The sequence below is a fragment of the Strix uralensis genome, chromosome 8 (genome assembly GCF_047716275.1).
Source record: "Strix uralensis isolate ZFMK-TIS-50842 chromosome 8, bStrUra1, whole genome shotgun sequence".
NCBI lineage: Eukaryota > Metazoa > Chordata > Aves > Strigiformes > Strigidae > Strix > Strix uralensis.
Window position 1 is genome coordinate 29772609 of NC_133979.1, and position 140124 is coordinate 29912732.

The 140124-nt window shown below is 50.6% G+C and overlaps 6 protein-coding genes across 6 annotated transcripts; 3 read left to right on the forward strand and 3 right to left on the reverse strand.

The window, feature by feature from the left end:
* Positions 1 to 18230: 18230 nt before the first annotated feature.
* Positions 18231 to 33149, reverse strand: NUF2 (NUF2 component of NDC80 kinetochore complex). The gene is made up of 13 exons (XM_074877258.1): positions 33011 to 33149; positions 31837 to 31911; positions 30280 to 30356; positions 29556 to 29617; positions 28514 to 28611; positions 27845 to 27918; positions 25891 to 25987; positions 24881 to 24943; positions 23981 to 24118; positions 22945 to 23085; positions 21967 to 22142; positions 20015 to 20150; positions 18231 to 19004 (listed from the first exon to the last, which is right to left on the reverse strand). Exons 1-13 carry the CDS (start codon positions 33131 to 33133, stop codon positions 18855 to 18857), a joined length of 1410 nt encoding a protein of 469 aa, XP_074733359.1. The 5' UTR covers positions 33134 to 33149; the 3' UTR covers positions 18231 to 18854.
* An 807-nt stretch (positions 33150 to 33956) lies between these two features.
* On the forward strand, positions 33957 to 38346 carry LRRC52 (leucine rich repeat containing 52). The gene is made up of 2 exons (XM_074877144.1): positions 33957 to 34832; positions 38102 to 38346. The coding sequence occupies exons 1-2, from the start codon at positions 34208 to 34210 to the stop codon at positions 38344 to 38346; spliced, it is 870 nt and encodes a 289-aa protein (XP_074733245.1). The 5' UTR covers positions 33957 to 34207.
* Positions 38347 to 39548: 1202 nt separating this feature from the next.
* On the forward strand, positions 39549 to 46235 carry MGST3 (microsomal glutathione S-transferase 3). Its single transcript, XM_074876918.1, has 6 exons — positions 39549 to 39628; positions 42220 to 42343; positions 43712 to 43785; positions 44460 to 44517; positions 45581 to 45653; positions 46001 to 46235. The coding sequence occupies exons 2-6, from the start codon at positions 42227 to 42229 to the stop codon at positions 46108 to 46110; spliced, it is 432 nt and encodes a 143-aa protein (XP_074733019.1). The 5' UTR covers positions 39549 to 39628; positions 42220 to 42226; the 3' UTR covers positions 46111 to 46235.
* A 209-nt stretch (positions 46236 to 46444) lies between these two features.
* Positions 46445 to 55865, reverse strand: ALDH9A1 (aldehyde dehydrogenase 9 family member A1). The gene is made up of 11 exons (XM_074876915.1): positions 55541 to 55865; positions 54332 to 54477; positions 53080 to 53209; positions 52302 to 52436; positions 51626 to 51822; positions 50680 to 50820; positions 49748 to 49936; positions 48618 to 48705; positions 48099 to 48240; positions 47427 to 47539; positions 46445 to 47316 (listed from the first exon to the last, which is right to left on the reverse strand). The coding sequence occupies exons 1-11, from the start codon at positions 55719 to 55721 to the stop codon at positions 47222 to 47224; spliced, it is 1557 nt and encodes a 518-aa protein (XP_074733016.1). The 5' UTR covers positions 55722 to 55865; the 3' UTR covers positions 46445 to 47221.
* A 2230-nt stretch (positions 55866 to 58095) lies between these two features.
* Positions 58096 to 77724, reverse strand: TMCO1 (transmembrane and coiled-coil domains 1). The gene is made up of 7 exons (XM_074876919.1): positions 77573 to 77724; positions 76016 to 76093; positions 72548 to 72607; positions 68940 to 68986; positions 68241 to 68308; positions 63772 to 63916; positions 58096 to 58451 (listed from the first exon to the last, which is right to left on the reverse strand). Exons 1-7 carry the CDS (start codon positions 77640 to 77642, stop codon positions 58353 to 58355), a joined length of 567 nt encoding a protein of 188 aa, XP_074733020.1. The 5' UTR covers positions 77643 to 77724; the 3' UTR covers positions 58096 to 58352.
* A 4432-nt stretch (positions 77725 to 82156) lies between these two features.
* Positions 82157 to 103660, forward strand: UCK2 (uridine-cytidine kinase 2). The gene is made up of 7 exons (XM_074876920.1): positions 82157 to 82362; positions 92736 to 92895; positions 93832 to 93928; positions 94807 to 94949; positions 98785 to 98882; positions 100933 to 100981; positions 101529 to 103660. Exons 1-7 carry the CDS (start codon positions 82264 to 82266, stop codon positions 101666 to 101668), a joined length of 786 nt encoding a protein of 261 aa, XP_074733021.1. The 5' UTR covers positions 82157 to 82263; the 3' UTR covers positions 101669 to 103660.
* The last annotated feature ends 36464 nt before the right edge of the window (positions 103661 to 140124 follow it).

A 140124-nucleotide genomic window follows, 5' to 3' on the forward strand; every position in this document is an offset into this window, starting at 1 on the left:
CCCTTCTGTGTAGTAGCAGTACTTTGACCTCCAGTACAGGCCAAAGGGGCTCAATGGAGCTTCAGAATGGGTTTCCCTGCAGTGCTGCTACTCAGAACAAGTTTTAACCAGGACCTACATGACCACCACTTGCCCACATAAGGCACACCTGACATGCTGCTGTTCTGGCAGAGTGTGGCTGAGATGGACGCACCTGCAGAGCCTGTATGCAGCGAGGTTTGAGCCTCACCAAACCTCCTGCTTATGCACAGTTCAGTTCAACTGTGTAATGAAGGGCCATGGCATACAGCCTCCCATACCCCACTGTTAGAAAATACTGTATGGCCCACCTAAACACAAACTCTGAGCATTGCTCCTGTATGTGCTCCCCTCCTATAGCATCCCACTTTCAGGATAGCCACGTTACCCAAAGGTATGTCTGGTTCTGACCAGTCTCATTCCTCCAGACTTGCACCATCACTGTCACACTCCTTTGGCTGCTACTCTGCTGCTCAACACTACACACACTTCTCCTTTCCTAGGCAGCCAGCAGGGCTAAAAAGAGATGCCAGCTATGAACAAGGCTATGCCTGGGACCAGGCAGGAATGAAACAGAGGAGCTGCAAATTATGACTGAGGGGTATTCACAGGACATGTTGGTAGGTGTGTGGGGCAGGAGTGAACAGCAGAGAAACAGCCACACTGTCCTACCTTCTCCTCTAGCTACATCTATTCAGTCCCTCATTTGCAGAAGCCTAGTGGTGTGCTTTTGAGACAACAGTCTTTTTGTGAGGGAAAAGAAGCCCGAGGTATTACAGAGCAGGTCAAGAGCTGGACACAATAGAGAGAAGGTGACTCTGGAGAAGCGAGGAGGTCTCTATTTCCAGTTAAACAGCGACCTCTGGTCTCAGCAGACTGAAACGCACACGGCTCTCATCGGCTCGGTTTAGGGACACCTTAAGACAGATCATTTTGGTTTGTTTTATCTATGGGGAATAAGGACACATCTTTCACATGTGGGCAACCACCGTGACCTTCAAATCCCATCAGATGAAGCCAAGGGCTTCACAGCCCGAGCAGTTGTTAAAGCATCCTAGGATTTACCTTCTCCTCCTTGGTTGATATTTAACCAGATGCCAAGAGAGACAAGGACACCTGGTTTCTAAATGGATTGTTTTCAGCATACCCCAAGAGGGAATATAGATATATATGCACTCACACAAGACTCACACAGAAACTGTTAGACAGAGCGACCTAACCAAGACAAACAAAAAGAATGGTGTAGCTACTAACACACCAACTGGCCCTTGAAGGCTGGGGAAATTAACAAGAGTGGTATGAGAGCTGCAGTACTGTGATGCAGCCCTCCAGTACCACATACAGCAAGTCAGTTTGCACTGTCCAGCCTGCAGAACCATTCCCCGATGTACTAAGGCTGAAAGATCCGTGTCAGCTCCGAAATGCAGGGCACCCTTAGCCCTCTCTCCTCTGCTGGTCTCAACTCACATTCCTACATCACAAGCTATAGGGTGTCTAGGACTCTTCTGATAGCCCACAGAACATCAAGCCAGATCACAACTCTCAGCTACTAGAGTTCCCCACTTACAGCAGCTGAGAGGGGATAATCCCACGGGAAATCCCACCTACGTCACACCAGGGGTCCAGCATCAAGATCCCCTGCAGAGCTGCAGCAACCAGTGAGGCAGTTCTCACTCTAGCAACTCACTTGAAGACACATGGTCCTTAGCCTGGCATGCTGCAGAATCCTTTCCCTGCATCCTGCATGGGAATGATCCACAGGAACTGGGATTCAAGAATAATGCGGTTTCTTGCCTCATCCATGAGGATCTGTTTTGGGCTAAACTAAGACAGCAAAGTGAGAATCTCACACCTTGCAAGCTCCAGAAATGTTTTTAAGCTCCCAAAAATATTAATAATAAGCTAAATATCTTACATCAAACAGCTTTTAGGACTGCACGTGACAGCTCCACTCCGCTCTTTCTTTCTCTGTGCACACTCACACAACTGTACTTTTAAGTCATTGTGACCATTCCTAGAAAAAGTAGCAAAGAAAATGAAGGTCAGTTTAAAATATCTGCTGAGCTATAGATTAAAAAAAAAATCAAGCCAACATTAACTGTTTTGAGTAAGACAGAAGATCTGTTAAGCAACTTTAAAATTGCTGCAGCCAAGACAAAAAGCTTGGACAGAAGTTGGCAAAAAACAAGAGAACAGGTCTCTGAAGTTCCTGAGAATTGTATGTGCTCTCCTCAGATATAGTTTAAAAAAGTTTACAAACATTGCCTTACCAATACAAAACAAGTTTATGCAGTGTTTCTAGGAAGTAGTCATATCAACTTTAACAACTATGTTGCAGAAAGTTTGTCTCATACTTTTACAACTTTGTATGTCTTAAATTACTGCTCTGTTTACATTCACAATATTATATCAGTTGTGTTCATAGAACTATACCTCCATCAACACCCCATTCATACAGAGCTCCAGACAAACATAGGGTCCAGAGACCAAACAAGGGCAGGTGTCCAACAAATGAATCTGCAGTTCAACCGAAAATACTTATGCACATACTTCTGCATGTTTATATGTTACTGTCTAAAGATCTTACCTAAACCAAGTCCTTACAGGTGGATACATCAGTAAAAATGAGGATATTAACCCTTCTTTCCTGTTTTATCTAAGAGATGGTTTGTCAGGTTTACCACTGTATTCCTAGATAAAACATTTCTAACTGCAGCCATACAAACAGCATGCAGCACTGCTAAATACCTCTGTGCTCAGCAAAAACTTCTCGACTGCAGCCTCTGCAATTGCTTCTTGGGTAAAACCTGCACATCATCAGCCCATCAATCCTTCTGCTTGCCTCTGTGCCCAAACACTAGTGACGTGACCCTGGTGGGTGCCTGCCCTCTACAGCAATGGACAGCCACCAAACAGGAACAGCCCAGACTTGGCCTCTGACCGCAGGCCTAGAAGTACAAGGCTCGGTATCACTTTAGTCCTTCAGAGCTCCACAGCCAAGGTAACACGTTGTGTTCCACTAAAACCAAGAGCTTCCTGAGGTAGTCGTGCCCTTGTCTCAACAGCCCTCACAATCTCTAATGGGAACAAGTTTAGGTGCATTAGCATCCATTCAATTTTCAGCACTTAGACTTCATAACTCTTCCCATTTTGTCACTCTTAATATTTATAAGACATCTAGCAAATGATTGATTTTTCCTTCGGACCCCTTGTCATTCACAGTTGCTTATCTCCTGCATGTAGGGGGCAATCAACAGATTTATAGCAGCCCATAAAAGTTGTTACCAAAAGTACAGTTTCTTTTTGTGTGTGATAATTTCTAATAACTCTTATGCATGATAGCAATTACTGACAAAAGTCAGCCTCTGTTAATAGAGTTTATCTCAGTTCATCATATATCCTTTGTCAGTGGAAGCATTTTGACAAGCCTGGGGTTAATTAAAACCAAGAAGACAATAAAATACACCTAATCAAACATTACAGGTACAGAAATCAATTAGCAGATTTATGGCACTTTGGAGCCCTCTATAACGTGCAAAATTCAAAGAAACTGTCAGTTCCATCCCCCCAAGACAGTATAATTGAATTTCTAATTGAAACTATTTTTCAATAGGTAACACAATCCACAAAGTTTGATTTGCATTAAAGTGGCATCTGCAGAGGACAGAGAAATCTAAAAAAAAAAATAAAGAAATCCCATGCTGCTCCCATTATTACCAGAAATAATTATTATTATTTGCATATTTAAAATTTTGCAAAAGCCCTTTAGAATCAGTGGAGTAGCCAGTTCTTTGCCAAGACAGCTCTAGACACTAAGATTCCTGTAGAAAGAGTTCATTGAGATCAAAAGGGGAAAAAACAAAATCAAAAAGAAAATTCAGGGTGGGCAGAAAACTGACTGGGCCTGGAGATCAGCAGGACAAAGTCCAACTGATTGTCTGTTACCGGTGGCATCCCTAAGGGATGGATACTGGGACCAATATTGTTTCATGGCCTCATTAACCACCTCCTTGATGGGACAGAGTGGTCTCAGCAGGTGGGCAGACAGCAAAAACAGCCTGGGCAGGCTCCTGCACTGGAAGACAAGGTTGTTTTTCAGAGAGAGTCCAGCGAGTTGACAGGAACCTCACAACATTCAGAAGCAAATACCTTCACTAAGCTGTTTAGTTTTTGACTTTCAGTACAAAGCTTCACACAAGCAATGCAGCTATTGCCAATTTGGACACAATAGCCATACAGATCTTCATAGAAGCGCAGAGTAGGGCAGGTTGGAAGGGACCTTAAGGAGATCATCCAGCTCCAAACTAGATATTGTTAAAGAATAGCAAAAGAGATTTTAAATGGCCACAGTATAAAACGCCTCAGCTTGTTGTTACACAGCGTTTCTCTCTGAAATGCAATGAGACAGAGAGCACATACATGCACAGCTATATAGTCCAATTACATACAGTACTGTTCAGTATATATTACCTATATTTTACATTGCTTCATTTCTTCTGCTGCTCATAAGATATAGCTAGGAGCTATCTCTCAGTAATTTACTGGGAAAGACTAGAAATGAAAAGTCAGAAGAAATGAGGATACAAGGCCAGCAAGAAGCTTTCCAGTACTTGCATCTCTTTCAGTGTAGTGAGCCAGATTATTCTGACTTCTGATTTTAGCACTCACATCTAGAATCTGATAGACACAATAGTATCAGTTACTTAAAATGAAATAGTAACTATTCATTTAATATTTATTTAAAAATTCATTAAATTTTTAGTGGTATATAATGAAACAAAATAACATGACAATTGTTATTCAAATACTGCTCTGATGCTAGCAAGTCCAAACTCCACCTAGCTGGGTCCTGCTTCACGAGAACCTGACCAGAAATAAAAGTAGAAGTTCAATTTTTTTTTTTACCAAGAATTTTTTTAAAACATAACCACAAGAAGTAAAGAATGAAGAGCAAAATGGGGCTTTCTAGTGATTTTTCTCCTATTTTAAGGAAACCACGGACAAATGGACAAGGTCCTTAAATTCACACGGTTTTCCAGAGAGCACAGAACCAGCCACACACCTCCCTGGGTCCACACACCTCTCTTATACCAGGTTAACCCCCTATTTGTTTACCAATACCTCAGCAGTATCTCATCTGGAAGAAAAGCACATACAGAACACGCATCTACAGTAGCTTCACAAAGCACTAAACCTTATTTGAGAGAAAAGGCATTCCCAGGCAGCCGTCTTTGTAGGATCCATCAACAGGTGAGGCACAAGGGGCAGGGATCTTCTCGCTGTGAGAATGGCCATCCTGTAATAGAGATCTACTCTACAGAAGGAGAGATTCCCTGTATTACCAGAGACAGCTTTTCATCTGGATATCACTCAGTGTGAAATTAAATCCTGACACATTTGGGAAATGGTCCATGGAGAGGTGATTAATTCTATTAGAGGATCTGGAGGGAACTCACTCTTATTTCCTTTGTTAAGGAACAGAAAAGGAGTCCAGAATTCAGACTGTAGCAGTTTCTTCTGGAGCTGATCCTTGAAACTGTCACTTTCATTAACAGGATTACTATTATGTGGCTGTGCTTATAAGAAGCACACTTCAAACTCTGCATTTCCTAACATTTTGGAAGTTTGAGAGCTTTGCTCTGGCTGTTCCTTCCCCTCCCATAGTGGCTCCATGGAGCTATGCCTGGACATTTCCTGTACCACAGCATTCACCTCCCTTATTTCAGTAGGATAAAACAAAGGACTGTCCTGTTTTAGCAACTTACACTGCCCCTCATTAAAAGCTTTCTAGTGGTCCCAGTATGCCCTTCATAAGAGAACCAATCTGAGATGCCAGTGAAGCACCATCTTGCCACCAACTGTAGGAAAGCAGCTGTTTTCTGTTTTGATTTGGTTTATGTTTGCAGTTGTTCTGTTTGTGGGTTGTTTTTTGATTTCCCTTCCTCAACTTTCATTCCCTTCCCCTATGAGCACATCTTTTTGCTTACTCTGTTCCTTGTACATTTACACACACTGCTTGTTCCAAAAGGAATGGAGGATTTCTGGCACTGAGAAGTGAAACCTTTCCCTTTGTCATCACTAGAAGCAGCTTTCTGTACCAACACCCACTGGAATTTGCTGACAAAAGTAGAATGAAACAAGTAGCAGGGCACAGGAGCTGAGTGAAGATGAGGAAGAGGTATCTACCCACACAGGCTGTAAGGAACACGTGGCAACCACAGGGTAGGAGAAAGCTCAGTTTTGCCGAGTGTAGAATAGAAGCAGGTGGAGTTGGGCAACCAAATGACACATCCAGTGGGTTCAATGGTTTTTTTCTGGCAGGCTGATATGTAAGCATTTAAGCTTATGGTTAAGGTTGCCCTGGTATTAGCTTAATTCTCCCTTGCTGCAAGCAAAGTTCTTCTCCCTCTATAAGATTTGTCATTACTCATCACACAGGTCATGATTTCCCTGTTTTTCCCATTTTTGGCTTCTGAAATGCAGCATGCAAGGCCGGATACATTTTGCCAGCCTAGACTTCACAAAGTAACACAAAGTAGTCCTATCTCTCCTCTGACCCTACAACTTGTACATGACACTCCTATCAGTACTTCCAGGAACAAGATTTCTTTTTAAAGGAGCATCACTTTGACTCACATAGCTGTGACTCCCTATGAACTCAAATCCTTTCCTGCAGTACTGCTTTCCTAGGCAGTTGTTTCTCATTTTTTTAATCAGATGTTTCCTCCCTAAAGGTAGCATAGCTTTTTCTCATGAAATTCATCTTATTGATTTCTAACCATTCCTTCAGTCTTGATCATTTTGAACTCAAAGCCTGCTCTACAGACTGCTTGTAAACTTGCCCCCAATGGCATCCTCCCCAGGCATTGTAAGATATCCTTTCCTGTACAAGCCAATGTATTCATGGAGGAGAACTGTACCACCCAGTGCAGAGAGCTTGCATGACTAGAAGAAAAAAAATAAAGAAAAAAAAATTACTCTGACAGTAAGCCAAGGGCAACTGTTCTTTGAGAAAAGTTCTTCCAGTAAGTGTGATCCTACTTTCTAAATTCAGTTTGTACCGCTTTTACAGAGGCGTCCTCAAGGTTAACACCAACAACTGCAGTCAACAGGCACTGCACTAACTACCCCATCACTCACCCACCCAGCGGCTATCCAGCCCGGCAGGAAGATTCCCCTTGGATGATCCACACTCAAAGGAAACAGGCTCAGAGTGCTTCTTTTCCCATCCAAATCACCATAGCTTGATCCGTCCTATCTCGCAGTTCAGAAGCCTTCAGAATCCCAGTGGCATACACCTTTCCACACCCAAAGCACCACATACCAACCCAAACAAAACTCTGATTTTTTTTTATTTCAAAACCATCTGATAGCAGTGTGAGTGCCAACACAGCAAACACTGACCAGCTGACACATCTCTACTGATACAGGGCAGGACAGCTCAGACAGAGCTAACACGTGCTCCGCAATATGTTCACTGCTGTTTTAAAACAGGAGATTACACCAATGCCCCATTCAGAAGATATCAGACTGTGTTGGCACATGGTCACAATGTGTTGTTACATGGTAATTTTCCCCTCAGCCCAAATATCACTAGCTAACGTTCTGGCCAGCCACTGCAAAGTAATCCCAGGCAGAAAGAAAATCCAAAATTCTTTCCCTATTAAGTTTGCGTACAACATAAGACAGATTTTTTCCCCCCCCCCCCCGCTTGAGTTTCAGCTCTTTGCCTGGCTGCAAGAAGACAGGGGTTTAAGAGGAATACATTAAAAAATGCTTGCTTAACACTAGCTGCAAATTCACCTGTCTCCTCAATGCTGATACATTTTCCTTCAAAAGTTTGCATCCTTTGACATCTTTGCAGTCCCTCCATGTTCCTGCTGCTGTTTCTCAGCAATAGATAAGAAAACTTCAAAACCTTGCTCTGCACTGGCAATAATGAGATTCAAAAGAAAAGATTTTTTTCCAATCTTTCTATATAAAAAGGCCTGAATCAGAGCCCAGCAGTGCACAAATATTACTCATGTCATTGACACTAAGAAAAGGGGAGCTGTGAATAAAAAATGTTAAAAATGAACACAAGGAGCATTGTTTGCATATCAGAAAAATTAATCTACATAGAGAAGTGTAAGAGCCTGCAATTCAGAAAGCAAAGAATTAGGACAGCCCAGCTGAGAATAATTTTCTAGCCAGTTAATTTAATTGCATAAATCATTCCTTTGTTAGCAATAAAGAGATATAATTAAAATGAGATTGCTTCTCATTTCTATTCTCTGGAAACTAAAGGAATTGATTTTGGGGAAAGCATTCTTCCAAATACCAGATCGGCAAATTACATTTACCTTTTTAGAAAGGCTAAATTATTTTGCGCTAATATCATGGAGGGTTTAATTAATTATAGATCTGCCATATGATCTTAAAGAAATAATTTACTTAATGCCCACAGAACAGAAGTTTGTAAGTGCGTGTATCCCTCTGATAGATGGTGTGCAGATTTTTACAAACAGGTCAGAAGTTGAACAGGTGGCTGTCAGGAGAAATATGAGGAAATATAATAAGTGTTTAAAGATGAGGATGGTTTAAGAGATATTAAAGTACTGCTATTTGTTGACACATACCTGGTTCTTTGAACCCATCTGAACTGGTTTTCTTCTAAATACTATAATAATGGTTGTTTCCTATCCACAAATCTTGAGGGCTCAATAAGCATTAACAGGTTAATAACAGAACAGTCAGAGCCAAAAAAAAAAAATGTGAAGCCCACCTATTAAAACAGAATATTGCTTTTGCTGAATACTGCAGGGGCTGGCCACAGTCAGGCCCTTAACAAGGCTGTAACACAATACATCTAAATACAGAAGTCCTGGTGTCATACTGTACATCATACTCCGTAGGCTCCACTCTCCCCTCAAAACCACAAAGAATCACAGAACCAGGGCGATCACAGGCTATTGAACTCCCTCTGCTGCATTTACAGCCAGCCAGGCAACAGGTCTCTAGCAGGAGGGACTGAAAATAGCCTACGCTACATGCACACCACAGCACTTCACCCCAAGTCATAAGGCCTGCAGTAAAAACAAAGGCCATAACATGCGACAAAGCATCACCAGCTGTCCAGCTTTCAACAACAGAGGAATAGGTAAAAGTCTCCCCAAATCTTCATACACCCTCAGCTCGTATACCGTGCTAGAAAGGGGTAAAACAGCAGCTTGCAAGCTAGTTTCCCAGTTTCGCTCCTTTGAAGCTTAAGAACTCTTCCACCCCAAATGCAGTTATAAAGGGACAGACATAATATACACAGCATCATTTGGGATACCTGCTTTCTCTTACCACCCTCTCCACGTAACATTAGTTACCACGTAGGAGACTTCAGATACAACGGGAGGCTGAGGGGGTATTCTCCACCTTTCACTACCCCACCATCCTGTCTCCCACTGCAGCAGCTCTGCCCTCCACCAGCAGTCCCTGATGCAGAGCTTGCTCTGCACTGCCTGCCAGGGACTACATCAGAGGCAAGAAGGGCGTCGTGGTTTAACCTTAACTAAGGACCACACAGCTGCTCGCTCACTCCCCCACAGTGGGACAGCAAGAGAGTTGGAAGAGTAAAAGTGAGAACAGTCATGGGCTGAGATAAAGACAGTTTAATAGGTAAAGCAAAAGCTACACACACAAGCAAAGCAAGACAAGGCATCCATTCACCCCTTTCCATGGGCAGGCAGGTGTTCAGCTGTCTCCAGGAAAGCTGGCCTCCACCACATGTAACAGTTACTTGGGAAGACAAACACCATCACTCTGAATGTCCCCCCCTTCCTCCTCCTTCCCCCAGCTGTATACGCTGAACGTGAAGCCGTATGGTGTGGGATATCCCTGGGGTCAGTTGGGGTCAGCTGTCCCAGCTCTGTCCCCTCCCGACTTCTTGTGCACCCCCAGCCTGCTCGCTGGTGGGGTGGTGAGAGGCAGAAGAGGCCTTGACTCTGTGTAAGCACTGCTCAGCAATAACAAAAACATCCCTGTGTTATCAACACTGTTTCCAGCACAAATCCAACACACAGCCCCATACTAGCTATTATGAAGAAAATTAACTCTACCCCAGCTAAAACCAGCACAAAAGGGACGGAGCAAAGGGTGTTGTTGCTATGGTCAGAAGGCAGGGAACAGAATCTGTTCCCTCTCTGTTGTACAGGATGGGGTCTTTCACATCCACTCAGGGCTTCTCTCCACAGCAGAGAACAGACACTCCTTTATACATATTTGAGACCATTAGTAATTTCATGGACTTTTGTTATTCTACCCACTCTCTCAATTGCCCTCTTTAGTAGGTAAGAACTGCCAGCCTTCCACATTCCTCCACAAGAAACTTCCTGGGCCATCGACGATTCCCATCTCCCAAATCTGAGGCTCTTAAGAGGACTGACTGCTAGATACAAATTTAAGTCAGGCTACTTTGATGAACTCTCTAAATAGTCACAGAAAGTTTTCTACAGATCTCAGACAAACACTAAGCCCTATCATTTCCAAGCAGGACACATCCTTATGCAGTAAACCCTGCAGGCTATGGAACATCTCAGCAACGTACCTGCCTGGCAGCTCTGCTCTTGGTACCAGCTTAGCCCATCTTCTCTGGGATCTGCAGGAAACAGAAGCTTCCCAAGATCAGTGCAGCTGATAAGTCATTCCTACACACAGCCCATCATACACACACTGCCTCTGCCTCATAAGCTTTTCCTTTATGTGCTTTGGAACAGGGGGAACCGATCAGGAACAGCCTTATCCCAGGACCATCATTCCCCATGCAGACCACCACTGCATAGTGACAGTACAGCCATCACTAGAGAGGATGCTGTGAAGGACAGCAGGTAAGTTGAGAAAAGAGAGGGCTTTGCATGCAAGAGTTAAATAGCAGATAGATTAGATCTCATCATTTGAGATTTCCAGGAAAAGTATTGTGTTGCTATGGAAACCTCAACATAACCTGGGTTTTCCCTCCTTTTGTTTGTTCATTTTCTACAAACACTGGCCTCTCCCAGTCATCTCCAGTTGGGCTTGCAAAACCAATTTTTTTTTCTAATGTCACTTCTCTTTGCAAATGTATTTTTTGGTACATTGCCTTTTACAGCATCACTATCACAACGTCCAAACCCTTCTTTTGCAAGAAGTACTGTATAATTTGCTACCCATTAGGAAACGCAGCTCCTAAACACCTTGTTCTCTTTCTGCTTGGGGAAAAAGGGAGGAAAGCCTCATGGTAATAAAACTAAGCCTTCCTGGGCTTCATTCAGGGAAAAACATCTACAGCCTCCCTTCTCCCAGAGTCAGCAACATCCGCCTCTAATGATTGTTTTAGTACTTGTAAGGACCTGCCTCACTCTCGGCATTGCAGGTGTTTACTCCCAAATTGCAACAATTCTGTCCACTAACTTTCCATATAGCAAATGAGACCAAACCCAAAAAGCAACCTAAAACCCCTAGAAATGGACTTTCTATTTGCAGTAGGGTCAGAGCCACAAAGCGAGGAACATACCAAGAAAAAAACCAAGGTCCTGTGGATTCTTCTGTGTTAGATAGCCCAGGCTCATCAGTGACGATATGTGCACAGCTTGAAGATGCCAGATGAGAATGTAGCAATACTACTACAAATGGGCAAAGAATCACATACAGGCAGTGACACTGGCGACACCCTGGAGGGGCATTTCCTGTAACACTGTCTCTTTTAGATTGTCAGCACTGTAAGGCAAAGACCATCAGGAACTGTTAGACAATAACAGCAAGAGTCAAATCTGTTTCTGGCCCATTGGCACTACAAAACCAAAAGTGACACAAGGTGACAATGAGAGGAACAGACCCAACCCAAGCCTCATCGTGTCATGCACACAGACAAAATAAAAACTTGGTCTCTATCTTGCAAGACATCAGTGCAGTTTATAAGAACTGCTACTAGGTTTTGCCACTCTGGAGTCACCCTACTGATATCAATGGACTGTAGAACAGCAAGAAAGCACCCAAACCCTTTGGGGTTGAAGAAACAGAAGTGTATTGCACCAGTGCTGATACTTACCTACCATCTATTTTCTTGCATCCACTGACATCAAGAAAGTCCACCATAATCAATATTCTGCAAACATTTTCATAGAAATGTTAGCACTAAAAATACCACAAATTAAGAGGGTCCCTTGAATGCTACAGAAAAGACACCAACTAAGTGTGAAAGGCTATGGAGTTTCATCATGTCACATGTAGTTGTCCCCATTTAGAAGGTCTCAAGAACTGTAGTGTTCCCTTTTTAGCTTTGGAAAAATGAAGCATTTCACAGGCAAAGAGAATCTGGATATTCAGCTCAGTTTTTCCTTGTTTTTATTCCCAGGTATCTCTAGCCATTTATTTTACTTATTATAATAAGAAGGATTACCCTCAATGAGTCTGATGGAAACATCAAGAGACTTTCCAAAAGGAAGGTGTCCTTGCAGATAAATGCTGTGTGTTAAAGCCTTGTATCTGCCAGATTCCATTTGTTTGTTCTGTATCTAACCACCTCATAATTTACACACACACACTCTTCACCTCCACATCAAAACACAGCCTCATGTATGAGCCTCTCACACTCACTCCTAATCACCTTCACAAACTACTAGTCACAGGGAAGTGACTACCAAGTGCAAGCTCTATTACCTCCTTTCTCCAGACTAGCTCTTACTTCAGCAGCATAAAGGGTCATATCCTTAGATGGAAAGATCTGTCCATAGCTTTGGAGACTTGGTGACAGCTAAAGGTGGCTCCAGTGCCTGAGAAAGCTTTACAAGAGGTAAAAGGGCACTTCAAAGCCGAGTCCCACTACTTGTATAATGCAAGACGATTTCACAGATACTGGCGACCTCAAAACACCCTTCATACCCTCGAGTCAGAAGACAACACCAAGGAAGGACACAGCCACACAAAACTGACCATCAGTTGACTGAAATCTTTATATAAAAAAAAGGTTTTAATTTACAGTTTACCTGGTCCTGGCTAGTCCTAGAATATATGAATGTCAAGCTGCAAAGTTGTTATATCCTGAGGCTGCAGATTCAGCAAGTTTCCTTTGGCTTTCTCAGCAAAGCTGCGCAGAAACAAAACATGAATTCACCACCACTACCTGTGCCAACAGCCCCACCGAGTGGCCACACACACCCCTACAGCTCCTCTTCCAGCTCATCCTACAACAAAAGCAGAAACGTCTCACGAAACACTTGAAAAATACAAAACTTGCTCACCTAACCCAACCGCCCTCAGTTCGCCCAAAGCCTAAGAGGGCTTCCGAGACAGTTCTGAATATCTTCTTTCTGGCAAGACTGTGGAGTAAAGGCAAGACAGGAAAGAAAGGCTTCCTTCCTTCACAAGGAAAGCAGCAGAGTAAGACATGCAAGGTATCACACAGCCTCTTAGTTTTGTTCATGTTCACATACTGTGCCAAGCCATAATCTAAGCTGCCCACCCATTTCCCCCTTATCCATTACTACTTTTCTACTTGAAGAGATACCAAAAGGGGCTTCATTCCAAATTTTTGCGGTTTAAGCCACATCTCTCTGAGACAACACATCCTTGCAGGCAGGAGATACTTACCTTCCTTTTTAATAGTTTATAGCATAGAGACTGTGCAAAGGAAGGATACTCACAAGTAACAGGAAGTTCAAGCTGTCCTGTCCATACATATATTCTGTTCATATGTTTGAGCTTGTAAGAGGAGGTATTTTCATCTGTGTTAATGTACAGCACACTCCCAACAGTACAGCAGTTACATATGACAACTCTGCTGCTAAGCTCCATGCCCTCTCCTCTACTCTACCCACTTCCCCCCATACGCACCTTTTTTTTTTTTTAAATTCTAAGCTAAAACTCTTCAGCTCTAAGAAAGGAGGTTTGGGGACACGGTATGGACAAGCTGATGGACAATCCATCTTAAACTTCCTGCTCCTGGAAAGTGACATTCTGAGTGGTAACCTACATTCAATGACCTTCTGGGTGATCTAAGCTACTGCCTGATCTATGCAGGTTCCCTAAAGAAAAGCTCTACTAAGACCCAGACCACACTACATTGGAGCACAAAGCAAGTGTCTGGGCTCTGCTCTATATTAACCTGATTTGGCATCAGTGTTACCTGGTCACTCAAGCATAGAAGTAGAGGTACAGAACCAAGTTTACAGGATATTTATACAAAGATGGAGTCGATGTTAGATCTCCCACATAGGTTAGCATGCTCAGATCAGAGCTACATCCTGCCCTGGTTTCCCAAAGATCACCAGAAGCAGTACACACATGGAAGATGCACACATATGGCTCAACAAAAGGATTATGAACAAGCGAGATACTAAACAAGCCCATCTTAAAGAGTAAGAGATCTGACAATTGTTAGCATCAGAGGGAAAGTGGTTACTGCTTAAAAAGACATTCTGGATCATTATACAGCTAAAATAGTTTTTGCTATAGAGAAGGTATAGGCAGCACATAATATACATACGACTATGAGGAAGCTAAGTTTCTTCTGAAGAAAAAAGGCCTGGCATCTTCAGGTTGACCCTATGAGTAGCCCAAGCAAAAGATAAGCATTTGTAACTAGATCTAGACAACACCTAAACAAAGAAAAAGGTCTTGCCAATATTAGATTAGCTACAGAAATTCAGAACAAGGACTTGCCAGTATACACTAGATGTTTAGAATACAGATACAGCATAAAGCCACATTAAGACACACATGAATTATTGGACCTTGTATGTTACTGATGCTGCTTCACATCATCAAAATACTTCCATTGTTGATCTACTCAAGAACAGACACTGGAACAACAGCAAGATGAAGTCTAAAGTCAAAAGTGGAAGTACAGCCAGTGGTAAGCATGAAGGCTGATATGGAGGTTTCCCAGACTGAGTGAATAACCAAGATCAACTCACAAGACCACTGGAAAGATTCCTGCTTCCCTTTGAGCTTTTACCTTAAAAATGTAGCAGACACCTCTATCAGAAAAGTATTTTTCAATTCAACAATACACAAACCCGCACATTCCCTAACATACACATTGTTTATAATATTAGTGGGGGTTTTTTTGTTTCAACAAGGTAAGTTTGTAGGGAACAACAAGCTCTTATGGCCAAAGGAGAACAAGGTATCTTATCTCACATAAGAGTTGTGCTAGAAGGAAGAAGAGGGGAGAGAAGTATAGTAACAGTAAAATAAGCAGCATCGATACAATAAGAGAGTTAAGGGCTTTGCTGAAGTGGCTACAACAAACTGTTCTTGCCCAGGTGGGCATCCAAAATTACTTCATGTCATATGCACTCAGAGAAGAGGAGACACTATACATATTTTACTAGACTAATACATTCCTATGGAGCACTCTCACCTCAGTAAAAATTACATGTTTGCTTACAGGATTGTTATCTAATAATATTTTTCATATTACTCTTTAAACCTAATATCTAGCTGCAAATATACTGATGTATGCAGTCTCTATTTCTGTACTGCTAAAGATTTCACTCTGAAATAATCCATGTGCTGGGTATCAAACGTAGTCATGAACACCACTGTCATCGCTAGAGGCTTTTTATGGGATTTGGTTTTTGATTGTTTTAAAAACTTCTCAAAAATGTAATTTGACCCAGATACTACAAGCAGGGTACACACAGCTAGACTAGACACCCGATCAGGGTATGGCTGTCAGCCTTAAAGAACAAAAAGTCCCCACAGTATAACCAACCAACAGTTGCACTAGCAAGCTGGAGGGGCAGCACAAAGGAGGTAAGACTGGAATTCTCAAAGGCAATACCAAAGCTAAACTGAAACACACACATAAGATCAGAGCCCTCCTAGACACCATCTTAGAATGCTTTTCCCCCCAAGTCCTAAAAAAGCTCTGATTTACTACATAAGCAAATATTGATGGGAAACTAACAAGAGCTTTCAAGGAATCTGAGATTCGTGTACACTCGAGTGAAATACTGAGGGCATCACTTATGCTTGTCTGAGGGAAAAACATACAGAGCTGAGCATAACCTTTTCAAAAGTCTGTAACAAGGCTGCTATTTTCAAGGACCAGCTTCTTTATTACTTACAGAATGTTGTTAGTAACTAAACACATTTGAAACAAGTGAGACCAGAAAGCCTTGCAGCCCAAGCAGTAAAATGCAAATTTGCTACAAAATTTATGTAGTATATGAAATACTGAAGTACATGGAAAAAAAAAATCAAATGAAACATTTAAACAGTGTTATGCCAAGCTGTATAGCAGCTACTGACATTCAGTTATTCTCCCAGGTAGACCACAGGGAAGGCTGTGAAGGTCTCCTTCCACTAAGGAGAGAACAGCCAGACTAGACTATCAGCTTCATAAGCATCCATCTACAATTCACTTATTTCACACCGGTGTCTCAAAATAAAGGAGTTCTACAGTTTTGTTTGATTTAGGCCTTGGCAGAGGGCTCTAGGCATATAGACAGAAGTACTAACAAAAAACCCAAGTAAGAAAATTTTGGGTAACACTGCCCTCTTGAGGGAAATCGAGCTGTATTGCCTTAGCAAAGCCATCCTCCCTTCACTGCTATTCAGGTCACACTAAAACTCCCCCCACTGCCTTGCCATATGGTTCAAGATGAGTAGAAGTTCTTGAAAAGCAGCAGATGACTCACACCTAGGAATCAATTATCTCTAGATAAAAATATAGTTTTGGTTATGTGTTATTTATAGGTATTTTAGGTACAGACAGGCCCCTCTGAAGGCACAAGGACCTATTGGAAATATATAAACCTGTCCCTGGAAGTCAGTTGTTTTGTTTCTTCATGAATTATGGCCTTTTATTTTACCCAACAGCTGGTGTTGCAAAACCCCTGAGAGCAGGAACCAGAATCTAGCATTTTCTTTGTCCTGCAAATTCCTAATCACTGGGCTACACAGGCATGATCTCTCTAGCCTAACAATCTTGATCTTTATATGCAGTTTCCTGAACAACAGTAAGATTATCCCACCAAAATCATCTGCTGGCTGGAGTAATGCCTTACAGCATCTATTTGAAGCTTTTGGGAATCTTTCCCAAGAGCTGCTGTACCATCCAGGCTGTAGAGCACAGGCTCCAATCAGTCTTTACAAGAAAGCAGATACTACTCCTATATTTATAGAATTTCAAGTCACATGAGTTTACTTTGAATCTTTACAGCATCACAAGAAAAAAAAAAAGAGATAGGACACCCCAAAATTCTCAGAGAATTTAAAAGAAGGAATGCTTGGCTTCCCATATCTTGTCAAGTTGGGATATGGGATAGACTGACATGAGAAGCAGGGATATCTCAAGAAAGCTCAGGGAAAACTCTACACAAGCCTTTCCATCTGTCTTCAGGAATTTCATAGTGTTGTAAGTCTGGAAATACCTAAATATTATCAGTTTTGCACAGACATCAAGTTCATTAGCAAGTACTGCCAATGAGAAGCAACATCTTCCTGCAGTTAGTATCTGTGTCACACTAGAACCCAAGCTATGGCAAAGGCAGCAGAGCGCACCTGCTGATGAAAAACAAAGCTTTAACACACCAAAACATCACTAATTATTCCATGTATGGCCTAGTGCATGAAATCTATAAATTTTTCTGTGCCTTGTACTTACTTAACATCTTTAGCTCTTGGGAAATAAAAAAAATCATCTACCTTGGCAGTTAGACTTTCATTAGTCTCTACACCAGATGCTGCTGCACAGCATTGCAGGACTCTTGTCACACACACCTATCACACAGGCTCTATTTGGTGGAAATGGGAAAACTATGAGAAGCTTTGTACTAGGTTAAGATTTCTCATCTTAAGAGATGTCTCACATGCTACAGTGTAAGAAAAAACCTCAAAGCAAAACATCAGAAGGGTCTGATGCCTCAGTAAGAACTTTAGAAGCAATGATCACCTGCTGTTCCTGACTTGCTAGCACCTCTAGCTAATAAGTTGAAGAATTAAACAAAACCAGAAAGATATTATCCATACAGGCTTGAATCTTCCTCCCTTCATTATAAAAAACCTCTAGTAGTACACATTCCTACAAATGTACAAGTAAAAATTTTTAAATTGGGAGAGTGGTGAGGGAAAAGACATAACAGAAATAGGGTTAAATATCCTTATATCAGCTATTTTTAAAATTAATTTTTTGGGAGGAGATAGTTAAAAACACTGTGGCAAACTGAGTGCCATCACAAATTAAGGTACAAAATAGTCATCTATGTAATTTTTAATAGGACTAAGCACCCAAACACAGACTTTCTAATAAACATAGATGAGGGTTCAATACCCCACAGAGCAGAAACAGTGAGTTCAAGCATCTAGAGGTATTATTAACTAAAATGATACTCTTGAGTGTTTACAGTCACTAATATTCGTGATGAGACTAAGTTGGCATTCACCTGGATGCTACTGCTCCATCAGGATTTAAGCTTAATTGAATAATGGCAGTGGAATATCACCTATTAATGACTTATCTTGAACAGTGTGTCAATTCAGACCAGACCAAAGTGCCAGATCTTCCCAGATCAAAGTTTGCAGAACAGCTTCTACAAAAAGCAGGATTCTGTCTAAATATCAAGCAATTCGGTGTTAGCAAGACTTGAATTATTACCACTAAAATCAGATACTGACTCAAAACAATGCAAAGAGGCTAAAACAAATGTTTTCTTATCCACATCAGCAAGCTCACAACATCGGAATCTGTTTAGAAAGCTAAATGTGTTCTGACATGGTTTTTGAGAAAGCTGGAGTAGTTACCCATCCCATGCAAAGCACAAGCTCTTGAGTTCAGATATAAGGATAAACATAATGGAAAGGCAATACAAGTGAAGACAGGTTTAAGAACTACTTTCAGGAGTCTGAACTCTAAGAAGTCCCTTCTTCAGTTCAGCAATTTTATCTTCTCTTGCAGCTGCGTAACTCTTTGCTGTCTTAATTAGAGAGTCATGATGCTTCTCCAACCCAGCCTTCAGATTTAGGTATATTTCCTAGAAAGAGGAGATAAAGTGGGGGGGGGGGGGGAGGAAAAAAATCCATCAGCAAAGTCAACATATGATTTATAACAATTTAAGTGAATCATCTGGTGGTCTCAAGTGATTTCAAAGGTACCTCATCCCTGGCTTAAGAAGCAGCATTCACAGAACACAAGGAAGTTACAAAACATCAGAAAAGCAAGAGCAGACATAAGCAAAATCCCAGTATTATGACTCCGAGTAACTCAGGTGATCACAATACTAAGATGGTCAAACAACCAGCCCAGTATTCACACTACTACTGCCCCATTCCGTGTTAACCTGTGTCACCAAGGTCTCTGCTACTGTGACTGCTGCCATTGTCCTCCCAGCATGGACAGTACTTTAGTAATGAACAGATAGGATGAGATGGTACAGGCAGACTGTGACCCCCTACTCCCAACCCATCATGATTTCCGCCTCTTTCCAAAGCTGAGCTGGACAGTTATCTTCCTGAAACCCTAAGAAGAAAGTGTTTGTGACATGGCAAGTGATCCTGTATTTGAGGGAGACTGTTGAGAGGATTACAATACTGCCCATCACTACAACACAAACATAAAGCCTCAGAGGCTAGGTCCCTGGGGCCAAACAAAAAAAAGAGAAAAAATCCAACTGCATAGAGCTGGAACTACCATGATACAAAACCAGACATCATGGAACTAGCATAGTATCTGCTACAGACACAGGTGGGAAGACAAGTTTCATTTCACCTCCTAAAATACTGGGCAATCACACCATTCCAGTCTTTTCTCTCGGGTCAGCAAAGCCCAGTTCTCCTGTGGGCCATTCATACCGCCTGCAGAGACAAGAACGAGCCCTAGCAACCCACTGGAACCACAAGAAGTGCTCTCCCTTTCACTATCCACCCAAACCACCACCTGCACTACTCATTTTTAGGGCAATAAGAGTTCCTTTAGCTACACAGCGCAAGTTAAAAATCAGTTTTGAGAATACCAAACAGGATTCCCTTAGGAAAAAAACCTCACCTTGGCTTTCATTTCTTCTTTTTCAGCATTCTCCTTCAGCTGATGAATTTTGAACCTTGTCTGTTGGATTTCCTTGTGAATTGCTGTCACTTTATCATATACAGCACCCCTCTTCTCCTGAACTCTGTTACAATATCTAAAGGTGGAAGAAAAAAATTAGCACTGAGTCAACTAATTCCAGATTAAAATTTAACCACACCACAAACAAAGCTTACATTTTATGAGCACGAAACTAACACCTTCGAGAAGCAATGCTTTATTACTTGCTTGGAAATCTGTCCAATTCTTAAACTAGAACAACTTAAGTACAAGAAGTGAAATTCAGAGTGGAGTTAGAGGAGCATGTTGAAAATCCTCAGTTGCTGTCAGTCAAGGCAACTCAAGGGACTCCAGCAGAACCAACCCAACAGACAGCTGGACACTGCATCTTCCTGCCTTTGAGTAATGCAGTACAGGAGTCAGGGGAGTCCTGCCTAAAGGCCATCCACTGGGCCAGGTTAAAAGCAATATAGCTGCACTTGATGTTTCAGCATAATTGAAAGTCACACATTTTCCTTAGCCCTAGATCCCCTCCCACCAAGTTAGAGCTCTAATCCCATACATCTACGTATGTTATCTGCAACTTCCAGTCCATCATTTCACTGCATCCCAAACAAAGACCAAATATTTCCCCAGCTTGCAGGTAAATTCAGATAGCTCCAGCCGTGAGCTGCCATGTAATCAGCAAAGGGCTAGCATAGGAACAGGAGATCTACTCTGACTTCAAGTGCAAAAAACACCTGCCAGTTTATACTAAACATTTGTACAATAATTATTTGTAACTGTAGCAACTGCTTTTTCTAAAGAGTGGCTGAAATCACTCATACATAGCAAGAGTCTGCTTACACTTCCTACCTCAAGGGATCAGCAGGACCAGCATTCACCAGCAAAAACTCATTTTCAAACCAAGGTTACCTCCCTTCCCCTCTTACTTATCAAAACATCTAATTTTATCACTCAAGAAATACCTAACACATTAAAACCAAATAAATTGGCATCAACATCTAACATAAAGGAGCATTAGATTATATTATCTTAATTCTTTATTTGGAAGGAAAAGTAGCTTTTAATTAGTCTCCTTTAGCTAGTACAATACACTAAATGGCAGCAAGATTCCCAGGCTTCCTTTGCTCCTCATTCCACACAACCTTATCAGCATGACTAAATATTAGTTGACTCTCTCAGCTATGCAGAAGCAGCTCTCTTCCATGATAGTTAATCTACCCAGCCAATAATTTTCCATATTCCCTTTCCTATCCATGTGCAAAAAAAAAAGTTATATGATAAGCTTTCTCTATAATGGTTCAGCACTTCTAATCTCACAGTGAAGCCACAACCTTACAACACTGCGGTTGGCTGCTGCAGAAGTGACTGCTGTGCTGTAAACACTGCCTTGCAACTTGCCTTTAGCATATGGTAGGAAAGAAGATGGGCTAAGAGGCTTTGATCAAATGACACTTTTCCTTTTGTTTTAGAAGCATTATGTCAGGATAATACTCCTCTGAGATACGAGCCCCATTTCCCCATGGGTCTTGAACATCTTTGATAATGAGCAAAAGTGGCAAGGGAAATTATGAAAAATTCATGAAAGGCAAATGGGGCTTTGTTGAAGTCTGATAAGTTGGAAAATTATCCCAATGTGACATTCTCTTTAAGAAGATAAAAGAATCAAGAATAAGCATTATAAATTAAATTAGCGCTCCAATAAAAGAATTGCTGTCAAGTCACATTGCAATTATTGATTTGAGACCCCAAGTCCCTGCCTGCAGCATTACTGGTCTTCATACAAAGCTATCCCACATCGCTCATTTTCTTCTTACTGCTAAGCTACGTGTTTGTACCAGACGCGAACTTTGGTAGCACATAACAAAGACATAAAGTAGCATCAGGCAGAAATGTCAACTCATCCATACTCAAACACAGTGTGCTTATATTGCTCAACGTCTTCACGCTTCTTTTTTATCCTTATTTCAGCTGTAGACAGCTTCTCATGTTTTGCAGTGACCAGTCTCTTTAAGGACATTTCATCTGTCTTCCCCTTTTTCAGCTCTATCTGAGCACTCTCAAGCTGGTCCTCCAGATTTCTGACCTAGAGTATATAAGTAGTATTAAAATAAATTAAATGGGGGAAAAAAATAACCAAAAGAGCATACCCTGTTAGTAAACTAAGATCAAAACTAGCTTCTTGCTTTCTGAAGATCTGATTGCTCACTATTTCTCCCAGTTAAATCGCAGTTCCCTAGTCCTTATCTGATTTTAAATACATCCAAATGGACAAGATTCCACCACTTAGAATGATTTTCAGAAGTTACTATGAGTTCTGCTTAGCCAAGGGCAATTTGAAAATATCCTATACAAATACCCCAAAAGACTGCATACCATTTTTCAAATGCTCCTAACTACTGCATTCTCCCAAAACAGAGTAGCAAATAGCAAGGTACTGCATTGTGGCAAATATTTCATCAGGGAAAGGCTGGCTTAGTTATATTAATAAAGTTAAAAGGCACTCAAAACATGATTCTCCCTGAAGTTGTAATTTTTTGCTCTTAGTCTCTGCTCTCTAGGCAGAAAAAAAATGGATCTCGCTTTTCTTCTTCCATCATTTCTTACCAACAACCCCAAGACAGTTCAAACTATTTTAAGTCAGGTTTCTATGGTAACAAAGGCTTTGACTATTAAAAGTGGTCAATAGTACATTAGCTAGGGGCATGCAGCAAAGCAGCAGCTATGTTTTACTGATGTTTTTAAGAATGAGATTTTGAAGTTACCCAATTTCTTTCTTTTTGGGGAAGAGGAGAGATGGGAACTTTCAAAATAGATTTACTGATGATCACCTATCTTGCTTAGACATTAAATTCTCCCTAACCAGATACAATGTGGATAATACAAACCTCTGATAATACACTGGCCAGTGTCTCCACATTTGCTCCCTGTCTTTCCATCTTCTTTTGATATAACTGCACCTCCAGTTGGCATGATGGCAGAACCTCAACTAGGTCTCTATAACCTTCATATTTCTCAATAACTTCTTGCTTTAAAGAGAAAAGACATTAATAAAACAGCTTTGGAGTTCAGCAGTTATTTTGTGTCATATTAATGCAATAGACTTTTGTACCCATTCCCTCATTGTTTAACATACACTAGAATTAATATTTAGTAGTTACTGAAATGAGATCTTCAGTTTGTAAAAACAGCATTTGTTCGGAAACCACAGGAAAAATGACATGCAAGTGTTTTACAGTGAACTAACTAGCTTGTTACAAGAGCTTTCAGGACAGAAAAAAAGCTGTACAGTGAAGAAATTCTATACTGTTAAAACAAGAGTTACATAAAGCATCATAAAAACGAATGTCTGGAATTACAGCAATCAAGTTTACACCTTTGGAACAAAAATATCTAGGGAGAAAAAGTTATGCAAGCTGCATTGATGTATGCACAAACATGAACTACAAACCTTTAAAAACTGGGCATCACAAAAACCCGACAAAAAACTAGGAAGGGAATTCAGTGTTCAGCATAATAGTGGAGACAGCCATCAATTCCAGAAACAGTGAACGGTAACAGAGACACTATGAAGCACATGTTCTAAATCCAAGGACATTTCCAAGCTGCCAAAATACTGTCATCTCTTGAGAGCAAACAGCCAGACAGTATAGATTCAGGAGTTGCGCACTTAGTTTCACAAATAAACAGTTACTCATCGAGGACAAAGCAACAGTGATTGTAATACTGTTTTTCAAAAAAGACACCAACACAAAAAAAAAAACAAAAAAAAAGGCCACACAACCAACTTTCAGTTTTCTCTGAAGTTGTGATTTCATTCCAGAATAACCACTGTTCTGTTGATTTTTGACTAGAAGTCGTTCAAGAAGCCATTCTAGATGATGACAGTTCAGTAAAATGTGTTTTGTTGAAGAAAAACCTCACCTTGGATTTCTTGAGTTTCTTAACAGTCTCTTTCATCAGTTCTTTGTAATTTTTCAGTTCCTCTGGACTCTCCACAATTTTTGATTTCAACTGCTCTTGTTCTTCTTTCAAAGTAGCCATTGTCACTTTAAGCTCATTCTAGTTAACAAGACAAACGCACTTTCAATATTAGTAATCAGGTGAACAAAGAGAAACTGTGAAGCATGGTTTTCCAGGATCTTATGACTAGATAGGTTCTTTTCTCTGTTGTAAGTCATTCTTCACTAGGAAGTTTGTTTAAAAAATAAATTCCTCTAAACAGCATTAACATTCCCAATCAAAGCAGTTAACATTCCATTTTGCTCCCTGAACATGCTTACAGGGGTGCAATACTAAGTCACAAGAACAGCATTTAGCTAGTACTCCACAAAAAGCCTGCCAAATAATATATATTAATATCAGCTTTCTCCTTCAGAACCCCTCACCTAGGGCAACCCAGGCAGCCACTGCAGGGTTTCAGATCCAGTTCTATTAACCTGGTAGAAGAGCAACAAGCTTCCTGTGCAACGTCTCAAAAACCTCCCCACCAGGTTCAGTGGCTGCCTCATTAGCCATTTTACACACTTAAGGTAAGCCCATAGTGTCTGAGAAGTCCCAATTTCTTGCCCTGTAACAGATCAGCTTCCTGAACACGGACAGAGCTTTACATTGCAGACGTGTATTTCAAGTTCACAAAACAAGCTACTCCAGTAAAGCTTCCATGGGGGAAAAAAATTAAGCCAAAACAGTTTTTAAAAAACTAATAATCACCACCTGAATGTTACCTAGCTCTGAGAATAATTTGCTTTTATAAAAACAGATGATGTATTAGTTGATCCGAGATGCAAGCTACAGCCTACACCTACACAGAGGTTTACTTACCAGTTTTCGGGTATTCTCTGCAATATCTGACTTCTTTTGTGAAATCACTTCTTGCAAAGCTGTCTTAAAAAAGGCAACAAACTTTAAATCAGCATCTCTACAACTACTACCACCTTTACCTTTCTATCATAGATCTGTCTACAAGAGAAATCCCATTTATGGTTTATTTGGACTGCCATAACTAGCAGACAAAATTGCAGTCTATAAGATTTAAAAGACAGGGAAGGAGAACATAGTCACAAAAGCCACTGGGAGCACTAGGGATGCAGCCAGCAGTAGGTAACTAGGAACAGGGATAAGAGACAGACTACCTCTATCCTTACTGACCCTGGCAGCATTATACACACACACTTTCTTCACCAGAGGCACTGTTCTTGAGAAAAAACTACGTTAATACAAGGTCCTCAATAATATAGACGCCAAGCACACACGTAGTTAATAATATTAATAGAGACATGACAATGTAACAAAAAAGTCCTAACTACAGATAATTTTTTTTTCCCCAAAGTAGCTGAAAAGGTTGCCTTAGATCTTAGAGGCAAGTTGCCATTGCTGGAAAGTTACCCCTGCAATCAGTCCTACTCTTTCTGCCAGGCACTCCCTTGGCTGACCCTTCTCAGGCCCCATTTCCTGCCATGGCTCATCTCCAGTTCCAATTCTTCGAATTCAGGTGCAAAACAAAGGGAAACATACACCTCACACTTCTGAACAATAACACAGGTATCTCCCAAGTCACTGCAGGAATGCATTTCAAAAAGAAAGAGCTGAATACACTTTTGTATTCCCTAAGTCTGATTTCAAGTATGTTTCACATTCCTTACAGGAAATGAAGAGCTGGTGCTAGGGGTCAGACAAGACACTGTGTTGCAATGACCTTTGTTTTAAAATCAGAAGAGTCCCCTTTATCCTTTGCAGATGTAGGGAGAGGGGAACAAAATCAACATAAGAAAGAAACACCCATGATCAGAAGCCATAGCAGCATTTCAGAGAAATATATAACAAGATCATACTTGTTTCCGACGATACTCTTGCCTTAGTAGTTGCTCCAGTTCTCGAATGTTATCTGTCAGTTGCTTGACCTCTGCTTGATGTTCAGCTGGAACAGTGCTAAGCAAAAAATAAAGATATTGGACAGTTTCAGCATCATTATAGTCAGGTTGGAGTACAGTAGATAAAACAGTCACTCTCTCCAAAGAGTTTACAATCAGTAACTTTAGTAATCAGAGCAAGACAGTCTCAAATCAATACATCATATTTTCCTTTGATTTAAGGTTTTTGTAGTTGAAGCATCATCTACAGAGCTATTTTGGCAAGAAGTGGTACAAGCATAACAGAGAACTAAGTTTAAAGATGATGTTAAGCAAAGCACAAAAGAACAACACTTCTACCAGTTTTTGTGGTGATTTTCATTTATGAAATTTGCATACTATTACCTGCCATAGAAACAGTTTGTATTAGTGTACACCTATAGCTAGCTAGAGCGCCTCCTGTCCAGCACGTACCAAGAGCAGCTATCAGAGGAAAAAAAACTCTTTGCCGTGAAAGCTATCTTGGAAACTAGTCATCTCTTCATCCTATTATCCACAAGCAAAAGCGAAACTTAATGGTGCAAAGACACAGGCAGTAGGACTAAACGGCCTGAAACAGAGAATGGGGCAAACATGTCAAATAGCTAAGGAAGACAATTTTATCCACCTATTAAGTTAAAGATGGGCTTCCTACAGCTATTGAAGAGATAAAGACCTATCACTAAAAACAAACTATAACAGCAAAAAGTTTCACCGTAGTCCCCAGCATACAAAATACAGTATCCTCTCAAAGCAGCCATACACTCCTGAATTCACATTTTTATTTTCTGCCAGCAACTCTTCTAGCCTATTGCCAATAGAGCTACTTCCGTAACTCTGAACACAGCCCAACAGCAACATCACTACATTTAATGGCTTATTTCCCAGGGAGGCTAGCCAGCCAAGTCAGACAAGGGCCAAAGGAGAAGTCAAGTCAGCTCAAATTAAAAGTTCCTACAGTAGTTATCAAACAACTTTGTCAAGTCATACAGCTCAACTACTCAGTTCCTGTTTAAGCACGCCATATAGAATCATGGAATCATTTAGGCTGGAAAAGACCCTTAAGATAGAGTCCAACCATTAACCTAACACTGCCAAGTCCACTACTAAACCACATCCCTGACCACCACATCTACACAGCTTTTAAATACCTCCAGGGATGGTGACTCAACCACTTGCTTGGGCAGCCTGTTCCAATGCTTGACAACCCTTTTGATGAAGAAATTTTTTCCTAATATCCAATCTAAACCTGCCCTGGTGCGACATGAGGCCACTTCCTCTCGTCCTATTGCTTGTTTGTTACTTGGGAAAAGAGACTGACACGCACCTCTCTGCAACCTTCTCTCAGGTAGTTGTAGAGAGGTCTCCCCTCAGCCTCCTTTTCTCCAGGCTAAAAAAAAAGCCAGTTCCCTCAGCCACTCCTCATCACACTTGTGCTCTAGACCCTTCACCAGCTTTGTTGCCCTTCAGACACACTCCAGTCCCTCAATGTCTTTCTTGTAGTGAGGGGCCCAAAGCTGAACCCAGTATTCAAGATGCAGCTTCACCAGTGCTGAGCTGCATACAGGGGGACGATCACTTTCCTAGTCCTGCTGGCCACTTTAGTTCCGATACAAGCCAGGATGCTGTTGGCCTTTTCGACCACCTGGGCACACTGCCAGCATTCAGCTGGCTGCCAACCAACACCTCCAGGTCATTTTCTGCTGGGCAGCTGTCCAGCCACCCTTCCCCAAGCCTGTAGCGTTGCGTGGAGTTGTTGTGACCCACATGCAGGACTCTGCACTGAGCCTTGTTAAACCTCCTACAACTGGCCTCCAGCCTGTCCAGATCATGGGCGCTGAACAGGAAAGTCAGCCAAGTCAAGTAGTGCATCTCGGGGCTTACTCCTCATACTCACTTCAGTTTCTCCAGCTTCACTGCTGCCTCCCGATTGGCAGCCTCCAGTTGTTGGTGTTTCTCCATAGCCGATTTCTGCAAATTAAATATTCAGAGAAATTTTTTATTTTAGAGGAATGTCGTTTCTCTCTGGGCTTCTATTAGAGCCCCGCTCATCATTTTTTCACATGAAATGCACCATCTCTGAACTACTGAGATATTCAGAAGAGAAGCCACCTGCAATTCTAGCTTCAGCCCACTGACTTATATCTGTCCTTTCTCAAAACCACATGAGGTGTCAAACCTTCACTTACCAGGTTAAATTATCAGATAAGTTACTGGAAAAAAACTTCAGATAATAGCCTAAGAAATAACTTTATCACGGTCGTACAGAAACCTTTACAATATTGACAAGCTCATCCACTCTTCTAAGCTGACATGTTTCCTTAAGGGCTTTGCAAAGGTTTTTCTTAAACCATTTGCAGTAGCTGTGTATGCTTGTAATATGTAATATAGCCGTACAAGTTTTACATAATATTAAACTGGTACCTTCCTGCATTACTTGGCTACATGTAAGATTCCAATGTGTTATTTCAACACGCAGTTAAAAAAACCCACAATTGTCATGGCTCCCAGCTCGAGGTTAATATACTTAAGTAGGTATCTGGAGTAACACAGCACCCAATCTTACATAGTTCAGTTGTAACTCCAAGTAGACCTCACGTCGGAATTCTCTGAAGTTGACAAAGTTGAGAATGCCACTCAAGAAGCGAGCTGTCCTCTTTGTTTCTGAAATAGAAAGTGCAAGCCATCACTATTCTGGTTTCCACGTGTATTGCAATTGCTTAGGAAAAGTTGAGCAAAACATAATTCAGGGGAGACAGAAATTACAAAACAACAGAATCCACACTAGTTCTTCCCCCGCTCACCTGATTTCACAGACTACACAAAAACTAGCACTAAGCTATGAATGTACAGTGTCTTAACAATTCTATGCAATTTAACAAATGAAAATGGCACCTAGGAGAAAAACTACTAACATACAGCCTCCCATTAAAACAGAAGTCAGAGAGAAAGAGTGGCAATCTTCGACTACAACTCACTTACAGTGAGATTCTGTCTTCAATCAGAATAACTGAAGACAGCAGTTGGAACTGCAGGGACCTTCCGGCTCTATTGCAAGCAATCTTTGTTAAAGATGATTACAGAGGCCTTGAATGTCTTAGACAAGACAAGACAGAGCCAGAAGTGAAAGAGTTCTTCAGAATAGCCTTTTCTAAGTTGTTTGTGTTGTACCAGAACCACCACTGCTGCATATTGAAAAGGGTGAAGAAAAAAAAAATCAATTTCTTCCTACACAGGCATCAGCATAAGAAATTCTATAGCATTCCAGAGTTGCCAGGATAATTTTCATTACCATCTTACACTGTTCTTACACTATTTCAAGTATGTCACAGTCCGCTCTCCAGACCAGCAGCTCAACAGACTCATAGCATTCAAAACTCCCCTCAGTTATTTAACTGGATTAGCCTACCTAAGGAATAAGGAGGAGAACTGCTCATTAGAACCAGCTTGTCTAAGGGCCACAGCAAGGGTCAGAAGAGTAGCTGGAAGCCAGGGACAGTTCTCCATACTAGATGCCCATCTGCCTGTGCCAAATGAGAAAAAACACCTGGATATCAAGTGACACCCACCACCCCAGGAAACACAAGGATGACAATGCACTTGCTTACTTGGGTTTAAAACATCAGCAATTTGAAAATCAGTAATCCGGCACACTGGAAGTAAGCGCTCCCTGCAAGGAAAACAAAATACAACTTTATCTGCAGTGACCATTACTCAGGTCTTGTGCTATATTCATTTACTACAAAACGGATCTTCTCCTCTCATCCCAGAGCAGATGTTCTGCAAGTACAAAACAGTAAGTCTCAGGAGAATAACACAGTAGGACTCCACACACTTTACAAATTAAAAATTTGTATTCTTACAGCATCTCAAAGACTTCTATAGACAAAATTCCAGCCTGTAGAACAACTTTTCAGCTTAATTAGGGAACTCCTAGACTTAACTGTTAGTCAGTTCTCCCCTTACAACTGAAATGAAGCTGAAAGTCTAACACCCACCTCATTCCAACAAAGATATCTACACAACGGGTACTTAAGATCCCTCTTCCAGGTGTAATGATGACTCTCTAGCCACTCAAAGTATAGATTTGTGCTCCATCTTGGTAAGGCTGGAGTATTTGGTTAACATATTCATTTTGACAAGATACCTCCCTGCTGAGAATTTTACTCTATTAAACATTGCTGTCCCCTGTTCATCTGCAAATTTCACTTTGCTTGGAGCCAACAGGCAGTGAAACCACCATCAGCAAAAAGGCATAAAGTCCCACTACTTCCAGTAAACTGGACCTTTTCAAGGAATAGCAACTGAACAGATGCAGCATCTTCTACTTACATGTGAATATACAAGTTACAAACAGGTAGAAAGCCTTCAAATATCTGTGGATACATTATGTCAACGTTGACTGGCATCTAAAGAGTAAAGAGAGTCAATGCATAAGTAGAGAATACTTAAACAAAAATACACAGGTTTGTTTCCACAACATAAGGCGATTCAAATAGGTTAAACACACTGAGGATGGTCTCCCCATCCACAGGAAACACATTAGAGGTCAAAGAATACCATCAGATTAATCAGCAGACTATTTTAAGTGTCAATTTTGACTGGTCAAAATATAAAAAGACAACAATAACTAAAGCAGCAACATTACAAATTCTAGAATTCAATCTAAACCCTCTGTTTTAATTTGTTCTAACTGGTGCAGAAAGACAATCTCTGCATTACACACCTAACATGAGAAGCTCTTTCTTTAAACACCCTGAAATTCACACACTCAACTGTTTATGAAGAAGTCAGAAGAAGGTAGTGGTACACTGACACCTTTTTCTGATATTTTAAGCCTCTTAATACAGTATCCCAGATAATGTCATTGCCTGTGAAGAACTGAGTTATCTTCTGCACATATGATCCTCCCTTTCAGTTTACCCAAAAATGGCACAAGACAATACTATTTATTCTGACTTTCAGGAATCAGTTCTTGTTCAACAGAGACAGAAGATAAATCAGGTGTTAATCAACAAGGTATCAGTTAACCTCCGCTGCAGTTCTCCTTACTTTCCTCTCAGTTAATGTTTGATCATCTCCACTTCTCCATTAAAAGCAACATTTACTTTCCTTCCAGGTCAGTCTAACATCTAAGCAGAGACACTCCTCCAGCTACAGCCAAAGGCAGATGCCCAAGACGACAGTACATCTTTTTAAGGCCAGAGATGGTGTCCCTTCATATACTGGTCCGATCCCTACTTGACATTACAGACATTTCTATCACCCCCAGCATCTCAAAGAACAGAATTCACACCTCAACTGCAGAAGGAAAGGCTCTCCACAGAGGCTTGTCTTACAGCCTACAGTGGTGAGCTCCTCTTCACATCTGCTAGTTCCTATAGTGCAGAAGGAAGTCTCCTCTCCATTTAAAAAAAAAAAAAAAAAAAGGAAACACAGAGACAGCACACCCACAGAACCACTATTCCTACAAGTATCTTGAGCTGAAGCCAACTTCCAGACCAGGAGCAATGATCAAAGAAACTTCTCAGACATAATCAGCAAGGCCTCAGCGACAGCCCACAGATGATGCTCGCAGGTTCATTTACCTCTGGTAAACAACCCATGCTGATGGCTGCGCTGCAGTACTGCGCTCTCATTCCTGCTAAGAGAACACACTGGTTGTCTCCCTGAACACACACACAAACACCCATGGGTATACAGCATCTAACACACAAGTCTTCTGCAATAGAGGCAGAATTTCCAAGCTCCCATTTATGCAATTAAAACAGACAAAACAGCAATCTTCTCACTATCAAATGGCAAGTAGCTAAGAGGGAGATACTTTGACATTTAAGTGCAATATTTTTCTCCTTTCACATTTAGTTACACCTGCCACCACAGACATACCATGTAGAAATGCTCCAGGCGGATTCCATATACCTTCTGCAGGAGTCTCATGTAAACCATGTGTAAAACCTCAAGCTGCAAGAAGAGAGGACATGAATCAGTATTCCATACGATTGGTTATTTAGGGTTCCCAGACTAGGCCATAAAAGTAGCTCTGCCTTTAACACACGAAGACTAATTTCACTAAGCTACCAAGACAACGTTTTACTTTCCAAGAGTTTGCAGTTCAAGCATTACTATCTCATAATACAATTATAAGAAACAGCAATCAGCTCGGACAACTACAGTCCTACCTACCACAGCTATGCATTTTTTTTTATTACATTGCTGCTCACTGAGCAGTTTTCAAACCAAGTGACACCAAAATCTAAAAAAAGGTCACAGAAACTATAATCCCATAGCAAAGAGTGCCCTTCATCACATTATTAAAACAGAGGGGCAAGAAACACCTACAAGCCAAACAGTTATTCATTTACAGCACTAATCCATGATCAGTTCAAATCAATATTGCTTCTTAAGAGCAATCATCTATGCCGTCATTCCCTAGTCAAGCAGGGCAGCCTCCTCCTTCAGCAGGCACAGGCACTTACAGAGCAGCACACGGAACCACACTGAGGCATCAGTTCCACTTTAAAGCCACTTGTCTTTTGTTGAGGTCACTGTAAGTCTGCACCAACATTAATGGTCAGATGGATAGAAGGAAAAAGGGGGGGGGAACAGGGAGGGGTTGCTTTTTACAAGATTGGTTTAAAATCACTAATTAATCAACTAAGCTGTTGAAACTATGACACTGTGCCAAATACAGGGGCTGTTTTATCCTAGTCCCCACAGAACTGGGAAAAACAAACCATGTAATTTCACGTTTGTCCGTTTATGAACCCTCCCTGGTGAGGCTCTCAAGCTGAAGGGAGGAGAAGCTCTAGGTTTCAGCCCAGTAACTCCTACGAGACTAATCTGCCACACCGGAAAAGCTAACCGCCTCACTTGGAAGGCGTTACTGCACGCCGAAGACCACGCAAGCCGCGGGAGCGATCACCCAAGAAACCCTCTGGTGTTAGGGCCCGCAGAGGCCTCCCCTCACGGAGGGCAGGGAGCGGCCCGAGCGTGACGGGGCTCCGAGCGCCGCTCCCCGCCAGCGCAGGCCGCGGCCGGCCCCGCGCCCCCTCCCGCACACCTTGGGGCTGTTGAACACGTCGCCCTTCACCAGGTTGCGGGCCTCGGCGCCCGTCAGGACGTGGCTGCGGAGGTAACTGATGATGTCATCGGCGCTGTAGCGGGGAAAGGTCATCAGCTCCATCGCGGCACCGGGCACCAGCCGCGCCGCCAACCGCCCCCCGCTGTGCTGCGCCGCGCGCCGCTTGAATCTGGCGGGCGCGTGCCCCGCCCCGCCGCGTCACGCGCGCGCCCGCCGAGGGCCTATCGGCGGCCGCGCTGGCGGGAGGGGGGTGGGGCTGAGTGAGGCTCCGTCCCGCGCCGGCCGTTGGCCGTTAGGGGTGGGGCCGCCTGAGGCGCCGGTGGGGAGCAATGGCGGCAGGAGCGGGCAGGGGGCGGCTGGTACAGCCCGGGGCGCGCGGCGCCGTTCTGCCCCCCTCGCTGCCCGCAGCGCCGGCCGCCGGGCTGCCGGCCGCCTCCGGCCGGGCGTGGGGCGGCTTCCCGGGGCTGCGGGGGGCCGGCTGATCCTGCTGAGCGCTGCGCGGGCACCCACAGCCAGCGGCCCTCTGTCAGCGGCAGGGCAGGGCCCGCGGCAGAGGGGCGGGCAGGCGGAGGAGCACCGCGGCAAGCCAGCGGCGGGAGCTGAGGCGGCTTGGGAAGATTTGTCCTCAGTAAAAACGCCCCTGGAAGAATCTCCGTAGCTGCCTCCTCCTGCCTCCCGAAGGGACACAAAGCCTGTCCAGCATCGCGCAGGGCTCTCTTGTTTAATCAGTACAAGTGACCACCTCTAGCAGTTTGACACTATTTGTGACAAAATTCACACCGTTTGCCCTCGCCCTGCACAGTTTTGATGCTTTCACCCGACACATGCCTTCCCTGCACCACCACTCAGCCAAAAGCGGCAGCCGCTCGGCCAGCGAGGTCACGGCACTGTCCCCGAAGCCGGGCAGCTCTTGCAAGCTGTTGACATCACAGAGGTGTCACCTGGCAGCAAGTGCGACATGGAGACCAGCCACCATTCTGCACTTGCCGATGTAGAAACTGGGCTCGGTTTCCAGGCAGGCGCTCTGCCAAGGAGTCAGGTGAGTCACGGACACAAAGCGCTTCCCCGCAGCCTTGCAGCCGGACATCTCCTTGGCATGGCTGTGACGGTAACGCAGCTTGCATAGGGCTGCTCACAGTCCCCAAAGGGGCTGAGCGGTCTGGAAGGTGTTAGACCATGTCTTCTTCGGGTAGATCGCGGCCCCTGAGCCTCATGTTTCTTCTGGGGATGGGGATGGCATCGGAGAGGACCAGCTGCCCGAGCAGGTGTAGCTGTCAGTACCTGGAAGTGAACTGCACAGGGCAGCAGTTGCAGGAGTTCCCTGCGGCCATCCCGTTGGACACCAGGCAGCTGATTCTGGCGGCAAACAACGTGTCGTACCTGCCGGCAGTAGAATTGAGCTTCTTGGCTGATTTGGTCTATCTGGACTGCAGGAAGAACCTCTTGGGGGATGACCTGGATTTCACTTTCATTGGTGTGGCCAAGCTTGTCTATCTGGACCTCAGCTTCAACAACCTCACACAGGTCACGTTCAGCACTTTCTCACACCTCCTCAGCCTGGTGGTGCTGAAGATCTCAGACAATCCCAACCTTGTGGCCATCGAGAAGGGTGCTTTCGCCAATAACACCTGGCTGAGGCACCTGGATGTGAGCCGGACGGGCTTAACGTTCCTGGACACCAGCACTGTCCGGGACCTGCCCAACCTGAGGTTTCTGGGGCTCAGTGACAACCTGTGGCACTGCAACTGTTCCTTTTTGGATTTCATCACCTGGATGACAGAAAGCAACGTGCATTTTTCAGGTGAGGGCTGTGTGAGCAGGACCTCTCTCCTCCCTACTCCTGCAGGTCTATGTGGAATGGAGAGAGCCCTCTGTTCTCTTTCCCAAAACTTCAGCTCACAGGGCTGTGCCATTGCATGTCATCTGTAGGTCCCATCTTCTGGTGTTGCACAAAACACGGATCAGAGCAGCTGGGTTACACACACTCCACCCACAGAGTCACACTTGCTCACATCCTCAGGACAGTCAGGGAGGTGTAGCCTGTAGCTAGGACATTGCTGCTGCTCTAAAACACCTGTCTCCAGCCTCAGAAGGTGTCCCTGTGCCTGCGAGTCACAGCACCCCCTGGCTGCAGTGCCAAGAGTGAGGAGCCCAACGTGGCTCTGGGGAGATCTGTGCTGGGAAAGCTGCTGCTCTGAATTTCCTGCCTTGTCTCCATCTGCTCTGATCCTTTGGTGCTGCTACAGTACCAGTATGTCTGTAGTGATCAGTTAACCACCCTCTCTCTGTGAAAATGCTCTCCTGCCTCTGTTCTGACCTGCTCGGGCAGCCTTTCCAGCCCTGAGCTCTCCACCATTCCAGTGCCCCCTTCACCCTGAACCTCCCACTAGCCTCTTCCTGCACAACGTGCCTGGCCACCAGACCTCATTTGTGCAACTTCTACAGCAGCAACACTGCTCAATGCTGAACACAAAGCCGGGTTGAAAGCCAGTCAGCTCTTCTGCTCTCATCTCCCACTGACGGGGTCTCTGGGAAAAGTCTGGGTGGTGTGGAAGCCAGTGAAAGTTTAGCGGCTGACTTGTGGGGGGCTGTGATCACACCCTGCTCCCCACCAACCCACTTCTGTACATGAAGGGTGTATGCAATGCTCTTCACCTTAAGAGCCCAGCAGCTGTTGTCCTAGGACAGATAAAAATTACAAATCCTTCAGCCTCCAGCTGTCACAGTGCTCCTCAGCCCTCAGAGTAGGTACTTGACTTATTCTATCATACTTTGACCCAATGCTCAGAAGTCAGCGAAGTTTGCTGTTCCCGTGGGAGCTCTACTTTGGATCCCAGATGAAATTTGATTGACAGAACACAAGCTGCGCTCAGAAAAGCGTCTGTATCCTTATGGCTGGGAAGATCTAAGTGTTGCCACTCTTCCTCCAGCACCCTAGAGCAAATTGGCTCTCTTTTAAGTTTTTTGAAATAAGGAATGTATGTGCAATGCAGGTGAGCGCTGAGTCCCATGGGGCTGTGGCAGCACAGCGCAGCTTGCTTCTGAATAAAAGCCATTTCTTGAAAACAGGGTCTCCAAAACTTCTTTCCTTACATCATCTGGGATCCCCAAATCAGCTGTTTCCTATCATATTGAGAGATTCTACAACTGGGCCGTGGACACCGAGTGTTCATGAGGCAGGGTAATCACCAGTTCCCAGGAAAACACTGGTCCCAAGGGCAAAGCGTTGTTCTGCAGCTGCAGCACAGGAACTCGATTTTTCCAAACTAAAGAGGAGGAACACAGCACAGCCCACACTAACAGAGAAAGCTGGGTTTTCAGTAATGCACAACACAATGGTGAGAGAGCGCTGCAAAAGAGAAATTGTTTGAGAAAGTCTGTCCAGCAAATAAGAAAGGGCCCAAGGGGAGAAAAGGGAAGGGCAAATGGGAGCTGGTATTAGGACAGACCGAATTACGGATACCTCTGTGTCTTACTAGATGTACTAAGCTGCCTATAGAGAGCTAAGTTTTTTATTTTCCACATACAGCTTACAGGCAGTTATGGAACAGTGTAAAAAAGTACTGTTCTTAGCAGTAAGATTGGAGATAACACACTGAGCCCTGGCACAGGAGAACAAAGCTCATTGCAGGCCATTTGAGATAGTAGGAGTAGGAAAGGTGGTGGCAGCAAAGACTGGCAGTTTGAGTATGGATCCCTGCACTGCGCTCTGGAAAATGGGAAAGCCAAAGAAACCAGGGAGCCCATGGAGGCTGCTCCACTTCCCTGCTCTGTTGGGCTTCGCTGTGTCCTGGCGGGAGGCTGTGGGCGAGTCCACAGAAGGCCGTGTGCCTCCCGGGACTGGCGTGAGGGCTGCGCAAAGCTTTCACGCTGCTGGGAAGTGTACACAGGCTGGACACCTCATGTCACAAACACCCGCCTGCCTTTAGTCAGGGAAAGGCAGCTCCCTCTTCATCGGGACTAGGCGGCCCTAAGCCGAGGGTTGTGACAGGAGCTGACAGCTCCAGTGCAAAGGGATTTTGGGACAGAGCCCTGAAATCTGCTGCAAGCAGATCCCCATCCTGGCCTTAAAAAAGCTGCTGCTGCTTCACAGAATGGCTCTGCACCCGTGTTTTGTGCTCAGCTGGATCTGTGCAGTTTAGGGGCTTATATGAAGTTTCCCAAATCAAGATGGATTTGGGTAACAGAGAGATAAGAGCTCTCCAGTTATACTCAGAGCAATGAGAGATACCAGCATGAACAACCACTGCAGCTACATCACTCAGTAATATACGATATAATATAATGTAATACAATATAAATCCCCTGTAGCTTGTTCCTCTCCACTGCTGCCTTTCCCTCTGGCCCATCCATCCAGCACATCAAGCAGTGCCCAGCCCGTGTCTGGCACAATAACTGCGTCTGGTCCTGCAGAGGAAGGAGAGGGCCAGGGCTGAGAGCACACTGTGCTTCTACAGACACCAAAAGGGGATGGTGCTTTGAGCACGCTCGGCCTTCGCTAGCTTCAGAGGGAAAAGCCGGCGTCTGTTTTATCGCTGCATATATTACAATACGACAGGGTATAGTCGTTATTTCAGTGGAACTGAATCATTGATGAGTTTCCTCTTCCTCCCTCACAGAGAAGGCGAGGCTGTGTCTAACTGCAAACCACCCGAGCTGTCAAATGCGCACAAGCCTCATTATTCCAGCATAATTTAGGCTGTATCACTTCAGAGGGTGTTCGAGATTAAAAAAAACCAAACACAAGTGCTCTTATATTAAAATAAAAGTGCTCAGTCAGCAGAGATGAACAGTGCAGAGACAGCAGTTTGCCGCAGTGGCATGATCAAATGGGCAATATCTTCCTATGGAGGCGACACTACAGAAATCACTCTGGCAACCTGGCAATTGTGGTTTGGCAGGGGTTTGCCTGTCTGATTTTACCTAAGCCACAGAGGGAGAGGGGTGTCAAGTCTGTAGACGTTTTTCAGGAGTTTATCAAACTCCTCCATCATTTTTCTAGCAGGACTCCTGTTCACTAATGCTTAAGACACAGGCAAGAGAGTCTTACTTCTGCTTTTCCCTCTGCAGATGCTGACAACATCACCTGCTACACCCCAGAAGGCCTGCGTGCCCTGAAAATGCCTGCAGTGGAGGCACAGCTCCACTTCAACTGCCTGACCCAACTGTACAAGCAAGACTACATCTTTCTGTGTCTCATTGGCTTCTGCATATTCTTTGCCGGCACCGTAGCAGCCTGGCTGGCTGGCATCTGTGCTGTCATCTACGAAGTCCACACTTCAAAGCGGGAGGAGGAGGAAGACACAGTCACTTAAGATCAGCCCGACAAATCCTACTGAATGCCCATCGTGGGAACTAAAGGCAGGCCCTTCCTGCCCGATTTCCCACATTATGTCCCAGTCTAGATGCTATTTTTTTGAAGTGAAATAAAACTGCAAGAGAAGAAATTCTCTGTGTTCCAGTTTCACTCAGTGTGCTACCTCCAGTCGGGACTCAGGACCCTGGAAAAATATTCATTTGGGGGGGGGGCATGAGAGATGCGCAGTGCCAGGCATTTATACTCCCGCTTTACCATGAGACTACGGAAGAGCAGGGTCATAGGGACCAGCTTGAAGAGGTACGATCTGAAACATGGGAAAGGCCCCAGCACTTGGCTGTAGTCAGGGAGCTCACCAAGGCCTTTCTCGCCAGAAAGCCCAGCAGAGCTTATTGGGACCAGCCCAGATAACTTACTGGAGCACCAGGGAATCCAAGAACTTTCTGCTGTGGAAAGGCAGGTAGGTGAGCAAAGAGATTAAAACCAGGACTTTAGGGGCCTGGGATCCCAGTGAGTCCTGCTTTCTTCCCTGTTACACCTGCAACAGCAAAAGACACCATCTGTCCCCCGGACCCTCTCTACCTCCATTGTTTTACGAACATTTACAGAACTGGAATGTCTAGCTCCAGTTTTGTATCACATATCCCTAAACCAGGATTTTTTTTAAATGTAAAAAATAGTGCTTACACACATTCCAAGTATTCTTGGAAATGGCTTGTGTTTCAATGCCACAGTCCAAGGTTGCATATACAGGCCAGAATAAAGGGAGATGTAAATAAGATCCTTCATATCACTAACGCTGGTAATTGCCAGGAGAAGTATCTGCTTACGTGACCGAGCACAGCGGCTCCATGTGTGAAACACTGGCTTCTTCATCCGATACTAGCAGGGTCTGCTGAAAGAAAAAGGAAAAGCAAGGGAAGGTTTCAGCAAGCATGGTATAAATGACCACGCTGTCTTGGAGCCGTTAAACTGTAGGCTGCGAATCAAAGCTGGAATCTTTGTCTTGGGTATAATTGCTCGGATAAAAAGGTTGAGGGGGACATGGCAGCGCAGCCTGCTGAGGGTACATGCGTGCTGGGGACACGGGTGCGGCACTGCCACGGCAAATTCAGCCCAAAACACGAGTAGCTGCCCCCCAGGGAGCTCAACCGCGACCTCCCCCCGCCCCGCCCCGCCCCGCCGGGGCCCCGCCTGCGGGCGGTACCGGGGGCAGAGCCTGCCCCTCTCCCGGCTCCTCTCCCGGCTCCGTCCCGCTGCGTCCTGGGCCGCGCCGGAGGGTGAGTGTGGGCTGGGGGCCGGAGCGAGCGCTGTACATGCGTGTTTGGGGTGGTTATCGGAGAGAGGGTGAAGAACAGGCATCAGTCGCTGTGACCCTGCGGAGGCCTGACTTCCCCTTTGTCCCTCCGGCTGCGGGCTCCCGGGGAAGGCGCATGCGGGGCGCGGCGGGGCCCTGCCCGCACCCCGGCCCGCTCGGGCAGAGCCGGGCCCCGCAGGGCTGACGGGGAGCTCAGCCTCGGGGCTGAGCCTGGACCGAGCAGGAGGCTCTCCGGGCTGGAGAGCGGGCCTGGGTTTGTACCTGGTAGTCCAGCCAGAATCCACGCGTGGGTCTGCGCAAGGAGACTCAGTTTTGCCGATTCATAATAACTGTTAGTGTTAGGGCAAGCTTGGTAAGAACCCCTGTTCTGGACTAAAACCACCCCTGGAGAGCTCTGCCGCTACAGCTCCCAGGCTGTGCCATGTTATGCTCCACAATTTCTTGGTCGTGTGGCTCTGGCCTGAAACATTGCTGCAAGGAAGATAGAAATTCAGCCTTGTGCACTGCGCCAGCGCCTGTCAGCAAAGTCCTCGCAGCTGCGGACAAAGGTTGCTGAAACAGGGCACCAGAATCCGGAAACAGCCGCAAGGCGTGCGGGCGGAGAGAGGCTGAAAGTCCTGTTGACTTTGGAGGGCTTTATATGGCTCCAGATTATTAGAGCAAAGGCCTGAGGTACAGTTTTATACCAGTAGTGTAAGAGTAGTAGCTTTATAATACACTTGGCTTAATGCTTTGCTGTGCTCTTTGCTGCCGAGATAAAACCTCAGATTATAATTTAGTGCTGTGAAGATAAAATGCCGGGTCCCTGCTGGCAGGCGGGTGTTCTTCATCAACCGTGTAATTTGAAGGGGGAAATGTGACCATCAACCTGCTCTACTGGGTGGGAGGGTGTTATATTTTCAGTGTGACAGACGCTAACCTCTATTACACGTGGGTGCAGCTGACTTTTCTGCATTACTTTAGGTTTTCGGTTTTCTTATTGATAATTGTTTACCAAACTTCATGTGGACAGAGCTCACCTTGCTCCGTCAGTAATAATCCCTTTGCAAATGAGAAATAAACCCCTCTAGTCCCTGAAGATCTCTCGTGAGGGATGCTGGCACTGCTGCAGTAGGCAGGCTGTTTGCAGCAGTTCCCTGAGGTGGCCCGTTTTCCCCCACACTGACAGGTTGTGCTGGCGGGGCAGTGCAGGAGACACCAAAACCTCCCTACGTCGTGGAGGCACCAGATGGAGATAGGCCCCGGCTGGGGTTTGGTTTGGAAATAGGCCCTCGCTGGGGTTTGGTTTGGAGAGGGAATCGCCTCAGTGCTGGAAAGGGGTCCCTGCTGTCTTCTGCTGTGATGCATGATGCAGCGCCGTCTTGGGTCACGCAGACATCTGAGGTTTGGGATTGTGCAAGAGGACCCGTGCCAGATGGTTGTGGGGAGGGGCCCTTGTGCTCACTTGCAGCCAGGGAGGGTGCTGGGAGTCGGGCAGCTCCCAGCAGCGCAGGCTGACGGCAGGTCCAGCAGACGGGGAGCAGGAAAGAGGGAGACGTGCTGCAGGACAGTGTGGTGGAGGCTGCTGCTTCCGTCCCAGGCCCGTGCGAGGAGGCGCAGAACTGTTAAATGCAAACCACATGGGCCCTGGTGTCTCCTGGCCCGCAGACTTGCTTGTGGAGGTGTTGTTAAACACCAGGAGCTGCGCGTTGCTGGGGGCTGTTTGCTGACTTGTGACTCCAAGAGGGTTCCTTGAAGCTGTGGCGGTGAGCATCACTCATCTGGCCGGTGCCTCTTTACCGAAAAGGTTCAGTTATTATTGCTTTTGTGGTGGGGTTTATTATTATTTTATGTAAGGATGACCTTAGTGGTACAGACTAACCATTCATGTGGCCCAGCTCCTTTCAGCTCAGGGGATATCTGAGCCAGTTTGTGTTTGTCTGTATTACAATTCCCAACTTGCCTCTTATTCCCAGAACTTGCCCAGTTTCCCCCTGAATTTCCAAAAACTACCTGCATTCACAACACCCCTTGGCAGGGAGTTCCACGGGTCTGTTTCCCACTGCATGAAAAAACGCCTCTCTTGCTTTCTTTCCAATCTGTTCCCTGACTTCATTTGGTGGCCCCTAGTTCTGGTGTTGGAAGTGGCCGTGAACAATCAGTTTCCATCCAGCCCTACAGAGCATCCCTGCAGGCACAGCCCTGTGTCGGTGAGGCTGCGGGGCTCCGCCAGCCACAGCCAGAGCCGCTGGGACCTACCGTGGGCCGTAGTCCTGCTCTGAGCCGGAGGCTGGACTGGGGTCCTCCAGCCACCGCCTCCCACCAACATGTAGGTGATTTTAAGGCTTGCTTGACAGGAACTGAGCAGAGCGCCCTTGGTTTGTGCTGATCGATACCCAGCAGGTGCCAAGAGGTGAAAATTCCCCAACTCAGCATTTCTCTCTCCCTTCAGCCAGTCCCTGTGCTGGGAGGTCTTGGGTCCATGCTCAGCAACTCTTCCATACACACGCATCTGCGAGCTGCTGCTTCTCCAGTCACACCCCAAAATAGTAACGGGCTCTCTTTCTCTGACAGCACCAAGATGGCTGTTCTCTCAAAGGAGTACGGCTACGTCATCCTGACGGGGGCTGCCAGCTTCGTCTTGGTCACGCACCTCGCGGTGAAAGTGGCCAAGGCCCGCAAGAAGTACCATGTGGAGGTGAGTGCTGAGGGAACAGGAAGGTTGGAGCTGGTCTGCGGGGGATGCTGCAGACAAGCTAGGTGACACCTTGCTTATTTTGGGGTGACTTGGTGACATTTCCTGCCCCACCACACGGATGCACAAGGGATGGAGCTGCCGTTCTGGCTCTCCAGACTGGAGCAGACGGCATGACAGAGCTCGCGGTTTGGGACATGAGGTGCTTGGCACAAAGCTGAGACAGTGAAAGCACAAGGCTTTGAGCTTGGAAACGGTGATGAGCAAGAAACCGCACAGCCCTTTTTCCCTGCAAAGGCTGATGCAGTGCTGGGGACAAAGGGGCTGTAGTGGAACAAAAAGAAAAAAGGAGGGTTTCTTAGACTCAGGGGGAACATGTGAGCCCTATCTCTAGGAGACCCAGAGTGACCTTCCCTCAGCATCCATTGAGGGGCCTTTGGGCTGGGCAGGGCGGGGGGCTGGGGGGGCGACATCCTGTTGGTGAGTCAGGGCGATGGCACGCAGAGGCGGCTGTGCCTCGGCTCCGAGCACAAACACTCTTTTCCCCACGTCACTCAGGGACGTGACAGGCAGGGGTGGGCACAAGGACAGCCCCGGGGGTGTGCTGCAGGCCCTGGGTGCCTCTTGGGGTGACCCCACTCCTGCTGCATGAAGTCAGGATTACAGCAAACGCACCCGCGGCGTGCGGTGCACCCAGCATTGGATTTCAGGCTCAGGGAAGCCTCTGGTAGCCCAGCAGCGGCTCTGGCTGGCTGCTCGGCTCTGCGGTGGAGAGACAGGCACTGTCCTCCCACGCTGTTCCTGGGGGACGGGCTGCTGCCAGCTCCCTGGAGGAGACGTGGGGGCACATCCTCGGTAACGCTGCCTTGCTCTCCCTTCCCGAGAGGTGGGATTTAAACAGGGAGGTCACCCAGTGCCTGGCTATCTTCTGTCCCCAGCTCTGGGGGACAGTCAGGTTGCTCAGGGAGTTCAGGAAGGGGCCTGGGGCAAGCAGCAATTTCAACAAAGCATTTGCAGGGCACGAGGCAGAAGATGGGCTCTAACTTGCCAATTCAAGCCATATATATATATATTTATTTATATATATAAAGCACCTATCACCATATTGATAAACGTTCTTTGGAACCACTCTGACAGCAGAGGTAAGAACAGGAGTCAGCCTGTTCGTACCTCAGCACTTCTGTTTCCAACCAATTTAAAAAAAAAAAAAAAATAAAAGCCACAAGACTTTGCTTGTAAGCACCCAGGCAGCACTGAGCTCCCTGGGAAGAGGTGCTGCAGGGCACGCTCCTCGCTGCTGGCGAACACCAGGCTCCCAAGCCCAGATTGCACTTGCTCATATTTCGCTGCTGTTTTTTTTTCTTTTGTCAGTATCCAACCATGTACAGCACTGATCCCGAACATGGGCATATATTCAACTGCATCCAGCGTGCACACCAGAACACGTGAGTAACACATATGAATGCAGGCTTTGAAAACACACAGGGCTGCAAAGCAGGGCCTACAGCTGGAGACTCGCTGCTGCCAAGTGCTTAGGTTCAGGCTCAACGCTTGAGGAGAACACACAACTGTGTAACATTTCAAGGCCGTGCTGGCTCCTTACCATGCCTTAAACCACGAGACAAGATTATGAAGCAGCCTCCTCTTCCGAGTGCCCAGCTCTTTGCCTCCATGGGTGGATCTTAAGACACTAGAAATCTTGTTTCCAGAAGAGCCTGTCTGGGGGCTTGCGATCTGGTGTGCTGCCCAGGTCTCCCTGGGGAGGGGCCTAAGTCCACCCAGCTGCTGTGGACTGGATTGCAACATCAGCAGGGTGCAGGGAGGAACAACTGCCCCTGGGTTAGCTGGTGGTAAGTGGTATTTAGCAGTGGCTTTGGGCATAAAACAGAAAGAGTGGGTGGGTAGTGGCCTCAGAGAGAGGCACAGATGGGGGGAAGTCCCTAAAAGTCTGTGCATGCTCAGATTCCTTCTTTCCTCCATCTGTGGCCACAGCATCAAGCATGGAGACTCATAAGTCAGGCCCAAGAGAGACCTTGGCAGGGGTTGCTTCTGCGTTTCTAGAGCTTCCTCTTTGTAAGCACCTTGAGCACAAACACAACCTCCTCACTTTTATTTTCAGACTGGAAGTTTACCCCGCCTTCCTGTTCTTTCTAGCCACTGGTGGAATCTACCACCCGGTAAGTGACACTACAGTGTGGGTCTGCATGGCTGAACTCTGCTCTTGCTCCCTGACCTGGGGAGGGCAGGGGCAGTAGGCCAAGCTAGCCCCTCTGGAAACCAAGCTAGCCCCTTGGGAGGCAGCAGGCTGCTTCACTAGCCACATCACACTTCATAACTGTGCCCCTTCTGAAAACAGCTGTAGAAGGTTTTATGCAGGGGAATCACAAGTATTAATAAACTCATTACTGCTGCTTCAGCTTTAGACCCCTTCCCTTCCCCTAAGGGTGCCTGGTCGGACAACCTGAAGCATTTGCAGCCTCCAATCTGCAAGTGGGGAGGGTCCCTCTGACCCTGCTGGTTCTTCCAAGCCCTGCAGGGTCCTGCTGGGCTTACAGCAGTGCTGCTCAGCAGCTGGCTGTGAGGAGGACAGGAACCCTTCCCCCCCTTCATAAAGAGTTTATCTGATGAGAATAGATGGGGAAGATGGTCATCTTCCCACTCGCTTCCACCACCCAAGGAGGTGTGTGCAAAGGATCAAAAGAAGCCTGGATTATTTTTCATTAAAAGATGTAGACGACTCATGAGGAGGCAGGCATGTGGGAGAGGCCAATACCAGTAGCTCGCTTTTTGCCACCAATAGACAAATTGGGTCCTTCTGAGCAGCATAGGCAAACCTGGCAAACTGGAGCCACGTTGCAGCAAGCTCTAACTTCAAGGTGGAATTTTTCATCCTCCAAAATCCTGGCACTGGTCTAGCTCACCAACTGGACAGTGGTGAAATAAGATTCAGCACCTGCTGCCTGCATGACTTAACCATTCCTTGCTTGGGAAGAGTTGTGCTGTAGAAGAGCAAGGCTCTGCAGCAGATCGCATGCTCCCTCCCCATGAAAGTGACTCACCACTCACCCTGCATGTGCATCAGCCACCCGCCTCCCCCAGGCTGACACCCAGTTGCCCCAGCAAGGTCAGGACCCGTGCTGCAGTGGGTGCTCACTTCTCTGAAGCAGGGCTGCTGTTAACAGCTAAGCACATGCAAGTGGCAAGTCTCCAAAACCTTTAATGCTTCTCCTTTATCTCCAGCGGGCTGCCACAGGGCTTGGCATCGCCTGGATCCTGGGGAGAATCCTTTATGCCTACGGCTACTATACGGGAGGTAAGTCTTTACCCTGCAGCACAGGGAGGTGTGTGAAAACTCAAGTCTCCTACAGTGGCCTCAGGGCTCTTTCCTCCAGCTCCCATCAAGGAGGCAGCATAAAGCTTCCACTCAGGGTGGGGAGAGAAGGGTGCAGGGCCAGAGTGGTAACTCTGCAGTACGCTTCTGCTCCGAGGAAGAGAACTAGTCTAATAATAGCACAGACTGAGGGCAGTACATGGCCTGAGCCGGTGCCTGCTGTTTTGCCTTGAGGTTTATCTCTAATTCCTGCTCCGTCTTTAATTTTTGGGATGGGCTCGTCTTTCAGTGATGGGCTGCTGAACTGACAAAACATGTCTTTTTTCCAGATCCAAAAAACCGAAGGAGAGGGACCATTGGTTCAGTTGCACTCATCGGGCTGGTGGGCACAGGTGTGTGTTCAGCCTGCCAGCACCTCGGCTGGCTCTGCCGGGACTAACTGACCAGCACCATGGCTGCCTGGAAAACGAAAGGGATTTTTCTTTTCTTTTAGAACATTTCATTTCCTTTATTTTTTCTTTTCTCCTCATTCAATAAAATAAAGTTGTCAATTCTGTATTTTCATTCTAAAGTTATAGAGGGCTTTCTTAAGAATTTTTGCAGAATGCTAGACAACTCTGGTTTTGTAGGACTACAGAAATCTGTCCCTCAAGCAGCGATGTTCTAGTTTTTATGATTTTAGTGACCAAAAAGCCATCTTGCAACCTGTTTAACCCGTACAGCAGCAGCCCTATTTCTGGACCCCTCAATTCATGTCACTCTGCGATAAGATGTTCCAGAGTTAATGTTTATTTGATTGCTAAAAAGAGATGTAGGCAAACATTTAAAGTTGTTGTTTCATCATATTTAAAAGGAACAGTAGGTCTACAGGAAGGAAGTCAAATAGCTTTCGTTTAAGAGCAGCAGCACTCTATCCTATGCTTGCTACCGCTCTGGTTCTGCTCCATACTCAGTGTGTGGAGATGATTCTCAAGGCCATCCTGGTCCCAGGCAGCATCAGCTAACCATCCCCACAGTATTTTGTCCCACTTTTGAAGTGAGGTACAGATAGAAAAAAACAAAACTTGTGTTTACAAGGGGGCTAGAGGGAATAAACAATCTTACCCTTAAGGCTTTTATGTAGTTGGAGAACAGACAGAGGCTATAGCTACGGGATACTGATCTGTCCAAGTTCTCATATGTGCACTGAGTAGGGTCATACTTGTTAAGAAGCCAAAACTGAAGTTGACTGAGCGTGGAAGGCAATGGGGTTCAAGGCACACAAGCCTCCAGTAACACCCACATAGCTGCACAAGCTGCTGCTGAAAGCTGTAGTGCTGCTTCCTACTCTGAGGTTCCCATCCTCCACCAGACAGGACAGAGCAGGCCCCCAGGCTCAGCCCTGTGTGTACATTCCCCTTTGCAGGAGCAGGATGGCTAAATGCTGCTCCAGCATGATCCCCCCCCAGGCACTTACAATTTTAGAGCACTTTATTGCTGTGTAAAAGATCCATATCTCTAGCTGACAGGCAAGAACTGGCTGATGCTCCCTTGAGCAGGCTCCAGAGCCACTAAAACACAGACTCCACGTCACCCATCTCCACACAGACAGTCTTCAGCTGCGAGTAGTACTCCATGGCTGCCCGCCCATTCTCTCTGCCAAATCCTGTAGGGACAAGCCAGAAGTGAGAACACAGCTCCAGGCAGTCCCAGGTGCCCCTCATACCCCCTGTAACCACCATGTAGTCATACCAGGGAAGGTCAAACAGAGCTCACCTGATGCCTTGTATCCTCCGAAAGGTAGCTCCACAGGGCTGATGTTGTAGTTGTTAATGAAGCACATCCCAGCCTTGAGAGCAGCCACTACTCTGTGAGCCTTCTGGATATCCCTGCAGGAAAAGGGCAATCAGCTGGATGCCTTCCCATTCATCCCCTCCTCCTCTGCCACCTGACATCCCATAGAGAAAGGCCAGCAGGTCGCAGCGATGTTTGGAGCCCAATCTGCCCTGCTCTCTCTGCCTGCTCAAAGGATGCAGCACCTTTTCGCAAGGACACTCAAAACTGCATTTGACTTGAGAGGGCAGGACAAGGACACCGCCAAAGCAGACTACGGCAAGCGGCCAGCAGCCATCTTTGCGCACTTTCAGCAGCGTGGCAGGCTCCTGGTGCACGTCTCCCAGAGATGCAGGAAGGCAGGCAGCAGGCCAAGCGCAGGCTGGAAGGAGTCTGAAGGACAGCTGGGCCCACCTAACCCTTCAGGAAAAACTGGGAGGAGATGTGCAGTCATTTACAAAGTTCCCTCTTGGCAATACCTTGCTTCAACTTTTCTGGGAGAGGATATCCATGCCCAAGCCAGGCACTGCAAGAGGAGCATCAAGATGCTGCAGTATTTTCCTTCTCCTCCCCTCTCTAGACCACTTCCACACCAGCCACGCTACTCAATTATACCTGGTGAAGACACCACCTGCCAGGCCAAATTTGGTGTTGTTGGCTCTCTCCACAACCTCCTCCTCTGTGTCAAATGGCAAAATGGACATGACAGGCCCAAAGATCTCTTCCTTCACACAGGTCATGTCATCCGTGCAGTTCCCTGGAAGCAAGGCAGAGCACACACGCTTCAGGAGGAAGAGCCAGCAGCACAGCCTGGGCATTCAGCAGCCCACACAGCCTTTGGACAGCACTCGGCACCGCACAGCCTGCCCAGCTCAGCTAGCGGAGCAGCAAGTCCCATCCTGCATCTTAAGGCAGCCAAGGCACAAACTGTATGTGCCCTGTCAGACCTTCCAACAGCAGAGATTTCTCTGGATGCGGTTCTTGGGTGCCTCAACTCTCCCTAGTACACGCGTATGAGTGCCTGTCCACACTGCGGACATACACAGAGACTGGTTAGTCTGAACACAGCTTTCTCTAGAAGAGACTCAGTAACACCCACATAGACCACAGTACCGTGAATAGGAAGGATCGTACCTAACACACAGGGTTGCATGTAATAGCCATTCTTCAGCTTGGGGTCATCTGGCACGTACAGGTCCCCACCACACAGCACCTCTGCCCCCTGAAAAAGAGCCAGGCAGAAGGTATGCAGGCATGTCCAGGGGCATCCTGCCCAGCTGCCACAGCTCCGGCTGGCCGATACTCCCGGATGGATTTACAGGCCTACCAGACAAACCGTGCCCATGCCCTCCCTGGAGCCTCTCCAGGACAGGACTGCTGACAGAGCATCACTGACAGATCAGGGTCAAGGGGTGAGACCTATCCTGAAAGTCCAAACAATGCTGGTTTGAGGTGCAACTGCCACAGGAGCCACTGTAGGTTAGAGGGAAGCACCTACAACCAGGAGCAGATCCTCAGCTGGTATCACATTAACTTCCACATCTTCACACGGTGTGAATTGCCTCATTAGCAAATCAATCAGTCCCTTAGCACACCACCTGGCAAGAAACACCTACTTCTATCAAACACACACTTCAGAGATGGGGATTTCTCCTCTCATTCCCCACATCCGTTTCCAAATCCTTGTCTAGCTCTCCTGGCTTTCACTCACAGTTCCCCTTCTCCAGCCCATCCTCAAGCTGGCTACGCCTACTCATATACCTAGCACTGACATTTAAACCATCTCTACACTTTATAATAAAACCTGGAGAAAAAAAATGAAAAAGCCTGGGTAGATGTCACTGCTCTTAGAGAGACTGTTTCCAACAGCCTGTAAATTTGGCCTTTGATCCTTAGTAAGCTCTTTCTTCAACCAACAAAACTGGAACCCAAATGAGACAACAGCAAAGTATGCAAGGTGTCACCACAACTTAGAACCAGCTCAAACATTGTGGATTATCACGTTTTACACGCTGCCATGCTGGGTACCTCATAACCTCTAAAACTTAACAACATCAGGATATGTCACCTTCAATGCTGATTCAGAGATGTGCAGTGGGCCACTTTTAATCCAGTAGCCCAAGACATCTATCAAGTAATTCAGCCACAACAAAAAAACAGCTTAACTGGAAAGACGTGGGGCAGGAAAGCAGCTGCCAGTCTCTTGTGTCTAACAACAGAGAAAGACATTTCAGGGCAGCCACAAGGCAGCATCACAATCTCACCTGCTCCTTCGCCTGCTTGATAAAGCCCTGGACACGATCCAGGTGGGGCCGGTTGATGAGGGCTCCCATCCGTGTGTCTTCCAGAAGCGGGTCTCCAATTTTGATTTTCTGGGTGCGTTTCACCACTTCCTTTGTGAAGACATCCAGGATCTTCCTCTCCACGAACACCCGTGTGCCATTGCAGCACACCTGGGATACAGGACAGGCTGCTCAGAATAAGACACACAGCACTCTACAGTCCTTCCCTGCTTGTGTCCTGCTACAGAGGTGCTCAGAAAGGCCCTTCCACAGCTGCTAAAAGAGCTAACTTGTCCCTGGGGACAAAGACGACTCCGTTACCCTGCTGCTCATGATTGCACTGAACAGTCCATGCTGGACATAGCAGTACTGATGCCACCAGGTGGCAAAAATGCATCAAGTCACCAGCAGAAGGGAACTCGAGCTGAGTTTTCAGTTCCCAGAGATGGTCCGGGTAAACCAATTTGCCAGCAGGATTACACAAAACCTGCAGCACCTGTGGAGATCTCAAATTTGGGATGGACAGAGCCCCATAGGCCTGTGGCTCAGTGCACCGGACTGAAACCTGCTGCCCCTCTAGAGGACATAAGCACACCTTCTTCCAAGCATTGTGTGCCCGACTGGAGCCCAGGGCACAGGGGCAGCTGCTCTGAGCTGGGTACTGGGTGTCAGAGAGGCTCCACTTCTGGGAAGGACAGGGCATTGGCTAAGGTACCCTCTGCTGGGACACCCTGCACTGGCTTCTGCAAGGGCGTCCCTTCTGATCCCTGGTGACACTGCACAGGGAAACGTGTGGCAAGATGGGAGCTTCAGGGCACCTCTCATCATTCAAGGTGACAGGCTGGCTCGGCTGCCCAATTCTCAAACCACCCCTCCACACTGGGGAGAACCGCTCCTGCCCTGCGGACACAAACCTCGCCCTGCGTGAGGAAGTTGGCCATGAGGGCTCCATTCACAGCGTTCTCCAAAGCACAGTCCGAAAAGATGATAAGGGGGGATTTGCCCCCCAGCTCCAAGGTGACTGGTTTGATCCCTTTAGCTGCCATCCCCATGATCTGGTGCAAATAAGGACAGAAGGGACAAGTGACCCACTGGCAAAGAGGAGGCTGGTGGAGGGAGGTAAGAGAGACCCAAAGGGAGAGCTTCTGCAGGGCCCTTCACCCACAACAGAAGCAGCACGAAGGGCAAGCTGGGGACAGTCTCAGAGAGTTTGGGGTTTGTTTTCTTAAAAATAAAAGCAACAAAACCTGAGGAGTCATTTGCAGGAAGTCTCGTGCTCAGCGTAAGCCCAGAGGACATCTGTAACTGCATCTGTGTCACTGCACCCCACAGGTACACATGTGTAAGGAGAGTTCAAGGGGCACTATTTCCCCTCTTTCAAATCAGAATTTATTTTTAGAAGGGACTTCTCATTTTTTAAAGAATAAATTGAGGGCAAGAAATTCACAGAAACTAACCTGCTGCTTAAAAACAGGTTGTATGCTGCTAAACTGAACTATTACGGCCAGAAATGCTCACACATTTTCCCAGTGCTTCTCTGTTTTACATACCCTCCTCCCCACACAGATACCCCACTTTAGCAGCTCAAAGAATTCACTGCAACCGGGGCTAAACAAGTGAAGATGACCAAGGGGCTCTCCCAAAAGGACCCAGTGCCTGAGCCTGTGCCCAACAGGCCAACTGGAGCCCCAGTGTAACCCTGTATGCACAAGCTCCTTGCTCAGACCCAAAAATGCCAACTGGCACCCCATCTTTACAAGCCTCATGCACAAAAACTCAAGAAGGTATCGACATCCACAGCACACCTGGAAGGCTGGCGCTACAGACCCCTTGTGTCCTTGAGTGTGAAGGTGCCTTTACCTTGATGCCGGTTGGCACACTGCCAGTGAAAGAGATTTTGGCCACATCTGGGTGATGACAGAGGAACTGGCCTGTGGCTGCTCCACCCTGCACCACGTTGAAGAGCCCCTTGGGCACACCGGCCTCTGTGAAGATCTCTGCCAACCTCACCACCGTAAGGGGGGTGAAGGGAGAGGGCTTGAAGACCATTGCATTGCCTAGAATCCAGACAGAGGCAAGGTTAACAGCCAAACTGCTTTAGGGAGAAGAACAAAAAACCAAACAAACCCCCCCCCCCACCCCACACAATGAGTTTGTCTCAACAGATCCCAGAAGATCCTCCTGAGAGAGGAGGAAACAGTTTCAGCTGAACACTGCAACTGGGGAAAGGGAGGAACTGCACCTTCCTGCTGAAAAGGGCTGGGGGAGCTGGGCTGCTGCAGACATTTCCAGAGACCTTCCTCATCTGGGACAAAGCCAAGCGATCAGCCTTTTCCCTGCCCCCTTCACATCTGCTGTGTTCCCACTTCCATTTCCTCTCCCTTCCTGCCAGAGTAACAGCTTGAAGGTCCTGCTGATTCTTCAACACCTCCTTCAAGGAAATCTTAGGCTCTATCCTCTAAATCACTTCCTCCCCCCCCCTGCAGGATCATTTGGCTTTAAAGAGAAGGTTGCATGGGCAGAGGGTCTCCATTACCGCAAGCCAAGGCCGGGGCAGCCTTCCAGCAGGCAACCTGGAAAGGGTAATTCCAGGCTCCAATCCCAGCACACACCCCGAGGGGCTCTCTCCGAGTGTATCCAAAGGATCCCCCGGGAAGTTGGATGTGTTCACCTGTGAAGAAAAAAAAGCAGCCAGAAGGTAGAGAAGAGCAAAGTCCCTTCCTGTCTTATCAGAGCCTCAGGGACCACATCCCACTTTGACTGGGAACAACACAGAGCATGGCAGCATTAGTGTGGTGGTTTAGCCTCTGCCGGGGTCTGAGACCACGCGGCCGCTGCCCCTCCCTCACAAAGGGAGTGAAATACAAAGCCCCAAGACTGAAATAAGGAAAGGTTTAATACAACAATGCAATAGCAACACAACCAACAACAACAATAACAATAACAGTAATAGTGATAGCAATGAACAGAGCAAAATAGCTACCAAATACAGCAGTTTGAAGTACGATGTACAAAACCACGAGTGCACCGCGCTCCGCGCCAGGAAAATGTGACCTGCCAGGATGTGACGTCCGCATGGTATCTGAATAACCCGGCTAGAGCTCCCCCCTCATTGCTGGGGAAACTTAACCCTATCCTGGTTAAACCAGGACAATTAGGTAGAGATCTCTGAAAATCCTTCCAAGATTTTCAGAAAAACGACTAGTTATCTCTTGGAGAAATCAACAGCAAAGACAATCTTGTGCCCTGGAAGTTACCAGGGATCACAAGTGGCAGGACAGAGAGCAAAGAGCAAACTCCAGTAACGTTCTCACCAGCTAGAGATCCTGCCAGTCCTGCGTAATACTCCAGGCACTGCCAGGATATGTCAATGTCCACTCTGGCTTCAAAGATGGATTTGCCATTGTTAATGGTTTCCAAGGTGGCAATTTCTTCTCTTTGCTCCTGTGAGAGGCACAGGACAGTGACAGCATGTTAGAGAAGCCTGTAACAGAACTCCACAAGGAGACAGCTGCTTCTCAGGCAAGTCCCAAACGAGGCTCTGCCTCTGCCATCAGCAAGCCAGGCTCTGCCATGAGAGGCTGTTGTCTCTAAAAGGTACAGTCCCAATTGCTAATTATCAGTTTCCCAGTGGTGACTGAGCCCAGGGGAATGTCAGAATGTCGGACAGCTGCTGGGGTTCACTGCTAGTCCAGTCTTGCTTAACATCCCTGTTTATCTAAAAGATGAACAAACCTGAACTTAGAAGCCAGATGGCAAACAATGATTAGAATTCACTGAACTAAAATGGGAGTAACTGCAAACAGAAAGTTCAGAATGGATCCAGATGTCTTAGTGAAGGACAGACAAAGCAACGTAGCTGGGAAACATCCCTTAACAGATGATCTCCCAGGCAGAAATATTACCCTGCTGCAGAAGTCTGGCAAAAGCAGAAATCTGGCAGAAAGAAAAGTTTTCTCATCAATATACACACTGGGGAAAGAAGGTCTGGTTTGTTATAGGTTTGAGCCTCCATGGGGATTAACATCGATGTCCAAGAACATCTTATCTCACAATGCAGCTTGTCATAAAGCTAGTTTATTTGTATCCTCTCTCTCCCATGTGTCTTATCTGGCATCTAAGATAAAAACCATCATTCCTACATTTTTTTACTGCTAAAACAAGACACACTCCAATCACGTGACAATAGCGTCCAACAATTCAAAAGTTCAAAAACGTGACAGTTATGCAATCTCAGCTTTGCAATCACGTGCAGTGAAACTTAATCTTTGGACCTGTGAAAAGAAGTACAGGCCCTGCAAGATCTCAACAGATGGCTTCAGTTTTATGTCTTCTAACAGAATTAAGCAGAGAAGGTACACACTGGCCTTGAATACAGTGATAAGACCGAAGCCCTGCCCAAGGCAACCTACTGTCTCTTCTGGTCAAAGGTGGGTGTTAACTCCTGCGTTCCTCCTGGAGCGCTGAAGTCCCGCTGGAAGCCCCCAACAGCCACATTAGCCCACAAGAAAGCTCAGAGACAAAACCACCCCTCTCCAAATGAGGAGGCGAGCTCCCACAACATACCCGAATAATTCTGGCAGCCTCCAGCAGCACCCTGCTCCGCTCCATGCCAGACATCTGACTCCATATTTTAAAGGCAGCCTTTGCACTCTGCACAGCCAGATCGACCTCCTTCTCCCCAGAGGAGAGCAGCTTGGTTATCACTCGACCTGGGCACATTTTAAATAAGACAGAAACGTCAGAAAAGGGGCACAGAAGAATATGGTTTATCTTGCATCAAAACCCAAAGACTTCAGTCCAGCCACCTATACCAGGCTACAGAACTTCATGCTATAGTTCCCAATGGTTTGTAATCAGCTAGAGAAGAGGTGCTGCAATTCAGCTGGTCTGAATTAAAAGACCTGCCATCCTCCACAGTCATGTTCTAGTTACTAATTAGCTCCATTTGTTATAAAATTCCTCCATTTCCTACTGGAGTTTGTTATACTTCTGCCACCAGCTTCAGGACTCTGTTACACAGAATCATCTAGGTTGGAAGGGACCCTGAAGATCATCTAGTCCAACCATTAACCTAGCACTGACAGATCCCAACTACACCATATCCCTAACCCTGGCTTCAGCAATCAAGGATAACAAGAAATGTTTCTATAAGTATGTCAGTAGCAAAAGAAAGATCAGGGAGAGTATCCATCCCCTGCTAGATGCAGGAGGAAACATGGTAACAAGTGACGAGGAGAAGGCTGAGGTGCTTAATGCCTTCTTTGCCTCAGTCTTTAATAATAAGACTAGTTGTACTGAGGGAATCCAGCCTCCTCAGCCAGAGGACAGAGACTGGGAGAACGATCCCCCCGCAATCCAGGAGACAGTCAGTGACCTACTGCATCACATTCCTTGAAGTGATTCTGCTGAAATCCAGGTATCTCCAATTAAAAAAATAATAATTAGGTTTAGAAATGTTTAAATCATGTCTTTTACCAAGATCAGGCACTGCTCAATTTTTTGTCTGCCTGAGAGCCAGAGCTGATTTCTGCCAAAAACTCTCGATGACAGGCTTGTGCTGCAGGAGGCAAAACGCAGCCGCTAAAACACTTGAGGACGCCTGCACAGGCGGCATCAAACACCATCTGCTCGGTGAGGCCGATGTGGGCGGCTGGGAGAAGCCGAAGGCACCCGGCCCTTGCAGGCAAATACCAAGGAGGCAGCTCCCGGGCACCGGCCCTGCGCCTCCGCGCAGGCCTAACCCCCCACCCCGAGCAGGCAGCGGGGCGGTACCTGTGGCCGGCTCGTACACATCCTCGGCCTGACCTCCGTCGGCGGGTTGAACTCGGGCACCTGCCCGGTAGTTGAGGGGCTGGTGGATGGTGACGGTACCGGTAACGCTGCTCATGGCGAGGCTGGGCCGGAGGGCGCAGATCTGGGGCAGGAGGTTCAGCAACCGGGACCGCGCCAGCATCCGCTGGGCCGGCGGGAGGGGGTGAGGGGAAGCGGTGGACTAGGGAAACCCCACAGGAGAGGAGATCCTTCCCCGGGGGGCGACGCGACGCGATACACCCGTAGGGCCCCGCTTTTACCTCAGGGCCGCGGGCCCCGCCCCACCCCCGCGGGCACGCATGCGCGTGCCCGCGGGGGTGGGGCGGGGCCCGCGGCTCTGTCCAGCGCTCGGGCTCCCCCTAGCGGCTCGGAGGTCGCAGCCCCCCCCCGCCCCTTAAAACTTTTAAAGGTTTCGGTAAATTGTTAATATTCGCGAAGAATAAGTGGATACGTACAAGTGAAAGGCGGAGCTGCAGCAAAGCAAACGCCCACGGTAATATTTTACCATGGGTGTATTTCACAGAGCTTCTGAAGACTTCCTCGAACAGCTGCGGGCAGGGACAGGACACGAGATCACGCTGCAATTTGTGTAAAGGACAAAATGAAGCAGAAACGAACAGGTCTACGGCTGCGTGTGAGATGATCAATGGAGCAAAGGATGAGCAGCAACACATGTGAATTACCACTCGCTGCATCACCAGCTGGCAGTAGTTAAACCCCCTCAAAGATGTGACTGCAGTTGCAATTTATCTTAAGAGAAACATGCAGCTTTTTTTTTGGGTTTTTTTTTTTGTTGAAGTTATCCATGAAACAGAACCAAGAACATCCTTTTTCCCTCCAAAACAGAGTCTTCCTGTGGTTGTAAAGTTGTTTGACATTCAGACCTTTCAGTGGTAGAGGTTAGGAAAGCTCTTCTCCTCAGTTTGTTAACAATGATTAACCACTACTGTATCAAACAAACAACAGCAGAACGCAACCAGCATACAGCAACAGATCAATAATTTTCAGGTAATGTTTAGATGTGCAAACGCTTCCCTCCCCAGACGACAAAGCCTGGTGTGATGCAACGCGTGCAGATTTGCTGAGGGTGCAGTTTCTGACAGCAGCAGGGCAGGTTACTGTACCGCACCTAACGCGTCCGAAGCCACGGAGGCATAGTTTGTCGCTACGCTGGATGAGACGTGGCTGCCTTAGTGCCATCCTGTTGGATCCAGCAACCACATGCTGCTGAATAAACTATTTCAACAAGGCTGAGCCATGCAGGTAACAGGCTGGGGTGTTTCTGGCTCTGCTTGGGCGTGAAGCCCTTGAACTAAGAGAGGCTACACAAGGGAAAGGGGAATCACACAATGGGGGGCTGCTCCCTGGGGAAGTTTGTAGCTACACCAGACATAAGGGTAAGTAGAGAAATGCAGCTTTAGAGCCAGACAGCATCAGTATACAGTGGATGCTTTCTGTTACCTGCCAAATACTCATTTTCTGAGAGGTAGAGCATTGCATACAGGTTCCCCATTCATGATTTATCTTTAAATAATCCTATAAAAGTGCCCCATACTTATTATTAAGAATTAATCCAATATTTAGTATTTAATAAGGTATTGCACATGTTCCACACTGCCATAAGGTGTTTCAGATTTGTCCCCTTGCCATACATCTAGTCAAAAACTCCCAGTAAGAGGTACTGCGTGATAAACCTCTGGTCACAGAAGCAAGAGATCAACAGCCCCCAGGGGCACTGCCTGCTTCAGGAAAACTGGCAGCCTAACTTGAGAGTGGCAGGAGGACTTATTGAGCCCTTTTAAACAAGGTGAGCAGGTTCCAGCCAACAAGACTGATCCAGATAGTTATTTGGTGAAGCAGAAGACAGTCTAGAGAGCTCCCCGGCCTAAGAAGGAAGCCTTTTAAGATGCATACTGATCATCAGTCTGTTTAGCAGTAAACTAAGGAGCATGAACAAAAGTGCTGCTGTCATAACTACTCAGGCAATAAAGGGTTCAGTAGCAGTGGATGGTACTGATGCAATTTAACAATTTGCTCAAGTTTAAAGGCCAGGTTTGTTTCTGTAATTGAGCAGATTCTGCCTAAGCAAGCAACTTTTACAGAAGCTGTATAATGCCACAAAAATCTCTGTGGGGCTGTACTCTGCCAGGAAGACGGAGGCTGACAGTACATCCAGAAACACGTGTCACCTCCAAGGGCAGCCTGGCACAGGGGCAGGTTCCGGTGCCTGCAGTCACCCGAGCCAGTGAAAAAAAACTCACCTTCCAGGCAGCAAGTTTTGCAAAGGGAGAACTAAGCACACCTACTTGCCCAGCTCCCTACCTCACGGGACTATGGCCAGTATGGCTAAGACAAGAGAGTCACTTCACAGCATGACCGCTCTGAACGTTCCAAATTGTCTGCTTTGCAGATCTCACTCTTGCTATCCAAGTTGATTCCTACATTGTAAATTACATCAACTGCACTATATCAACATATTTTTACATGTCTTACAGCACAATTAAGAGACGCCTAAATAAACACATGCCCATGCCATTTATTTCTCAGAAACACCAGAAACAAAAGGTCAAGTTATCTTCTGAGAACTTTCTTGGTTTGATGAGCAAACAACTGCTGGTAGAATACTCCAAATGGAAAATGTTTCCAAGACTGTGGCCAATACTGCATAGGCTGTTCTTGGACATGTGAAGCCTGGTGCAGAATCCCAGCTTGTTACCTCCCAAAGGCAGTCTTGTGCACTGGTCAGACCTTCCGTGAAGGCTGTCACTGTGCTTTAGGAGAACTTCCCTGCCTGAGGTGGCGGGCCAAGGAAGCCCCCTGCTTGCTTGGTGGCAGCCCGGGAAGGAGCAAGACCGAGCATCTTCTGGATGTTCTGCAAAAAAAGAACAGAAGAGCAGGATAGTGTCAGACCAGTAACAAAGGAGACAGAGGAAGAAATCCCAACGCTGCTTACATGTAAAACCTTCCTACTAGTTTCAACAGATTCAGGTTCTCACCCACACAGCCTTACCAATCCAGCTACTATGTATTGGACCTCTAGCCCTATGCATTCAAAAAAGCTTAGCACAGAGCCAGACAACCATCCGCAACAGCTACAATGAGAGCAGGGCCACTCTCCCCCACCTCAGCAAAAGTCTTCTGATCATTAAATCCACATTTTGGTTGAGAGTTCTTTTCCACTGCCAGCTACAACACCACACAGTCAGCTGGCAGGTACCTCATTAATGTCTTTGCACACAGGTTGGTTTAAAATCAACCTACAATTTAACTGCAGTGCAACACAGGAGCAGGTTCCTAACATCTGCTCAGAGGCAGAACCAAAGCAGCCCTCGGTTTTCACAAGTTCCAGAAATCACTGTTGATGGCAGCCATCAGAGCCTGAGGGTCTGCAAGCTGGCGAGGAAGGCTCTCTCCTAATGCAGATGGAATTTGGGTCAGCAACATGGCAACCAGAGCGTGTGCCAAGTTCAAGTCAGGAGCTTAGGCACAGAATTAACATGAATGCTAGTGATGCAGACAGAACAATGGTTCGGTGGAGACATGCAGTATAACAGGACATATGTAGCAAAACCCAAAAACTGACTATTGGGATGACCTCATCTGCATCTGAGCAGGGTGTTTCAGTGGAAAACAACAAACAAGGAAAGAATTAAGTAGCAGAGCCAGGCATTAGCTAAAAACTCAGAGCAGAATATTTAAATATTATGTTTTTCTTGGTTTTTGTGAAATTCCTTTTAAATATTGCAACAGCACAAACTACAAAGAGCTAGCAGTTCTTTCAGTTTCATCCTTCACTGTAAATAACTACAGCTCAAGATGCTGCTCATGCAGTGCTGACAAAACAGGGACATCTGATGCAAAAGAAAGAAGAAACAACTGTGTCCTCCTCATGTCACCAGCTGAGTCCTAGCTATAAAGACAACAAAAGGAGGAAGGAGGATTCTCTTCAAACGTGAGTGTCCTCTCCAAAATAACTGTCAGGATAGGTCAGATAGCAATGTCACAGTTCTTGAATGTTTTGATCATGCAAGGAGAACAAAAAAAAAAAAAAAAAAAGGCAGACCAAGCTTCGTAATTCCACAGTAGCTAAATTTAAAAAAAAAAAAAAAAAAAAAATCGGGAGTCATTCCAGGTGGAGACTATGCAAAGGAAGGTTTCAGCCCACACACAAGCATGAAAGTAGAGGGGAACACTTGACAAGGAATTGCATCAGGTTTAGTCCATGGCCTACATAACTCAGCGACTGGTTGATATTCAGCAACTGAATATGTAAGAGAGCATTTCACTGTGGGAGAGTCCTTCGTGTGGTTCCTCTTCTCAGAGCGTCCTTAATCAAGAGATGGACAGAAAGGAGAAAACAAAAGTAGCAAAGGGACAGATTCAGCAACACCAGAGGGTGCTGCAGAGTCAGCAGCAGGCAGGACCAGGATCCTACCAGCTTTATTACCAGCTCACCCGTGGAGCAGAGTAGATCCTAGCAGAGCATCCATGGAAGCAAAGACATGTGCACTGCCTCCTCCCTGTTCCTTTAAGTATCAAGAGAGATGACCTGCGGTGCTAAAGTTTACTCCATCTGCTTGAATAGTTCCAAGGGGAAGAGAGATGACAACTTGTCTGTATGTGGATTCAAGACTACAGTCACTCTCCAGCATTATCCTTCCACAGTAGTCCCCATCTTGCCGTGGAAGGCAGCTTAGCCTCCTGCACTTAGCTGCAAAACAAGTTTTGCTGGACAACAATCCTGAAGTCTACACAGCTGGAAACACCAGGGCTGGGGCAAGGTCCAGCAGAAACCTGTCCTGTCTGCTGTGGGCCATGTTGCACAAGGAAGTCAGCAGAGTCTACTTGCAACACAAACAAGACCATCACCTCCAGGAGCAGGGAGGGAAGACTGTAAGACTTAAAGATACAAATTCCTCATCTGAGCTCTTCTGAAGTTTCCTCAAATGACTGCAGGAAGGACAAGAGCTGCTTCTGCTTTTGTCTTTGAGGCCCTTTTTGGGTTTGAAGACAAGACAGCAAGTGGCTCCCTGCCCCAAGACCAGGCCATGTGGGAAAGTGGACTCCTGGCAGTAGGGATAATTGCTGGCTCCCATTCCCACTGGGAACACATTTCAGAGAGAAGCAGCCTAATCTACAGTTCAGGCGTGTGTGAAAAGGAAGTGAAGACCAGCAAACGCCTGAGGAAGAGCAGCGTATTCCTCTTCACAAACAGCACAGGTGAAGGCTGGGAGCTCAGAAACAGGAGCAGGGACGGAGGATGTAACCCTGACATTATGCCTCCCGCCCAGCCCAGCAGCGGACTTTCCCAGCTGAGACCCAACTGCTCAAGGACCCCTGGAAGGCCTCTCCCAGCAACCCTCCTCTCTCCAAACAGGAAGGCAGGAGGAACTAGGGGACAGGATTTACGTGCCAGGGAGAGCTGGGAACAGCGCAAAGGAAGTTACTCACTGTGAGTTGACTATTTTGGGAGATGCTGGCCAGGTCACAGGCAGCAAGCTTCCCAGTCAGTGTTTGAAGAGTTTATCACCCCCACATGCCTGAGGACCATGTGAAGAGACTGCCTGATGCTGCTACTGCCCATCCCACTAATGTCAGTTTAATCACTGTCCAGTTTGTCTCCCCACTCTCACGTACTCCCCTGCATTTTCCTCCAGGTCACTGTTTTTTCACACACACACGAGTTCCTCTACTTCTGAGCTCCACAAGGATGTCTCTTCCCTGTCTTTGATCCCTTCACAGGCAGCTCCAGGATTTAAGGGAAGGCTGAGGGATGTATGGCCTCCTTTGTTCACAACCTGTTCCCTGACTTTTAGTACATCTCCACTCCTCCTCCTGTGTCAGCAGCATCAAGCCAGACACTAGCTCCCACAGCACTTCTTCCCCCTTGGGCTAACAGCTGTTTTGAAGCTGACCTGGCGAGATTTCCCCTTTTGCACACAGTGAAACACAAAGGATCACAAAGTTTTCACCTCCAAGGTCATGGAAAGCACTAAAAGCAAGTCTTTGGCACCATTTTAAGCCCTTAATTACTTTCTTCCCCTTTCCCCTAGCATGTCACAGCCCTTCAAAGTTCTTCCCAATGCTGTTATCACCTACATTTTTACAAATAGTAATAAAGCCAAGAGCAGGATGCCAGCAATCACAGGTTCAGTTCCTAGCTTCTGCACAAACTAATGGGGCTGGTCTCTGCCCTTCCCTTCAGGTAGCAAGGAGGAAAGAAACTGAGCTGCCTAACAGCTGGAGAATGGCAGGTATAGTTAACTACGATCACGTAGATAAGGCAGCACTATGAAGACTGCAGTCTAATACTTTGGAGCAAAACCACTCTTCTCCAAAACAGTAAAGTAACACCTGTCCTCCACAGGGCCATCAGCGTGAACTCTCAAGCACAGAGGCAATTTTTTTCCAGAATTTCTTCTGAAAGCCCAACCTACTGCAAACAGTTCAGCATTTCTGCCCAGAACCAGACTGGACCACCACTCAGTTCATGCTGTCTACTGATTTCACAATAGGAAATATCAGGAAATGCCCAGGACTAGAACTAACCACAGGAATTATATTTTTCAACCAAAAAAATCCATGGGGGATTTTTCAGCAAGGGAGTTCCCCAATCAACCCAATGGGTGCAGAAAAATCTTGCTGATGGTGCTATTTAGTTTCATATAATAATGTGCAACATTGGAAATAAGGGACGTCCCATCTAACAGGTGAGTAACAGAGAGCAGCACCAGACAAGATTGCCTGAAGGAACAGCATCAGACCATAGTATCCCAGGGAATTCAGGAAGATGATCCTAAGAGCTAAAAAGGTCTCATTTATTTCACAGCAGCAAACACTGCACCAGCTACTGGGAAGTGAAACAAGATTTGTCTTGTAGCAAACAGAATGAGGAAGTCCCTGGCCTTTGGTACTCTGAAGTTGGCCCTGCTTGGAGTGAGGAGGTGGGCCAGACAACATCCAGGTGACCCTTTCAACATAAATTGTTCTACAATTCATTATCTGCTTTCACATAGGACCAGACACAGATCCATTTCAACACAATGACCCAATACAGAGAGCTATGGAGAATTCAATTCACTAGCATGCACTTTGTGACTAAAGGAACGCTCTATTATTAAGCTGCTCCATCAAGCTCATCCAAACTTCTGACAGCAGCTGGCATAATACGCCACTTCCCTTTGCTTATCTGCTTTAAGTCTTTCTAAGTCCTTTGGTACCCCCTGAGGAAAAGCAGCAAGTCAGTCAAGGAGAAAAGCAGCAAGAATTCAGGAAGTGAATCAAAGAAAAACGAAATATAAATACAGAAAAGCAGATAATTTGCAGCTAGTTGCACCAGCATTCATCCAGTCCCCAGAGTTTATTAACTTATCCCCAGCACTCTCTGGGGGAAATTTGGCAAACAAAGTAGGCTTCTGGTTGCACTGAGAAGGCCCACTTGTCCTCACCAGCCATTCTGCCACTTAAGCAGCTAGCAAACCTTCCTGAACAGGCACTTCCCTTATCTTCACTGATGCTTCTCTTTCCAAAGGATGGGACTAACTAGCTTTCCTGGGGAGCTACGTGTAGCCTACTCTTGGCTTATACCAGACTCCCTTTCTGTGTCACATCCCTAACACTGGGAGAGACTCCACACAAAGTTCTTAAGACTCTGAAAAAAAATCAGGCAGTCGGCAAAAACAGGAAGGACAAACCCAAAAGAACAGGTTTAACTCTTTCCTCACTATTTTAGCAAATTTATGGACTGATTGAACCTTTATAGAACCTCAAGCCACAAAGCAAGTTCCCCCTGAAGGTGGTACAATTCTCTTTTCTCATAGCACTGTAAAAGTCACGATTACTAAGAAGCAGTACTTAGATTGGTTTCTAATGGAGACAATCTCTTGACATGGCAATCCACAAAGTTAGCGGACACACGCACAAGGAAAGAACCCCTTTCTGCCAACTCTGTCCTAGTGCCCTGCTGCAAGTCTCCAGTCAAGTCTTCCCCACCAGTCAAGGATAGTGGCTGTTTTTTTAAGATCCCATCCTAGAATTGCTTTGAAAATTAAGCACAGGAATGGAAACACAGAAATCATAAACAGATCGAAGATTATGCACGCAAAACCGGACGGCAGTAATAGACTCCCCTTCATGGATGGAGATGTGCTTTCCCTGCTCCAGGCATGCCAGACACACCGCAATGTCCTTACCTGTCTGATAGACATCGTGCAGAGAATGTAGAGGAAGATGAAGGAGCAGTCGGTGTAATCTTCACCCAGAAGGTTGCGGTGGGAGAGACCTTGGATGTACGAGAGGGGGATAAATGGAAGCTTTGCCACCACTCGGCCATCAAATCTAGAAAAAGAAAGCACTGAATCACAATGGGGGACAGTAAAAGAGTCTCTGACTATAGAAAGAACAACTGAGCATCTTCAACAGACCACCACAGCAGATAAGACCACGTGAAAAGCTAAAAAGCCACGCTGCCTTCTCCAGCCCACCTCTACACACACTACACCAAAAAGGCTAAATACACCTCTCTCCCAAAGCCCTCCACACCCAATCATCCACAGAGCAAGGAGACTGCCCTCAATAACAGTTTTGCCACAGTCAAAGAGTTTCATAGTGATTTAAGTGATCAGCTGGAGAAGCTGTTGGTTCATAAAATCTTGGTTGGTGTTTTGCAGTTTACTGGTGCATTTTATTTAAAAGTCAAATTTAGCAGATCACCTCCCAGAACACAGTCAGCACTTAAATAAAGGATGGATGACTATCACCCTGCTCTACTGCAGTTACTGCAAGAAAATGGGCTCTTTGCTTTTAAGCAAAAGGGCATTCTTTTAATTGGAGCATAAACCGAAGATACCTCTTCCTTTCCTTTAGCAGCTATACTTCTCAGCACAAGAAGGATGCATAAGAGAGCCACCGACAAAGCTTTTTAATACCAACAGTCTTCTCTACATTAGCTCTGAAGATGAAGGCAGTGCAGAGCCACGATGATACCACGTTTTCCAAGCAGGCTGTCCTGCTCCTGGAACTCCTCCAGGTCCACATTCCAGGGCATCAGGCAGAGTGTGAATTCTGGCCAGTTTGCAAAAATTTCTCCCAACCCAGACAGTCGACCCAATCTTTTGAAGTAAGAGTGTATGATGCCTCATCAGCATGTGTATATTTGGATGTTATTTTCTCTGCATGCACTGATTTTCTAACAGGTGTTTCTTGTTTCAAGAGATCCTAAATGAGCGTTCTTTCCTGTGGAGATGCGTTCACACAGCTACAGCTCAAACACACGCCAACTTTGTTTACATCTCACAGGCAGTTTGGCAAAAGAGCTAGGAACGGATGTTTATCTCCCTGTAACATCCCCCAGTGGCTTAAAATTCTGCGTTATTCCTGCTGTGAGAATGACAAGTACTTCAGCAGTAGCACCCTGAGGTACCTGCTTTTAATTCCAACAGCTTTTCACAGCTATCATGAAGGGGTACTGAAATGCAAAAACTCTTAGAGCAAGACTGAGAACTGATTGTATTAAAAAGTTTCTGACAAGAGAAAATTGAGACACGCAGAAGCTGATTTCTCTCCCAGGAGAAATCCCATCTGCTTAGAGGCCACCACCGCTACGGATCTCACTGCCCTAGCACACCTTTTAAGGCACAACAGTCATTCAGCTGCTCATCTTCAACACAGCATTCTGCTCTTCAGGTTTAAACCAGCTTTCTTGACACTTACATATCCTTCCAGCATGGTCCACCCTGCTGCCCCATTAGTACTGACACTCTAGTAAGAGAGAGAGCCAGTGTACTGGTTTTAGCTGGGATAGGGTTCATTTTCTTCATAGTAGCGAGTATGGGGCTGTGTGTTGGATTTGTCTGGAAACAGTGTTGATAACACAGGGATGTTTTTGTTATTGCTGAGCAGTGCTTACACAGAGTCAAGGCCTCTTCTGCCTCTCACCACCCCACCTGCGAGCAGGCTAGGGGTGCACAAGAAGTCGGGAGGGGACAGAGCTGGGATAGCTGACCCCAACTGACCCCAGGGATATCCCACACCATATGGTGTCATGCTCAGCGTATACAGCTGGGGGAAGGAGGAGGAAGGGGGGGGACACGTTCGGAATGACAGCGTTTGTCTTCCCAAGTCACCGTTACGCATGATGGAACCTGGCTTTTCTGGACTTAGCTGAGCATCTGCCTGCCCATGGGAAGGGGTGGATGAATTCCTTGTTTTGCTTTGCTTGTGTGAGTGGCTTTTGCTTTACCTATTAAACTGTCTTGATCTCAACTCACGAGTTTTCTCACTTTTAGTCTTATGATTCTCTCCCCCATCCCACTGGAGGGGAGTGAGCAAGTGGCTGAGTTGCCTGCTGGGGTTAAACCACAACAGCCAGTCATCACAATAATTTCCATTTTGGCTAAGCTGGTGCATGGCAAAGGTGAGGTACCCAGCCACAGAGCAGCAGCCTCTGCATAGTACTTGTCCAAAGGGCGACACATCATGCTACTTCCATGCAATTCCCCGCTCTTTTTATCTCCCCAGAGCAATGAACTCATTCAAGAACAGGAAAAGCAAGCAAGTGAGGCTACAGCCATTGCAGGTGTCAGCCACCCTTTTCCTCCTTTTCATACCACACCCACAGTGCCTCCATGGATGGATGACCTGGCAGTATCAGCTTCCCAGACAGAGCCTAAGAGCCTCCTGAATTCAGAACTGAATTACTCTCCTCCCGAGACAAGCAGCTGTTCTTTATGCTATGTCAAGAGAATGACAGTGCCTAAGTGAGAACCAGCTCCATCAAACCATTCTATCAGCTTCAAACAACACAGGTACAACCCACAAAAGCTACCATTCAGATATAAATGCACTAGCTACCTTGTACTGTGACCAGGAGCAAAAATTTAACTATCTAGCCCCAAAGGCCAGACAGCCAAATCTTTAGATTTTAATTCAATAGCCTCAGCTATTAGCAAGAAAACTATTTCACTTCAAACTATTACTGAGCTGTCTGGCTGCTCCTGCTGTTCACGTTCAGGATCCCTCTAAAAGAAAGATATGTCCAAAAGCTTCATGTCAATTCTGTGTCTAGTAGCATGGTCTCTGTGGGCAGGAATCCTCTAAAGAGGAACAAGACAAGTAACCTTGGTGGCCTTAAAGGAGAAGAAACCAATTAACTAATTTTTTTTTAGGTTAATATCTATGGAAGGAGGAGCCACACAGGATTTAACCAAAATCAATTCCTTCCTGAAGCTCTCGATGAACTTACAGTCCTGTCTATAAGTTCATCAAGAACTTACAGTCATAGCATACTCTGAACTGACTCTTCCCACTCTAGGAAAGTAGGGAGATTTTTTTTAGTTTGTTTTTCAGTTTGTCTCAGAGGCAGAGGTGGTGGTGTTTGTACTGCACCCAAACCGCTAGGCAAGCACTTGAAGGCCTCTGGTGCAGCACTAAAAATGCCCGACAGACGCTGTGTTGCTGGGCACATGACTCACAATGCACTTCCATCCCTGCTCAGGGCTGCAGTGAAATGAGACATCAATGACTAAAGACTGTATCCAGATTTTAAAGTCCTGTAGTGCTGTGCCCCTCTGCTCAGTTTCACAGCATTCCAGAGAATGCTAGATGCTGAAGTCTGACTAAGCTGAATAAATAAAGAGTCCACACACTGGCACTTCTGTTATTATGTTACCCCCTGTTTGCAATTTATCCACCCACAGATCTTCAGTAAAATAACAACTGACTGTATCCTGGGGACTGCCAGCAGAGAGGCCAAAGGTTTTGGTGCCCCAGAACATAAATTCCTGTTTGTAGGACAAGTACGTTGCCCAGATATTAAGCAGCCTCCTGAAGGTTATTCTAACCATACTCGTATCATCTTCAGCTTTAACAGCCAATGGGAAGTTCACACTTCAAGACTGAATCAAGTTATTAAAAAGTCAAGTCTTGGATATCTGAAACAAAGCTTCTATAACCATGCAAACCAGTTAGGGCTTTTTCTGTCTTTTTTTTTTTTATTTTTTTATTTGTTTGTTGTTTGTTTTTTTTTTTTTTTTAAAAACTAGACCTATCCCAGGTCATTTTTAAAGCAAAAGAAGATTAGAGCCCATGCCTGGACCTGTTAATATCTTGACTCTGATCACCTTAAGTAGGGCAACAACAAACTGCAATTATAGCTCATTTCTAAGGGCAAGGGAGCTGACCCAGTTTTGCCTGCGAGAGCATTCTTTGGTCACACTACTACAGCAAAGCCAAATAAGCTCAAGACTGTAGCTGCTTGCCTGACATCTACCAAACCTGCCCTGATCAAGATGTTCCCAAGCAGAAAGGATGTTAAGAGTTATAACCAGATTAAATGCAATTTGTACAGTTTGATTGCATTCAGCGTGCAGTGTTCCCTCTTGAGCAGAATATGCCTGTGGTGACCAAACAACTGCATCTTCATATGAAATATCAATCCCTTTTACGCAAATTAATTATGGTTCTTGGAGGGACTCTTGTCACCGTGTGTGTGTTGGGTTTGTGTGTGTATGGCAGGGGGTTTTGCTAGCCCCCTCCCCAGCTACCAAAACCCCCTGCCACACACACAAACCCAAACACACAGTAACAATTCAAGTGATAGAGGGAAGGTGGAGAATATATTCACCATGAAAATTTAAGAAAGATCCATAAAGTTGATACTTACATGGAGTTAAACATTCCCATCAAGGCAGTGAAGCAGAAGCCAATGGCAAACATGGATTTCATCCGAACCTGCAAGCAGAAAGGTCAGAGATAATCAAAACAGGCCTACACTGAGGGATCATGGGCTCACACCCTTAAGAACAAGCTTTGTACAGCATCACTGAAATATAGAAGGAAAAAGATGACCCAGAAGGCCAGAGAGATTGTAGAAGCAAGCAGAGAACTCCCAAAGAGAAGTCTGGTCAACAGTTGGGTACAAAGGCAGTCACAGAGTGGACCACTGATGTGAAGAGATGCTTCAAGGGAAAAAAAAAGTGCTTAAGAACTGTCCTGTTACCTTCCACAGGTTGGTTTTCTCCCTTAAGCAGGAATCAACCAATTTTTTCTTCCTTAAGCAGAAACCAACCAGTCATCAGGGGACCATTATGAAGACAGAACTTTCAAGAGGAAGTCAGACAAATTAATTCTACTTTGAAAACATCATGGAGGCTTATAAAGATGAAAATAGCTAAGGCTGGGCATGAGATGAGGCAGTAAATGCTGGAGAACTCTGTGGCTCATACTAAAATCTCTAATTAGAGATAATCCAGAAGGACCTGTCAGGAGGAAAAGCTGCTATGTCTGCCAATTGATCAAAGTCTTTCTGTCGGAAAGCTGACCAAAATCTTTAGCAATCAGGAACTGGCTTTAATTTTCTTACCATTGACAAGTCCCTGTTGTTATTCTTCAGTTTCTCTTCTTGTCTCTCTGGAAAGACAAAACCAACAACAGTTATAATCACTTATACCAACCTAGAAACCAGTGTTTTCATTTCCAGGAAGACTTAACCTTCTTGGCTCTCCAAACAAATAACACTCCCAAAACCAACTCCAGCTCTCTATGCCAGACAGTATAGAGTGAAAAACTGTACATAGCCAACTGCTCCTCCATCAGAGCCACATGCAGCAAAGCAGGCACAAAAGAGGAGGAGGCTAGAATCACACATTCAGCACTTTTGAAAGAAATGCACAGAATGTCAAATTTGCTAACTCAACCAACTAACACAGCAGCATGAGCAATGTTGCCAGAAAACAAAGACAGTGCCTCCATATCACACTTCGGAGAGACAGCAGTATCAATTTGCTGCACACCAGGGTCACCATTATAAATACATTATATAAGGATTTCATTTTGGAGGTGTCTGAAGGGACTCTGAAACTGTACACATTGCTGCACCTCACCAAGGCTAACATCCTGCTGGTTTTAGTAATGAATTTTGGACCCTTGCCACATCTAAAAGATTCTCCACAGAGGAAAGATGTTCTCTACCTCAGTTTCAGTAATACATGTATTACTATGCTTTGCAGAGAATACTTTAAAATACTACTTTGGAAATTTAGTCTGTCCTTAAGTCATCACAAAATTAAAAGATGACCAGTTTTCTGGGAAGGCATTTTCCATGCCCCTCACTGGAGGGCTGCTCTGGCCTCAAGCATTATCCACCACCTGTCACCTTTCTTGTCCCACGTCCCCATCATCCCTTGTCCACTGTGCTCCTCTCAGACTGAGGATCCAGAGGGGCAGCTAGAACCTGGAAGCAACACCTAGCTCAGGTAAGGATGTGGATGGTGAAGAAGTATCCAAAGAACAGCGTGAGTAAAGAGAGAGTGGGGATGCAGAAGGGCTGCCCAGCGTGTGAGTTGACCAGTGGATCCCTGCTGAAGTTTCAGTAGAAGAGGCCCACGGCACAGAATCTCAACAGCTATCTTTTAAGCCCCTGCTAAATACAGGGACTCACAAGTGTTACGAAAAGCAATAGCAACACCCCTATCCAATTTCTTAGAATACTCACTGCTATTTTCAATTGCTCCTAGCTACAAACCATCCCCTCTGGCAGGAACTTTCCAGACACCTGCTTCCTGACCCAGGTGGAGAGCTTTGTTCTGGGACATTTCAGCAACCACAGGCCAGCTCTTTAGGAATCACATTTGGCACAAATACTTGTTTTTTCCCTCTGCTACATAACTGACAATCTATTTTGATGGGCTAAAGGTTACATAGGGATAAAGAACACAGCCCTGATCCCTCAATACACCTGAGCTGGTTCTCACCCATTTCTACAAATTCAAACCAAACAGGCTCTGGGTATCACACCAACCACCTTACACAAATGGTCTGTTCCTGCCCAAGTCATACATAAGCAGCATTTAGGTACTTTGCTATACTGCTGGGTAGAGGCACAGAGAAAGAGGACTGGGTCAACAAGCAGCACCCTAGTGTCTAAAATCATCTTATTCTGCCCATTGGAACACAAACCACAAGGATACAGGGATACAGCACTAATAATATTTGGAAGCATTGTTGTGTTTTGTTTGTTTTGCAGTCTACCCAGCACTCACATGGACTCCTGGGAGTGTCACTGTCTTTTCTTCTAGGGGCACATGGACACAGAAAGCAGTAGCAAAGTTTAAGCTAACAAACACACTTCTTAAGCTGAAATGATTAAAGGCTGCACCATGATCTTAAAGGTGTCCTGTTCCAGCAGTGTGAAAGGTGATTTAAACACAGTGTGACTGAAGTTGGTTCACTCTACACTTAAAAATACGAAGTTTGATAAGTAAGAAACACCAAATTAAGCCTTCTAAACTTTCACCCTACCTGCTTGTGCATGATTCATCCCTTGTGTAACCAAGTAATAGCATACACACACCTCCTGCCTTATTCTGTGCACAGAACAGATGGTAACTGAGGCAGGTCTGTACCACGCCTGTGACTTATCTGTAAAGCCTCAGCTCTTTATTTATTTATTTATAACTAGAATGGTAGAATTTAAAGAACCTCCAGCACAACTAAATTTGCTGTTACAACAATGCTACATCTTGCAGAATGATCTGACATCCAGTAAGTTACAGGGATCAGAGATTTCAAAAGCAGTTAACGCTCTTGAGTCATTTTCTGAATGTCCATCTTGACATTTAGGGCCTGATTTTTCAGAAACACTAAGAATTCAGCTTCGCCTGAAAACAAATGAGACACTGAAGTTATGCGGCACTTGGGGGGGAAAAAAAAAAAAAAATATCAGTCTCGGTATCTTAGGCTTGACCAGCAAGTATGACAGCAAACAAAATCAGTGGTCATTTCCTAAGTTCTGTTCTTAGTCCCTTTGTGCTTTGTTTTTCATTTGCAAAACAAGATTATTTCAGTATATAAAAAAATTGGTGGAGCATCTGAATTCCTCAGATTCTACTGTTTATTAGTTTAGTCCAAGCACAAGTAAAATATTCTCTGCTAGGAACATAGCTTGGATGGTGCCATGCGAAAATGTCATTGCCCCACATTCAGAAGTGACCATATATAACAAGAGCATGTAACATTAACAAATTGCCTTACCCACCAAGTAGTATTCAGACTATGCAGGGATTATTCACGATTAAGAACTGAAAATGCACAAGAGGAAGAATTTTGGCTCCTGTCCCTTCAGGAGTCTAACGATAACAGGTTTTATACCTAGGAAGAACTGTTTGAAGATATGTTTATAATTATTCCCAAGCTTTGTACAGATCAAATGACTAATCCAGCTACCTGGTGTTAAAGAGGAATGAGGAAACCAACTCCCAGGAGCTCTCAGAAGTGTTCCTGCCACGATTTCTGTAATAATTTAACTGAACTTTGCTGCACATTTTACTTTAGAGTCCTGCAGATAACAGAACTTTCTAAAGTACATGTCCATTAAAGATCTACCACGTTGTTCTTGCATAGTTCAGTACTTAAGAGTTACCGTTACTCAGAAAGACTTAAGCTCATTGACAATGAAGAATGGAAAAATAAATCACTACCTAAAATTGAGCAAAATTAATTTATCAAACTTGAAATAAATCTAAGTGCAGTTACAGTTAACAGGCAAACACCTTCAGCTTGGAAGTGTTCAAATGAGAAAAAAAGGAAGATCCAAAAGAATCACAATCATACAGTCAAATAGCTATTGCAAGCTGACAGTGCACTGCAACAAAGAGCTTTGACAACAGAAGTTAGTAACAGTCATGGATAAAGGCTCAAATTGAAAAGGAAGGCAACTAGTTCAGCAAGAAGTGCTGCTCCTCTCAGTGACACTGCCCTTCTCTGCATTTGACTAAAACCATCAGGAGGCTAGATGTCTCCTGTCTTGGAAGGGTAAGGCAAAAGTGTTCCTATTCCAGTCATCAGGCCAAGAATCAGCTCTAGTACCCCTTTAAATAAAGAGTTTTGAAAGGAAGGAAAGGATAATCACTTCCATAAGTTTCTCAGTTTTTCCCCCATTCTTGGGGCACCATACTCCTTTCCCAGTCTTACCTATTTTCTTTTTCTGCTGTCGGCCTGCAGATTCAGTTATCGTTTCCTTCTTCTTTTCCACTGCCAAGTGAAAAGAAAGAAATTCCATCATATCTGCAGAGGGATACTACCACTCCTTTTCCACACACCAAACAAAACCTTTTATTCCTTCAGAGAACAGAGGCACAAAAGGAAGGTAGGTATGACTAAGAAAATAATTCAGAATCAACAAGTTATAAACCACTAAGACTGACTCCACCAAATACTTAAAAATAATTTTAAAAAAATTCAAAACCCTGGATATCAGAATATTTAAAGGGTTAATTTTAAACTCTGTCAAGAGCCCATTACATTGTTAACTGAGCAGTCTGGGGACAGTTTTGGCGCAAATGACCCTTGCTGATTTGTCATTAGTACTAGACAGTACTTTTGATTCAGCAAGTGTAATGAAAAGAGCTTTGTGGCAAGCTCTGCTCCCGATTATCTGCAGTGGGAAGCAGAATACAGGAAAGCCTGTGTTCTCGTACATCCCTTCTTCACAGGCAGGCATTCTCAGGGGAAATGCTGTCCAAGCAGTCGGCCACAGCCTGCCCATTCTTCAATTCATTAGTACTGAAGCATTTTCAATATTTTAAAAGTAGGAGCCTAAGCTCCAAGTTACTAAGACTCCAAATCAGACACTCACCAAGCATCTGCAAACAACTATCACCACAGCAAAAAGGCGAACATAAAGCCAGCATAGTGAACCTACAACACAGTAAATGGGCTGCTCATCTGCAAATGCTCTTCTGCTGACAGCAAGAAGAGCTTTTTCAGAAGTAAGAGACATTTTAATTTAAGACCTGTAACAAGACTACTACAAGAAGTGAGGATGATAAAGCGTGGCTATGGTCTAACAACAGATAGCAGCCCTTTTTTACTCTGAACTCTATGTATCTGTACCATATCTACTCTACCAAGGAATAGACTTGGCTCCTTGTTAGCTCACTGAACCAGCCTAGAGACCTGAGCATTAGGACTTATCCCACACAAAGTACTAGCTCAGCACAGATCTTCTAGCCTTGATTTCAAAGCACAGGTGAAATAAAGTCAGCCAGACTTCCACGCAACACAAGGATTTGTAGCGCTGCCTTCTGAAATGCCCATGATGTGTGTGTCAGTCACAACTGCTAAGAAAACTACACTAGTACAGACAAGATACCTAAACATCACCTCTTCCGTGGTAAGTTTTTTTTTTTCCAAAGAACAAGCATATCTCTGATGGGCAGGCTAGCACAAGGGGAAAAAACAGGGAAGTCTGCTCAGAGGGAATGCTGGAGAGAGGTGTCAGATGACACAACACACCCAACACTCACAGAATGCTCTCTCCATAACCTTTCTTATGCCAAATCCAGCTGGGGAATCCTGATCAGTCTATCCCAACCCTAGTTCACATAACCCCACGTCCCCCAACTCTAAACTCAACTGGAGAACGCTTTGTTTTCAGGCCCACCTATTGCTCCCAGCCCTAACAAGAGGGCTCCTCCAGGTCCCAGAGGAACTCTACAGCCCTAATTCCCTTATGGTTCGAACAGAACAAATAACTGTCAAGCAGTCTTGCAAACATATGTTACAACACAACAGCAATTCTAGAGACAGCCTTCAGCCTTGCAAATTTACCACTGCGTTTACCTGGGAACACTTACTATAATGTCTGCAGCAGTCTCAGACAAAGCTGCGAGAGGACAGGAAGAGATGAAACTAAGGACTGTGAGTAACAATGTCTGCTCCAGCACACTACTTGGTCCATTTGTTTTTGCAAATCCTAAAGATTGCTAGGACTCTCATGGGAGAGCTTAAAGATCTCAAATGTGTTTTTTCCTGTTTCAGATGTGTTAGATAACAGTTGAAAGGTGTGGCTCAAGTGGTCTACTTTGCAAGTTGTCTGTAAGCCATCAGGTCAGCCAGCTGTCCTTAGCACAGGAGGAAAGAGAAAACCAAACAAAAACAGAAATCAAAGCTGAATTTTCAGCAATTCCTTATTCTGTTTTACTTTTTCTTTTTTTGTTAGGGATGAGGAATCAAACAAGGAAGTTAGAAACTAATTGAGATGCATGAACCTCACATCTTTCCCTTCACAGATTATAGCCTAGCTATCGGGAGAGCTATAAAAACAAACAGCATTAAACTCTTACAGCAATCATTAAGCCCCAGAGATTAAACCCTGCTAACTGCTTTTGGAGTTCCACAGCACAAACACACTACAGACACCGACTCTAAATTTTCAGCTGGGTTTCAACTACTTTTCCAACTTGCTCTTCTGGGGCTAATTCCACCCTACACATTTTTGTCAGCCAAGTGGGATTAAAGTGAGGCAGGCAGAGATGCAATCCCCACCTCATACTGCTGTGATGACCAAAGCCCCTAATTTAGGAGCTGTGACACAAGCATGACTACACTTCAACTCTTCAGTTTATTTTGCCCAGGGGAAGGCTGGAATAAGCTAGACTGGAAAGAGCATGCTTGGGTAATATTGTTCTCCCACATACTGAGAGAACTGACATAACTGTGACATATTTTTAAGGTAAAACCAGCTCAGGTTTGGACCCAGTTGTTGTGTGCTGTGCTGTCTCTTACTGCTGCAACTTGTGTAAGGCGAATACAATTGAGTTCGAAAGGTCAGCTGAATTTCTCCTCTGCTCCTCGGCTTCTGATACAGACAGGTCCACTGAAGCACTCCATGCTCAGACCCTCCTGTTTACCATTCCTCTTAATATCCGATGCATATCTTCTGTTTGCTCACCCTCTGCTCCCTTCTCCCTTCCTCCCTCGTCCTTTGTTCAACCCCTCCCAGGCCTCTCAGATCTCCTCTCTATGGAAGTAACTTGGGACTTTTTTTTTTTTTCTATTCAACTCTATTTGTTTCTAGCTTACACTAGTATAATTTATTTTTATACCAGCTGATAGCTCAGACCTTTCTATCATGACTTTGTCTTTAGTCACCCCCCACCCTTAATCATCACTCTTACTCTTTACGTATTCTGCTTTCCTCTCATGGCATTCATTACTCAACCCTTTCTTATTACAGATCTCAAATTCTCCACTGCCCTTGAAAAGCAGAAACTCTGAACTTATTTCAGGCATCTAAAGGAATCTATGTATACAGACAATGGCTACTCATATTCAGAAAGAGAAAGATGCCAGTACCGATTTCTTACTCCCTCCTGTCCTCCATTAAGAGGAGGGGCAATTTAGACAACACAACAGGTCTTTGCACTAGCCTTCCCTCCAGCAGAAGACAAGAATTAAGGACAGAAATAAGTCCTCTTAGTACAGATTTGTGTAACTTGTAAAATTAGGCTCCTACAAAATCCAGGAAGAAAGTTCTCTCCCTTAGCAGAAGAGGCTGCAGGAATGTCTCAGAGCACAGACTATTCAATTTGGCATCTGCTAAAGCAGGATGTAACAGGAGCAGCAAGACACATTCACTAATGTCTGAAAAGTACTTACATTTCTTGCTCTGTTTTTCCACTTCAGCCTTTAATCTCTTGTATTTGTCTGTTCGGTATACCAGGACCCAAGTTATACCTGAAATAAATACTCAGCAAGTAATTAGGTATGTAAAGACCTCTTGCAATAATAGGGATACAAGTTAGTAAATACATACACAAAAAATACATGTCCTGTCTACAAAACCACATTATAACATGTTAAAGGTACCACAAATCACCAAAAAGCTATGCCATCACTTTCCTTCAAATCCTCTTCTCAAGTTCCATGTAGCAATGGTGCCTATAAAAGTCTTTAGAAGTTACCAGCTATCTTACTGAGCACTGCTGTTTTGTAGGGCTCATTCAGTACCTTCATGCTCATATTTACCAGCTGCTGCTCCCCTTAAAATCAGGACTTGATTAAGGCAGTAAATCACTACAAAATCTTTGGCATTTTCATAGCACCTAATTAAGGCCTAAGGAATAATTCCCATTCCTACCAGGACCTGCCCGTTAACAGTATCATATCTTGAAAAGGCAAATAGAAGAGACCTCAAGAGATTCTCAAGTCTAAATCCTTGCACTCAAACATGACCAAAACAAGTTGTGCCACAAGTGCAGAACCAGTGGTTTGTGAACAACTGCTTTTTTCTTTTTAGCTTTGGTTTGACAACAGGGCTGTGCTGCTGAGTCCCAGGGATCACCAGCTGCCAAGAAGTGAATGCCATAGACGCTTCTGAGGTCAACACAGTTTTGTGCTGTGAAAGGCAACTGCATCTAACCCCAAATGCAACACAATAGGGTTCCTAAAAAGCAAGTATCATATTCTACCTGGGACTCTCCCTGCTCTTGAATGCCCAAAGACAGCATCTTGCAGCTCTGGGATGAAGGAGATTTGGGGATATAGGTCAGTGCCAGGGAGAGGGAGCAGCCTGACCTTTGACTACCCCAAAAGTATCTGTCCAACCCATCCTTAAAAAGCTGTGCCTATTTCATTACCCTACCATTTAAAAAGGCTTTTCAAGCAGCCCAAGTCACCACCATTGTAAGTTCAGGCAATTTCTTCACATCCTTTCTACAATTGCTATAGAAAAACACCAGTATCCTCCTTTAGGCAGACTGAGAACTTTTAGCCCATCCTCCCATAGCCTTTCTCCCTTTAGAGGAAGCAATTCACACTGCTTTGTATCATAGGTCAGTTATGTTCAAGAGTTGTTCACCGCTGTCCTCTAGGGTGCCTATGCCGGCCTCCAAGCACCGGGCCTCAGGGGGCCCTGTGTAACCGAACCTCGTTTCACACCCTCACTGTCCTGCTCTTCCTCCGACACCTGCTCCCCCTCCCGTTCCGCCCACCCTTCCCAGTGACCCCAATGCCTCCCAGCGCTCCGGGCCTACGCGACGCAAGCCAGGAGTGGCCTCCGGCTCCTACCGAGCCCTCCCCATGCCTCCCGCGGACAGCACCACCGGGCCAGGACCGGCCCCAAGGCCTCCCCGCTCCGCCACAGCCCAGCCGGGACAGGCCCCACCGGCCCCGCTGAGATGGGGGGACGCGCCCACAACCCGGCCCGGCACTCACCCTCGGCCAGCAGCGCGGTGCACACGGAGATGAAGACGATGAGGAGGGTGTCGGCGAACATGGTGCTCATGGTGGTAGCAACACCACCCCCCGCCCCCCCCCCCCCGCCGCCGTGTCCCGGTAACGCCGCCGCGCTGCCGGAAATAGACCCCGCCACCCGGAAGCTACCGGGGGCCACGTCGCCTAGCAACGGCCGGAAGCGAGCGCCCGCGCTTCCGGGAGCCGACGCCGACCAATCGCCGCGGCGCTGGGGGAGAAGCCGCGGGAAAAGCGAGGGGCGGGGAAAGCGCGAGGAGGTGCCGCTCTGATTGGGTGATGCAGCTGTCAATGCTGGCGGCGGGGCCCGCCCCTCCCGCTGGCCTCGGGGGGCGCGGCCTGCTGCCGCGGCGCAGCCTATCATGGCGGTGGGGTTTCTCGGGCACGGCGCTCTCTGGGGAGCGGGGCTGGGGTCAGACGCCTTCCCAGCGGTCGGGGGGGCTGTCCTCCTGCCCCAGCACCCCTCGAGTCCCGCACACCTGTGCCTCGTGGTGCCCAGGCCTGTGCAAGGCCCACGGTGAGGTCCCTGCCGCCACCACCGCCCTTCCCGCGTCTCGCCGGGCCGTGGTGCCCCACACGGCTCCCTCTGGGCCGCTCCGAGGCCGTTTCCAGGGGAAGACGCACGAGGCGTTTGCTTTGGTTGTACATACCCTTCTCAGTCATGAAGGGGTTGGCTTGGAGCAACTTCCTGGTTTCTGAAATTGTGCCCTGGGTTATTTTGGCGTGAATATCCTCAGCGCACAGCAGCAGGAGGCATTTTCTGGGATTCAATATTTACAAATATTGTTGCCCGCCCTTGACCAGGATTCGTTGCTGGCCTGCACGCTCCTAGCACGACCAGCAGCGGAGTACTGAGTTCAGTGATTCAGAGGGCTGGAAGCAGGGAAGTAAATCGTACGTTGCTGTGCCTGCGTAAAATATTTGCGGGTGGGATGAGGATAAGAACACTAACGAGGACAGTGAAACAATGGCAAGGATTTAGCAGAGAGACTAATTGACTTTTATTGAGGCTCTGGTGGTTACACCTGGAGCAACAGAACTAGACCAAATCCACAAGTTGTAATGGGGTACGGAGACCTAGAAAGCAGAAATAAAGAAAAGGAAACAGGGCAGGCAGGGAAGGGCAGGTTTGTGCCTGTCCTTGCACAACGAGGAGTTTGCTGACAGTGAAGAGCGATGCCCTATGGGATTACATGCACAGAGCTGAGTGAAAAATAAGGTGAAAAGCCCTACCATCGCCCTTAAATTAAACACTCCATTCAGACAGTGACAAAACCGTAGTTCAGAGAAGGCAGTGCAAGTAGTAAGTGAGGGTGTGAGATTAGACAGCAAACAAATCCTCTGGAGCCTGGTGACATTTGCATACCAGGAAACACGAAAGCCACATGTGTGCAGGTGGCGAAGCAATGACTCAGGCATCACTGAAAGTTGCAGCTAAGCACCCTCTGTGCCTTGAGGAAAGTCCCAGTGCCGTCTCCAGGCACCGGGAGCTTTCTGCAAGATTCGGGGGGGAACTGAGAGTAGAACCCGGCCATGAGCAACAAGGAGTCCAGTGGGAGTGAGAGCCATCAAGGAGACAGGGATGAAATTAAGGATGGATACTTCAGTTTAGGGTGAGGAGCAGGAAGATGTTAATGGCTGATGGTGTGGCAGGACCCGTGATAATATTTTGTGCCCTGCTGTGTGCCACCTCGTGCTGTGCTGTATGCCATCCTCCACCATCTCTCCCTCTCTTTAGAGCTTCCTGGCTTTCCTGGCTGTGAGATGTATCAGTATCAATCAAGGCAATGTTTAGAAATACTTTCTCTTATACCGCTATGGGAAATGATTCACACAAGATCAGTTATCAACACTGAACATGGTCTTTCACAGAATACCTATGTGGCAGAAGCCAGGCCAGCAGGAGATGGTCAATGACATGAACATCTTTCCTCTCTAGTGTTCGTGCTTTGAACTGGAGGTAGAGGTGACACGGGCTCTTTGTAATTTCATCCTGTCATTTTGAATCACACCAGGATCCTTATCAGCAGGTTTTTTTGAGACAACAGAAGGCATATTACTCTCAATGGCATTTCCTTTTTAAAACAGCATTCTGTGCTTTGATCAACATGTAAAGGACAGATGAAGAGTTGGGTGCAATTTGATTCTATCTAACAAGCCTGGGATATGAGAAAAAGGAAAGCATTTGCGTAATACATAGCTCTGGACGTGTGAGTTAGAGGTCAGTGCAGTCTACAAACATTCTAGATACAGCAGAGATAATATTTATGGAGGTAACCTCAAAACCAGATTAGAGAGAGACATGTCCAAACAGATTTCATAGACTGAAGTCTCCAGACTTAAACTGAAAATAAAATTGCTTTGCACAGTATGTTAGTGACTGGCAGCTAGGAAGACGGGTGTGTAAAATTCTCAGATAAGTTTTGAAGTAAGATGAAACTAACTGGGACTTGGATTTGATTCACTTCCAGTTTACAGCCCTGGCCTGATTTTGAAAGAGCCGTTAATGTCATCTTTGCAAGTTCTCCTTGTGTTCTGTATATATAAATAAGCCTTGAATATCCTTAGCTCGTACCCCTTGAGGGCCCATCAAGAGGCATCCACTTATCCTTCCCTCTACAAGTGTGTCTGCTCCTGCCACATGTCAAGGGTCTGGCTTAGAAGAGGAATAGGAGATGAAGTGCCACGATGGGCATCTTGCAGAGATGCTCACCTCTGAGGGGGATGGACAGCACAGTCTGAAACAGCTTCAGCACAGCAGAGGTTTTGATCTGTCCCCAAGCATGGCAGCAGAGACGCTGGCAGCAGTGAGCATAGGCATGAGGAGAATCAAATAACCCCCGGAGGTCACTACGTCCTGAGGGGGTTTTGCCGTTCAGACACGGGTGTGTTGGTTGGGGGATAAGGAAGAAGAGCTGTGAATAGTCCCTGGGGCCCGGCGGTGTGTGCAGGAACCGTGCCCACGCTCAGCGCTTGGAAACTGGCATGAGGCCGTGCGAATTCACTGGAATTCATCCCCGCGGGAAGTTCTCGCCCGCATACAGCACTTCCTTCCCGGCAGCGGCCGTGCACGGTGCCATCTCCCATGCCACAAGCCGCAATCCGTGGGGGCATGGTTGGAGGGGAATGGGGAGTGGTGGGCAGAGAGGGGTCACACCTTCCCAGGAGATCCTCTCTCACATCCTGCGTGGTGAGGGCTAGGACGTGGGACCCGTCTGGCAAACATTTCCACACCTGTTTCACTGTATTGAAGTGGGAAGATAAAAACCCTGCTGAAACTTATGATCCTATGAACAGTGCTGGGAGGAATCTGAGGACACCGCTTAGGCCATCCCCTGCCCCAATGCATGATCAACTCTACTAAAAAGTTTCTATACAAGAGCTTACCTAGTGCATTTTTTTTAAATCCACAGTGGTCGAGAGTCCTTACTCTCCCTAAACAACCAATTCCAAGACTTAGCCATTCTCACACTTAGAAAATGTCCCTGAATGGCTGTCTATCCTGAATTGCCCTACTGCAATTTGAGCTGGCAACATTTTGTTCTAATCCCCACGGGTAAGAGAAATGTATTCCCTTCCTGCTTGTGGCAGCCTTTTATGTATTTGGAAACAGTTATCTTGTGTCCCCGCAGCAATCTCTTCCCCAGACTAAACACGCCCAGTTCCTGCAGTCCTTCTGCAAAGCCAGACCCCAGGCTGTCCCCGAGACCCCGCTGGAGTCTCTCCATCAGGTCTCACCTTTCTCAAAACACGGCGGGCAGTGGCGTTGGTACCCGGCAGAGGGTGAGCTACCGTGTCCTGCTGACGTTTGTATGTCCCAGTGGGACATTTGCCTTTTTTGCAGCAGCACTGCGTTGCCTCTTTGATCCACTGTACTCTCGGATCGTTATTTGTAAAAGGGCTGGCTTAGCCAGCAGGTTCCCATCTTGCATTTTCATGGATCATTACCCCAACCTAAGTACAGTACTTGGCACTGGCCCGTGTGGACTCGCACCCCACGTTTTGCTGAGCCTTTTTCCATTTTGTCAAGAGCATTTTGACTTTGAATCCTGGCCTCCGGAGCGCTTGCAGCTCCTCCCAGATGGGTCCCATTTGCCAAAGACATAAGCGTAATTTTTATTCCTGGTTTTGGGTCGTTAATAAGTGTTCCTAAGTGCTCGCAGGACTAGGGCCTGGCTGGGGCGGGGGAAGCCAGGGTGGGGGACATGTAATGGGGGTCCTGTTGGGGACCACACTGGTGCGGTGCTGGTGGTTGCGGAAGGCTGTGGCCAGCGGGACGCAGAGGGGACAAACCAGGCTGGCGGGGAGAGGGAGCGAGGGCCGGTGCCTCGGGCGGCCGCATCGCCTTTGTCCCCGGGCGGGGGAAGGCGGCGGCGAGGTGCGGGCCCATGTGGCCGCCGTGCCGTGCCGTGCCGTGCCGTGCCGTGCCGTGCCGTGCCGTGCCGTGCCGTGCCGTGCCGTGCCGTGCCGTGCCGTGCCGCCCCGCCGCCAGGCTGGGCCGGAGCATGTGCAGCTGCGGCAGGCACCTGGCAGGGAGCCGCAGCGCCGGGGATGTGAACCAGGCGGGGAGGAAGGCCCTTGACTCATCAGATAAATCCAGCCCCGCACGGAGGGCGAAGGCGGAGGAGGCGAGGCGGTGCTGCGAGCAGGGGAGGATGGCGGGGGACAGCGAGCAGCGGCTGGAGGAGCAGGGGCAGCCGAGCGGCGGGGAGCCCTTCCTCATCGGGGTCAGCGGCGGCACGGCCAGCGGCAAGGTGCGGGGGGGAGCTCCGGGGGGTGGCGGTGGAGCCCCGGGGGGTTGGGAGCGGGGGGATGGGGGGGAGCCCGGCGGCCACATGGCAGCGCGGCGGGGCCGGGCGGCCGCTCCGCCACGTGCGCTGCCCCGGGGCCCCGCCGGGCCGGGTCGTACCGGAGGAGGTGGCGGCGGGGCCGGGCGGGCTCGCTGTGTGCCCCGGCGGTGCACGCTGCGGCGCGGGGAAAGAGGAGCCGGCGAAGAGAGCGGGGCCGCCGAGGCCTCTGCCCGGGCGGCGGCTGCGGGGGCTCGGCGGCCGGGAGCCCCGGAGACACGTGGAGGGGGGGGTGGGGGTGCAGGCTTTACCCACCTCGGGCCGGGAGCCTGCTGCTGCCCTCCGCCTCGCCGGGGGCGGCGGGGGCTACCGGCGGGAAGGGATGGGGGGTGCGGGGCCCCGGCCCGGCCGGAGGCGGCATCCCCCCTGCGAAATCCTCCCTCCCGTGGCTTTACCGAGCGCTTCCCCGCCGCCCCCCGTTCACCTGCAGTGTCCCCCAGGGCCACTCGCCCCGCAGCAGACCCGCAGGCTGCGTTGGGTGCGGTGCAATTATTTAATTTATTTTCTCTTTAATGGTGTCGGTCGTGCATGGTGGGGGGGGTGTACCCTTTCCTGGCCAACTTTGGGGGGAGAAGGAGTAGAAATTCCGCAGCAAATGCTGACTCACAGCGGCAGAAGGAGCTCCTGGCTGCGCCCGGGAGGGGCTGGCCCCCGGCGGCGGCAGGTAGGAGCGGGGCGGTGGGCTGGGGGAGCCCCGCCGCCCCGGGGAGCCGCTCCGCGCCGGCCGGCGGTAATGCGGGTTTTTCTGGAGGGCTGCTACACCCAAACTGCAGCGCAGGGCAACTCCGGCAACGTTACAGCTGCTATTTTTTTTTTTAATTATTTCATACGGTGGGTTTTTATTTATTTAACCTGAGGTAGGTTGCTTTCTATCCTAATATGAAAAGAAAATTACTTTTTTTTTTTTATTCTTCTTGAAGAGCAGTAAAACCAGATCCACAGCTAATCAGCCCTCTGGTGCAGGGCAGCACAGACATTCTATCTGCATTTTTAAGAGGCTTTTCAGAGAGCATGAATAGATTTGCAAGTAACAATACCTTTGAAATATTTCTTGCTAAGGAAACTGAATGTGGGCCACCCGAGGAGGAAGGCAGAGCCTTATATCTCTGGGTTGATTTGTGTTTGGAGGGGAGCCCCTTTTTCTCCTGAAGGATGGCATGACCCAACTGCTGTACCTCAGCCCATAATAACAGTGTTTTAAGAATGTGTTTCTAAGTACTCTATTGATTCTTGGACTGCTGTTGCTACTGCAAGGGGGAAAAATCCAGATATAACAGGGGAGGGATGGTGAGAGAGGATGCAATCTCCTCCACTGGGAACCAAAGCTGGATTGTTCCTGCAGTACGGCTCCTGGTGACTCAAACACGCTGGGTTTGTCTGCTCTCTGATGCGTGGGTCTGCCTCTCTCTAGCTGTCCCAATAACATCGTGTCTGGCACTGCTGAACTGTTATGTCTCTGAACGCTGTGTCTCTGGCCCACAAGGTAAAAGCAGTGATTACAGTACAATATGACACAGTTGTTCTCGACTTCAAAGTGAAAATGCTTAGTAGCAGCAGGCTGCCTTAGAAAAGAAAGTAGGGAAATGGTTCTTTCTAGCAAGGGAGATCTACTAACTGGCTTTTCCTGTCTCTCAGCTTTGATTTCCCCCCCTCCAATGATCTCTGGCTGCTAAAAACCTCTGTGCAGCGCTGCCCATTGAAGGGAATCCAGCAGATAAGTACAAAGTTTGTGGGAAAAGACTACAAGAAATATGCTGGGAAGAAAAGTTTGCTCAAGGAGAAGCAACAGGAAAAAAAGACCTGGGCCTTGTGCACACAGACCCTCAAATTCACCTTGGATGGAGCTGCAAGGCAGGGGTACAGTGGGGCTGTCCCCCATCTGGCTGGTGACAGTGCCCTGTGCTGGGTGATGCTGGGTGCCGAGGTGTGCTTGGGGAAAGCAGCGGTGGGGCCGGTGTGGTTTGCTCAGCTAAGGGCTTGCCTGCAGATAAAATCCAGTCCCAGGGGCTGCTGTGCCGGTGTGCTGGGTCTGGGTGAAAATGAAATGCTCCTCGAAGGAAAGCGAAGCAGGCACCTTTCCCACTGGGAAAGCAGCAAATCCATCCGAGTCGTCCTCACACCGATTGAGGGTTGTTGTCATAACACACCCCTTTGGCAGCCACCAGCCCAAAGATAAGAGGACATTTGCCTTCCAAGGCCCCCCCCAGATCCTCCCGCTGCTGCTTTTGAGTCTGAGATGGGCAAAAAGGCTCTGCAGTCCCCCCTGCCCCATCCCTCTCGATGTACCAGCACAGTCAGGCTGTGGAAGGAAGGGATCCAGTCTGTAGCTTGCCACAACTTGTTGTGTTGTGTGGTGCCCTGGGGAAGCTGGCATCTGAAGCGGGCAGCCTTCCCTGAAGAACTGGGGGGAGTGTTTGGCTGGTATTTCTTAAAGGCAGATTGGTGAGAACTCAAATTCAAAAGGCTGGCTGCTGTTCCCTAGTGAGCAAAAGAGTCTTGAGCAACTTCCAGTACTCAAATAGGGGGTAGGAACCTGAACACTCTCCTATTTTTGGCTCTTAAAAGAAATCTGGACTGTGTTGGGAGCAAAACTGAGCAACCGCAGAGGTCCTGGGCAGGCTGTGATGCTGCAGCCTCTATGAGGGCAGTGCCAGCTGCATGGTGGCTGTTTTGTGTTGGCTCAGCTGGGACAGGCTCTTCACAAAAGCTTGCAGGGAGGCAGCATTTCTCCCACTGTCCCCTGAAATCCAAGCACTGTGCAGCCTGGGCAAAGCTTGCTGCAGTCTCCTGATGTGGAGATGACATGGCATTAAGACCCACTCCTGTGCCAAAGCTGGAGAGGATTGCAACTGCCTTATTTCCTTAGAGGGATTCCCAAGGCTGGTTGTAACATTTTCTCTTTCACTCTATATGCTTTGAAGTGCTGTGTTAAAGTTCTTGTTTTCTTCTTACACCTGTGGTCTTTGTGCTAGCAGCATCTTCCTTCCCTCCCGCAAGAGATTCCTGACTACCAAGGACTGCAGCATGCAAGGCAGGCAGCCAGGCTGCGGGCTGGAGGAAAGTTCAGCAGACTGACTACTGAGATGAGCTGGAAAACGTTGGGATGTGTCCTTAAGTTCTCCATGTGTCCTCACACCAGCTTAGCTCCTGGGACCTTGCAGCTCTGCTGGCAGTGCTGGAGTGGCTCGCTCCCAGCAGCACTGGAAGCATCTGGTGCTGGGGTGGTTGCAGGGGTGGGGAGAGCTCTTTGACTCAGGCTGAAGCATTAATTGCTTGTCCCCACGTGCTGCAAAGCGAGGTGCTGATTGCTACCTTCTGACAGGAGGCTGCAAGAAAAGACAGATTTACAAAGGGCTGAATGCTTTTCTTGGCTGTCTGGCCCTCAGACTAGTGAGGGCTGAATATGGGTGCCACCCTCACCCGGTGGCTGCATCATTTGAATCTTGAGTTAACACATAAAGTTGAAAATGTCTGTTTGAACATGCAGCCTGAGAGTTTCCATACTGCAGAGCACCAAAATTGCAGCGTGTGTTCAGCCAGGTGTATTCGGCACTGTTAATCCATTAGGCACTTCTGCTTTAGACACCAAAAACCACTGTCTGAGGCTGAGCTGACTGCCAAAGAGAGTTAGCCAGGAGGCTGAAGAAGGCTGGTGTCACCCAGCCAGGGTGGGACAGCCGATGTGTTGGTCCCCAGGGAAGCAGCGGCCCCAGCTGCAGCACATCTCTGCATGAGGCAGTTCTCTCCACGTGGGGCTTCTTGCATGACAGAGCTCAGTCCCCTACACTAGCAAGGGCTGAGGTTTGCCCCCAGCAGCCTGGGGGTCACTGTACCATGTCACCAGCTGGATGCCAGGCAAAGAAGCCCAGGAGAGACCCAGCAGTGACCCAGGGGGGAGCCACGGGAGGGGGACTAGCAGGGACTGCAGCAGTCCGGTGTCAGTTCAGCACCATTTCCTGGTGATGTTCGTTTCATGGCTGACAGGAGCCCTGAATCACAAGGTCTGACTTGTTAAACACTGGTGTCAATGTGTGCTAGAGACTCGTCAAAATTTCTAGTAGAACATTATTCTGTGCCAGCTCCTGATCAGACTGATACACAGGACGTTTTGATGGATCAGCCCTTTCCTGGTACTGATTGAACATGTGCGAGTTCGTTATGGAGCCTGCTTGTGGTAGTCGTGTGGGCTCAGCCAGCTCCAGGCTATGGAGTTTGCAGCAGGGACTCGAGAAAAATATCCTGTGTCTAAAACTGGTGGATTGGGAGGGCTTGTGTTAGAGGGTTTGTTTTCCTCCCTGTGCGTAATCTGTGTTCAGATCCTCTGTGTTTGTGTGTGCCTGTTTATGCTCCAGCCCAGGACTGTTGATCACATGTGCAGTGTCCCAGGGTGAGTGAAGAGAAACCTGGCTATCCCAGTCCCAGACTGGTTGGCCTGTGGCTCACGAAGGGAAAAGCAGGAATGGTGAACCTGCCTGGGAAAGCTCTGGGTGGAGGCCCAGGCTTTTGGTACAAGAATAGCAAGTTTCCAGTCCCAGTGCTGCCATACGGATGTGCTCCATTAGGACTGGAAAGGATTGCGTGGGTCATGAACTAGCTCTCTGCAGTCACAGGCAGACATTTAATAGATGCTCTGGGACCCTTCCCAATTTGGTATCTGTTCTGTGTGTCACCCCAGTCCACCAAGCACTTTCTAATACCCTATGATTAACATAACCTTACAAGAAGGGACTGAAATGCGTGACTAGTGTGCTGTAGGAGATGAGCTGGAGAGAAGGGCAGCATTACCATGGCCCCTGATTTCAGGGACCCTGCTGAGAAAAAGTCCCCTGTGATGCCTGGAACGGGAACCACACTACAGGTGACATCGGAGAAATGCAACAAGTAATCCCAGTGGTCCCTGATGTGATCTTAGGGAAAACCCTGCCAGATCCTAAAACTGCACACAGTTTTATCCATAAGCATGTGATGAGGACGCCCCAACCAGGCTCCTGCAGATGCAAAGCTATTGACAGCCCCTGCCAAGCCTGCTCACATCCAGATACTACAGGAAGGGGGTTATGTTATGGCAGTGGTGTCCTCTGGGCTTCTCTCCCTGGTGGGAGGTGGCTGCTGCAGTCTGTCTGTCCTTGCTGCTGGCTGTACCATTTGTTGTGGGCCAGGGACGTTGCTCTCTTGGCGAATGCTGTCATCGTGGTGAGCAGCATCCTAGATCAGGGGCAAGCAGCCTGCAGCAGTGGCAGGAGTCTGCCTCTCTTCCTTCCACACTGGAGCCCAGCATGTGCCTCTCCTGGTAGGTCTTGCTTCTGGCACAGCCCTTCCCCCTTTACCTGCTCCCCAGGGGACCGACAGCTTCCGTATTTCTTCAGGGCTGGAATCACTTTATCTGGAGTAAATCACTTTTGCTAGGTGTCTAGTCTAGAGTCCTTGGGAGGGTGGGAGGTCCTCCCAATCCTCCCTGCTGCTGTATTGGGACCCTAGTGAGCAGCTTGGTGTGAAGATCCCTGTGCAGTGCCAGGCTCCCTGGGGATGGATGGACTGCTCTGAGCAAGTGGGTTTTAGCATATCCACATGCACAAGGCTTATGGATTCTTCCTAGCCCGGGACAGGCCTTAGCAGCCAGGAGCAGAAGTACCCATAGTGCCCTGTCTGCTGCAGCAAACCTGGGGCTGAAAACGTCGGCTGTGTCCTGCCCGGTACCTTCACATGGTGGTTAACTTTAGCACTGTCCATCAGCTTTCTCTCTAATACCCGTCTGTAATTCACTGGCTGATCAGAGCTACCCAAGAGGGATTGTGGGATAATCTGCATAATAATATTGGGGAATTAGTCAACTGCTGAAGAATATCTGAGCAGCTGGCTATAGGCCATAAGTGAATATGAATTAAATATGTAATGTAATTAATATCTTTCAAATAAATGTCAGGGGTAGGGCTCCAAACACCCGTCTGTTGAGTTTCTTCCCTTGTGCACCACCGCTATCCTTTCGGGAAAATATGCTGGAGCTCTTTCCCAGATGCCCTCTGTGTCTTCCCCTCCCAGCAGAATAAAGCTGTACTTCTTCCTTAAACACTGGTTATTTGTGTGCTTGGTTCAGAGGAGGAAACCTGCAAGGGGAGCTGCAGCTGCTTCTGTTCAGGAATAACATCTCTGAGCTCGCTTCTTGCTCTGTGATGTGCAGATACCTCCCTCTCAACCATCTGTGTGTGGTGTGGGTTGGTTTGCACAGCTTTCCCAGGGAGCAGCTCAAGTGCAAAGTCTGGGGGAGTGCAGCTCAGTGGGTCGCAGCCAGTTTGCTCAAACCTGGAGCTGAGTTCTCCTTGCTGCAGCATGTGGAAAGTCATGAACAGCAGCAGAGAGGCCAGGGCTCCCTGCCTCCGTGCTTGGAAAGTCCTGCATTGGTTTTATGTGGCTAACATGGGAAAGGTCTGCTTGGCAACCATGGAGGCTCAGAAGCTGCTGCGTCCTGTCTATATTTAGTTTTAAACAAGTTCTGGAGGAGGGGAAGGCTTTTGCTTGAGAAAGCATCCTGTTGCCGGGAGCGTGCTGTGGCTGAATCACCATCAGTGTTCGCTTTGGGTCGTGGCAAGGTGTGCACGGACAGTGTAGATCTGGGGAAGAGGTCGAGCGGAGGCAAGGAGCCCTGTCATGCCTCTCATCTTCCTGCAGATGAGATGTTTCAGGCAGGGCAGAGCTAGGGATGGGACTCAAATCCTGGAGTTTCTGTGCTAGGATTCATCTATAGCATCATGTCATCTTCCTCAAGTCATCCTCTGTTTGCCTCTCTAGTCCTGGGCTTTTCAGAGAAGAAACGATTGTCGTCTTCTTCCCTGAGAGAAGCAGTTATGAATTGGCAAAGGAAGGAATCTGAGTCCAGGTTGTCCCTTCAAGTGGGTGCCGAGTGCATGTGTCAGCACCACGTGTCCCCTGGGTTACTGTGCATCCAGGCTGGTTGCACCCCGGCACGGTACTTCACAGTCATGCTTTGACCTTGGTCTTTCTGGGCATCTGCAGGCCTCCCCAGAGCCAAACTGTTTGAATTTTCAGTTATTAGTGGGTTTTCACACTTCTGATTAACATCAGCCACACATATGCATGCAGTACTGATTTGGGAGAAAGGGGTTTAAGCAGGGGACGTGTCATTCATTTGGAGGGACGCTTCCTGAGGCTGGGAGTTTCTGTTCCCACTGCATAGGGGAATTCGTAACCTCTGCATTTTTGGTTTTTCTTCCTCCTTAACATAGGGTGTTTATCGACCAAGGGGAAAAACTGCCTGTCCAGCTGTAGAAGGTATTCAGACTGGCATCAGGGAATGTCCCTCATGAACCATTCTTGTTTCCATCACAAATGCTTGTGAGAAAAGGAAAAACCTTCTTCACTTAGACCTTGCAGAGGTTTGCTGCCCCACTAAGGCAAGCTGAATGCAACCCTTGGGTTGGAGGAACATGCTCCCTGCTGTCCCTATGTCCCGCTGCACTTATGCAGGTATAATGTATGAGCAGTGCCCTGGCCCACACCTCCTGCCTTCTGTGAGGCCAAGGTGACACGTGTACCTCTTCCCAGAGCCCAGAGGTGACATCCCTGCCCACCTGGGCAATGCAGTATGCTGACCCTGAGCTCGGTCCTGAGAGCAGGATGTCCTTGTGATCATCTTTCTCCACCACTTCTGGTAGCTCTCCAAAGCTCGCCAGAGAAAAGGGAAAGGTCCATAGCATCTGCCTGGATGCTTTCGCAAGAGGCGCTTGCTACTCCAGAGCATTGGGTGGTAAATGCAGCCAGGATACACTCTGATCCTCATCCTGGACACTGGTGGGAGAACATGTTCCTGTCTCCAGCTGCTGAGAGCTACTTTCTCCTCGGGTTTTTCTGACCATGTCTCAAGCTGTGGGTTGTGAAAAAGGAGGGTGATTTTCAGAGCTGATGGGGACTCTTTTCTCCACTTTCCAGGATCAGTAGACGAGAGATTAGTGTGCATAAGGCAGAACAAAGACTGGCGGGAACCATCTGATGCCCTCAATGATTTTATTGTCCATCCACATGCTGAGGTCCAAGGGGAGAGTGTGAGTGCAACTGGTGTGTTGCTTTCACTGGTCCAAAGTAAAGGAGCCCTGCTTCTTCCCCTGGGCTGGGGAAAGCAGTTTCTGGTGCAGATCTGTATGGAGCCTGCTGATCTACAGGCTGGGGATCTGGGTGGCTGTGCTGGGAGGTGGTTTCTTCCTAATTGCAAAGGGCCTAGGAAGTTTGGTGTCCTCGGCAGCTGTGGCCAAGGCTGAACGCTTCTGCGCTGCATCTCCTTGCAGCATGGAAAGGCAGCAGTGTCCTGGGGAGAGAGCAGGGAGGACAAGTGGAGAGGCACCGTGCACGCCCTGTTTTTTTGAAACCTATGGGATACAGCTGGGTAAGAAATAGGGCTGACACAGGCTGGAGAAGTATGTGGGGAGTGGGAAAACAGAGGAAACGGACAATGGGCTCCGGCTTTGTGTCTGCACGTGCTGAAGGGCGAGTGGCTGGCACTGACTTGCAGTGCTTTGTTCTGGGCGGTAGCGGCTTGCTCCAGGGCAGGGCTGCTGATGTGGCTGGGGAAGCACACCTTGCCAGTCCTGAGAGGCAGGAGAAGAGGGTGGGATGCTCAGGGAGACCCCATCCCTGACCCAAACCCCAAAGTTGTGCCCAGGGCCGCAAGGACTGCTGTCAGGCAGCCCGAGCCAGTTCGCTCTGCAGCAGTGCTGCGTGTGGAGGCTCTCCAGCCGGGCTGGGCTGACTCACAGCGCAGCGGTCACAGCCAAGTCAGGTCAGCCTGGCCTGGAGGGGAAGAGACAGTCTCTGGGGACAGGAATGCCGTCAAGTCTTCCAGCTTCTCAGGCAAACAGCCTTGCCCTTTGCCTGCTGGGGTGACCTCCTCTGCTAGGCATGCATTCCCCTCCCTGTTCCCTCTCACCACCGCTGTCTTCAGTGCTGTATGTGGAGGTTGCCAGCCAGGTACGCAGTGGGTGGTTGAGCCAGCAGGGAGGTGGGAGCATGGAAAGAGCCACAGGCAAGCTGGGGGAGGCAGGCTGGGGCAAGCAAACCTCTCTTTGTGAAGCAGAGCACTCAGTGGAGAGAGTATATGTGGTAACCGAGACCCAGAGTGGCTCAGCTGGGCGTCTGCAGCAAGCATGATTTGCAAGAGGTGAAGCAGCTCAGTTTGGCACCAGGAGCACCCACTTCTTCCCAAACAGTGGATGCTGTGGGGCTGACATGCAGGGCTCCCACAGGCAGCAGAGCACTCCCCCGCCAGCCTGACCTTGGCTCTCGCTGGCTGGGGCAGGCATGCCGGCTGCCAGTTAGTGATGCAGTTAACACCACTGTGTTGCGCAGCGGCCAAGGACTCGTATGACTAAGGAGAAGCAACGGAAGCAGGCTTTGGGATTTGTTCCCCAACTGTGCTCTGATTTGTGTCGCTATGGCAGGGTCCAGCGTGACCCTTTGCCAGCAGAGAGTCCGTGCTGGCCGCTGGCACCCAGGCCACTCCACACCGTGTGCGAGGTGCCGGTCCCTGTGCCAGCAGCGCTCGTGGGGATCTTGCACCAGCAGTCAGAGCCACGTGGCTCTTCAGCCGCTGGCTCCGCAGTGCCCTTAGCCTCACTGTGCCAAGAGGCACCAGGATATGCTCGCGACTGCTCCTCCCAGCCCTGGCAGCTGTGGCAGAGATCCCTGATAAAGTCCCAGGGCTCTCTTCCCGGTGTCTTTTCATCCTGGGCTTTGTTTAGGGTATGAAGACAACATGGTTCTGCCTCTCTGAGGACTCTCTCCCTCCCTGTCCATGCTGTGGTGGGGTTTCTGGGCTGGACCAGGACTGGGGGAACCAAGGCACTATGGCTGCCTCCCAGGGCGGAGGCTCAGCCCTGGTGCCACACGCAGCTCTGCTCCCTGGGGAGCTGCTGGGCAAGCTGGAGCTGGCCACAGGGCCCTGGGGGTGCGACTGAACTTGGGCAGCAGCCGACTGGTTTCCTGCCGCCATTTGTATCCAGAATAGGAGCTGTGAGTAGGCCATGGGGATGGAGGAGAGGCAGGCAGGGAGCAAGCTTGGTGCTGCTTTCACACTGAAGGGACCTGCGGTGATGCCTCTGGAGCCCTTTTACCTCTGGGGCTTTGGGCTGTACCTTTGAGGGGACCACGAACTCTTGGCTGGAGGTCCAGCAAGCAGCGTCTCATTCACTGTGGCTGTTACCGGGGCACATTCTGCCAGCACAGCTCAGACACCACTTGCTGCTGACTTGCCTCCTTTGCTGTTCCTTCCCCAGTCCTCAGTATGCTCCAAGATCGTCCAGCTGCTGGGCCAGAACGAGGTGGACTACCGCCAGAAGCAGGTGGTGATCGTGAGCCAGGACAGCTTCTACCGGGTCCTCACCTCAGAGCAGAAATCCAAAGCGCTCAAAGGCCAGTTCAATTTTGACCACCCAGGTGAATGCAGAACAGCATCGGGGCTCTGCCACGTGGTGGGGGGGGCGAGGGCTGGAGCAGAAATCCCCCACTCCACCAGCAGAGCCTTGCATGGACACTGGGACTCTGTCTCTGCATGGGGCAGGAGTGGGTGGCTTAGTTAAGCTCTTGTGGAGCTGTGTGCATCCCTGACAGGGTGGCTGGGGGCCACCCATGTCCCCTGCAGTACAGCCTCTGTCTCTTTTGGGAAGGAAACTGCCTCTGGGGTGGAGTGTTTGGGATGAGAAAGGGCAGGTTGTGAGCCCTCAAATTCCTTAAGCTGCTCTTCTTCTCCCTGTGAAAACATCCCCTGGTTTGAAAACCTTTCTGGTGCTGCTGGGTCAGGACCAGGGAGATCTGGCCTGGCACAGCCCCCTGGACCCAACAGCTTCGTGTCCCTCCTTCAAGGAGGGAACCATCTTGTGTAGCTGCTCTGCAAACCCCTTCACCGAGGGGGCCGTGCCATGTTGCTACAACAGGGCCTCTTTGAACCATCTCTGGGCTTGGTGGGGAAATTCCAGAGCTGCTGTCCCTTCGTCCCGATGAGGACAATGGCTGGAGGCAGGGAGCACCGAGCAAACAGAGCCCTGTCTGTCTGGCGACTCGAGGCTGAAACACTGCTGCAGTCTCTCCGAGGGCTGGAGCCCTGGAGGAGATGCCTTCCTGAGCCCAGGCTGTTAGTGCCACCGTACAAGGGCGGTATTGATCTCTGCGGGCCAGATCCCAGGCTGGTGCAAAGCAGTGAAGCCCCAGGGGCTCCGGGAGAGCTCGGCCATGCTACGTCCGCTTTCCTCCCAAGTCTGCGCGTCTGGCTGTCCCCAGTGTGGGGTGACAGTGGCTCTGGCTAGGCTAAGCTCAGCATCTGGTGGGTGGGAGAGGTTGCAAAGCTGCCTCGGGTAATGTTTCCTCTCTCCTCAGATGCCTTTGACAACGAGCTGATCGTGAAAACGCTCAAAGAGATCACAGAAGGGAAGACGGTCCAGATTCCTGTCTATGACTTTGTCTCCCACTCCAGGTCTAACAGCCGCTCCTGCCTTGCTGTGCCTCTGCTAACGCCCTGCGGCGCTGCACGCAGCCCTGCCAGCCCAAACTGCCTGCCCCTCTGCTTGCGCCCGCTCTTAGGCGCCTAACGTACCAACCGAAAGTTCCAATCCTAACTACTCCAGACCCCTTGGTTAGAGGATCCAGGGCAGATACAGATGCAGTCTGAGGGTCTGGAAAGCTGCGCAGCCATGCAGTGGCATCCAGCAACATACAAGCGTCAGCGGAGGGGGGTTATGCCCCCCCCTCCCCCTCTTTTCTTCCCCCATCCACACTTCCTCTCCCCATAAACTCTGTTTGCAGCTTTAACAAGTATACCAGGCTCAAACAGCCCAGCACTGCCAGGAAAGGAGGAGGACAACTGTTCTTGCTCCTGTAACTCTTCCCTTGCATGTGTTCAGCTTGTTTTTGCATGCCTGTGTTGGTCGTGGATGGTGTGACCCTGCTCCATTTCCCACAAAAGCGCTGTGGTGTCAGGGGGGTGCTGCCTGGTTCCCAGGGGAGCAGAGCTGGTCCGTGCAGGTTCCTGTGGGTCAATTCCCATGCATAGGTTTTCCGGGCTTTATGGCTTGGCACATAACACTTGCAAGCAGCAGCTGGCCAAGGTGGGGGGAGGAGGGCTAGGCTGCTTCCTGCTCTGCCGTTTGTCCTTCTAGGAAGTGTACATATGCCTTGGATTCCCTCCACCGCGGTGGGGTAGGTCTGCCCTCTCCTTGGTCGCCCCCCTGGTGCAGCAGTGATGTCCCAGGGTTGGAGCAGTGCCTAGGAGCACTGCTGCTTCCCCCCATCTCTCTTGGCTTGTTTCCCTCCCCCCCCCTCCCAGCATATTTTGACTCTCCTTCCTTCTGCTAGGAAAGAGGAGACGGTGACTGTCTACCCTGCTGATGTGGTGCTCTTCGAAGGCATCCTGGCTTTCTACAGCCAGGAGGTGCGGGATCTCTTCCGCATGAAGCTCTTTGTAGACACGGATGCAGACACCCGGCTGTCCCGCAGAGGTGAGGCCTGAACATACCTTGTGCAGCAGGGACAGAAGTGTCACTTAACTGGTCTGGGCAGCTGGTCACAGAGGCAGGTGATGGTGACCAGAACAGAACTGGAATTGGCACAGATCTGTGCTGCTGTGAGCAAAGTAGCCAGGGAGCTTTTCCTCCCCAGTGCAGAATGTCACCCAGGGCAGCTTAAAGCAGTGGAGAGCACCTTGCTCCATGTCTCTTAGGGTTCAGTGGGGGTTTTTCTGCCTTGTCTGGGATTCCTCCTTTGATGCAGGCAGCAGTGTGACTACTGAGCGTGCTGTGTCCTCACATGGCCCTGTGGCAGCAGCCCTGTGCCATCAGCTGAACGGCAGCTACTGCCGGTCAGCAGGTACCAGTGAGGAAGGGTGCAATGGGCAAGGCGAAGCATTTCGGCAGTTCAGTCAGAAGGCAGTGCCCGATAGATCTGCTCAGGACCTGGGGTATGGGTGTGCTCCGAGGATGGCATTTGGGTGTGAGGGTGTCCATCGTGGGTGATGCAGATAGGGAGTCTGGTTGTACATCTTGGTCTGTGCAAGCACAGCCAGTGCAGCGTGGAGCCTCTTCATGGTACTTGGCACTGGGGTGATGGCTTTAGGGGCAAAGAGCCCTAGAAACCAGAATATCCCTCTCTAGGACTCCCCATGACCAGCTGGCTTGGCTGTGGGTTGCCAGCTGACATAGGAGGGACTCAGCTCTGCATGACTTGAGATGCTGTTCATTTCAAAGCAGCCTTTAGGAGTGGGGTCACTGATGTAGCACCTGAGTCTCCTGGGTAACTAAGGAAGCCTTTGGGGACTCTTGGGGCAGAATTCAGTTCTGCCTGGACTGTCCCTACCCCTACTTGGCTCTGACAGCCACAACAGGGTGTCTGAGGATGCAGGAGATGACTTAAGAGAAGAGGTCCTGTCCAGACCTCCGTGCTGTGACGACAGGAGCATGTCTCAGTGCGTCAGCCTGGGACTGCTGGTTTGCATGGGACTGTTCCACTCTGTGATGGAACTGGTGTGGCCTGCCCTCCCGCTGTCAGACAGACACACAGCCTCCTCAGCTGTTGGGATGTCATCAGTGCTGACTAAAAGCTCCTTTTTATGCATCCTTCTTGACCCTGCCCACTGTTCTCGCATGACTCATCCAGGGAGGTGACAGCATAGTCATGCAGGGAGATGTATTAGCAGGTCATAGATACGCATCTGCAAGATCCTGCAATGTGACCCTTATCCCTTAAGCCTAATCCTGTGCTGTACTGGAACTTGGGTTCACACTCAGCCATGTTTTTGGCAGTGCCCTGTATTGGCTGTCTGAAGGCAAGGCGTTGCCATGTGCATTTGCAACACCACGTGACTGTGTCTGCATCCCAATTGTACTCTGGAGCGTGTGATTCAGTCACTTCGGACTTGGTACAAAACTATGAGCTCAGGGCTTGAGAACTGGTTGAGATCCCACTGACTAAGAACCGAGACCATCCAACTGTCCACCACAATACAGAGCTAAACCCTGCTGTGCTGCAGCTGTTGGACGGGGTCCTGAACCCCAAGACCCAGGCCATTCTTGGGGTATTTCTCCCACCCACCATCAGTCGATAAAGCCTTGCAAATGGGCAGCTAGGCTGGTTGAGGTGCTGGTGTCTCCTAGTTAGGGTAGCTCCTTGGCCTCCTGATAGGGAACTGACCACTTGACAGTCTCCTGGCCTGCTGTCAGCAGTTGGTAGGACCACTGCAACAGCAAATCTGTTTACTGTATGTCTCCCTGGCATTTCTGGGAAAGGAGAGCCTGTGTGTGAGGTGCTGAAGGTATAATCACATCCCTGGAACGTAGCTGGAGGCAGCTTGTAGCAAAAGTCAGGATCTTGCATTGTGACATGGCCCTGAGTCATCTTGCTCTCCCAGAAGTCCTGAAGAGTTGCAGCAATGGGCTTTCCAGTTGGGCAGCAGCGGGATGTGATGTTTATGGAAATGTAGCTGACAGCTCAGTTAATCAGTAGTGCTGGGCTTCAGTACGTGCAGCTCGCACTGTCCCCATCTCAGCACCTCTCCCAAGAAAAACGCTGCTACCAGAGTGCAAGGGGCAAGGTCTGTCAGCTGCCTCAAACAGCCTGATCCGTGAAAAGCTGATTCTGGCTGAGGTCCCTTGCTGCCCTGTTCTTGGCCAGCTTCCGTAAAACAAAGACCTCAAAAACCGCCTGTTTTGAGTCATGTCTGCCTGCTGGCTCTTCATGGGTGCTGATCTGTCCATGGGACATTTGCCTGCCCTGCAAGTAGAGGATGATACCTCCAGATAGGGTGTGTGGTCCCAGCCCAGGTTACTGAGAGCCATTGCTTTGGGGCCAGGTACAAGACAGTGGGTGTTTGACTTGTGTTTTTGTGTGGGGTGATTGCCCTGCTGTGGTCTGCCCTGGGAGCGGACAGGAGAGTTTTGCTGTGTCAGGACCAGCCCCTGCAGCCTGGGCACTAACCCTGTGCAGCTCACAGGCCTCCCACATGCCATCCCAGGCTGGGTGTGCTGTAAATACACCCTCGCTGTGCTGCTTCCCTGCCCTAGAGTAGCCAATGAACAGCGTGTGGAACCTGAGAAACAAAAGTCTCTCTTTTATTTTCCTTGCCTATTTCTCTGTATTGTTTGAGCTGGGGCTTGCTCCTGCTCTCTGGAGAAGGCAAGGAGCTGGCTAGAGCAGCCTGGGCTGTGCTGAGCTGTTCCTGGAGCAGGCAGGGAGCTGACACACATCCTGCTACCAGCCCTTTCTTCCCCCCATCACCTCCCCAGTGCAGGGCTGTGAAAGGGCACGCGGCGAAGCTGCTGGCCGAGGGCAAACAGAGCCACGGGAACGGTGCCAAACCAGCACTGAGAGAGCAGCACTGTCCTGGCCCTGCAAGCACACAGGCGATGGCTGCTGAGCAGGTCACACAGGCTGGCAGTGCCATGGCTTGGCTCTGCTCGGCACGTGGAGAAGGCTCATGCCAAACCCAGTGCCAGGCGCTAGCATGCTGGGGAGAAGCCAGCCAGCCCCTTGGGGAGAGCCAAGAGCCGTCTGCTTGGCCACCGGGCTGTTTTGGCTCCTACCCGTGGATTGAATTTCTGCTGAACTGGGGCACTTGTCCATGCTGAAGTGGCTTCAGACCAGAGGTGGCAATGGCCCAAATACCTCATGCAACCAGGGTATAAAGCCCAAACAGCAGAACAAGCAGGAGACCAGCTTGCTCTCCTGCCTCCTGGCTTCCTCCTGAGCTGATCTCCTCCATGCACCCCCTCAGCCTCTTGTTGTGGGAGCCTGCTTCGCCTTCCCATCCCACTCAGCTGGGGCTAGCACAAGGAGCCTGCCAGAGCTGGGTAGGTGGGTGAGCTTTACTCTCCTCACCTCTGCAGACCTGAGTTTTAAACTGCGCCTTAATGTGTGTATGGGTGAACCCCACTGCTTTTCCATTCTTTGGGCACTTCTGCCTTGGGATGACTAGGAGAATGCCCCATGCTTAGGCCAAGGGCAGGGCAGAGTGACAGGAGGGATGCAAGGGCTGAGGCTGGGAACAGTTAGGACTGGCGTGGCACTGATTACAGCTGGAATGTGCTTGCAGAGCTGAGAAGGGAGGGAGGCCAAGAAAAGCCCTTGGTCAGGTCAGCCAGCCCTTGGCTCCAGGGAAAGCTTGGAAGCGGGTTAAAAGCATGTAGCTGGGCTGGGGTGTGCTTGGACTTGTGGGCAGCAGCTTCCAGGAATGGAGACCTCGAGCAAAATACTTGGGTGGCTAGCCAAAGGCTGTACTGAAGGGAAGGGGGATGGAGCGATTCATGTCTCAGCTCCTGACTGTGCCTTACATCTTCCCTGCAGTGCTACGAGACATCAGTGAGCGAGGCAGGGACCTCGAGCAGATCTTATCTCAATACATCACCTTCGTCAAGCCTGCCTTTGAGGAGTTCTGTTTGCCAGTAAGTACGGGCAGTGATACCCATGGGAGTCTGCCAAAAATGCCTCAATACCCTGCCCAGCTCCTCAGACAGGAGCATTTTGTGCCCCAGAGCTCAGGTCAGCCTGCCTCACCTTGCTCCCTCCTTGCAGGCACTGGCAAAAATGGAGGTGCCAGTGCTGGCCAGGGCAGGGGGAGATGGGCACTATTTATCCAGCAGCTTGCCTTCTTTGTGAGATCACAGGCCCTGACATGGCAAGAGAAACCCCTCCCTGCACAGGGTCTGACAAATCATCACCAGGCAGCTCAGCAGATGCCAGCCTGGGAGGGAAGATCCTCGTCTGCATCTAGTCGGGGAAGGGGAGATCCCTGCCCGCAGGCAGTGTCTGCCTCCTCTTTTGGGCTGTCTGCCTGCCTTTTTTGTGCTGCTGGCTGGATGCTTGGGAGAGCAGGGGAGCTTCTTCCTTCGCTCTCTGCTGCAGGACATGGCCTTAGAGGTTGCATTTCCTGGGCGGTGAGAGGCCAAGGTGTAGAGCAGACAGACCTTGCTTGGGGTCAAGGCTACAAGGTCTGCCTGGAGAAAGGAAGTTACTTTGGGAGCTGATAACTGAGGCAAGGCTCCCTAGCAGACAGGGACTTTGCATGTGGGAGACCACTGCAGTCCTGCAGAACTTGCAGGTGAAATAGTGCGTTTGCAGGACTAGCCATTGCACACCTCTCCTGGCTCTCATGGAGAGGAGCCTGAGCCTTGGTTCTCAAGGCTTTTCAAGCAGTTACATGAGTTACTTTCAAATAGTTATATGAGGAATTTCTTCTTATTCTGGAGGAACTGAGCCAACAGAGTCCTGCAACCTGGGAACTGCTGGCCAGCACCACAGGCAGGAACTGAACCTGTGCATCCAGCCTCAGGAACATCTCTGTGCCTGTCTATGTGGCCAGCTCTGCCCTTTACCATAAGAGGGGCTCATTCTTTTTGTGCTACAAGATCTTTTCCTGGCTCCTGGGCAGCACCCTTTTCTCTGTCTGTCTCAGTTGTGGCTCTGGGAACCAAGGCCAATTCTAGGGTAATTCCAGAAAGGCTTTTCCTAAGAGGCAGGTCCAGCTTGATGGCTCCCCTCCTTGCAATTCCCCAGCAAAGTAAATCCACAGCTTTGCAAAGCAGCAGATGCTGCATCAATCTATTCTGCTGAAGAGTCTGTAGGAGAATGAAATGTGAAACGAGGAGGGTAGAAAACAACTGATTTGTCCCTACCCACCAGCTTTGCAGTGGTCTGCTCCCACTTGCAACCTGCTGGTGGGCTCAGCTGCAGAGCAATTGCATGTGGATGTTGAGCAGGCTCAGCATCCACTGTTGCTGTTACTCAACTCCTAAACCAGCTCTGGGCCAGGTGGTCCAGCACTGAAATGGTCCAGCATGTCCTGGTGATTTTTGATATGGCTGGAAGCACCTGGAGGTGTCAGATGACACTCTTCGCCCAGCAGGCTGGCTTGTTTACGGCTGGTAGAGCTTGGCTGTCAGGAAGCTGATCGGCTGTAAAAGCTGACACAAATAGGGGAGGAAACTGAGACTGGCACCTGCAGGTGAAAATAGGTCAGAATTGGTGTCATGAATCAGACCTTTTTTGCAAGTGATACTGGTAGAAAATTCTCCCCACATCCCAAGCAGACCATACGGCTGTGCCCTGCATGTCCACACAGCCCAGGCATGCCAACTCTTGCTTTTGTACCAAGTCTGGGTGGATTCAGGAGGAGGTTGTTGCCAAAATCATCAACTGCTGGAGTCTTGCAATAGTGAGGCTTTTTAATTTCAGGTTTTGTTAGGGTGCCTCTTCCTTCCTCTTACTGGAATCTGTAGGAGCTCATGCAAATGGAGTCAAGGTGCAAAGCACGGCCCTCAAAACACAGTGGAAGACAAATAAGAGCATCCAAAATGTATTATCAGCAACGACATACCTCCCAGTGGGTTTGGGTTTGCAAGGGGAGGGGAAAGACCTGTCCCAGGAAGCAGGGACAATGCCCCAGCCTGGTGGCTCTCCACTTTCTCTGTAACACAGTGCTCTCTCTCCTCCCAGACCAAGAAGTATGCTGATGTCATCATTCCCAGAGGAGCAGATAATGAAGGTGAGTGGACCCAGACCCTGCCATTATGTCCTGGCAGCAGGCTTTGGGCTGTTGTGGCAGAGTTAGCTAGGAGGTAGCAGGACTTGCCACAAGGTGACTCAGGCCACTGCCACCTGAGAGAGTGCTGTTACCACACGCGTGCTGAGATGAGCCTCTCCCCTTTGTTCCTGCCTGGAGCATTAGTAACTGGGAGTTCGTGCTCTGATCAAGCCTGAGAGTCCATCTATGCGCAGTGCCTCCAGGCAAACTCTTGGTTCATCCCACACAAAGGGAAATGTGCTTCTCCAAGGCCAGACATGCAGCTGGGACAGCCAGGCCTCCACCTGGCTGGAATCAGCCTCACCATGCTGGCTTGAGTACTGGGCTCAACTGGGACAAAGGGATGAAGTTCCAGCGGGACAGCTCCTCCCTGCAGGGCTGCAGCTCCCCACCGTGAGATGGGAGCAGGGGAGATGGCAGCGTCATCATCTCTGGCTTGTCTCTGGTTTAATTGTACTGATCCTAATGCAATGTCTCCTCCATGTCTTTCCCTCCCTTTTGCTCACAGTGGCCATAAACCTGATAGTGCAGCACATCCAGGACATTCTTAACGGAGGACTCAGCAAACGCCAGAGCAACGGCTACCTGAATGGCTACACTCCTCCCCGTCAGCGGCAGCCCTCAGAGTCCAGCAGCCGGCCTCATTGACCCCAGGCGGCAGGCGGGAGGCTGGGGGCGGAGGGCACTCGGGCCCTGCCACTGCCCCTCTGTACATACTGTCCGTTCATTCCCCCCTTATCTATTTAAGAAACCAGACGGAGACGAATGCCTTTAATTTTCTATGTTGGAAATGCTGAATGAGAAGCAGCCGGCTGCTCGGGAGCCTGGACCACCCACAGCTCCTGGCCTTGCTCAGTAACTCTTCCAGCACGGACCCGGCTATAAATCTCTATAAATATAGAACTGCTCTATTTTTGTGTAAATGCAGAATAACGTAAAATTACTTGCCATAAGGTATTTGCCAGGCTCAATGTTGCTGGGAGGGGGCTGGGAAGAGGGTCCTGGGAGATGTTGGTGTCAGGATCTTCACCTCAAAGGCGGTAAGGAAGGAAGAGCATTCAACAGGTGCTTTAGTATTGCAGTGGTCTCCATCCCAGGGAAGGGACGGGCTGTGGTGGAGGTGGCAGCTTGAGTGTGGCCTAGATTTTGTGACTGGGCTAGGGTTGCCCCCTCCTGCCATTGCTATTCAGGTCTGAGCAGCCTGGTTTTGGCTGGCAGGCACTGCACAATACCACTGAGAGTTGGGAGAATGATGTATAATACCTCCTCCGACTGTCTTTGCGTCTCCAGGTCTCAGTCCCTCAACAGCATCCCTTTCTGTGTCTGACACCCCTTCCCACCACAGGTGTGGGTCTGCTGCCACACCCTCCAGCAAGGACCTGGCAGGTGATGCTGGGTATGTGATCATATAAACACGGCAGCTTGTGTCTTTAGCAGTCTGACTGCCTGGCTTGGGTGTGGATGGCACATGGATACCTTCAACCCCTCTGGAGCTCAGTGGCTATGTGAGTGGTGGGACTCCTAGCCAAGCCCTGGGCTCAACTCTTAAGGCTGGAGGTTGGCTTGCAGAAGGCCAGAGGTGTGTCTGTCATTCCTCGCCTGGAATGGTTTTGCTCTTGGATGGAGGATATGGTTAAGGGAGAACCAGCCTCTTCTGAAAGAAAGGGGCAATAGATGATGAAAGGCAGCCTGTCTGAGGGGGGCGGCAACAGTGTGTAGCACTCTCTGGGCTACCTAGCATCCCCATATGGGGCATCCACAGGTCCCAGCTGGGTAGCATGAAACTGGATGGCCAGGAGTCCTCTGCTTCCCTTTTTCAGAGCATGTTCTTGCCTGGCCTGTGTCCCTTTCATTGCGTCCTGGTGGAGGACACAGTGTCCTCACAGTATGTCATCCCCAGGGCTGCCCAGGGAGTGCCCTCCCTTGCCCAGGGTGAGAAGTATTCATCCCTAACCTGGTAGTGCTGCAACGGCTGTGTCTCAGGAGAGCCTGATGGGGCTCTACTGCAGGTCTGGGGATGCCTGTAGAGCAAGGTCGGGCAGCTGGGCTGGGGCAGGGGCTTGGTGGGAGCCGGGGAAGGGGATGTGGTGGGATGGTAGCCAGGAAAGATCCTTTGGCCCATGATGCTGGGACTGACATGCCTCACTGGAAACAAAGTTCCATAGGCATCCCATGAAGCCTGGAGCAGGGACCTTTAGCCTTTCTCTGATGATTTTCAGTCTTTCCAGAGCATTGGTTTTGCTCTGCATAGTTAAAAGCTTAAGACCTGAGACACTCAATACTCCAATTGCTCTCCAGCCCCATGTGAGCCGAGACAAGCTTTGATTTTTTTTTTAACAGAGAACAAGAAAGGAAACACCTCCCCCAGTGACTCCTGCTAGGGCAAGCTCATTACCTCTTGATCTGTGATGGGCAGTAGCCCTTTATCCCCCTCCCTGTCTACAGACACTCCATGTCTGTAGCATGTCAGCTTTGCCATAATCAAGGGCTGGCACTGGCTAATCCTAGGTACAGCCATAGGCAAGAGGGACTGAAGCCCTGCAGAACTGGTGAGGCTTCTCACGGCTTAAGGAGCCAAGACAGCTGTCAAGATGAAGTACTGGCCTCCTCTCCCCTGTAAATAAAAACAGAACAAATAGATGCTGGTGTTTCTTGTCTCCTGTTTGGTGCTGCATGTTGCTGGCTGCAGTCCTAGTGTGGAAGCAGACTTAGCCAACATTGTCTTAGTTCTGCAAGTCAAAGCCAAATCTGGAGAAAAGCTCCTGGCACAGACTGCTTTGGTGAAGAAGGAGGTGCTGAATGCAGTGGCTCTGGCTTTTGGCTGGCCAGTTAGCTCTCAGCAAGTCCTGGTGCACACATGGCTTGGGTTGCTTTTGTGAAACCCCCCTGCTCTCAGGACAGCAGAGATGGACAAGTTCAGCACTTCCCAGTAAGTCTCTTGAACAGATGACAGAGTGAATTTTGTCAATAGAGCTTACAGCCAGGGTGGCATTAACACTAGTGGAGTATTGGGCAAGGGTGAGATTGCTTTTAGCAAAGGGATAAAACACTTTGTGGAAAATCACTTTATGTCAGCATGGATTCACGATGGGGAAGTTGTGCTTGAACAATAGATGAGGGAAGATTCACATTTTGTGTGACACGTGCATACATTTCGTTGATCGGGAGCGTGCTAGAAAACAAAGATGGTAGGGGGCTCTTAGGCAGGAGTTTGCCGTGTTTCCCAGCCAGCGCTGCTGCGTGCGGGTGCTCTTAACTGTTGCGAATGAGGAGTGTGATTAGCCTAGAATTATTTGTGGAGGGCCATGACCCACGGGGCCCTGGGCACGCAGCAGCCACTGCCACCTCACAGGGACATGGGCACCCACCAGGCAACTCACGGGGATGTGGGTCCCCCCGGGAACCCTGCCGGGACATGGGCACCCAGCCGGCATGCAGGGCCCTCCTCCTGGAAGCCGGGCACCCGTAGGGCACCTCACAGCCACGGATGCCTGTTCTCTCCCACCCCAGCTCTCCCACTTCTCCCGGAGCGTGTGCTGCGCAAGCCCACACTCGGCAGCCTGGCTCGCACCGCTGCCTTTCCTGTTGCCACTTCCCTGGATCCCCTCGGTACCGAAACGACACGCGCTACAGGAACAATAAACTTTATTGGTCTTTATTGTCGTCAGTGGGGGTGTCCTCACCCCAGGACCCTTCGGTGGGCTGAGGCATGTCCCGCTGCACCGGCCAGCTGTTGCCCTGCAGAGAATTCCCTGTTAGCTGGATGCAAATGCTACAGCTGCAATCGTTATCCACCCACGTCCTAACACCTGCCCCTCTCCCTGGTGTGGTGCTTGCCCTGGCACCAGCCTTGGACATCCTAAGGCCTGAGGAAGCCAATGGGTCATGGGCAGGTGCTGGCCACTGCCAGCTTATAGGGGCATGGGGAGTAACCACCGCACCCCTCACTGGGACGTGGGCACCCACTGGGAACGTCACAGGGACATGGCCCCCTGCCAGGATGTGGGCCCCTCCTCCTGGGACATGGGCACCCCTGGGGCACCTCACGGCCACGGATGCCTGTTGTCTCCAGCCTCAGGTCCCACCCCGCATGGACAGCAGCACTCACTTGCACCGCTGCCTTTTATGTTGCCAGTCCGCTGGGCGCACGCTCTAGCTGGGGTTGCGCAGGGATCTAGACTTGGGTTCTCGTGCCACCGTCTCATAGTACCGGTGCCGGATCTCTTTCAGGAGGAGGCGGCGGACAAGGCTCCGGCACCTGAGCATCTGGGCGATGTTGGCCTCCATCTGGCAGAGCAACCTCTTTTTGCAGATGGTGTCCTTTCCCCTGCAGGCTGTCCCCATGGAAGATGAGGCCTTCTGACCCCTTCCCTGGAAATGACAAGGCCGGGCGCACAATGAAGCGGGTGGGGGCTTGGGGGGCCATGGAGTGTCCTGCTGGGCTTGTCTTCCTCTGGAAGGACTCCAGCCTCGCAGGACTGCTCCGGGCAGCACGTTGGGCTGAGGAAACCTCCGGCAGGCCCCAGGACGTGCTGGGGGCTCCGGGAGGGCTTCAGCCCTGTGGCTTGGCATGTCCCTGGGCAAGAGGCAGAGGACCTCTCGGGGCCTGCTTGGGGCCCATGCTGGGTTTGGCTTTTACACTGCAAGCCTTCTTGGCCCCAGCTGTTGTTGTTCCCTGCTCCCACAAGCCAGTCCCTTCCTGTGAGACTGATCTCAATTATTCACCTGTTGCTGGAGTCTCCCCCCATTTCTCCAGAAGTAAAGTGCAATACAAGCGATGCAGAGCAGACACACGGTTATCCAGGCAATCCTTTTTGCACCAGTGCGTGGTTGCTTTGGGTCCTGGGGGCCAACATGCGTCCTGAACCTGAGCCAGCTGAGGGGGCTGCGAAGGCCAGTGCTGCCGGGCCGTTTGGCGTCCATGCTCTCGGTGTCAGGGGACGCTTGTTTTGGGTCCTGGGGGACGACGTCTGTCCTGAACCTGTCCCAGCTGCAGGGTCTGCGAAGGCCAATGCTGCTGGTCCATATGGAGGCAATCCTTCTTGCGGCCATGCAGAGCTTCTGGCGTCCCTCAGAAAGGAGTTCTATCTCGACTGTGAACCATCTGGTTTTGATGGAGAAGGCGCTGGCACCGGGGAACAGAGACACCATGCAGAGAGCCATGGTGAGGCAGAGAAGTGGGCTGAGCCTCATCGTGGTCTCTGCCGAGGGAAAAAATATTGATGCACGAAAAAATATTGATGCATGAGCTGGCTGGGGCTGTCACCCTGACCAGAGTTCAGGCAGCGACAACCTGGACTGAGTGGCCGCCTCGTGTGTCTGTGCTTTTAAGGGTTGCCGATGTGACAAGTCACGAGCTGATGTCACACAAGGCTCTGTGATGTCACACAAGGCTCTGTGATGTCACAGTGCCTTTTCCTGCCCGGCCGGCGGGCGATGAAGGCCGAGGTGGAGCTGGGGAGGATCTGCATGGGCGCATTCTGAGGCCTGGTGCTCCTGCTGCTGTGCTGCTGGCAGACACCGAGCCCAGCAGTGGAGCGGGACTGTGTCCCACATGGTTTGGGCTGTGCCCTGAACTTGCCAGCGAGAAAGAGCTGTGCCCAGAGCTCCATCCAAGCTGTGTTCAGCGCTGTGCCCCAGGTGGGCAGCTGTGACATGCTTGCGCTCCAAATCCTCTTGGGGGAAAGTGGCAGCCCATGTTAGGGGGAAAGCCACAAATGCACCCCCTTTGACCAAAATCTTAAGTTGTGAGAAGGAGGAATGTGATTAATCTAGAATTATTCATGGGGGAACATGACCCACAGTGTCCTGGGTATGAGCAAGCGCTGCCACCTCACTGTGACCTGGACATCTCCCTGTGATCCTCAGCAGAATACGGTACCCTGCCGGGACGTGGGCTGCTCCTCTTGGGACATTGCAGTCGCCATGTACCTCACAGCCGTGACCCTGGGGGCGTGGCCGTGAAGGCCAGTGTTGGATGCCTGTGCTCTGTGCCATTAGGGAATCGTACCGGTCCCTGTGAACTGTGCCCCTGTCTCCGAACTCTTAGTGTGCCAGATTGTGTGGCGGCAGGTGGCCATTAGTGTGAGCAAGCTTGTGATGTACCCGGTTTTCTCTGAAGGGGTCCTGCGTGCCTGGGAACTTAGGTGGGATTTAGACCAGGGCTGCTGCTACTGGATGACAGGCCCGTGATCCCTGGTGGTTGGTGTTGGCTTCATCATTGGCTGCTTCCTCTGAGGCCTGAGTGAGTCCTATAGGTGTCCTTTGATCTCAAGTTATGTTTAATTTGTTAAAACGACCTGAGGAGTGTGATTAGCCTAGAATTATTTGCGGAGGGCCGTGACCCATGGGGCCCTGGGCACGCAGCGGCCACTGCCACCTCACGGGGACATGGGCACCCACCAGGCACCTCACGGGGACGTGGGCCCCCCCGGGAACCCCGCCGGGACATGGGCACGCTGCCGGCATGCAGGGCCCTCCTCCTGGAAGCCGGGCACCCGTAGGGCACCTCACAGCCACGGATGCGTGTTCTCTCCCACCCCAGCTCTCCCACTTCTCCCGGAGCGCGTGCTGCGCAAGCCCGCACTCGGCAGCCTGGCTCGCACCGCTGCCTTTCCTGTTGCCGCTTCCCTGGATCCCCTTGGTACCGAAACGACACGCGCTACAGGAACAATAAACTTTATTGGGCTTTATTGTCGCCAGTGGGGGTGCCCTCACCCCAGGAGCCTTCGGTGGGCTGAGGCATGTCCTGCTGCACCGGCCAGCTGTCGCCCTGCAGAGAATTCCCTGTTAGCTGGATGCAAATGCTACAGCTGCAATCGTTATCCACCCACGTCCTAACACCTGCCCCTCTCCCTGGTGTGGTGCTTGCCCTGGCACCAGCCTTGGAGGTCCTAAGGCCTGAGGGAGCCATTGTGCCGGGGGCACACTGAAGCAGGCAGTGGCTTGGGGGGCCGTGTAGTGTCCTGCTGGGCTTGTCTTCCTCTGGAAGGACTCCAGCCTCGCAGGACTGCTCCGGGCAGCACGTTGGGCTGAGGAAACCTCCGGCAGCCCCCGTGTCGTGCTGGGGCTCCTGGAGGGCTTCAGCCCTGTGGCTTGGCATGTCCCTGGGCAAGAGGCAGAGGACCTCTCGGGGCCTGCTCGGGGCCCACACTGGGTTTGGCTTTTACACTGCAAGCCTTCTTGGCCCCAGCTGTTGACGTTCGCTGCTCCCACAAGCCAGTCCCTTCCTGTGAGACTGATTTCAATTGCTCACCTGTTTCTGGAGTCTCTCCCAATTTCACCAGAGGTGAAGCACAATACAAGCCATGCAGAGCAGACCCATGGTTTTACAGGCAATCCTTTTTGCACCAGTGGGTGGTTGCTTCGGGTCCTGGGGGCCAACATGCGTCCTGAACCTGAGCCGGCTGAGGAGGCTGCGAAGGCCAGTGCTGCCGGGCCGTTTATCGTCCATGCTCTCGGCGACAGGGGACGCTTGTTTTGGGTCCTGGGGGACGACGTCTGTCCTGAACCAGAACAGGCTGAGGAGGCTGCGAAGGCCAGTGCTGCCGGGCCGTTTATCGTCCATGCTCTTGGCGACCGGGGACGCTTGTTTCGGGTCCTGGGGGACGACATCTGTCCTGAACCAGAACCAGCTGAGGAGGCTGTGAAGGCCAGTGCTGCCTGGCCGTTTGGCGTCCATGCTCTCGGCGACCGGGGACGCTTGCTTCGGGTCCTGGGGGACGACGTCTGTCCTGAACCAGAACCAGCTGAGGAGTTTGCGAAAGCCAGTGCTGCCGGGCCGTTTGGCGTCCATGCTCTCAGCAACAGAGGATGCTTGCTTTGGGTCCTGGGGGACGACGTCTGTCCTGAACCAGAACCAGCTGAGGAGGCTGCGAAGGCCAGTGCTGCTGGGCCGTTTGGCGTCCATGCTCTCGGCGACCGGGGACGCTTGCTTCGGGTCCTGGGGGACGACGTGTGTCCTGAACCAGAACCAGCTGAGGAGTTTGCGAAGGCCAGTGCTGCCAGGCGGTTTGGCGTCCATGCTCTCGGCGACCGGGGACGCTTGCTTTGGGTCCTGGGGGACGACGTGTGTCCTGAACCAGAACCAGCTGAGGAGTTTGCAAAGGCCAGTGCTGCCGGGCGGTTTGGCGTCCATGCTCTCGGCGACAGACGCTTGCTTTGGGTCCTGGGGGACGACGTGTGTCCTGAACCAGAACCAGCTGAGGAGGCTGCGAAGGCCAGTGCTGCCGGGCGGTTTGGCGTCCATGCTCTCGGCGACAGGGGACGCTAGCTTCGGGTCCTGGGGGACGACGTCTGTCCTGAACCAGAACCAGCTGAGGAGTTTGCGAAGGCCAGTGCTGCCGGGCCGTTCGGCGTCCATGCTCTCGGCGACAGGAGACGCTTGCTTCGGGTCCTGGGGGACGACGTGTGTCCTGAACCAGAACCAGCTGAGGAGTTTGCGAAGGCCAGTGCTGCCGGGCGGTTTGGCGTCCATGCTCTCGGCGACCGGGGACGCTAGCTTCGGGTCCTGGGGGACGACATCTGTCCCGAACCTGGCCCAGCTGCCGTGTCTGCGAAGGCCAATGCTGCTGGTCAGTACGGAGGCAGTCCTTCTGGCGGCCATGCAGAGCTTCTGGCGCACCTCAGGAAGGAGTTCCATGTGGGCTGTGTACCAGCTGGTGTTGATGGAAAGGCCGCTGGCACCGGGGAACAGAGACACCATGCAGAGAGCCATGGTGAGGCAGAGAAGTGGGCTGAGCCTCATCGTGGTCTCTGCCGAGGGAAAAAATATCGATGCACGAGAAAATATCGATGCACGAGCTGGCTGGGGCTGTCACCCTGACCAGAGTTCAGGCAGCGACAACCTGGACTGAGTGGCCGCCTCGTGTGTCCGTGCTTTTAAGGGTTGCCGATGTGACAAGTCACAGGCTGATGTCACACAAGGCTCTGTGATGTCACACAAGGCTCTGTGATGTCACAGTGCCTTTCCCTGCCCGGCCGGCGGGCGATGAAGGCCGAGGTGGAGCTGGGGAGGACCTGCATGGGCTCATTCTGAGGCCTGGTGCTCCTGCTGCTGTGCCGCTGGCAGACACCGAGCCCAGCAGTGGAGCGGGACTGTGTCCCACATGGTTTGGGCTGTGAAGTGCTAAGGCTTGGACAACAGGCCCAAGCCGGAGTTGACCTATAGATGAATCCTGTATATTTTATAACTGATAACCATTGTGCTGTTATAACAACCGCTTATGCTGATGTAAAAAGCGCTAAAGTGTTAAAGTATTGAAGCCTGAACAACAGGCCCCAAGGCAAAGCTGCTAACTTAATACGTAATCATTAACAAAGTATGTAAGCTCACTAGTGAAAGATGCAGCTTAGAATATAATCAGTAGTGAGGATGAAATGCTGAGAGAATGTATCCAACTTCCCTTGTTTAGCCTTGTTCAAGGCTGAGAACCCACGTATTTGGCCTTGTTAGAAACTCCCTTGGTCTCCCCACCTCGAGCCCTGGCCATGCTTTGGGTGGAATCCAACAGGAGAATGAAACCAGAAATTTTCCGCTCAAAACAAAGGTGCCAGCTATTCTGGCTTGTCGATCTCTAGTGTATAAGGCTGGACCCACTCACAGCGACTTTGGAAGCCTCACCTACGGGTGGAGGCACCGCGTAGGACTTCCCACTTGCCGGGACAGGCTCTCCAAATCCTCGCTGCAACCGGGGCTGCCCAGCGTCTGCGGGTCTGGATGTTGGTAACATATGCAAGTGGTGATGGATCTTTCTTAATCACTGTTCTCCCTGTCATGTAGTAACGTTTTGATGCATTACCCTGTATTTTCCTATTTGTTGCTCTGGGTGCATTATTCTGCCTTTTCTTACTGCATGTTTTCTGTATTACTCTGTTACATTACTTGGTTATCACTAGTAAAATACGCCTACTCTTTTCACTCTGGTGTCTGAGTTTCATTGGTATCCTTAATCAGCAAAACAGGCTGTGCCCTGAACTTGTCAGCGAGAAGGAGCTGTGCCCAGAGCTCCATCCAAGCTGTGTTCAGCGCTGTGCCCCAGGTGGGCAGCTGTGACACGCTTGCGCTCCAAATCCTCTTGGGGGAAAGTGGCAGCCCATGTTAGGGGGAAAGCCACAAATGCACCCCCTTTGACCAAAATCTTAAGTTGTGAGAAGGAGGAATGTGATTAATCTAGAATTATTCATGGGGGAACATGACCCACAGTGTCCTGGGTATGAGCAAGCGCTGCCACCTCACTGTGACCTGGACATCTCCCTGTGATCCTCAGCAGAATACGGTACCCTGCCGGGACGTGGGCTGCTCCTCTTGGGACATTGCAGTCGCCATGTACCTCACAGCCGTGACCCTGGGGGGGTGGCCGTGAAGGCCAGTGTTGGATGCCTGTGCTCTGTGCCATTAGGGAATCGTACCGGTCCCTGTGAACTGTGCCCCTGTCTCCGAACTCTTAGTGTGCCAGATTGTGTGGCGGCAGGTGGCCATTAGTGTGGGCAAGCTTGTGATGTACCCGGTTTTCTCTGAAGGGGTCCTGCGTGCCTGGGAACTTAGGTGGGATTTAGACCAGGGCTGCTGCTACTGGATGACAGGCCCGTGATCCCTGGTGGTTGGTGTTGGCTTCATCATTGGCTGCTTCCTCTGAGGCCTGAGTGAGTCCTATAGGTGTCCTTTGATCTCAAGTTATGTTTAATTTGTTAAAACGACCTGAGGAGTGTGATTAGCCTAGAATTATTTGCGGAGGGCCGTGACCCACGGGGCCCTGGGCACGCAGCGGCCACTGCCACCTCACGGGGACATGGGCACCCACCAGGCACCTCACGGGGACGTGGGCCCCCCCGGGAACCCCGCCGGGACATGGGCACGCTGCCGGCATGCAGGGCCCTCCTCCTGGAAGCCGGGCACCCGTAGGGCACCTCACAGCCACGGATGCGTGTTCTCTCCCACCCCAGCTCTCCCACTTCTCCCGGAGCGCGTGCTGCGCAAGCCCGCACTCGGCAGCCTGGCTCGCACCGCTGCCTTTCCTGTTGCCGCTTCCCTGGATCCCCTTGGTACCGAAACGACACGCGCTATACAATAAACAATAAACTTTATTGGGCTTTATTGTCGCCAGTGGGGGTGCCCTCACCCCAGGAGCCTTCGGTGGGCTGAGGCATGTCCTGCTGCACCGGCCAGCTGTTGCCCTGCAGAGAATTCCCTGTTAGCTGGATGCAAATGCTACAGCTGCAATCGTTATCCACCCACGTCCTAACACCTGCCCCTCTCCCTGGTGTGGTGCTTGCCCTGGCACCAGCCTTGGAGGTCCTAAGGCCTGAGGGAGCCATTGTGCCGGGGGCACACTGAAGCAGGCAGTGGCTTGGGGGGCCGTGTAGTGTCCTGCTGGGCTTGTCTTCCTCTGGAAGGACTCCAGCCTCGCAGGACTGCTCCGGGCAGCACGTTGGGCTGAGGAAACCTCCGGCAGGCCCCGTGTCGTGCTGGGGCTCCTGGAGGGCTTCAGCCCTGTGGCTTGGCATGTCCCTGGGCAAGAGGCAGAGGACCTCTCGGGGCCTGCTCGGGGCCCACACTGGGTTTGGCTTTTACACTGCAAGCCTTCTTGGCCCCAGCTGTTGTCGTTCGCTGCTCCCACAAGCCAGTCCCTTCCTGTGAGACTGATTTCAATTGCTCACCTGTTGCTGGAGTCTCTCCCAATTTCACCAGAGGTGAAGCACAATACAAGCCATGCAGAGCAGACCCATGGTTTTACAGGCAATCCTTTTTGCACCAGTGGGTGGTTGCTTCGGGTCCTGGGGGCCAACATGCGTCCTGAACCTGAGCCGGCTGAGGAGGCTGCGAAGGCCAGTGCTGCCAGGCCGTTTATCGTCCATGCTCTCGGCGACAGGGGACGCTTGTTTTGGGTCCTGGGGGACGACATCTGTCCTGAACCAGAACAGGCTGAGGAGGCTGCGAAGGCCAGTGCTGCCGGGCCGTTTATCGTCCATGCTCTCGGCGACCGGGGACGCTTGTTTCGGGTCCTGGGGGACGACATCTGTCCTGAACCAGAACCAGCTGAGGAGGCTGTGAAGGCCAGTGCTGCCTGGCCGTTTGGCGTCCATGCTCTCGGCGACCGGGGACGCTTGCTTCGGGTCCTGGGGGACGACGTCTGTCCTGAACCAGAACCAGCTGAGGAGTTTGCGAAAGCCAGTGCTGCCGGGCTGTTTGGCGTCCATGCTCTCGGTGACCGGGGACGCTAGCTTCGGGTCCTGGGGGACGACGTCTGTCCTGAACCAGAACCAGCTGAGGAGTTTGCGAAGGCCAGTGCTGCCGGGCGGTTTGGCGTCCATGCTCTCAGCAACAGAGGACGCTTGCTTTGGGTCCTGGGGGACGACGTCTGTCCTGAACCAGAACCAGCTGAGGAGTTTGCGAAGGCCAGTGCTGCCGGGCGGTTTGGCGTCCATGCTCTCGGCGACCGGGGACGCTAGCTTCAGGTCCTGGGGGACGACGTCTGTCCTGAACCAGAACCAGCTGAGGAGTTTGCGAAGGCCAGTGCTGCCGGGCGGTTTGGCGTCCATGCTCTCAGCGATAGGGGACGCTTGCTTTGGGTCCTGGGGGACGACGTGTGTCCTGAACCAGAACCAGCTGAGGAGTTTGCAAAGGCCAGTGCTGCCGGGCGGTTTGGCGTCCATGCTCTCGGCGACAGACGCTAGCTTCGGGTCCTGGGGGACAACGTCTGTCCTGAACCAGAACCAGCTGAGGAGGCTGCGAAGGCCAGTGCTGCCGGGCCGTTCGGCGTCCATGCTCTCGGCGACAGGAGACGCTTGCTTCGGGTCCTGGGGGACGACGTGTGTCCTGAACCAGAACCAGCTGAGGAGTTTGCGAAGGCCAGTGCTGCCGGGCGGTTTGGTGTCCATGCTCTCAGCGACAGGGGACGCTAGCTTCGGGTCCTGGGGGACGACATCTGTCCCGAACCTGGCCCAGCTGCCGTGTCTGCGAAGGCCAATGCTGCTGGTCAGTACGGAGGCAGTCCTTCTGGCGGCCATGCAGAGCTTCTGGCGCACCTCAGGAAGGAGTTCCATGTGGGCTGTGTACCAGCTGGTGTTGATGGAAAGGCCGCTGGCACCGGGGAACAGAGACACCATGCAGAGAGCCATGGTGAGGCAGAGAAGTGGGCTGAGCCTCATCGTGGTCTCTGCCGAGGGAAAAAATATCGATGCACGAGAAAATATCGATGCACGAGCTGGCTGGGGCTGTCACCCTGACCAGAGTTCAGGCAGCGACAACCTGGACTGAGTGGCCGCCTCGTGTGTCCGTGCTTTTAAGGGTTGCCGATGTGACAAGTCACAGGCTGATGTCACACAAGGCTCTGTGATGTCACACAAGGCTCTGTGATGTCACAGTGCCTTTCCCTGCCCGGCCGGCGGGCGATGAAGGCCGAGGTGGAGCTGGGGAGGACCTGCATGGGCTCATTCTGAGGCCTGGTGCTCCTGCTGCTGTGCCGCTGGCAGACACCGAGCCCAGCAGTGGAGCGGGACTGTGTCCCACATGGTTTGGGCTGTGAAGTGCTAAGGCTTGGACAACAGGCCCAAGCCGGAGTTGACCTATAGATGAATCCTGTATATTTTATAACTGATAACCATTGTGCTGTTATAACAACCGCTTATGCTGATGTAAAAAGCGCTAAAGTGTTAAAGTATTGAAGCCTGAACAACAGGCCCCAAGGCAAAGCTGCTAACTTAATACGTAATCATTAACAAAGTATGTAAGCTCACTAGTGAAAGATGCAGCTTAGAATATAATCAGTAGTGAGGATGAAATGCTGAGAGAATGTATCCAACTTCCCTTGTTTAGCCTTGTTCAAGGCTGAGAACCCACGTATTTGGCCTTGTTAGAAACTCCCTTGGTCTCCCCACCTCGAGCCCTGGCCATGCTTTGGGTGGAATCCAACAGGAGAATGAAACCAGAAATTTTCCGCTCAAAACAAAGGTGCCAGCTATTCTGGCTTGTCGATCTCTAGTGTATAAGGCTGGACCCACTCACAGCGACTTTGGAAGCCTCACCTACGGGTGGAGGCACCGCGTAGGACTTCCCACTTGCCGGGACAGGCTCTCCAAATCCTCGCTGCAACCGGGGCTGCCCAGCGTCTGCGGGTCTGGATGTTGGTAACATATGCAAGTGGTGATGGATCTTTCTTAATCACTGTTCTCCCTGTCATGTAGTAACGTTTTGATGCATTACCCTGTATTTTCCTATTTGTTGCTCTGGGTGCATTATTCTGCCTTTTCTTACTGCATGTTTTCTGTATTACTCTGTTACATTACTTGGTTATCACTAGTAAAATACGCCTACTCTTTTCACTCTGGTGTCTGAGTTTCATTGGTATCCTTAATCAGCAAAACAGGCTGTGCCCTGAACTTGTCAGCGAGAAGGAGCTGTGCCCAGAGCTCCATCCAAGCTGTGTTCAGCGCTGTGCCCCAGGTGGGCAGCTGTGACACGCTTGCGCTCCAAATCCTCTTGGGGGGGAAAGTGGCAGCCCATGTTAGGGGGAAAGCCACAAATGCACCCCCTTTGACCAAAATCTTAAGTTGTGAGAAGGAGGAATGTGATTAATCTAGAATTATTCATGGGGGAACATGACCCACAGTGTCCTGGGTATGAGCAAGCGCTGCCACCTCACTGTGACCTGGACATCTCCCTGTGATCCTCAGCAGAATACGGTACCCTGCCGGGACGTGGGCTGCTCCTCTTGGGACATTGCAGTCGCCATGTACCTCACAGCCGTGACCCTGGGGGCGTGGCCGTGAAGGCCAGTGTTGGATGCCTGTGCTCTGTGCCATTAGGGAATCGTACCGGTCCCTGTGAACTGTGCCCCTGTCTCCGAACTCTTAGTGTGCCAGATTGTGTGGCGGCAGGTGGCCATTAGTGTGGGCAAGCTTGTGATGTACCCGGTTTTCTCTGAAGGGGTCCTGCGTGCCTGGGAACTTAGGTGGGATTTAGACCAGGGCTGCTGCTACTGGATGACAGGCCCGTGATCCCTGGTGGTTGGTGTTGGCTTCATCATTGGCTGCTTCCTCTGAGGCCTGAGTGAGTCCTATAGGTGTCCTTTGATCTCAAGTTATGTTTAATTTGTTAAAACGACCTGAGGAGTGTGATTAGCCTAGAATTATTTGCGGAGGGCCGTGACCCACGGGGCCCTGGGCACGCAGCGGCCACTGCCACCTCACGGGGACATGGGCACCCACCAGGCACCTCACGGGGACGTGGGCCCCCCGGGAACCCCGCCGGGACATGGGCACGCTGCCGGCATGCAGGGCCCTCCTCCTGGAAGCCGGGCACCCGTAGGGCACCTCACAGCCACGGATGCGTGTTCTCTCCCACCCCAGCTCTCCCACTTCTCCCGGAGCGCGTGCTGCGCAAGCCCGCACTCGGCAGCCTGGCTCGCACCGCTGCCTTTCCTGTTGCCGCTTCCCTGGATCCCCTCAGTACCGAAACGACACGCGCTATACAATAAACAATAAACTTTATTGGGCTTTATTGTCGCCAGTGGGGGTGCCCTCACCCCAGGAGCCTTCGGTGGGCTGAGGCATGTCCTGCTGCACCGGCCAGCTGTCGCCCTGCAGAGAATTCCCTGTTAGCTGGATGCAAATGCTACAGCTGCAATCGTTATCCACCCACGTCCTAACACCTGCCCCTCTCCCTGGTGTGGTGCTTGCCCTGGCACCAGCCTTGGAGGTCCTAAGGCCTGAGGGAGCCATTGTGCCGGGGGCACACTGAAGCAGGCAGTGGCTTGGGGGGCCGTGTAGTGTCCTGCTGGGCTTGTCTTCCTCTGGAAGGACTCCAGCCTCGCAGGACTGCTCCGGGCAGCACGTTGGGCTGAGGAAACCTCCGGCAGGCCCCGTGTCGTGCTGGGGCTCCTGGAGGGCTTCAGCCCTGTGGCTTGGCATGTCCCTGGGCAAGAGGCAGAGGACCTCTCGGGGCCTGCTCGGGGCCCACACTGGGTTTGGCTTTTACACTGCAAGCCTTCTTGGCCCCAGCTGTTGTCGTTCGCTGCTCCCACAAGCCAGTCCCTTCCTGTGAGACTGATTTCAATTGCTCACCTGTTGCTGGAGTCTCTCCCAATTTCACCAGAGGTGAAGCACAATACAAGCCATGCAGAGCAGACCCATGGTTTTACAGGCAATCCTTTTTGCACCAGTGGGTGGTTGCTTCGGGTCCTGGGGGCCAACATGCGTCCTGAACCTGAGCCGGCTGAGGAGGCTGCGAAGGCCAGTGCTGCCAGGCCGTTTATCGTCCATGCTCTCGGCGACAGGGGACGCTTGTTTTGGGTCCTGGGGGACGACATCTGTCCTGAACCAGAACAGGCTGAGGAGGCTGCGAAGGCCAGTGCTGCCGGGCCGTTTATCGTCCATGCTCTCGGCGACCGGGGACGCTTGTTTCGGGTCCTGGGGGACGACATCTGTCCTGAACCAGAACCAGCTGAGGAGGCTGTGAAGGCCAGTGCTGCCTGGCCGTTTGGCGTCCATGCTCTCGGCTACCGGGGACGCTTGCTTCGGGTCCTGGGGGACGACGTCTGTCCTGAACCAGAACCAGCTGAGGAGTTTGCGAAAGCCAGTGCTGCCGGGCTGTTTGGCGTCCATGCTCTCAGCAACAGAGGATGCTTGCTTCGGGTCCTGGGGGACGACGTCTGTCCTGAACCAGAACCAGCTGAGGAGGCTGCGAAGGCCAGTGCTGCTGGGCCGTTTGGCGTCCATGCTCTCGGCGACCGGGGACGCTTGCTTTGGGTCCTGGGGGACGACGTCTGTCCTGAACCAGAACCAGCTGAGGAGTTTGCGAAGGCCAGTGCTGCCAGGCGGTTTGGCGTCCATGCTCTCAGCAACAGAGGACGCTTGCTTTGGGTCCTGGGGGACGACGTGTGTCCTGAACCAGAACCAGCTGAGGAGTTTGCGAAGGCCAGTGCTGCCGGGCGGTTTGGCGTCCATGCTCTCGGTGACCGGGGACGCTAGCTTCGGGTCCTGGGGGACGACGTCTGTCCTGAACCAGAACCAGCTGAGGAGTTTGCGAAGGCCAGTGCTGCCAGGCGGTTTGGCGTCCATGCTCTCAGCAACAGAGGACGCTTGCTTTGGGTCCTGGGGGACGACGTCTGTCCTGAACCAGAACCAGCTGAGGAGTTTGCGAAGGCCAGTGCTGCCGGGCGGTTTGGCGTCCATGCTCTCGGCGACCGGGGACGCTAGCTTCAGGTCCTGGGGGACGACGTCTGTCCTGAACCAGAACCAGCTGAGGAGTTTGCGAAGGCCAGTGCTGCCGGGCGGTTTGGCGTCCATGCTCTCAGCGATAGGGGACGCTTGCTTTGGGTCCTGGGGGACGACGTGTGTCCTGAACCAGAACCAGCTGAGGAGTTTGCAAAGGCCAGTGCTGCCGGGCGGTTTGGCGTCCATGCTCTCGGCGACAGACGCTTGCTTTGGGTCCTGGGGGACGACGTGTGTCCTGAACCAGAACCAGCTGAGGAGGCTGCGAAGGCCAGTGCTGCCGGGCGGTTTGGCGTCCATGCTCTCGGCGACAGGGGACGCTAGCTTCGGGTCCTGGGGGACAACGTCTGTCCTGAACCAGAACCAGCTGAGGAGTTTGCGAAGGCCAGTGCTGCCGGGCGGTTTGGTGTCCATGCTCTCAGCGACAGGGGACGCTAGCTTCGGGTCCTGGGGGACGACATCTGTCCCGAACCTGGCCCAGCTGCCGTGTCTGCGAAGGCCAATGCTGCTGGTCAGTACGGAGGCAGTCCTTCTGGCGGCCATGCAGAGCTTCTGGCGCACCTCAGGAAGGAGTTCCATGTGGGCTGTGTACCAGCTGGTGTTGATGGAAAGGCCGCTGGCACCGGGGAACAGAGACACCATGCAGAGAGCCATGGTGAGGCAGAGAAGTGGGCTGAGCCTCATCGTGGTCTCTGCCGAGGGAAAAAATATCGATGCACGAGAAAATATCGATGCACGAGCTGGCTGGGGCTGTCACCCTGACCAGAGTTCAGGCAGCGACAACCTGGACTGAGTGGCCGCCTCGTGTGTCCGTGCTTTTAAGGGTTGCCGATGTGACAAGTCACAGGCTGATGTCACACAAGGCTCTGTGATGTCACACAAGGCTCTGTGATGTCACAGTGCCTTTCCCTGCCCGGCCGGCGGGCGATGAAGGCCGAGGTGGAGCTGGGGAGGACCTGCATGGGCTCATTCTGAGGCCTGGTGCTCCTGCTGCTGTGCCGCTGGCAGACACCGAGCCCAGCAGTGGAGCGGGACTGTGTCCCACATGGTTTGGGCTGTGAAGTGCTAAGGCTTGGACAACAGGCCCAAGCCGGAGTTGACCTATAGATGAATCCTGTATATTTTATAACTGATAACCATTGTGCTGTTATAACAACCGCTTATGCTGATGTAAAAAGCGCTAAAGTGTTAAAGTATTGAAGCCTGAACAACAGGCCCCAAGGCAAAGCTGCTAACTTAATACGTAATCATTAACAAAGTATGTAAGCTCACTAGTGAAAGATGCAGCTTAGAATATAATCAGTAGTGAGGATGAAATGCTGAGAGAATGTATCCAACTTCCCTTGTTTAGCCTTGTTCAAGGCTGAGAACCCACGTATTTGGCCTTGTTAGAAACTCCCTTGGTCTCCCCACCTCGAGCCCTGGCCATGCTTTGGGTGGAATCCAACAGGAGAATGAAACCAGAAATTTTCCGCTCAAAACAAAGGTGCCAGCTATTCTGGCTTGTCGATCTCTAGTGTATAAGGCTGGACCCACTCACAGCGACTTTGGAAGCCTCACCTACGGGTGGAGGCACCGCGTAGGACTTCCCACTTGCCGGGACAGGCTCTCCAAATCCTCGCTGCAACCGGGGCTGCCCAGCGTCTGCGGGTCTGGATGTTGGTAACATATGCAAGTGGTGATGGATCTTTCTTAATCACTGTTCTCCCTGTCATGTAGTAACGTTTTGATGCATTACCCTGTATTTTCCTATTTGTTGCTCTGGGTGCATTATTCTGCCTTTTCTTACTGCATGTTTTCTGTATTACTCTGTTACATTACTTGGTTATCACTAGTAAAATACGCCTACTCTTTTCACTCTGGTGTCTGAGTTTCATTGGTATCCTTAATCAGCAAAACAGGCTGTGCCCTGAACTTGTCAGCGAGAAGGAGCTGTGCCCAGAGCTCCATCCAAGCTGTGTTCAGCGCTGTGCCCCAGGTGGGCAGCTGTGACACGCTTGCGCTCCAAATCCTCTTGGGGGGGAAAGTGGCAGCCCATGTTAGGGGGAAAGCCACAAATGCACCCCCTTTGACCAAAATCTTAAGTTGTGAGAAGGAGGAATGTGATTAATCTAGAATTATTCATGGGGGAACATGACCCACAGTGTCCTGGGTATGAGCAAGCGCTGCCACCTCACTGTGACCTGGACATCTCCCTGTGATCCTCAGCAGAATACGGTACCCTGCCGGGACGTGGGCTGCTCCTCTTGGGACATTGCAGTCGCCATGTACCTCACAGCCGTGACCCTGGGGGGGTGGCCGTGAAGGCCAGTGTTGGATGCCTGTGCTCTGTGCCATTAGGGAATCGTACCGGTCCCTGTGAACTGTGCCCCTGTCTCCGAACTCTTAGTGTGCCAGATTGTGTGGCGGCAGGTGGCCATTAGTGTGGGCAAGCTTGTGATGTACCCGGTTTTCTCTGAAGGGGTCCTGCGTGCCTGGGAACTTAGGTGGGATTTAGACCAGGGCTGCTGCTACTGGATGACAGGCCCGTGATCCCTGGTGGTTGGTGTTGGCTTCATCATTGGCTGCTTCCTCTGAGGCCTGAGTGAGTCCTATAGGTGTCCTTTGATCTCAAGTTATGTTTAATTTGTTAAAACGACCTGAGGAGTGTGATTAGCCTAGAATTATTTGCGGAGGGCCGTGACCCACGGGGCCCTGGGCACGCAGCGGCCACTGCCACCTCACGGGGACATGGGCACCCACCAGGCACCTCACGGGGACGTGGGCCCCCCGGGAACCCCGCCGGGACATGGGCACGCTGCCGGCATGCAGGGCCCTCCTCCTGGAAGCCGGGCACCCGTAGGGCACCTCACAGCCACGGATGCGTGTTCTCTCCCACCCCAGCTCTCCCACTTCTCCCGGAGCGCGTGCTGCGCAAGCCCGCACTCGGCAGCCTGGCTCGCACCGCTGCCTTTCCTGTTGCCGCTTCCCTGGATCCCCTCAGTACCGAAACGACACGCGCTATACAATAAACAATAAACTTTATTGGGCTTTATTGTCGCCAGTGGGGGTGCCCTCACCCCAGGAGCCTTCGGTGGGCTGAGGCATGTCCTGCTGCACCGGCCAGCTGTTGCCCTGCAGAGAATTCCCTGTTAGCTGGATGCAAATGCTACAGCTGCAATCGTTATCCACCCACGTCCTAACACCTGCCCCTCTCCCTGGTGTGGTGCTTGCCCTGGCACCAGCCTTGGAGGTCCTAAGGCCTGAGGGAGCCATTGTGCCGGGGGCACACTGAAGCAGGCAGTGGCTTGGGGGGCCGTGTAGTGTCCTGCTGGGCTTGTCTTCCTCTGGAAGGACTCCAGCCTCGCAGGACTGCTCCGGGCAGCACGTTGGGCTGAGGAAACCTCCGGCAGGCCCCGTGTCGTGCTGGGGCTCCTGGAGGGCTTCAGCCCTGTGGCTTGGCATGTCCCTGGGCAAGAGGCAGAGGACCTCTCGGGGCCTGCTCGGGGCCCACACTGGGTTTGGCTTTTACACTGCAAGCCTTCTTGGCCCCAGCTGTTGTCGTTCGCTGCTCCCACAAGCCAGTCCCTTCCTGTGAGACTGATTTCAATTGCTCACCTGTTGCTGGAGTCTCTCCCAATTTCACCAGAGGTGAAGCACAATACAAGCCATGCAGAGCAGACCCATGGTTTTACAGGCAATCCTTTTTGCACCAGTGGGTGGTTGCTTCGGGTCCTGGGGGCCAACATGCGTCCTGAACCTGAGCCGGCTGAGGAGGCTGCGAAGGCCAGTGCTGCCAGGCCGTTTATCGTCCATGCTCTCGGCGACAGGGGACGCTTGTTTTGGGTCCTGGGGGACGACATCTGTCCTGAACCAGAACAGGCTGAGGAGGCTGCGAAGGCCAGTGCTGCCGGGCCGTTTATCGTCCATGCTCTCGGCGACCGGGGACGCTTGTTTCGGGTCCTGGGGGACGACATCTGTCCTGAACCAGAACCAGCTGAGGAGGCTGTGAAGGCCAGTGCTGCCTGGCCGTTTGGCGTCCATGCTCTCGGCTACCGGGGACGCTTGCTTCGGGTCCTGGGGGACGACGTCTGTCCTGAACCAGAACCAGCTGAGGAGTTTGCGAAAGCCAGTGCTGCCGGGCTGTTTGGCGTCCATGCTCTCAGCAACAGAGGATGCTTGCTTCGGGTCCTGGGGGACGACGTCTGTCCTGAACCAGAACCAGCTGAGGAGGCTGCGAAGGCCAGTGCTGCTGGGCCGTTTGGCGTCCATGCTCTCGGCGACCGGGGACGCTTGCTTTGGGTCCTGGGGGACGACGTCTGTCCTGAACCAGAACCAGCTGAGGAGTTTGCGAAGGCCAGTGCTGCCAGGCGGTTTGGCGTCCATGCTCTCAGCAACAGAGGACGCTTGCTTTGGGTCCTGGGGGACGACGTGTGTCCTGAACCAGAACCAGCTGAGGAGTTTGCGAAGGCCAGTGCTGCCGGGCGGTTTGGCGTCCATGCTCTCGGTGACCGGGGACGCTAGCTTCGGGTCCTGGGGGACGACGTCTGTCCTGAACCAGAACCAGCTGAGGAGTTTGCGAAGGCCAGTGCTGCCAGGCGGTTTGGCGTCCATGCTCTCAGCAACAGAGGACGCTTGCTTTGGGTCCTGGGGGACGACGTCTGTCCTGAACCAGAACCAGCTGAGGAGTTTGCGAAGGCCAGTGCTGCCGGGCGGTTTGGCGTCCATGCTCTCGGCGACCGGGGACGCTAGCTTCAGGTCCTGGGGGACGACGTCTGTCCTGAACCAGAACCAGCTGAGGAGTTTGCGAAGGCCAGTGCTGCCGGGCGGTTTGGCGTCCATGCTCTCGGCGACAGGGGACGCTAGCTTCGGGTCCTGGGGGACGACATCTGTCCCGAACCTGGCCCAGCTGCCGTGTCTGCGAAGGCCAATGCTGCTGGTCAGTACGGAGGCAGTCCTTCTGGCGGCCATGCAGAGCTTCTGGCGCACCTCAGGAAGGAGTTCCATGTGGGCTGTGTACCAGCTGGTGTTGATGGAAAGGCCGCTGGCACCGGGGAACAGAGACACCATGCAGAGAGCCATGGTGAGGCAGAGAAGTGGGCTGAGCCTCATCGTGGTCTCTGCCGAGGGAAAAAATATCGATGCACGAGAAAATATCGATGCACGAGCTGGCTGGGGCTGTCACCCTGACCAGAGTTCAGGCAGCGACAACCTGGACTGAGTGGCCGCCTCGTGTGTCCGTGCTTTTAAGGGTTGCCGATGTGACAAGTCACAGGCTGATGTCACACAAGGCTCTGTGATGTCACACAAGGCTCTGTGATGTCACAGTGCCTTTCCCTGCCCGGCCGGCGGGCGATGAAGGCCGAGGTGGAGCTGGGGAGGACCTGCATGGGCTCATTCTGAGGCCTGGTGCTCCTGCTGCTGTGCCGCTGGCAGACACCGAGCCCAGCAGTGGAGCGGGACTGTGTCCCACATGGTTTGGGCTGTGAAGTGCTAAGGCTTGGACAACAGGCCCAAGCCGGAGTTGACCTATAGATGAATCCTGTATATTTTATAACTGATAACCATTGTGCTGTTATAACAACCGCTTATGCTGATGTAAAAAGCGCTAAAGTGTTAAAGTATTGAAGCCTGAACAACAGGCCCCAAGGCAAAGCTGCTAACTTAATACGTAATCATTAACAAAGTATGTAAGCTCACTAGTGAAAGATGCAGCTTAGAATATAATCAGTAGTGAGGATGAAATGCTGAGAGAATGTATCCAACTTCCCTTGTTTAGCCTTGTTCAAGGCTGAGAACCCACGTATTTGGCCTTGTTAGAAACTCCCTTGGTCTCCCCACCTCGAGCCCTGGCCATGCTTTGGGTGGAATCCAACAGGAGAATGAAACCAGAAATTTTCCGCTCAAAACAAAGGTGCCAGCTATTCTGGCTTGTCGATCTCTAGTGTATAAGGCTGGACCCACTCACAGCGACTTTGGAAGCCTCACCTACGGGTGGAGGCACCGCGTAGGACTTCCCACTTGCCGGGACAGGCTCTCCAAATCCTCGCTGCAACCGGGGCTGCCCAGCGTCTGCGGGTCTGGATGTTGGTAACATATGCAAGTGGTGATGGATCTTTCTTAATCACTGTTCTCCCTGTCATGTAGTAACGTTTTGATGCATTACCCTGTATTTTCCTATTTGTTGCTCTGGGTGCATTATTCTGCCTTTTCTTACTGCATGTTTTCTGTATTACTCTGTTACATTACTTGGTTATCACTAGTAAAATACGCCTACTCTTTTCACTCTGGTGTCTGAGTTTCATTGGTATCCTTAATCAGCAAAACAGGCTGTGCCCTGAACTTGTCAGCGAGAAGGAGCTGTGCCCAGAGCTCCATCCAAGCTGTGTTCAGCGCTGTGCCCCAGGTGGGCAGCTGTGACACGCTTGCGCTCCAAATCCTCTTGGGGGGGAAAGTGGCAGCCCATGTTAGGGGGAAAGCCACAAATGCACCCCCTTTGACCAAAATCTTAAGTTGTGAGAAGGAGGAATGTGATTAATCTAGAATTATTCATGGGGGAACATGACCCACAGTGTCCTGGGTATGAGCAAGCGCTGCCACCTCACTGTGACCTGGACATCTCCCTGTGATCCTCAGCAGAATACGGTACCCTGCCGGGACGTGGGCTGCTCCTCTTGGGACATTGCAGTCGCCATGTACCTCACAGCCGTGACCCTGGGGGGGTGGCCGTGAAGGCCAGTGTTGGATGCCTGTGCTCTGTGCCATTAGGGAATCGTACCGGTCCCTGTGAACTGTGCCCCTGTCTCCGAACTCTTAGTGTGCCAGATTGTGTGGCGGCAGGTGGCCATTAGTGTGGGCAAGCTTGTGATGTACCCGGTTTTCTCTGAAGGGGTCCTGCGTGCCTGGGAACTTAGGTGGGATTTAGACCAGGGCTGCTGCTACTGGATGACAGGCCCGTGATCCCTGGTGGTTGGTGTTGGCTTCATCATTGGCTGCTTCCTCTGAGGCCTGAGTGAGTCCTATAGGTGTCCTTTGATCTCAAGTTATGTTTAATTTGTTAAAACGACCTGAGGAGTGTGATTAGCCTAGAATTATTTGCGGAGGGCCGTGACCCACGGGGCCCTGGGCACGCAGCGGCCACTGCCACCTCACGGGGACATGGGCACCCACCAGGCACCTCACGGGGACGTGGGCCCCCCGGGAACCCCGCCGGGACATGGGCACGCTGCCGGCATGCAGGGCCCTCCTCCTGGAAGCCGGGCACCCGTAGGGCACCTCACAGCCACGGATGCGTGTTCTCTCCCACCCCAGCTCTCCCACTTCTCCCGGAGCGCGTGCTGCGCAAGCCCGCACTCGGCAGCCTGGCTCGCACCGCTGCCTTTCCTGTTGCCGCTTCCCTGGATCCCCTCAGTACCGAAACGACACGCGCTATACAATAAACAATAAACTTTATTGGGCTTTATTGTCGCCAGTGGGGGTGCCCTCACCCCAGGAGCCTTCGGTGGGCTGAGGCATGTCCTGCTGCACCGGCCAGCTGTTGCCCTGCAGAGAATTCCCTGTTAGCTGGATGCAAATGCTACAGCTGCAATCGTTATCCACCCACGTCCTAACACCTGCCCCTCTCCCTGGTGTGGTGCTTGCCCTGGCACCAGCCTTGGAGGTCCTAAGGCCTGAGGGAGCCATTGTGCCGGGGGCACACTGAAGCAGGCAGTGGCTTGGGGGGCCGTGTAGTGTCCTGCTGGGCTTGTCTTCCTCTGGAAGGACTCCAGCCTCGCAGGACTGCTCCGGGCAGCACGTTGGGCTGAGGAAACCTCCGGCAGGCCCCGTGTCGTGCTGGGGCTCCTGGAGGGCTTCAGCCCTGTGGCTTGGCATGTCCCTGGGCAAGAGGCAGAGGACCTCTCGGGGCCTGCTCGGGGCCCACACTGGGTTTGGCTTTTACACTGCAAGCCTTCTTGGCCCCAGCTGTTGTCGTTCGCTGCTCCCACAAGCCAGTCCCTTCCTGTGAGACTGATTTCAATTGCTCACCTGTTGCTGGAGTCTCTCCCAATTTCACCAGAGGTGAAGCACAATACAAGCCATGCAGAGCAGACCCATGGTTTTACAGGCAATCCTTTTTGCACCAGTGGGTGGTTGCTTCGGGTCCTGGGGGCCAACATGCGTCCTGAACCTGAGCCGGCTGAGGAGGCTGCGAAGGCCAGTGCTGCCGGGCCGTTTATCGTCCATGCTCTCGGCGACAGGGGACGCTTGTTTCGGGTCCTGGGGGACGACGTCTGTCCTGAACCAGAACAGGCTGAGGAGGCTGCGAAGGCCAGTGCTGCCGGGCCGTTTATCGTCCATGCTCTCGGCGACCGGGGACACTTGTTTCGGGTCCTGGGGGACGACGTCTGTCCTGAACCAGAACCAGCTGAGGAGGCTGCGAAGGCCAGTGCTGCTGGGCCGTTTGGCGTCCATGCTCTCGGCGACCGGGGACGCTTGCTTTGGGTCCTGGGGGACGACGTCTGTCCTGAACCAGAACCAGCTGAGGAGTTTGCGAAAGCCAGTGCTGCCGGGCTGTTTGGCGTCCATGCTCTCAGCAACAGAGGATGCTTGCTTCGGGTCCTGGGGGACGACGTCTGTCCTGAACCAGAACCAGCTGAGGAGGCTGCGAAGGCCAGTGCTGCTGGGCCGTTTGGCGTCCATGCTCTCGGCGACCGGGGACGCTTGCTTTGGGTCCTGGGGGACGACGTCTGTCCTGAACCAGAACCAGCTGAGGAGTTTGCGAAGGCCAGTGCTGCCAGGCGGTTTGGCGTCCATGCTCTCAGCAACAGAGGACGCTTGCTTTGGGTCCTGGGGGACGACGTGTGTCCTGAACCAGAACCAGCTGAGGAGTTTGCGAAGGCCAGTGCTGCCGGGCGGTTTGGCGTCCATGCTCTCGGTGACCGGGGACGCTAGCTTCGGGTCCTGGGGGACGACGTCTGTCCTGAACCAGAACCAGCTGAGGAGTTTGCGAAGGCCAGTGCTGCCAGGCGGTTTGGCGTCCATGCTCTCAGCAACAGAGGACGCTTGCTTTGGGTCCTGGGGGACGACGTCTGTCCTGAACCAGAACCAGCTGAGGAGTTTGCGAAGGCCAGTGCTGCCGGGCGGTTTGGCGTCCATGCTCTCGGCGACCGGGGACGCTAGCTTCAGGTCCTGGGGGACGACGTCTGTCCTGAACCAGAACCAGCTGAGGAGTTTGCGAAGGCCAGTGCTGCCGGGCGGTTTGGCGTCCATGCTCTCAGCGATAGGGGACGCTTGCTTTGGGTCCTGGGGGACGACGTGTGTCCTGAACCAGAACCAGCTGAGGAGTTTGCAAAGGCCAGTGCTGCCGGGCGGTTTGGCGTCCATGCTCTCGGCGACAGACGCTTGCTTTGGGTCCTGGGGGACGACGTGTGTCCTGAACCAGAACCAGCTGAGGAGGCTGCGAAGGCCAGTGCTGCCGGGCGGTTTGGCGTCCATGCTCTCGGCGACAGGGGACGCTAGCTTCGGGTCCTGGGGGACAACGTCTGTCCTGAACCAGAACCAGCTGAGGAGTTTGCGAAGGCCAGTGCTGCCGGGCCGTTCGGCGTCCATGCTCTCGGCGACAGGAGACGCTTGCTTCGGGTCCTGGGGGACGACGTGTGTCCTGAACCAGAACCAGCTGAGGAGTTTGCGAAGGCCAGTGCTGCCGGGCGGTTTGGTGTCCATGCTCTCAGCGACAGGGGACGCTAGCTTCGGGTCCTGGGGGACGACATCTGTCCCGAACCTGGCCCAGCTGCCGTGTCTGCGAAGGCCAATGCTGCTGGTCAGTACGGAGGCAGTCCTTCTGGCGGCCATGCAGAGCTTCTGGCGCACCTCAGGAAGGAGTTCCATGTGGGCTGTGTACCAGCTGGTGTTGATGGAAAGGCCGCTGGCACCGGGGAACAGAGACACCATGCAGAGAGCCATGGTGAGGCAGAGAAGTGGGCTGAGCCTCATCGTGGTCTCTGCCGAGGGAAAAAATATCGATGCACGAGAAAATATCGATGCACGAGCTGGCTGGGGCTGTCACCCTGACCAGAGTTCAGGCAGCGACAACCTGGACTGAGTGGCCGCCTCGTGTGTCCGTGCTTTTAAGGGTTGCCGATGTGACAAGTCACAGGCTGATGTCACACAAGGCTCTGTGATGTCACACAAGGCTCTGTGATGTCACAGTGCCTTTCCCTGCCCGGCCGGCGGGCGATGAAGGCCGAGGTGGAGCTGGGGAGGACCTGCATGGGCTCATTCTGAGGCCTGGTGCTCCTGCTGCTGTGCCGCTGGCAGACACCGAGCCCAGCAGTGGAGCGGGACTGTGTCCCACATGGTTTGGGCTGTGAAGTGCTAAGGCTTGGACAACAGGCCCAAGCCGGAGTTGACCTATAGATGAATCCTGTATATTTTATAACTGATAACCATTGTGCTGTTATAACAACCGCTTATGCTGATGTAAAAAGCGCTAAAGTGTTAAAGTATTGAAGCCTGAACAACAGGCCCCAAGGCAAAGCTGCTAACTTAATACGTAATCATTAACAAAGTATGTAAGCTCACTAGTGAAAGATGCAGCTTAGAATATAATCAGTAGTGAGGATGAAATGCTGAGAGAATGTATCCAACTTCCCTTGTTTAGCCTTGTTCAAGGCTGAGAACCCACGTATTTGGCCTTGTTAGAAACTCCCTTGGTCTCCCCACCTCGAGCCCTGGCCATGCTTTGGGTGGAATCCAACAGGAGAATGAAACCAGAAATTTTCCGCTCAAAACAAAGGTGCCAGCTATTCTGGCTTGTCGATCTCTAGTGTATAAGGCTGGACCCACTCACAGCGACTTTGGAAGCCTCACCTACGGGTGGAGGCACCGCGTAGGACTTCCCACTTGCCGGGACAGGCTCTCCAAATCCTCGCTGCAACCGGGGCTGCCCAGCGTCTGCGGGTCTGGATGTTGGTAACATATGCAAGTGGTGATGGATCTTTCTTAATCACTGTTCTCCCTGTCATGTAGTAACGTTTTGATGCATTACCCTGTATTTTCCTATTTGTTGCTCTGGGTGCATTATTCTGCCTTTTCTTACTGCATGTTTTCTGTATTACTCTGTTACATTACTTGGTTATCACTAGTAAAATACGCCTACTCTTTTCACTCTGGTGTCTGAGTTTCATTGGTATCCTTAATCAGCAAAACAGGCTGTGCCCTGAACTTGTCAGCGAGAAGGAGCTGTGCCCAGAGCTCCATCCAAGCTGTGTTCAGCGCTGTGCCCCAGGTGGGCAGCTGTGACACGCTTGCGCTCCAAATCCTCTTGGGGGGGAAAGTGGCAGCCCATGTTAGGGGGAAAGCCACAAATGCACCCCCTTTGACCAAAATCTTAAGTTGTGAGAAGGAGGAATGTGATTAATCTAGAATTATTCATGGGGGAACATGACCCACAGTGTCCTGGGTATGAGCAAGCGCTGCCACCTCACTGTGACCTGGACATCTCCCTGTGATCCTCAGCAGAATACGGTACCCTGCCGGGACGTGGGCTGCTCCTCTTGGGACATTGCAGTCGCCATGTACCTCACAGCCGTGACCCTGGGGGCGTGGCCGTGAAGGCCAGTGTTGGATGCCTGTGCTCTGTGCCATTAGGGAATCGTACCGGTCCCTGTGAACTGTGCCCCTGTCTCCGAACTCTTAGTGTGCCAGATTGTGTGGCGGCAGGTGGCCATTAGTGTGGGCAAGCTTGTGATGTACCCGGTTTTCTCTGAAGGGGTCCTGCGTGCCTGGGAACTTAGGTGGGATTTAGACCAGGGCTGCTGCTACTGGATGACAGGCCCGTGATCCCTGGTGGTTGGTGTTGGCTTCATCATTGGCTGCTTCCTCTGAGGCCTGAGTGAGTCCTATAGGTGTCCTTTGATCTCAAGTTATGTTTAATTTGTTAAAACGACCTGAGGAGTGTGATTAGCCTAGAATTATTTGCGGAGGGCCGTGACCCACGGGGCCCTGGGCACGCAGCGGCCACTGCCACCTCACGGGGACATGGGCACCCACCAGGCACCTCACGGGGACGTGGGCCCCCCGGGAACCCCGCCGGGACATGGGCACGCTGCCGGCATGCAGGGCCCTCCTCCTGGAAGCCGGGCACCCGTAGGGCACCTCACAGCCACGGATGCGTGTTCTCTCCCACCCCAGCTCTCCCACTTCTCCCGGAGCGCGTGCTGCGCAAGCCCGCACTCGGCAGCCTGGCTCGCACCGCTGCCTTTCCTGTTGCCGCTTCCCTGGATCCCCTCAGTACCGAAACGACACGCGCTATACAATAAACAATAAACTTTATTGGGCTTTATTGTCGCCAGTGGGGGTGCCCTCACCCCAGGAGCCTTCGGTGGGCTGAGGCATGTCCTGCTGCACCGGCCAGCTGTTGCCCTGCAGAGAATTCCCTGTTAGCTGGATGCAAATGCTACAGCTGCAATCGTTATCCACCCACGTCCTAACACCTGCCCCTCTCCCTGGTGTGGTGCTTGCCCTGGCACCAGCCTTGGAGGTCCTAAGGCCTGAGGGAGCCATTGTGCCGGGGGCACACTGAAGCAGGCAGTGGCTTGGGGGGCCGTGTAGTGTCCTGCTGGGCTTGTCTTCCTCTGGAAGGACTCCAGCCTCGCAGGACTGCTCCGGGCAGCACGTTGGGCTGAGGAAACCTCCGGCAGGCCCCGTGTCGTGCTGGGGCTCCTGGAGGGCTTCAGCCCTGTGGCTTGGCATGTCCCTGGGCAAGAGGCAGAGGACCTCTCGGGGCCTGCTCGGGGCCCACACTGGGTTTGGCTTTTACACTGCAAGCCTTCTTGGCCCCAGCTGTTGTCGTTCGCTGCTCCCACAAGCCAGTCCCTTCCTGTGAGACTGATTTCAATTGCTCACCTGTTGCTGGAGTCTCTCCCAATTTCACCAGAGGTGAAGCACAATACAAGCCATGCAGAGCAGACCCATGGTTTTACAGGCAATCCTTTTTGCACCAGTGGGTGGTTGCTTCGGGTCCTGGGGGCCAACATGCGTCCTGAACCTGAGCCGGCTGAGGAGGCTGCGAAGGCCAGTGCTGCCAGGCCGTTTATCGTCCATGCTCTCGGCGACAGGGGACGCTTGTTTTGGGTCCTGGGGGACGACATCTGTCCTGAACCAGAACAGGCTGAGGAGGCTGCGAAGGCCAGTGCTGCCGGGCCGTTTATCGTCCATGCTCTCGGCGACCGGGGACGCTTGTTTCGGGTCCTGGGGGACGACATCTGTCCTGAACCAGAACCAGCTGAGGAGGCTGTGAAGGCCAGTGCTGCCTGGCCGTTTGGCGTCCATGCTCTCGGCTACCGGGGACGCTTGCTTCGGGTCCTGGGGGACGACGTCTGTCCTGAACCAGAACCAGCTGAGGAGTTTGCGAAAGCCAGTGCTGCCGGGCTGTTTGGCGTCCATGCTCTCAGCAACAGAGGATGCTTGCTTCGGGTCCTGGGGGACGACGTCTGTCCTGAACCAGAACCAGCTGAGGAGGCTGCGAAGGCCAGTGCTGCTGGGCCGTTTGGCGTCCATGCTCTCGGCGACCGGGGACGCTTGCTTTGGGTCCTGGGGGACGACGTCTGTCCTGAACCAGAACCAGCTGAGGAGTTTGCGAAGGCCAGTGCTGCCAGGCGGTTTGGCGTCCATGCTCTCAGCAACAGAGGACGCTTGCTTTGGGTCCTGGGGGACGACGTGTGTCCTGAACCAGAACCAGCTGAGGAGTTTGCGAAGGCCAGTGCTGCCGGGCGGTTTGGCGTCCATGCTCTCGGTGACCGGGGACGCTAGCTTCGGGTCCTGGGGGACGACGTCTGTCCTGAACCAGAACCAGCTGAGGAGTTTGCGAAGGCCAGTGCTGCCAGGCGGTTTGGCGTCCATGCTCTCAGCAACAGAGGACGCTTGCTTTGGGTCCTGGGGGACGACGTCTGTCCTGAACCAGAACCAGCTGAGGAGTTTGCGAAGGCCAGTGCTGCCGGGCGGTTTGGCGTCCATGCTCTCGGCGACCGGGGACGCTAGCTTCAGGTCCTGGGGGACGACGTCTGTCCTGAACCAGAACCAGCTGAGGAGTTTGCGAAGGCCAGTGCTGCCGGGCGGTTTGGCGTCCATGCTCTCAGCGATAGGGGACGCTTGCTTTGGGTCCTGGGGGACGACGTGTGTCCTGAACCAGAACCAGCTGAGGAGTTTGCAAAGGCCAGTGCTGCCGGGCGGTTTGGCGTCCATGCTCTCGGCGACAGACGCTTGCTTTGGGTCCTGGGGGACGACGTGTGTCCTGAACCAGAACCAGCTGAGGAGGCTGCGAAGGCCAGTGCTGCCGGGCGGTTTGGCGTCCATGCTCTCGGCGACAGGGGACGCTAGCTTCGGGTCCTGGGGGACAACGTCTGTCCTGAACCAGAACCAGCTGAGGAGGCTGCGAAGGCCAGTGCTGCCGGGCCGTTCGGCGTCCATGCTCTCGGCGACAGGAGACGCTTGCTTCGGGTCCTGGGGGACGACGTGTGTCCTGAACCAGAACCAGCTGAGGAGTTTGCGAAGGCCAGTGCTGCCGGGCGGTTTGGTGTCCATGCTCTCGGCGACAGGGGACGCTAGCTTCGGGTCCTGGGGGACGACATCTGTCCCGAACCTGGCCCAGCTGCCGTGTCTGCGAAGGCCAATGCTGCTGGTCAGTACGGAGGCAGTCCTTCTGGCGGCCATGCAGAGCTTCTGGCGCACCTCAGGAAGGAGTTCCATGTGGGCTGTGTACCAGCTGGTGTTGATGGAAAGGCCGCTGGCACCGGGGAACAGAGACACCATGCAGAGAGCCATGGTGAGGCAGAGAAGTGGGCTGAGCCTCATCGTGGTCTCTGCCGAGGGAAAAAATATCGATGCACGAGAAAATATCGATGCACGAGCTGGCTGGGGCTGTCACCCTGACCAGAGTTCAGGCAGCGACAACCTGGACTGAGTGGCCGCCTCGTGTGTCCGTGCTTTTAAGGGTTGCCGATGTGACAAGTCACAGGCTGATGTCACACAAGGCTCTGTGATGTCACACAAGGCTCTGTGATGTCACAGTGCCTTTCCCTGCCTGGCCGGCGGGCGATGAAGGCCGAGGTGGAGCTGGGGAGGACCTGCATGGGCTCATTCTGAGGCCTGGTGCTCCTGCTGCTGTGCCGCTGGCAGACACCGAGCCCAGCAGTGGAGCGGGACTGTGTCCCACATGGTTTGGGCTGTGAAGTGCTAAGGCTTGGACAACAGGCCCAAGCCGGAGTTGACCTATAGATGAATCCTGTATATTTTATAACTGATAACCATTGTGCTGTTATAACAACCGCTTATGCTGATGTAAAAAGCGCTAAAGTGTTAAAGTATTGAAGCCTGAACAACAGGCCCCAAGGCAAAGCTGCTAACTTAATACGTAATCATTAACAAAGTATGTAAGCTCACTAGTGAAAGATGCAGCTTAGAATATAATCAGTAGTGAGGATGAAATGCTGAGAGAATGTATCCAACTTCCCTTGTTTAGCCTTGTTCAAGGCTGAGAACCCACGTATTTGGCCTTGTTAGAAACTCCCTTGGTCTCCCCACCTCGAGCCCTGGCCATGCTTTGGGTGGAATCCAACAGGAGAATGAAACCAGAAATTTTCCGCTCAAAACAAAGGTGCCAGCTATTCTGGCTTGTCGATCTCTAGTGTATAAGGCTGGACCCACTCACAGCGACTTTGGAAGCCTCACCTACGGGTGGAGGCACCGCGTAGGACTTCCCACTTGCCGGGACAGGCTCTCCAAATCCTCGCTGCAACCGGGGCTGCCCAGCGTCTGCGGGTCTGGATGTTGGTAACATATGCAAGTGGTGATGGATCTTTCTTAATCACTGTTCTCCCTGTCATGTAGTAACGTTTTGATGCATTACCCTGTATTTTCCTATTTGTTGCTCTGGGTGCATTATTCTGCCTTTTCTTACTGCATGTTTTCTGTATTACTCTGTTACATTACTTGGTTATCACTAGTAAAATACGCCTACTCTTTTCACTCTGGTGTCTGAGTTTCATTGGTATCCTTAATCAGCAAAACAGGCTGTGCCCTGAACTTGTCAGCGAGAAGGAGCTGTGCCCAGAGCTCCATCCAAGCTGTGTTCAGCGCTGTGCCCCAGGTGGGCAGCTGTGACACGCTTGCGCTCCAAATCCTCTTGGGGGGGAAAGTGGCAGCCCATGTTAGGGGGAAAGCCACAAATGCACCCCCTTTGACCAAAATCTTAAGTTGTGAGAAGGAGGAATGTGATTAATCTAGAATTATTCATGGGGGAACATGACCCACAGTGTCCTGGGTATGAGCAAGCGCTGCCACCTCACTGTGACCTGGACATCTCCCTGTGATCCTCAGCAGAATACGGTACCCTGCCGGGACGTGGGCTGCTCCTCTTGGGACATTGCAGTCGCCATGTACCTCACAGCCGTGACCCTGGGGGCGTGGCCGTGAAGGCCAGTGTTGGATGCCTGTGCTCTGTGCCATTAGGGAATCGTACCGGTCCCTGTGAACTGTGCCCCTGTCTCCGAACTCTTAGTGTGCCAGATTGTGTGGCGGCAGGTGGCCATTAGTGTGGGCAAGCTTGTGATGTACCCGGTTTTCTCTGAAGGGGTCCTGCGTGCCTGGGAACTTAGGTGGGATTTAGACCAGGGCTGCTGCTACTGGATGACAGGCCCGTGATCCCTGGTGGTTGGTGTTGGCTTCATCATTGGCTGCTTCCTCTGAGGCCTGAGTGAGTCCTATAGGTGTCCTTTGATCTCAAGTTATGTTTAATTTGTTAAAACGACCTGAGGAGTGTGATTAGCCTAGAATTATTTGCGGAGGGCCGTGACCCACGGGGCCCTGGGCACGCAGCGGCCACTGCCACCTCACGGGGACATGGGCACCCACCAGGCACCTCACGGGGACGTGGGCCCCCCGGGAACCCCGCCGGGACATGGGCACGCTGCCGGCATGCAGGGCCCTCCTCCTGGAAGCCGGGCACCCGTAGGGCACCTCACAGCCACGGATGCGTGTTCTCTCCCACCCCAGCTCTCCCACTTCTCCCGGAGCGCGTGCTGCGCAAGCCCGCACTCGGCAGCCTGGCTCGCACCGCTGCCTTTCCTGTTGCCGCTTCCCTGGATCCCCTCAGTACCGAAACGACACGCGCTATACAATAAACAATAAACTTTATTGGGCTTTATTGTCGCCAGTGGGGGTGCCCTCACCCCAGGAGCCTTCGGTGGGCTGAGGCATGTCCTGCTGCACCGGCCAGCTGTTGCCCTGCAGAGAATTCCCTGTTAGCTGGATGCAAATGCTACAGCTGCAATCGTTATCCACCCACGTCCTAACACCTGCCCCTCTCCCTGGTGTGGTGCTTGCCCTGGCACCAGCCTTGGAGGTCCTAAGGCCTGAGGGAGCCATTGTGCCGGGGGCACACTGAAGCAGGCAGTGGCTTGGGGGGCCGTGTAGTGTCCTGCTGGGCTTGTCTTCCTCTGGAAGGACTCCAGCCTCGCAGGACTGCTCCGGGCAGCACGTTGGGCTGAGGAAACCTCCGGCAGGCCCCGTGTCGTGCTGGGGCTCCTGGAGGGCTTCAGCCCTGTGGCTTGGCATGTCCCTGGGCAAGAGGCAGAGGACCTCTCGGGGCCTGCTCGGGGCCCACACTGGGTTTGGCTTTTACACTGCAAGCCTTCTTGGCCCCAGCTGTTGTCGTTCGCTGCTCCCACAAGCCAGTCCCTTCCTGTGAGACTGATTTCAATTGCTCACCTGTTGCTGGAGTCTCTCCCAATTTCACCAGAGGTGAAGCACAATACAAGCCATGCAGAGCAGACCCATGGTTTTACAGGCAATCCTTTTTGCACCAGTGGGTGGTTGCTTCGGGTCCTGGGGGCCAACATGCGTCCTGAACCTGAGCCGGCTGAGGAGGCTGCGAAGGCCAGTGCTGCCAGGCCGTTTATCGTCCATGCTCTCGGCGACAGGGGACGCTTGTTTTGGGTCCTGGGGGACGACATCTGTCCTGAACCAGAACAGGCTGAGGAGGCTGCGAAGGCCAGTGCTGCCGGGCCGTTTATCGTCCATGCTCTCGGCGACCGGGGACGCTTGTTTCGGGTCCTGGGGGACGACATCTGTCCTGAACCAGAACCAGCTGAGGAGGCTGTGAAGGCCAGTGCTGCCTGGCCGTTTGGCGTCCATGCTCTCGGCTACCGGGGACGCTTGCTTCGGGTCCTGGGGGACGACGTCTGTCCTGAACCAGAACCAGCTGAGGAGTTTGCGAAAGCCAGTGCTGCCGGGCTGTTTGGCGTCCATGCTCTCAGCAACAGAGGATGCTTGCTTCGGGTCCTGGGGGACGACGTCTGTCCTGAACCAGAACCAGCTGAGGAGGCTGCGAAGGCCAGTGCTGCTGGGCCGTTTGGCGTCCATGCTCTCGGCGACCGGGGACGCTTGCTTTGGGTCCTGGGGGACGACGTCTGTCCTGAACCAGAACCAGCTGAGGAGTTTGCGAAGGCCAGTGCTGCCAGGCGGTTTGGCGTCCATGCTCTCAGCAACAGAGGACGCTTGCTTTGGGTCCTGGGGGACGACGTGTGTCCTGAACCAGAACCAGCTGAGGAGTTTGCGAAGGCCAGTGCTGCCGGGCGGTTTGGCGTCCATGCTCTCGGTGACCGGGGACGCTAGCTTCGGGTCCTGGGGGACGACGTCTGTCCTGAACCAGAACCAGCTGAGGAGTTTGCGAAGGCCAGTGCTGCCAGGCGGTTTGGCGTCCATGCTCTCAGCAACAGAGGACGCTTGCTTTGGGTCCTGGGGGACGACGTCTGTCCTGAACCAGAACCAGCTGAGGAGTTTGCGAAGGCCAGTGCTGCCGGGCGGTTTGGCGTCCATGCTCTCAGCGATAGGGGACGCTTGCTTTGGGTCCTGGGGGACGACGTGTGTCCTGAACCAGAACCAGCTGAGGAGTTTGCGAAGGCCAGTGCTGCCGGGCGGTTTGGCGTCCATGCTCTCGGCGACAGACGCTTGCTTCGGGTCCTGGGGGACGACGTGTGTCCTGAACCAGAACCAGCTGAGGAGGCTGCGAAGGCCAGTGCTGCCGGGCGGTTTGGCGTCCATGCTCTCGGCGACAGGGGACGCTAGCTTCGGGCCCTGGGGGACGACGTCTGTCCTGAACCAGAACCAGCTGAGGAGTTTGCGAAGGCCAGTGCTGCCGGGCCGTTCGGCGTCCATGCTCTCGGCGACAGGAGACGCTTGCTTCGGGTCCTGGGGGACGACGTGTGTCCTGAACCAGAACCAGCTGAGGAGTTTGCGAAGGCCAGTGCTGCCGGGCGGTTTGGCGTCCATGCTCTCGGCGACAGGGGACGCTAGCTTCGGGTCCTGGGGGACGACATCTGTCCCGAACCTGGCCCAGCTGCCGTGTCTGCGAAGGCCAATGCTGCTGGTCAGTACGGAGGCAGTCCTTCTGGCGGCCATGCAGAGCTTCTGGCGCACCTCAGGAAGGAGTTCCATGTGGGCTGTGTACCAGCTGGTGTTGATGGAAAGGCCGCTGGCACCGGGGAACAGAGACACCATGCAGAGAGCCATGGTGAGGCAGAGAAGTGGGCTGAGCCTCATCGTGGTCTCTGCCGAGGGAAAAAATATCGATGCACGAGAAAATATCGATGCACGAGCTGGCTGGGGCTGTCACCCTGACCAGAGTTCAGGCAGCGACAACCTGGACTGAGTGGCCGCCTCGTGTGTCCGTGCTTTTAAGGGTTGCCGATGTGACAAGTCACAGGCTGATGTCACACAAGGCTCTGTGATGTCACACAAGGCTCTGTGATGTCACAGTGCCTTTCCCTGCCCGGCCGGCGGGCGATGAAGGCCGAGGTGGAGCTGGGGAGGACCTGCATGGGCTCATTCTGAGGCCTGGTGCTCCTGCTGCTGTGCCGCTGGCAGACACCGAGCCCAGCAGTGGAGCGGGACTGTGTCCCACATGGTTTGGGCTGTGAAGTGCTAAGGCTTGGACAACAGGCCCAAGCCGGAGTTGACCTATAGATGAATCCTGTATATTTTATAACTGATAACCATTGTGCTGTTATAACAACCGCTTATGCTGATGTAAAAAGCGCTAAAGTGTTAAAGTATTGAAGCCTGAACAACAGGCCCCAAGGCAAAGCTGCTAACTTAATACGTAATCATTAACAAAGTATGTAAGCTCACTAGTGAAAGATGCAGCTTAGAATATAATCAGTAGTGAGGATGAAATGCTGAGAGAATGTATCCAACTTCCCTTGTTTAGCCTTGTTCAAGGCTGAGAACCCACGTATTTGGCCTTGTTAGAAACTCCCTTGGTCTCCCCACCTCGAGCCCTGGCCATGCTTTGGGTGGAATCCAACAGGAGAATGAAACCAGAAATTTTCCGCTCAAAACAAAGGTGCCAGCTATTCTGGCTTGTCGATCTCTAGTGTATAAGGCTGGACCCACTCACAGCGACTTTGGAAGCCTCACCTACGGGTGGAGGCACCGCGTAGGACTTCCCACTTGCCGGGACAGGCTCTCCAAATCCTCGCTGCAACCGGGGCTGCCCAGCGTCTGCGGGTCTGGATGTTGGTAACATATGCAAGTGGTGATGGATCTTTCTTAATCACTGTTCTCCCTGTCATGTAGTAACGTTTTGATGCATTACCCTGTATTTTCCTATTTGTTGCTCTGGGTGCATTATTCTGCCTTTTCTTACTGCATGTTTTCTGTATTACTCTGTTACATTACTTGGTTATCACTAGTAAAATACGCCTACTCTTTTCACTCTGGTGTCTGAGTTTCATTGGTATCCTTAATCAGCAAAACAGGCTGTGCCCTGAACTTGTCAGCGAGAAGGAGCTGTGCCCAGAGCTCCATCCAAGCTGTGTTCAGCGCTGTGCCCCAGGTGGGCAGCTGTGACACGCTTGCGCTCCAAATCCTCTTGGGGGAAAGTGGCAGCCCATGTTAGGGGGAAAGCCACAAATGCACCCCCTTTGACCAAAATCTTAAGTTGTGAGAAGGAGGAATGTGATTAATCTAGAATTATTCATGGGGGAACATGACCCACAGTGTCCTGGGTATGAGCAAGCGCTGCCACCTCACTGTGACCTGGACATCTCCCTGTGATCCTCAGCAGAATACGGTACCCTGCCGGGACGTGGGCTGCTCCTCTTGGGACATTGCACTCGCCATGTACCTCACAGCCGTGACCCTGGGGGCGTGGCCGTGAAGGCCAGTGTTGGATGCCTGTGCTCTGTGCCATTAGGGAATCGTACCGGTCCCTGTGAACTGTGCCCCTGTCTCCGAACTCTTAGTGTGCCAGATTGTGTGGCGGCAGGTGGCCATTAGTGTGAGCAAGCTTGTGATGTACCCGGTTTTCTCTGAAGGGGTCCTGCGTGCCTGGGAACTTAGGTGGGATTTAGACCAGGGCTGCTGCTACTGGATGACAGGCCCGTGATCCCTGGTGGTTGGTGTTGGCTTCATCATTGGCTGCTTCCTCTGAGGCCTGAGTGAGTCCTATAGGTGTCCTTTGATCTCAAGTTATGTTTAATTTGTTAAAACGACCTGAGGAGTGTGATTAGCCTAGAATTATTTGCGGAGGGCCGTGACCCACGGGGCCCTGGGCACGCAGCGGCCACTGCCACCTCACGGGGACATTGGTACCCACCAGGCACCTCACGGGGACGTGGGCCCCCCCGGGAACCCCGCCGGGACATGGGCACGCTGCCGGCATGCAGGGCCCTCCTCCTGGAAGCCGGGCACCCGTAGGGCACCTCACAGCCACGGATGCGTGTTCTCTCCCACCCCAGCTCTCCCACTTCTCCCGGAGCGCGTGCTGCGCAAGCCCGCACTCGGCAGCCTGGCTCGCACCGCTGCCTTTCCTGTTGCCGCTTCCCTGGATCCCCTCAGTACCGAAACGACACGCGCTATACAATAAACAATAAACT

Excerpts from the sequence above, each read along its gene's own strand:
- LRRC52 (XM_074877144.1), top strand. The coding sequence starts at position 34,208 with ATGTCTTCTTCGGGTAGATCGCGGCCCCTGAGCCTCATGTTTCTTCTG. Across the intron at positions 34,833-38,101 it reads AAGCAACGTGCATTTTTCAG|ATGCTGACAACATCACCTGC; the intron begins GTGAGGGCTGTG and ends TTCCCTCTGCAG.
- MGST3 (XM_074876918.1), top strand. The coding sequence starts at position 42,227 with ATGGCTGTTCTCTCAAAGGAGTACGGCTACGTCATCCTGACGGGGGCT. Across the intron at positions 42,344-43,711 it reads GCAAGAAGTACCATGTGGAG|TATCCAACCATGTACAGCAC; the intron begins GTGAGTGCTGAG and ends TTCTTTTGTCAG. Across the intron at positions 44,518-45,580 it reads CTGGTGGAATCTACCACCCG|CGGGCTGCCACAGGGCTTGG; the intron begins GTAAGTGACACT and ends CTTTATCTCCAG.
- ALDH9A1 (XM_074876915.1), bottom strand. The coding sequence starts at position 55,721 with ATGCTGGCGCGGTCCCGGTTGCTGAACCTCCTGCCCCAGATCTGCGCC. Across the intron at positions 52,437-53,079 it reads ACTGGCAGGATCTCTAGCTG|GTGAACACATCCAACTTCCC; the intron begins GTGAGAACGTTA and ends TTTTCTTCACAG. Across the intron at positions 51,823-52,301 it reads TGCCCCGGCCTTGGCTTGCG|GCAATGCAATGGTCTTCAAG; the intron begins GTAATGGAGACC and ends TCTGGATTCTAG.
- UCK2 (XM_074876920.1), top strand. The coding sequence starts at position 82,264 with ATGGCGGGGGACAGCGAGCAGCGGCTGGAGGAGCAGGGGCAGCCGAGC. Across the intron at positions 92,896-93,831 it reads GTTCAATTTTGACCACCCAG|ATGCCTTTGACAACGAGCTG; the intron begins GTGAATGCAGAA and ends CTCTCTCCTCAG. Across the intron at positions 100,982-101,528 it reads CAGAGGAGCAGATAATGAAG|TGGCCATAAACCTGATAGTG; the intron begins GTGAGTGGACCC and ends TTTTGCTCACAG.
- TMCO1 (XM_074876919.1), bottom strand. The coding sequence starts at position 77,642 with ATGAGCACCATGTTCGCCGACACCCTCCTCATCGTCTTCATCTCCGTG. Across the intron at positions 72,608-76,015 it reads GGAAAAACAGAGCAAGAAAT|TGGAAAAGAAGAAGGAAACG; the intron begins GTAAGTACTTTT and ends TTCACTTGGCAG. Across the intron at positions 68,987-72,547 it reads ACAGCAGAAAAAGAAAATAG|AGAGACAAGAAGAGAAACTG; the intron begins GTAAGACTGGGA and ends TTGTCTTTCCAG.
- NUF2 (XM_074877258.1), bottom strand. The coding sequence starts at position 33,133 with ATGGAGCTGATGACCTTTCCCCGCTACAGCGCCGATGACATCATCAGT. Across the intron at positions 31,912-33,010 it reads ACGTGTTCAACAGCCCCAAG|CTTGAGGTTTTACACATGGT; the intron begins GTGTGCGGGAGG and ends CTCTTCTTGCAG. Across the intron at positions 20,151-21,966 it reads TATAAGCACACTGTGTTTGA|ATATTGTAACAGAGTTCAGG; the intron begins GTATGGATGAGT and ends TTCCACCTTTAG.